The following is a 121,896-nucleotide window of genomic DNA, read 5'->3' as shown; positions in this document are numbered from 1 at the left end:
CGTCACGTGATCGGCATTTTGATCGGCATATTTTTCCGATCGCCGATCAGGCTATTTTTGGGCATTATCGGCCGATCATGATCGGCAGCCGATCGATCGGAGCATCACTAGTATTTGATCCAAATGTTGAAGATCCTGACTCATTTTTGTGTGTTTATTTGTGTGCTTTTGTGCTTTCCAGATAACCTCCAGGACTCAGCCATCAATGTTGAAAGGTGAAAGGTCATGGGTTGCTTGAATTCATGAAACTACCAGAATGTCTTCAATCCCAGGACTTCCCACCCCAGGATCAGATGTAGTAACTCTTATAACCAAGGTCCACTTGCATCCCCTATGTGTCTTAGTAGAGTTCTGGGGAAAATTTAGCCAGAAGCGGATAGCAGATTACGACAACCTAGCTAAGGACATTCAGTGTCCTGGAATTGTATTTAAAGACTTGGAAGGAAATCCTGGTGACCAATGCTTAGTTCAGTTTGATGGAACTTGGTACAGATCCCGCATAGTCTCAAGAAATGGCTCGAAATACAGTGTTTTTCTCATTGACAAAGGGATGACACACAGTACCACAACAAGCAAGCTAGCATGGGGTAAGAAGGAGCATTTCCAACTGCCTCCTGAAGTAGAGTTTTGTGTGTTGGCCAATGTTTTACCACTCTCACCTGAGAACAGATGGTCAACAGTGGCTCTTGAATACCTGAAATCTCTTACTGGGAAGTCTGTGACTGCACAAGTGCAAGATGTACTGGTACCACAGAGAACATTTCTCCTGCACATCCCTTGCATATCCAAACAAATGTATGAGATGGGATTTGCAAAGAAGCTGTCTCCAATGAGATTTCTGGAATTTGTTCTCATGTCACTAAACCCCCACAGTGAAGCTGAAGCATCCGTAGAGATTCAGCAGCTATCTAAGGGAACAGGAGAAGGACTGCAGAAGCATGAGCTGTTTCTGTACCCAGAACTGCCAGGAGGAACTGTGGAGACAGTCATTGTAACAGAAGTGACAAATCCGCAGAGAATTTTTTGTCAGTTGAAGGTCTTCTCACAAGAACTGAAGAAACTCTCTGAGCGAATTACACAGAGCTGTGACGGCAGAATGTCCAGTTGCACTATAAGCCGTGAAATGATTGGCTTTCCATGTGCAGCAAGAGGAAGTGATGGCAGGTGGTACCGCTCTGTTCTTCAACAGGTATTCCCAACCAATAAAGTTGCGGAAGTGCTGAATGTTGACTATGGAACAAAACAGTTTGTTCAAGTGGAGAATATAAGACCACTGGCTGCAGAGTTCTTCAGAATGCCAGTTGTCACTTATATCTGCTCCCTCCATGGAATCATTGACAAAGGAGTGGGATGGACAACAAGCCAGATTGACTTCCTCAGGTCTCTCCTGCTCTACAAGAGAATGATCGCCAAATTTGAGTATCAAAGCATCACTGAGGGAGTTTACTACATCACACTCTATGGTGACGACAACACCAACATGAACAACTTATTTGGTTCCAAGGATAGCGGTTTGCTCGAGTGTGAGAAAGCACTCGGGGATTATGCCATCCCAAACGCTGCATACAGCTGCCAGTATCCATCCCAACAAGAAGGAAAGATGGTAACAAAAGAAAGGAAGCCAATCACAGAGATGTTGCCTGCTGAAGATCTCTGTCTAAACTCTTCACACTTGGCAGTTGTTCACTATATATCCAACCCATCAGAGTTTTGGATCCAAACCGAGAACTACAGAAAGGAGTTGGCTGAACTGTTGGACAGTATGTACCGCCTTTACCAGGATTCGGCGACTAAAAATGTTGTGAAAAACCCAACTATTGGGCTCTACTGTGCTGCCAAGTCAGAAGATGGGGACTTCTACAGAGCAACCGTGACCAAAATCAGTGACACTCAAGTCGAAGTGTTCTTTGTTGACTATGGAAACACAGAAGTGATTGACAAGAGTAACATAAGGGTCCTCCCTCCTGAGTTCAAAAAGCTGCCACAACTGGCACTGAAATGCACTCTGGCTGGTGTCGGACCGAAGGATGAGACATGGAGTCAAAGTTCCTCTGATTTTTTCATCCAAGCAGTCACAGATAAAGTACTGGAAGTCCATGTGAAAGCAAAGTACAATAACAGCTATGTTGTCCAGCTTAGAGATCCCAAAGCACAGGGTGAACACGATGTCAGTGCGTTGATGTGTAGTTCCGGCCTTGCTGAAAGGGCTGAGATGCAGAGACAGCCCAAAAGCAAAAGTGCCTTGCAATCTGCCATTATGTGTCCAACACAGCGCTCTGATGCAAGACTCCTTGATGTTTGTAGGAACAGTGGAACCTCTTTCCAACCCCCAAGCACGGTTGGCAATACCAGCAAAGAAAGAAAAGTTCCCACCTTTAAGGAGCATATGTTTCCAATCGGAAGTGTCCTTGATATCAATGTGTCCTACATCGAAAGCCCAAATGACTTCTGGTGCCAGCTGGTACAAAATGCAGAGCACTTGAAGTTGCTCATGCATGACATACAGGCTCATTATGCAGGCAGCGAGTTTCAGCCTAATGTTGAAATGGCTTGCGTCGCTCGACACCCTGATAATGGAATGTGGTACAGAGGCCTTGTGGTTCACAGACATGAAACCCCCCACGTGGACATATTGTTTGTTGACTATGGGCAGACGGTGACCATCTCCATCTGTGACCTGAGGAGAATCTGCCCAGAATTCCTCACTCTGAACGGCCAAGCTTTTCGATGCAGTCTCTTAAATCCTGCTGACCCCACTTCTGCTGTGAATGAGTGGAACGAAGAAGCAAAGGCAAAGTTCCAAAACTTTGTGGAAACTGCCGCATCCAACTTCATCATTTTGAAGTGCACCATTTATGCCATCATGTACAGTGAGCAGATGATTGTTTACAACATTGTGGATCTTGAGACTCCCTTTGAGAGCATCTGCACCAGTATGACCAATCTTGTCACAAGTGTGCCTCCCAAGAAAGCCACTAGCCCAGCTTTCCGTCTGGACACATACTACTACTCAACGCACAATCTCAAAACCGGGACAGAGGAACAAGTCACAGTCGCATGTGTAAACAATGTCAGTCAGTTCTATTGCCATCTCGACAAGAACATTGATGTGATAAAAGATCTCAAGAGGAAAGTGATTAATCTGTGCCATCAGCTCAAGAAGATAAAGGTCCCATCAGTCTTTGGAACTTTGTGCTTCGCAAGATACACTGATGGGGAGTGGTACAGGGCACAGATCAAGACCACAAGGCCATCAATTCTGGTTCACTTTGTGGATTATGGTGACACTATTGAGGTGGACAAATCTGACTTGCTCCCAGTTCCCAAAGAGGCAAATGATATCATGTCTGTGCCTGTGCAAGCAGTGATGTGTGGTCTCTCTGATGTTCCCGCCAATGTTCCCGGGGAGGTGAACAGCTGGTTTGAGACAACAGCGACAGAATGCAAATTCAGAGCACTGATAGTGGCCAGAGAACCAGATGGGAAATTGCTGGTAGAGCTGTATCATGGAAACACTCAGATCAATGCAAAGATCAAGGAAATGTTCCAGATTGAGATGAAAACGGAAGAGCAGGTTGTCCATCAGGGCTGGAAAACATTTGAGCATCATGCACAAAAGACACCAAAGTCTTTTCTGAAACCACTCGCAGACACCGAAAACCATAAACAAGCTTTGAAGAAGAGTAATTTCTCTGCTCAGAAACCTCCACGCCATTTGAGGCTTGAGGGGAAATCTACTGATGTGAGTCAGCAGTCTGCACAGAAGCCAGCACACCATCTTTCTGAAAATGGCCAGAAGATCAGGCCTGCTATTCTAGAGCTGTACAAACCTCCACATCAAAGGCAGTCACGTGGAACGATGCCAAATAACAGTTCGGAGTCTGTTGGTTCTCCGGTGAAAGCAAGAAAAGAGAATCTTCCCCCTGACACCAGGCAGCTCGAGTCCAAATCAGCTGGTACAGTGTCCCAGGAGGAAAGCGATGCTGAAAAACTCCCGAAACTCTCAGACCTGCCGTCTAAACACATCGCACCTGCTATGACAGCCGAAGTTTATGTCTCACACTGCGACAGCCCATTGAGTTTCTATGTGCAATGTGTAAACGAAGAGAGTGAAATAATATCCCTTGTTGAAAAGCTCAATGATCCAGAATTTACCCCAAAAGTTAATGCTGTTGAAGATGTACATCCAGGGGACCTCATTCAAGCAGAATTTGCTGACGATTCTTCGTGGTACCGAGCAGTCGTGAAGGAAATCCATGACAATGGAATGGCTCTCATTGAGTTTGTTGATTTTGGAAATGCAGCAGTGACACAGATTTCCAAAATTGTCCGACTCCAGAAGCCCCTCTTGCAGTTGCCCGTTTACAGCACCCACTGTACGCTGAGCGATGCTGCTGTACTTGGAGAAGAGAGAGCCCTCGATCCAGAGGTGGTGTCTGCTTTCAAGGAAGACGTCGGCTGCGATGGGGAAAAGGTGCTCAAATGCCAGTTCATCCGACAGGTGGGATCTGTGTGGGAGGTCAGACTTGAAGACGGCGGCGTGGATGTTGTGTGTAAAGTACCCGCTGAATGTCCTGAAACCGTCGCAGAGAAGGAAGCGAAGGGGGAGCCGGCCAGGATCTCTGGCATCAGCCAAGAGGTAGAAAACTCGGAGAAGTCGCAACTGAACACTTGTTTCCTACATGACCACCACCAAGAATCTTTAGTAGGGCAGCAGTTAGAGGTCTACATCACGGCCATAAATGATGCTCAGACCTTCTGGTGTCAGTCCGCTAACTCTGAGGAACTTGATCAGATAACTTTCAGTGTCGCAGAAGTTGGGGATAAAACAGGTGCCAGACATATTGACCCAGATGTTTTCTTCCCTGGGAGCCTGTGCATTGCTCTCTTTGATGATGATCAGCTTTGGTATCGTGCAGAAGTCCTTGACAAAGATGGAGACGAGCTGTCTGTTCTCTTTGTGGACTACGGAAACAAGTCTCCAGTAAACATTTCAAATGTGAGAGAAGTGCCTCTACCCCTCATGGACGTTCCACCACAGGCATTTATGTGCGAGCTTGAAGGCTTTGATACTTCCTGTGGTTCTTGGGACAGCTCTGCCGCAGATGAGCTGTCCACGCTCACAGCAGACAAGTTGTTACAGCTGACTGTCACAAGAGCAACAACAGCGGAGGGGAAAATAAGATATTGTGTGCAGATGGAGTGTGAAGGCCAGGTGATAAACGAAGCAATGAAAACCTGGTGGAAATGTTTCAGGACGGAGGGCGTGCCTGACAGAGGTGGGCTGACAAACTCATTTGAAACACCACTTCAGCTTGACTCAGTTGTTGCAGTACTGGAGGATCAACCGGAGTATCCCGACATCCAAGATGTGGATATAAGCTGTAGCACTGCTGCCTGCATTCACTCTCAGAGCGACCACAGTGATGAGGAGATGGCTGACCCTCACACAGGAGACGGGTACTCAAAATTAGCTAGTAGTCCAAAGAACTCTGAGTGCTCCCAAGATTCTGTTCCCATGGCGTCTCCAAAGCAGGAACCCATTTCCTTTGAGGGGCTGAACGTAATCTCCGCCAGACTAACGTCTCCCAAAGATAATCTGCCATGCGACAGTGGCATAGGTGAAACCATGTTTCTTCTACTTGATAACAAAGATGACAAAGATGTGACTGTGGACACTGTCAAAGACACTGAGGAGGATACTCTTGGAACAGATTACTTAGATTCTCCACTGGAGGAGGACATTGCAGAACCAATGGATGAACTGGAGAATGAAACTGCCGATAAGGAAGAGATGCATCCAACTGCCCATGGCCCGGACGTCGAGCATTCTTGTGGTAAGCAACACATCCATTTCTCCTTTTGTCCACTTTTCTTTAGCACACAGCATGACGCTGCTACAATTACCATGAAAATGTTACGACTCAGGAAAAATACCCTTTATATGAATGATTTCTCTCATAATTACATTAAACCATTTTTTTTCCCCCCCAAGATCCAGCAATGGTCAAAGATGACAGTGAAACTGCCGTTTCACCGGGTACCTCTAGGACTGCAGTAAAAATGGTAAATCAAGATTAAAATTTGACCATAATATATTGAAAGATAAATATGTGTAGACAGACTTTGACGGTCATCCTTTTCTTAAGGTTCCCCGAAAAGCTGATCTTCAAGAGACGACACATACAAATTTGGAGTTTGCCAAACAGGTACCGGAAAGAAATGTAAAACCTTTTTCATTTTCCAAGATGACTCCCAGAATTCACTGGTGGAAGTGGTTCAGGGAGCACAAAACCTCACTTTTACACTTGGATTAGCCACCGCAGAGGTCAGACCTGTCGGTGTATATATATCTAATGTTTTCATTTCTGAATATGCTGCAGCCCCTGGCTGAGCACAGCGGCGAGAGATTATAGGTTTGTCCACAAGTTTCCCAAATGATCACTCGATGCTTTACTGTGGAAATCTAGCGACAAAAGTCACTAAATTGACAACTCTAGGGAGAAGTGGCAGCTCAGTGTTTGTTTGACGGCCCAGACCAAGAGCGATTATAGAGAGATAAACACTGGCACTGGTTGACAGAAGAAACGGGTTATGTAACATCATATTTATGTATTGTCTGTGGAAAAAGACAGAAGACCAGTTCTATCGCTCTTTACACTCTGTTTGAATCCTAAGTCTGACATGGACTCCATTCCATCTAGTTTCTGTGGGGAAAAAGTTCAATTTTCTTTTTCATGTAGCCATGGATTAAAGTTCTCCGTAGCTGTGACGGATTTCCGTCAGCTGAACTCAACTGGGAGATCGTCCTGATCGAGAAAGGGGAGGGTGGGTTGTGACGGGTGTTTGGTGTATGGATTTTATTATAATACTGATGTGATGTAACAGATTAAATTAACAGCAGTATTTGTTTTAATTCCTTTATGTTTGAGCCGCGACCTCCCCTGATAAGTAAGGTGCTGCAAAAAAAAAAAGGACCACGAGTTGTCAAAGGCGGGGGCGGGGCTGGGGCTACAACTGCATGGAAAAATGACTTACAATAATTATTAGTCCTAATTTACAAATACACGCCTTAAAATAGTATTTCGTTACAGGAATATAGAAGGAATGCTGGACCAGTACCTGAGGCCTTTACATATTGGAAACCCCCATTAGAAAAGGCCAAGTCAAGTCAAGTCAAGCACGTTTATTCGTCTCCCTTGGGAGAAATTTGGTTCAGAGACAGGGTACTGCTGCATAGACAGACAGAACATACAAGACAACATTATGTAAAAACAGTATAACCATCCAAACAGGAGGGTACATTAACCGACAGCCAGGTAAGGACCAAAGTGCAAGAGGTATGCCTTGAAAGTACACGCTAATGCACCTAAAGTGCAGTGCATGTTAAAATGCTAGTACATATATTTTAAAAATGCTGGTACAGATTTGGATAAATTATGGTTCTAATGTACATTTAAAGTGCAATTCACAATAAAATGCTAGTGCTACAATAGAGTGCAATTCACAATAAATTGCTCGTTCTGGTGCTTGCAAAACCTCCCTACATTTGCTCATTAATGAGCTTGACTGACACTGGGACAAAGGAATGTTTGAACCGGTTGTGTTTGCATAAGGAGACCCTACATCTTCTCCCTGAGGGCATTTGTGAGCATTTATTGTACAACACATGTGAACTGTCATTTAGAGTGTTTTTTGCCTGAGTGATGACAGCCTCATTGAACAGTTCCTGAAGGTTAAGGGGGGAGTGACCCATAATCTTGCCCGCTACTCTGACCAAGCTGAGAATCTGTGATTTACATTTGACAGTTAGATTTCCGAACCAACTGGTGATACCGTACCGTAAGATGGACTCTATTGCTGCCCTGTAGAAAATTAACATTATGTTTTTGCTGACACCAAACAACCGCAGTCTGCGTTAGAAGTGGAGGCGCTGATGAATTCTAGAGCATACAGTGGCTACCTGTGTCTGCCAGCTCAGGTCGCTGTCAATGTGAATGCTGTTAGCTGATTAATGTTATTACCGTGTATGGTCAAAGGGCCACGGTCACCAGTTGACCTGGGATCAAAGAGCATTTCTACAGTCTTACATGTGTAGTTTATGGTTGTCGCACCAGTCCACAAACCTGTCTACAGCCTCTTTGTGGATGGATGAATCGAAGTTCTTAGTGAGCAGACTAAGAACAGCCGTATCATCCGAAAACTTCACAACATATTGATTAGGCTCGGAACTAACACAGTCATTTGTATACAGAATAAACAAAAATGGTGAACTGACACAACCCTGAGGGGCCCCAGTACTACATATTTCTGTGCTTGATAGGGAGGAGTTAAACTTGACCTGCTGTGCCCTCTTGGTGAGGAAAGAGTGATACCACCTGATTAAGAATGGGTTTACATTCAGAAGAGCTAATTTCCTTAAAAGAATATGTGGCTGGATTGTATTAAAAGCAGAACTAAAATCAATAAGGAGCAGTCTGGCATATGCACCCGGGGTTTCAAGGTGTTTCAGTATAAGGTGCATTATAGTCGATATGGCATCACTTGTACTACGTTTCTTTGTATATGCAAACTGGTATTTATCTAACACTGGCTCCACCTCTGAACGAAGTGCATTTAACATGAGTCGTTCGAGGGCCTTGAAGACATTAGAAGTTAATGCAACAGGCCTGTAATCGTTTTCCTCCCGAGGACATGCCTTTTTTGGAACTGGAATTATAATGGACTTCTTCCAGATCTCAGGTACAGTGTGTTTATCAATAGAGAGTTGGAACAGCGGGTGCCATGCCGGAGTCAATTCCTCTGCGAATGTCTTTAAAAGAAAAGTGGACATATTATCTGGCCCTGTCGATTTTTTTTTTTTTTTTTCCTCAAATGCATTGATTTAAAAACCTTGGTTACCGCACGGCGTTTGTCAAGTCTGTGAAAGTGATAGTTCGGAGTAGATTCACCCTAGGGTCATTTGAACCGTGACATCCAACCAAGTAGCCCACCCGAAGTTTTTCCGATCTTGGCTGAACATCAGCTGAGTTACTGAGTTATCCCGAATAGCTTAGTACAAGCGCTAATGGACCCTGGCAGTATCTCCAAAATTACCACACTAAAATCACATGCCATGACACCAAACTTCTACAGTAGTACAAATATGGTCTGTACTCACAAAACGATGCATTTGGAAGTTTGTACATAGTCCAGGAGTTTATTATTATCAACACAAGCCTGATAGCTTCTCTGCAGCTAAAGCTGCGTCGACGTCACTTCCTTGATCTGGGTGCTTCAATGTAAGATGAGGGTTGATCTACTACTGTAGACAACAAAGCAAGGCTGCTCAATTTCTCCATTGAGAAAATAAATTCACAACTCTACAACATAAAAATTAATGTAGAATATAGCATGTACTTTGTTGTCTACAGTAGTAGATCAACCCTCATCTTACTTTGAAGCTCCCAGATCAAGGAAGTGACGTCGCATGCCAACAATAGGTTGGTTGATAATATAGCCTACCACACAGGGTATGCTACAGCGTGAAATGGTCCTTAGGCTATGTCGTTCTGCAGTGCATTTGATTAAGGAATGCGAATGCGACAACAGGTTCACGCAATGTTTTGGGGAAACATGCGCTAATGTCTTAATGAAATGTTGACGTTACTTGAACAGGAAGACCATTGCATTTTATTTCAATTGAAGAGCTCACCCAAACGATTGCCTGTAGCTACATTCACACACCTCGATTTTAGGCTAGAACTAGTAGCTCAGCGAGTTAGAGCTAAAGTCATAGAATGTTTGTGTTCCAGCGGAGCCTGGACTTGGACAGGTGGGCACTGTTGCCAGATCTTGGACGAGAAATAAGCGACTGCCGTCCTGAAAACAAGCCCAAAAGCAATAAATCTCTGCACTTAATTCGTTTGTTTTTTTTGTCATTTGTAGGTGATAGACAAAAAGAAGGGCACCTATGACAGTGTAGGCCTCCATAAACACAGCTCAATTAAAAACCACTTGGTATGCAGTAGAATTCTATTCTATAGAATTGTAGCATTTTTGCACTGCGCCAACTACAGGAGTTACAGTTCATCATAAACTAACCTACTTAGCCTTTTCACAAAGCTAACACTCTGTGGAATGCCATTAAATAGCCAGAATAGCTATCTAATGTGCTGCCACAAGAATGCATAAGCCGCTTTCAGACTGTAGGAACCTTTGGCAGTTCTAATAACCTTTTAATCCGCGGGGCCGTTTTCTCCCGTGTTCGGACATACAGGAACTCGGGGCTATCTCCCTTTCCTATAACTATTTAGCTCCTTCTCCGAGGTCGGGTCTTTTCATAGTTCTATAGAACGCTTCTGACGGAGGTGTGTGGTGGTCGGTAGCTACGCCCCTTGTCATGCTATCACGGCTGAAATGTTTCCTCATAAGACACAGACAGAACCGGCGGGTGTTTAATAAGTTAAACTTACACTGGTCTCATTTGTCTGCAGCTCTCTGCTCTCCTTTCTTCCTTCATGAAATGAAAAAGTATCGTCTCCTGACTCTCTGTGAGCTCTTCCAGCCTCGATATTAGACGCCTGATGTGATCGTCCATGATTAATATCACCATCATGCAGACCATGAACACGGTGGCCTCCCCGCTCTCCATATTAGCTTCTTTGTGGTGTTTTTTCTTCTCTCTTACTTTTACGGGTTTTGTTTTGTTGTTGAATGTGGCGCTAAACGGCTAACGGCTAACACGTCACTGACGCAGACGGCTGCGCGCGGCGCATCAGTCCCTATCAGGTCCCGACTCATGTGCGAATGCAGACTGAAACAGTTCCGCTGGGGAAGGATAGTTATCAGAACGAAATTCGAGTAGGACAGTTCTGATAACTGCGTTCTTAGAACGGTCTGTCCGAAAGCGGCTATTGACTAAAACTTTTTTTTATCCCTTGGAAACAAAACTGAACACTTGCATTAGGTCTTAGGAAGGTATGTGTAAAATTGGGCTAGGACAGCATAAAGGCCACACTTTCACATGTTATAGAATCATACAGTCTGCTGAGGCATCTGATCAAGTATCTGCATTACCCCTCCATTGCTTGCATAGAACCAATGTACGTTCTGAGGGCAGAGGTATGGCTACATTGGTTTCCGAAGGGGTACAAGGGGGGGAACAATCTGATGTTTAATCGCTAAAAATTTCAGTCAGAGGACTTTTTTTTGCTTTAATCCCTGTGTAGCACATTTGGTTTAATTTTGTGTTTGCTCTTTCATCAGGCTCAGTCGGTGCCGCCCTCCCGTGTGCATCCAGCACAGCAGTTATGTGGTGAGCGCTTCCTACTTTTTTCCCTGCTGCTTTATAATTAGAGGTTTTGTTTTAGATGGGGAGAAACTAAAGGAACACACACGTATGTCAGTGTGCAGTAGTTTTTACATATTGCATCTCGGATCGCATCCCGACACAGTCCACAGTTGGAGCGGCAGCATTAGCTGTGACGCAGAGGTCATGGAGGCAGTTGATGTTCCTAACCAAAAAAAATTCATGCCTGATTGCTGCAAGCTGCTGTACAACCTCCATGCTGTTATATTTCAGTCAAAGCTGAGCAGATACTTACACATTGGATATTATTATTATTATTATTACTGATGTGCATCACATAACAGAAGTTCTGCAAATCTCCAGAGTTTTTCAGGATAAAAGTAGTTCCGTAACAATCATCTGTACACTGTGAGCAGGAACTTTTCAAGGTGTTAAAATGCCAACATAGAATGAAATTTAGGTTGTGTGATCTGGTTTATTCCGCAGCTACATCGCTTAGTCCCCATCAGTTCGAAAAGTAGTTAAATGATGTTGCACATCGAGGAAAAAGAATACTCGTCTCAGCATCAGACCACCTTTAGACGTAATCCACAGCAATTCTGGAAAGTTCTGGAAAACCTCCCCCAAAAATCCCCACTGAGTCATAATGAAGAAAATGACATACTTGATGAGGGTGTCTGAAAAGTCGACTGATTTTCTCCACAGGAAAGCAGGAAAGTGAGGCTGGAGGTGGCATCACACAGGAGGAGGTGCCACGCGCTCCCCCACTCGTGCAGGTAGTGCACCGATACAGTGCAAAACTTAACCTGTGAAGGTTAACCAATAATCTTCTCTTGGGGCTGATGATTATCAGCTGGACTGTTTAGGGTTTAGTTGAAGTTTCTGTAAGTAACGTGGCTGAGACATAGATCGTAATATGGTGACGGATGATCTGTTTCAGAGTGACTCAGCGAGGGAAGAAGCGGCCTCAGCTCACCACTGCACACATTTAGGTTTGTTGACAGACGTGTCCCAATCATTTTGCTCTGGTGTATATTTACATGCTCGATGTTAAAAGAACTGTCTGGAAGTACAGTTAAAAGGATCCGGTAGTTGTTGCTTATTGTGCGTTTTTTCCATCAGACCTCCTTGCAGACACCGACACATCCACAAGTGAACCGCACAGCTCCTCGGTTTTCTCTCCAGAAAAGGTAAATGGCTACTTTTACCTCACTGACTTTGTTTTATGACGATTTGAGCCCAAGTTGAATTCAGTGGCCAAATTTGACTGGCACAGCACAACTGTGATGTTGAAGTTAAATGACTTGAACAACGCTGAAAACACTTTGTTGCCGTTATTCTTACCCTTTACTCGGGTATAAAACGTGGCTGTTGGCTCCAAAAATCAATGGCTGCTCTTTTGTTTTATCACCTTTGTTTCAATAACCAAACAAAAGCCCATCAGTGTCGTTGGACGGCAGACATGGATGTAAGCTCTAGCTTGCCTGGTTGGTTAGAAACGTACAAATGTGAAGTACGTTTCTGTACCTTAAATATCTTCCTGTTTCAGGAACTCTTTTTGTTTGGTATAAAAAATGGCAGTTTCTGAACATTTCTAGCATACCAGTTGCTAAATAAGTTGAAATAATTCAGTGTTTGAGTTGTGAATGTTGTCTTTATTGCTGTTCAGGGTGATGAGGTTGGAGAACTGAGCGGCGACGTTGCAGAGGCCCTTTCAGCAGATTTCTGCACAGGTATCGCACAGCGTGGGAGTGGGCACAGCACTGAACCATTAGTGCTCTTTAAACTGCACTGTTCAGTAGCAATGCTGTTGCACTTGTTCATTTATTCATTCGAACTTTAGATTTAGAAGAGCCAGTTGTTGATGCAAAAACGACCAGCGCACGAGCAGCTTGCCTGGCTGCAGAGGAAATGACGGCTTGCATCACGGTGAGTTTCCACATCAAGTATATACATCTGTAGTAAATTTAAACTAAGTAAAGACCTAAAGGCTCATTTCAAGAAAAGTTGCTTTTCTCATGCCCAAACTTTTTTGGTACCTTTTAGTTTAGCTCGCCTGTGAAGAAACCTTCTGATTCTTCAAAGTGAAGGCGCGCTCTGACTGCTCATAAGCAATAAACACAACACGAAAAGTGAATTGATCTAATCTAATTTCTCAGGAACATGCTGGTCCGGAGGTCAGAGATGATCAAAGTGAGGCTGAAGACTCAAATGAGGTAAAAAAATAAAAATACTGCTGTTGTTATGAAGAAAACTTTTCTTTAATGACAATTTAACACTTTTTTCCCCAGTAGTTTTGTTGTATTTAGTGACATGACGTATTTGTTTTATTTAATTTTTCCTTTACAGGTCCAGAATGACTCAGTTGGTGAGTATTTTTTTCACCAGTGGTGTGTTTTTATAATTCAGACCACAGATTACTTACCAGGCCCCCAGCCAAAGAACCAAAGGCCTAGTTTTTCCTTACATTAAATGCCCTGAAGCTGCACAGTAGATGCAGAGTGTCATTATCTTCGCAGAACGTCCTCCAGGGAGCAGAGGGGGGATGGGAGATGTTGCCCAACGGAATGAGGTGCCTCACATTTCTGTCCCCCACGAGGTATGAAAATCTCTTGAAATCTTTTTGAGTACAAACACGATTACTGGCGTTTTTTTGTTTTTGTTTGTTTTGCCTCGACATGTAATGTAGCGGATGTGAAATGGAGAAAACTGAAGTTTTGACGTCTGTTTCAGGGAAACTCGATGACTGAAGACGAGAGATCGGCTCTGGATGAACTTTCTGGTTTGTCATCTTATTTCTTCACACGTCAAACTAGACTTTGAAAAAACAAACCAAAAAACAAACATATTTTGAGCCTTTTGAATTCTGAAGTACGAGTGATTTTCTCCACAGGAAAGCAGGAAAGTGAGGCTGGAGGTGGCATCACACAGGAGGAGGTGCCACGCGCTCCCCCACTCGTGCAGGTAGTGCACCGATACAGTGCAAAACTTAACCTGTGAAGGTTAACCAGTAATCTTCTCTTGGGGCTGATGATTATCAGCTGGACTGTTTAGGGTTTAGTTGAAGTTTCTGTAAGTAACGTGGCTGAGACATAGATCGTAATATGGTGACGGATGATCTGTTTCAGAGTGACTCAGCGAGGGAAGAAGCGGCCTCAGCTCACCACTGCACACATTTAGGTTTGTTGACAGACGTGTCCCAATCATTTTGCTCTGGTGTATATTTACATGCTCGATGTTAAAAGAACTGTCTGGAAGTACAGTTAAAAGGATCCGGTAGTTGTTGCTTATTGTGCGTTTTTTCCATCAGACCTCCTTGCAGACACCGACACATCCACAAGTGAACCGCACAGCTCCTCGGTTTTCTCTCCAGAAAAGGTAAATGGCTACTTTTACCTCACTGACTTTGTTTTATGACGATTTGAGCCCAAGTTGAATTCAGTGGCCAAATTTGACTGGCACAGCACAACTGTGATGTTGAAGTTAAATGACTTGAACAACGCTGAAAACACTTTGTTGCCGTTATTCTTACCCTTTACTCGTTTATAAAATGTGGCTGTTGGCTCCAAAAATCAATGGCTGCTCTTTTGTTTTATCACCTTTGTTTCAATAACCAAACAAAAGCCCATCAGTGTCGTTGGACGGCAGACATGGATGTAAGCTCTAGCTTGCCTGGTTGGTTAGAAACGTACAAATGTGAAGTACGTTTCTGTACCTTAAATATCTTCCTGTTTCAGGAACTATTTTTGTTTGGTATAAAAAATGGCAGTTTCTGAACATTTCTAGCATACCAGTTGCTAAATAAGTTGAAATAATTCAGTGTTTGAGTTGTGAATGTTGTCTTTATTGCTGTTCAGGGTGATGAGGTTGGAGAACTGAGCGGCGACGTTGCAGAGGCCCTTTCAGCAGATTTCTGCACAGGTATCGCACAGCGTGGGAGTGGGCACAGCACTGAACCATTAGTGCTCTTTAAACTGCACTGTTCAGTAGTAATGGTGTTGCACTTGTTCATTTATTCATTCGAACTTTAGATTTAGAAGAGCCAGTTGTTGATGCAAAAACGACCAGCGCACGAGCAGCTTGCCTGGCTGCAGAGGAAATGACGGCTTGCATCACGGTGAGTTTCCACATCAAGTATATACATCTGTAGTAAATTTAAACTAAGTAAAGACCTAAAGGCTCATTTCTTTTTCTTAAAGTCTGGTTGTGTGCAGTTGTTGTGAGTCAGTGTCTTACCTGCAGTAGACGGCAGTTAAAGTGCTCTCAGTTTGGAGATTTAGAAACTGAAGGCGGATTTACAGTTGACGCGTCGCTCACGGGGCAGCCGACCCGTGACGTCAAAATGACGTTTCAGGCCTGGCGCTTGCCTTGAAAAGACGGCGCAGCGTGTTGTCGTGCACCAGTCGATTTTTGTAACTTGGCTGCGCCGAGAACAACAGACCGGATTGACCAATTTGAGACCAGGCTCAGTCAGAAGGTGCGTTTGTACAGCACCTGTACGAAACTGCAGTGAAACAGCACAGGGAGCACGTAAACTCCCAAAACTGGTGGACAGAGATTGTCAGAACTTTGGGGAAAGAGGGAGAGTTCTGTAAGAGAGTGTGGAGGAAGCTACGGGACAGATACGTGAAGGCAAAGAAGAGGGCAGAGACTCGAAGTGGTGATGCCAGGGGCTTCAGACCTTCACCTCTTTTAACTGAATTAAATATGTTAATTCTCCAGATACTGCAGCAGTGTCATTGATGACAGTGCTCCTGCTCTTCATTGTTTTCTTCTCGACTTTCGTGGTTATAGAGTAGCGGTAATCTTCACGTAGCAGCGGCACCTCGAAAATTGCAACTACTGGCGCATCGACTTGCGCCACTATATATAGCCGGCACGAAAAACGTGACGTCATCAACACCGCTCACGCTAGCAGACGCGGCAATCATGCTAGAGCCTTAATTCTGAAAGGGGAGCCTAGTTAAAAGCCACTCGCTTGTCCACGACAGCAGAACATCTGTGTTGGAACGCAGACTGTGACAGGGACGCAAGAAAAGTTGCTTTTCTCATGCCCAAACCTTTTTGGTACCTTTTAGTTTAGCTCGCCTGTGAAGAAACCTTCTGATTCTTCAAAGTGAAGGCGCGCTCTGACTGCTCATAAGCAATAAACACAACATGAAAAGTGAATTGATCTAATCTAATTTCTCAGGGAGATGCTGGTCCGGAGGTCAGAGATGATCAAAGTGAGGCTGAAGACTCAAATGAGGTAAAACAATAAAAATACTGCTGTTGTTATGAAAAAAACTTTTCTTTAATGACAATTTAACACTTTTTTTCCCAGTAGTTTTGTTGTATTTAGTGACATGACGTATTTGTTTTATTAATTTTTCCTTTACAGGTCCTGAATGACTCAGTTGGTGAGTATTTTTTTCACCAGCAGTGTGTTTTTATAATTCAGACCACAGATTACAGTGTTTCCCGCAGGAAATTGCTTAGTCAAGGTGGTGAGTCGCCGGCCGGGACCAGGGGTTTTGCGCGGATAGCGTTCCGTCGGGTGTCTTTTAATGTCAGAGCCTGGCAAAGCATTATTACTTCGGTTTTTTTGGGAACGTTGGCAAGGCAACGTTTGCTAAGGCGGCCGCCTTAACTATAATGCGCTGCGGGAAACACTGGATTACTTACCAGGCCCCCAGCCAAAGAACCAAAGGCCTAGTTTTTCCTTACATTAAATGCCCTGAAGCTGCACAGTAGATGCAGAGTGTCATTATCTTCGCAGAACGTCCTCCAGGGAGCAGAGGGGGGATGGGAGATGTTGCCCAACGGAATGAGGTGCCTCACATTTCTGTCCCCCACGAGGTAAGAAAATCACGTGAAATCTTTTTGAGTACAAACACGATCACTGGCGTTTTTTTGTTTTTGTTTTTGTTTGTTTGTTTTGCTTCGACATGTAATGTAGCGGATGTGAAATGGAGAAAGCTGAAGTGTTGACGTCTGTTTCAGGGAAACTCGATGACTGAAGACGAGAGATCGGCTCAGGATGAACTTTCTGGTTTGTCATCTTATTTCTTCACACGTCAAACTAGACTTTGAAAAAACAAACCAAAAAACAAACATATTTTGAGCCTTTTCCTCTTTGATTTGTTTGCATTCTTTGGTTTTGTCTCTGTGCAGCTTGTGCAGCTTTACCAGCAGATACCGAGTCGCAAACTGACCCAAATCTGGTAATAATGATCTAATCGTGTTGAAAATTATGCAGCAAATGATTCGTTCTGACTGAATTCTTTTTCTTTTGCCGGTTAGAAGACTCTGGGCGAAGACTTGACGTGTCTCGTCGGAGAGATCTGTTTGACAGACCTCTGCCGAGGTATCGCACTCAAACACCTACATTTGTAAGCCGTGCCGTGTTATTTTTAGTTTTGTACCGGCTGCATTTATATCCACACAAATCCCGTGAAGTTTGGCTTCTCAGCTTCTTCGTCCCAGCTGATCTCACTGTTGAGCGAGATCAAACCAAATCAACAGGGGTGGAATTTAACAGATAACCTATGTCAAAATTGGTGAACAGGAGACGGATACACCAGCTATTATTTTTGGTAAGCGAGCAACAGATTCTTGCATTATGAGAATCGGGTAACGAGCACTTCCAACAGAACAGCTGCAGCCTGTGGACACGGACACTTAAATGAAATGCAACTTTACTGTTTTAATAAAGGCCAACGACGTAGATAAAAGGTTCACACTGGTGTTAAAGTTCCCAAAGACAAACATGTTTGACAGTGAGCGTTTGGAATGAAGTCGATACCCGCGTCCTGACTTATCTGCAGCTCAGATGCTGATACCCGTTTATTCTATCAGACTCCCGAAGAGAAGCTGAAACGGTGTCTGAGGACAGTGAGCAGCAGGTGAATCCTCCTCCACAACTGAGCGAGGAAAACAAAGGAAAGGTAAAAATTAAAAGGATCCCAGGATGCATTTAGTTAGAAATGTTTAGTTGGACCACCTTTCGCTTTAACTCGTCTGTCATGGCGCCATCTCCCCAAGATTACATAATATCACAACATTCCCTTTTTCGTCTGTAGTTGCACAAATTTTTTTACCAAGATCTTCTATTGATGACAGGAGAGTTTTCTCCATCTTATTTTTTTTTTTTTGCGGTATTGTTAGTTGCTTTGTTGGCGTGATGCAGCTCAGTGATTCGATGCTTCTGAAACAGAGTACCATCACGTCTGCAACTTCATTGATTTGTCTTCTTTTTGGGCCAGTCAGTGTATTACGTGGCTGTAGATTTACTGACATCATATAATGTCCATCTGCTGCTCAGAATGTGCTTAAACTGTATTTACTGACCACAGGGCCTGTCAGATAAGCATCAGCCATCATTAAGACTTGTTTAAGCATCCAGAGTGATGGCGGATCATTTGGATAATAAAAGTCAATTTTATATACAAGACCTACTCGTTTCAAATGAATATGCAGACATGTCCAAACTTTTGACTGATACAGTACACTGTATCTTTTAATCAGACTTCATTAAGCTTACAGGGACTGTACAGGTTAAAAAAAGAAAAAAGAAAAAAGCTGAACGTGTTGAAGCATTTTGCATCATTTTTTTATTTTTATTTTTCCAGGATCTGAATGACAGCGTTTTCTCAGAGGAGACCTCGTCCTCTGCTGAGGAAAGTTTTGGTAAGTTGTGTTCTCACACACTGAGAAAGGGAAGAAAAAAACAAAAAGATGAACTTAAAACACAACTTTGAGTTGGAAGAGGTCACGGTAATACATGCTTGGGCCTCTGTTGTTGGGGATTGTCTGTATAGTTTTCTTTTAGGCTGAGAAAGTGATTTAACAGCTTCAAAAAGGGTCCAAAAGCAACACTGCTCTCATGTCCTGTCACACTGAAAAGGAGTTTTCAAGGCAAATCAGATTTCATTTAAAAAGTTTGACCTTCGTGTCAAATCTCGAGGGGAGGGGAAAAAACAGAAGGAAATTTCCTAACAAATGAGCTCCGACGTGGACTATGGTGCAATAATTTATACCAAAGATTGAGAACTTGAACATTTTGTGGCGCATTAATACCTTGAGGTGGCTGTATTTCATACTGACTTCATTTGTAAATGATCCCGGTGAAAATGTGACACACAGGCGGATACAGAATGTTTCTTTCTCTCCTGAGTTAAATGGTAAGTAGCTGTGGACAAAAGTCTTCTGAAGGGGCCAACATGAACTCTAAATATGGAATTTAAAAAAAAAAATAGGAGAGAAGCTAATTTATTCTAATTTTCAACATTTTTTTCAGGTTTTAACATGACCTGCCTGCGTCCCATTAACTCGAGTTTTGTTCCTCCTCCTTTCAGAGGCCCAGCTGTCGAAGGTAACACATCTCTCTCTGCTCATCACCGACGTTCCTGCTGACGTTCCTGCTGACGTTCCTGCTGCTGAGCGGCAGTCAGAGGAGTAACTGCCTCCTCGGTTCCGTTATGTGTCGCCTCACATTGAAGTTTAGAAAATACATTTGCTTTACTTTGAATCAAACGGGTTCAGATCAGTTTGCTGTGTTGTGTTCGTTCCCCGTGTGCTCAGTGCCAGCCTTGGATTCGAGTTGACTCATCAGGTCATCCTTAACCTTTGACCTAATCTCTTAATTTGTTTGTTCTTTTGGGGAGGGGGAAACAAACCTCTGTACAGTGAAAGTTGTCCAAACATTCAGAGTTTATCAGCGTCTTTATGCTCGGAGCGCTGTTGTTACAGATTCTCTGTTTTGGTAAGCTGCCACACGTTTCTTTGAAGAATCAAATCTTTTGTTTAACAGAATATACTCATTTCAGTGGCTGTTGTGTGGAATGCAAGAAATTCTGTATTTGGTGTGTATACATGCATGCTTTGATCTTTTTATGTTGGCACAATAAATATTACAGGTCTATGCGGATTGTTTTTCTTTCTTAAATCAAAGTCGGCGTTTCTTTGCCGGTTGTTAAGAATGAACACTTATCTAAAAATTAAAGAAAAAAACGACGAAGCCTTAAACATTGGTATACGAACCAGGTTTATTGGATTTCTCTCGTGTAAAAAGGCAGACCAGAAGTGTATAAAAGTGTCCCATTCTTCACAGAGGATGAACCGTACATGGCACATGCAATGCTGCCTATTAGTGTTTTGTAACATGAAGTAGTTCTCCTGGATTCCTTATATTTGTTACCTCAGCAAGATAAGAAAATCTGATTATTTTTTTAAATCCTATCTCACCTTGCCCTATATTATAATATTCTCATTAAAGGTCTCATTGCACAGTAAGTAGTAATTGACTCTGCTGGAGGATCATGTATGATGTGCTCAGGAATTCTATACAAAGATTAAACTGATAACATGGATTCTTGTAGAAACTCCTGCTTAAAAGATTTCACCAACAGCGAAAGGAAGTCTTTGGTTGCTTGTTTGCAACATTCAGGCCTCATGAAACAAACACCACCACCGCACTTTGAGTGCTTCATCTATAAGAAAAACAAATCCTCCCTGATGAGGTAGACCTGCTTTCCTCTCCATGATTATTCCGAAATGTGATCATCGGTCTATTTTGCAATAACATTGCTCGGCCAGGTAAGCCTGGCCTGACATTTTGGGATCGTCACAGTAATTCCGGAGCACAAGCCGAAAGCTGACCATCGGGTTGTCCCAGGTTTCGTGGTGCAGTCTGAGTCACAGTGGCAGTTCACATGGCAGACTGAAGCACGGTTATATTAGTTCCCTGAATGAGGTCTTTATCTTCTCCATCGATCAGAGGGTCCCACTGATTAAAGTTGTTCTTCAGACCTGCAAAATCCAAGATTATCTTTAAAGCAGAGCGACTTGGCCTGAAGCTGGCAGTGAACAGGAGGGGATTCTCTTACCAAGGTGCCGCTGCAGAAAGGCTAAGGTTGCTTTGTTGCAGAGGTCTATGGCGACTTCTGGGTCAATCTCTCCCTTCAACTTCAACAGCCTCCCAATCCAGTTGCTTGTCAGGAAGGTGAAGTCTGGAAAGCTCTGGTGGACTGTACCTCTGAAAGAATGAAGTCAGGAAATGAACAGATGGGTTGGTTTTTTTTCTACATCAATGAGATTGCATCAAATCCACCACCACTGCGCTCTCTGCCATACCTGATGGTGATCATTTTCCTCGGTATGACGGCCGAGTCCAGCTTCCTCATGCGACTAATGTTTCCTGCCCACTGGAACTTTTCTGAGTTGATGAAGAATATGGGTTGCTTCACTCGAGGAAAGATCTCCTCCTCTAAAGGAAACATCCAGGCATCGAGTGCTACTCCACACCTGAGTGGGAGACATGAGTTTAGAGGCTTTGGGGCAGATTATTACTCCACATTGCTCTCAACTCTGAAGTAACGTAGGGCTAAAGTTCAGACGCAATATTATACTGGTTTAGATGTTTTTGTACACCATATATGTAAAAAAAATAAATAGTCTAAAAAAAAAAACATTCAATCTGTGTATGCGTTTCTGTCCGTTTATCTGTTTCTAAAAATAAAAATGTCTAAAGGTTCAGTGGATTCTTTAATATCAGATGGTGAGTGTGTCGGGACTGCTTCAGATCCCTCCAGTGTGGACTCCTGAAGTCATTTCAGTGAAGAGGGATGCCCTGCTTTCTTGTGATTGGATGCGTTTATCCTTTTCTATATTCTGAAAAAAAAAAAAACCCTTTGTCTTGTCCGACCCCCAAGACATTTTACTATTTCATGAAAAATGTTCGCTCACACTTAATTTGATTGCAGCAACACAGCTCATAGAAAATTGTGATGGAGGCAGCAAAAGGTTGGAGAAACAAGATGCAGCTAATTAACATGACTAGGCATTGAAAAAAAGGACTTAGAGAGGCAGAGTCTCTCAGATGTGAAATTGGGAAGAGGTTCAGCAACCTGCAAAAAAAAAAAAACACGCACACACACATTGTCGAGCAATTACGGAATAACGTTCCTCAACGTACAATTGCCAAGACATCTACAGTGAAATATATAAAAAGATTCCGGAAACATCTTTATATGCAAGGGACGTGGCCAAAAAACTTTATTAGAAGCCCCTGATCATTGGGCCCTGAGCGAGAACTATGCTGAATACTAAAAACTTAGCTGACTTGATGTAAAATCTTATTCAATTATGTACAGACTCTTGCTCCAATCAGCACCGCATAGTTGTGTCGTAACGTGTGCCGTCGTGTGATTGGACGGACAGATGACAACACCACACACTGTTCTTGTTATAGCACCCACTTGGAAAACTGTCGAACAAACGTGTAGTCGATTGACACTTCATGTGTATTATGAAGAAAGTCAACTGGCGTCCACACTGTTGCGACAACTCGGTGTGTGTAAGCGGACGTGCACACTGAGCCTCACACACACACACTATCTGATGGTGACATTTATGTCACGCAAGCCCTAACGAACTCTCACAAACATGCAAACTCTTAAAAACTCTATGTGCCGTTTCAATGAAAGGACTGATAAAAGTGTAGCAGAACATCTGTTCTGCAGGACTCCATGATGATTCCTCCTGATTGGCTGCTCAGTTCAGCTGGTGGTTAAAACCTCCCTGCATTTCACAGTTACTGATACCGTTGTTATTGTATCCGGGTGTTGTTTTATCTGATCAACACAGCACAGCTTGCACTTTAAAGGTGCAAAACTGTTTCAACTGCAAAACAAGATAACGACAACAAACAAAAAAAGGCCCTTCAGATCTTAATTTTGGGCTCCAAAGCAAAGAATACATACAAAAGCACTACTTTTTTTTTATATATATATATATTTTTTTTAGAATTTCTCTAGGAATAATATTTTTCTTAAAGTCTTCAGTTTGGACTTAGTTGCCCATTACATAAAATCCCAAAACGCAACAATCTCAATTCCAGGTTGCACTATCATAGTCACAGGTGGACTCTAATCAGGTTCTACACCCGTTTCAAGTTTTTTTTTTAAATGGCTGCATATGAACACAGTTTAGAAGGCCACAGCAAAGCAGAAGCGTCTTAATGCTACTTGACTGGAGGAGTGAGTGGATTCACAGACAGTGATATTTTCTGCAGCCACTGAATGCACCGTGGTTTTCTTTTTCTGCTCATGAACAGTTTGAATCTCTTCATCAGTGTCTGGGCTTCTTTGGAGTTTTCTTTTTAATTCACATTCAGACACGGCTGCACGGTGGTGTGGTGGTTAGCACCGTCACCTCACAGCAAGAAGGTTTCAGGTTCAACACCCAGCTGGGGCCTTTCTGTGTGGAGTTTGCATGTTCTCCCCGTGTATGCGTGGGTTCTCTCCGGGTACTCTGGCTTCCTCCCACTGTCCAAAAAAATCATGCATGTTAGGTTAATTGGCATCTCTAAATTGTCCTTAGGTGTGAGTGTGCATGGTTGTTTGTCTCTATGTGGCCCTGCGATGGACTGGCGGCCTGTCCATGGTGTACCCCGCCTCTCGCCCATTGACTGCTGGGATAGGCTCCAGCCCGCCCGCGACCCGATCGACGGATTCAGTGGTATAGATAATGGATGGATGGATGGATCACATTCAGACAATCTGATTAAGAAAAGGTGAATGGAAACTAAAACCTTCCACGCATGTGCCTCTTGTGGATGTCCACCGCAGGTGTTGTTTCTTTTCCTCCATGAGGTTCGTTTCTGGTTAGGGCAACTTCTTCTACCGAACCAAAACTATTTGTGACGCAGCCTATACCGCCACCCTCTGGTGACACTGCACAGCTTCAAACCCGCTGATGGAAAAACGGATCGCTTCGCTCGTGTTTGCTCACGTGTATGGATGATGGATGTATGTTTCAAAAGCACCTACTTGAATTTAACCTCTTTGCACAGAGCTTCAACAACCGTCGCTCCCCCGAAGGAATGCCCCACCACTGCGATCTTACACAGATCCATGGAGTTCTGTTGGCCAGGAGACGAGGGCAGACGGATAATGAGTGAAAAGCACTATGATAGCACACGTGTCGGTTTGATTTGAGTCGATGTAACAATCACCTCCAGTGTTGTCCAGTCGAACTGTGTCTGCAAAACATTCTGCACAGCCACTCCCGAGTTGATTTCAGTGAGTTTATCCAGAGCCAGAATGCATTCATTCGCTCTTTGTTTCACCTGAGGAAGACAAAAGGACAAGAAAAAGAAAAGAAACACAAGACTTAAATATGTGGGAAAGGGTCGGTGAATAAACAATGATGTGGTTTGATTGAGTGTTAAGTTGGTACTACTTCTTAAGTAGTAGGATCGTAATAATAATAATAATAATAATGAATTATTATAAATATATTATATTTTAGTAGTAGTAGTATTTTTTTAGAACTGGTATTATTATTGTTGTTAATATACAATCATTGTAAATATTACTAATTTTTTGAGCTACTTGACTAATTTGAATTTCCCCCAATGGGGGATGGATAAAGTATTTTTCTATTATTTCTATTCTATTCTATTCTAAGTGTGAAGTGGGTCTGTTGAGTAATTCAGCAGCACTGAGCTTCATACTGACCAGGCATGACACAGCAGTGTTTTCTAACTTCCCTCCCACAGCGACTCTGGCACGCTGCTGGAGTGGATCTCTGCAGTAAGTGCGGTTGAATGGAGTAAACTGCTCTCACCTGGTGGTTTCTCAGGGGGAACTCCATCTCTCCGTGCTTCAGAGCTCTGTAGAACATCCACTCCTGCACCAAGTCGTCTTGCTGTGAAGCCGATGTCTTTGACTGATGCCCACTGTCCTTCTCTGACTCTGTCTTCTCACGGAAATAATAAGTAGCCGAGGCCGACTGGTCCCTGGAAAAAAAAAAATGGCCGCATCACTTGCAGCAGAACAGATCACCGATACGTCTGTTATGCAACGATTAAACTTTTAGTTTGAGCACCATCTAACCAAACATCCTGTTTCAGGAAAAAATTTTTGAGATATTTATCATTACTGTTCTGGGGACAGTTTTTTTTTCTTCTTAAATCTGAGACGCTGAAGTGTAAGAAGCACCGGCTGTGTGGCCGGACTGACTCATGACCACCGCCACAGCCTTGTGGAACAAAGTCCGTCTGATGACACAACCCTGATGACATGACACCCACATGCTTCACTTTGGCTTTAACCACTGCTGAAACTCTGTGGAAAAACCGCCTCAATTCCAATGAGTGGCAGAGCAACTGTGGCCATTATGTTCATCTCCATATGGTCCCCTTGTCTCTATACTGAAAAGAAATGTGATGACCTGGTTCGTACCATTGTCTGCACACCCTTTCCACTCCTACTCCGCTGATAAACAGACAGCCGCTCACAGAGGAGACTGCTCTCTGTCATTGTTCGCTTGGCAAACGTTCAACTAGAATTTCCTCCGAACGACACGTGGCCTTAGTTTCCCATTTTTAACGTCTACGTTATCGTTAAATACGCTTCGGATGTGTGATGATTCTACTTGATATACGTTCCGAGTGACTTTAATCCAGATGCATCTCCGACGTGAAACCTATTCGGGTTTTTTAACAGAATAAATCCTAATATCGAGATGACGGTTAGCTCAAAAGTGTTTTCTTTATTCAAAGGAAATTATTACCTGTGTTCCACGGACGCCACAATGAAGCCCTGAGAGGCCAGCTCTGCACATATAGCTGAATACAAAGTCCTGGGAAACACCACACGTTAGACGTTCAGTTAACAGTTATGATGGGTGAACACAGCAGGAGTGTGAAAACACAAAGCGGCCCGATTATACCTGAAGGCTCCGAGGCCATGGGAGAAGATGACTACAGGGCACTTCTCGTTCGATTTAAACGGAGCATCCGTGTAGGCTGGGATCTTATAGGTCCCTGAAATAAAGAGGCAACACACACAGGAGCTTTGTGAGGAACACCGTTAACGTTCTTTTCCCACCACTTCCTAGCACATGATATTTGTCTTGAAGAATTGAAACTGCATCTAGTTTCTGCTCTTTTTTTTTTTTTTTTTGCCGATTTGCAGGTGCCATTATTCGTTGCTCGGCGACATCTCAAACCACATCAGATGACTCATCAATTCTCCTGTTATTTCAGTTTCCAACTGACTAAAAACTTTGATTTGAATTTCACAGCGCGTCGTGTGGCCGCTTGAAAGGATAAAAAGTATTTGGCAGATCTGCAGTTTAGACAAATATGAAATGAATCATTTGGGTTTTGGTTTATTTTTCTAGCTCCAGATTTGCGGTACTGGTGCCTTCGACATACACTATTTTTTTTTTTACTCCAAAATGCACAAATCCTCAAGACAAACTGTGGGAAAGCAACATGGAAAATACAACCCTCGTCCAGCTGAACAGAGAATCTCTGTTCTAGTTTCACATTGAAAAACTTCATGATTCCTTTTTCTGCTGTAAAATACTTTTAGATGTATGTATGTTTCTACTGGAAGTTACTCACCAAAGAGGTAGGTGAAAATCCTTTCGCCCAAAGTCCTGTTGAATTTCATGAAGTCTGCCAGGCCGTCAAAATACTCCCTGGAAGGCACCCAGCTGGGTTTCTCGGCTTTGTCGGTCTCCTGACACGGATAGTAAAGCCTGAAGAGGCTGCCCTGTCAGCGAGACAGATAAAGAAAGAGATTCACAAGGTTTCAGCAAACAAAAGGCACTACTGTCTGACGCGATGCCAGAAACAGAATATCTCACATATCTTGCCAATATTGCAGTTTCCTCCAAAAGCATGCAGTCATTCTTCAAGAAGAATGAAAACATTTGTCCCTCAGGAGGAAGGGAAAAAAAACAGCAAGTATCTTCCAGCCTCACTGACCCACAGAGAAGTTGTCACCTCTTTGTTTTTGTTCATTTCACCTGTGCTGTGTGGTCCATCATGAAGTCTGTGCAGCCCACGGTGTGGGGGCCTTTGCCCGCAGGGATCCCGAGATTACTGCAAGAGTTTCCCATGGCGAAGACACCACCGAGTGTGTAACACCTCTGCTCTGTCAAAGAGAAACACACATATCTGAAAAAATGAAAAAAACGTGACTGGGGGGGGGGGGGGGGGGACATTTTTTTTAATTAAAAAGGTGACTCGGACAGGCGATCTTAAATGGCAGCAGATTGCGAACACATCCTACTTGAGTAGTAGTATGCATCAAAACACACAGCGCTCTTTACATGTTTTTTTTTTTTTTTTAAGTTAGAAATAAAGTGCTTTTCTTAATGAGCTGGAGTTATTTTGCTTGTCGGCGACAAAACACGCTGTACTCACGTAACTTGAGCTGACTTTACCAGCAGTTTACCGAACAACCACAGAACCCCACAGTTGTGACAATTTACAGAATTCAACCGGGTGAATAATTAACGGTGTGCGCGCTGTCAGTGAAAACGTTTGAGTTTCCCTTCTTACCTGTCCTTGCCCACTCGTAAATTCTCTTCACTCCCAGCTGTATGAAACCTCCATGGGAAAACATCGACCGCCCGTTCGTTTCGACAGCGACCTAACCCGAAGGATACGCTTCTGTGTCAAGCTGCGAAAAACACTAACATAAACGGCTTCACAAGTAACAAAGCCTACCAGACAAGCAGAAATTCCGTGGCTGTCGACGTTGCTACATCAATTCCGTAACATTGCCACATAGTAATACACTTTATTCACAACAGAGTATCGGTATGAGTCATTTGGGAGCGGTTTGACCTGTTCGTTGCGCCGGCTAGTCACAGCTAGCATAAGAACCAGAGCGACCTATGGACAGGGTTCAGTCACCGCACCTTCGCTTGGCAGTCGCCCCGCCCCAGCTGAAACGCAACTCAGAATGATATAGCCTCAATGCTACTATGCTACCATACGTTAAGGATAGTCCGCTGAGCTCATATCAACATAACAGCTGTCGTAGCAGCACCTCTGCGTGCGTCTGCTCTCACAGTCTCTGCAAAGAGTAGGTGCACTTTTCCATACACGGCTCTGGTTAGGCAGCAAAACTGACAGCCCTGCCTGCAGTCAATTGGCACGTGCATTTGTTGACATGTATCATCGTCGCTTTATCTAATAAATACTTTTTTTTTCTCCATATATATTTTAGGTACTGCGGCAGTTATTTGGACGCCAACTTGTGCAGTTACATGGTTACATCCTCTCTCAACCGAAAACTCATTTATGTGTCTGTAGTGTACTTCTTGGCTTGAGCAGAGTTGTCCTCCAAGCCTGTAGGGGGCCACAAAGGTTAAACGCCAGGGAAACTAAGCGAGCGGAGACCAAACAATGATGCTGTTTTAGCAAAGCCGACTACATTAGTCTAATTTATTCGTCGTTCCGTATGTTAAAATGAAATTGGTGAGTAAAGCACACTCAAGCGAGGAACGCGTTTTGTGTAAAAGGTGCCGAATAAAATAAAGAATGTAGAAATCACGTTACACGCCTTGAAATTAGCGTTAGCCTGGTAGCTAAACGCAGCGTTTTGATTATACACTCAGTATTGCAATCAGCTAACAGCAAGGCTATAGTGTGTAAACTAAGCCCTATATGGTGCCCAGTAAAGGAAAAGCACCCATACCAATATTTAATCTGGTGTCACTTATTTAACAATTCTTTGTGTAGTATTTTCTATATTCGGTAGTTCTTTGTTCTGTGAGCTACAGCTTTGTATTTAACATCAACAGTTGGGTTGTTGGCACAGATTTTCTTCCTGACCTGTGTTTTCCCTATTTGCAGTATTGCTTATCTGGGCATCCGACATTGCCTTGCAATGTCCTCAAGTTCAAATCCACCACTATTATGTTGGACTGTGGACTGGACACCACATCAGTCCTCAACTTCCTGCCGCTTCCTTTAGTGCACAGGTAAAGCGTCTTTATTCTTTAAAACTCCTTCAGTTGTGGGTGGAATATCCATTTATCTGTATCGTGATGTTTTCTATTTTTGTTCATCAGCCCTAGACTCTCCAAGCTCCCTGGCTGGATTTCAAAGGATGGAACAATAAACTTGGAAAAGGTATGAATAGTTGTTTGAAGTGTTTGGAATCTACTGAGGATATCACCTGTATCTTATGACTTATCACTAGCTTGCGTACTGTTTTGTTTGATCCTATGTAAGCTGTAGAGGTATTGCTGTTTATATGTGGTTTAAGCCTTCACATATACAACATTTTTCCCCCATCTTCCCAGGAGCTGAAAGAGTGTGCTGGAAGGGTGTTTGTGGACGCACAGCCAGAGTTCTGTCTCCCCGAGGTACCTGAAGTCTTTGGCCTCTGTTTATCTTTCGCACAAAGCGACGTTCAAGAAACCTTTTCTTCTCATCACCATGATCCATAAAGTGTGATTACTGCCATTAGTTGTCTCCTTTTTTGCAGCTTGCACTTTGGAAGGAAAAGCTATAAAAGCTATCTTGGTAGAATAATCACGCACATTTGGTCTTAATCGCAGACTTTTGCAACTGTGTCAAATGCAGAGAGAATTGCTGGACTTGTCCACCATTGACGTCATCCTCATCTCCAACTACCACTGTATGATGGCCCTGCCCTACATCGCTGAGCACACAGGCTTCACAGGGACCGTGTACGCCACAGAGCCCACCCTGCAGATTGGAAGGTAAGGACACAGAGAATGAAAACATCATTGTATCGTTATAATGTTTTAAAATGAAAATAACCACATGACTCGGACACTGTTAAATCCTTGTTTCATTTGAGTTAAGCATTTACATTTTTTTATGATAGATATATATATATATATATATATATATATATATATATATATATCGTATTGAAGAAATTACCTCTGTTTTTTTGTCAGACTGCTGATGGAAGAGCTTGTGAACTTCATGGAGAGAGTTCCTAAAGCACAGTCTGCCACCTGCTGGAAGAATAAGGAAATGCAAAGGTTGGTACGGCAAAAAAGAACTGAGAACATGTTACACTTCCAGCTCCTGTTGTTGTTCTAGCTCTTGTTGTTCTGGGTTTAATATTTCCAGTTTTACAAATGAAGCACAATGTATTGTTTTTTTGTTTTTGTTTTTGTTTTTCTCTCGTCTCTGTCTGATGTCAGTTTGGATCCCACAGTTTCATTAACATTCAGGTGCTTTATTGAACTTCGTACAATATGTTATAAATGGGTTATGTTACTGTATCAGGATGCTTCCGGGGCAGCTGAAGGATGCGGTGGATGTGTGGACGTGGAAGCGATGCTACAGTATGCAGGAGGTCAATTCAGCCCTCAGTAAAGTCCAGCTTGTGGGTTATTCTCAGAAAGTGGTAAGAATTTATTTATTTACTTTAGTTGTTTTACAGATGGCTGCGTGGCAAAAGAGGACCGTGCACTTTCTTGCAATATGGACTTTTGTTGACTGTTGTAGCCTGTGGGTGTAACCTGGAAGCTCCTACTGTTTCAAGCGAGGTGTCAATCAAAAGCTAAGAAGGCTGACTATAATTTGAAATCCCCCGTATCGTGAATGTTTACATACAAATGTGACTTATAAGAGAGAAAATTAAAGATGTGAGGCTCTGCTGTTGGCTTATTAAAAATGATTCAACAGCAAACTTTTGGAAAATGTGAGCTTAAAGTTTACGGAACTGGGTTGTTGGGACACAATGAAACAAGACCAGTAGATTAAAGGAGGCTTTGTTGGTGAGTTTGCCTCATTGTTGTAATTTTTGTTGTGATTAGAAAGTTTGAGTAGAAAACAGCCGACAACCCACCAGTCTTGTAAGTATCTTATGTCTGAAGGGGGCTTTTGTCTCGTTAAGATAGTTTTTTTCCAAGCAACACTTCAGGTTCGCTGAAACTTGAAGGCAGACTTTTTATCATTTATGTTTTCAAAAGTCTGTCTCTGTTTTTCTCAGGCAGGATTTTTTCCCTCCCCCCAGCATTTATTGCTGTACTTGCTCCTTCACAGCTTCTTTTCATCTTTCCTCCCTCTGTGTAGGGATGTCCCCTCGTAGTTTTCTCAAAGTTTCTCTTGTCTTCTCCAGGAGTTGTTTGGAGCGGTACAGGTCTCCCCATTAAGCTCTGGCTACTCCTTGGGCAGCTCCAACTGGATCATCCAGTCCCATCACGAGAAAGTGTCCTACGTGTCGGGATCGTCCCTCCTCACCACACACCCACAGGTGACACTCAGGCTTCATGGGATGAAATTACACGTTGGTGCCGCATGAGCAGCTGCCAGCTCTTTAAAAGACCCTTGAACTGCAATCACAGTCACACTGTAGATGTGATTTGACTGCATGCTTTGTTGGGCTTTATGTTCCTGTTCCGTAGAAGTTTAAAAGTCGGATAAATATTTTAAAAAAAGGCAGTTTTACAATTGATCTTTCAGGGTTTGTTTGTTTGTTAGTAAATCAAAGCGGAATGGCTTTAGGTCAGTGATACTGACTATTTTTTTCACAAGAGCCACATTGGCAGAGCAAAATCAAGGGAAGAGCCACTTTTACGACAACATACTAAGTCCCATTTTGCAAATATGCATTTCTACATACAAAGCATCCCACAAAAAAAGAAACAAAACAGCCAATATATTTTCAATTAAGACCACATTTACCTTAATACTGGGATGAGCGGAAGCTGGCATGCATATCCTTGACTTTCTTCATGTTGTATTTGTAGTTTGTTGTTGTAATCATAGTGAGACATTCAAGATGAGCGTGGTTTTTGTGCTGGTTTTTGCCCTTTTTTAATTAAAAACCGATCCATTGTGCCTGCATCTTGCTCTGGCTGAAGGAGCTAGCGTGCACTGCGGTCAAATGTGAGATGGTTTAAGTGGGCTGCGTTGCCAGGTTTAACAGTGCCCCCTTTAGGAAACACCATTAAGCCTTAATTAATACTTAATATAAATACTTAATACTACAAAAACACAAACTTATAGCAATACTATGTAACATTTTGCCTTAAAATAACAGCTGGAAAAAAATTGTGCGGCTAGAATGAGTTTTAATATTACGATTGGCCTGTTTCCTATGCCCTTCGGGGGTCTGAGTTGGAAAAATTTGCGCTATGTAACTTTGCTGGACTTACCGCAAAAACAAATAGACCCCTCTCACGCTCCCAGGTACATTTGATTACTCTTACCTTCTCGGTCGACATAGCTTGCACCTTCTGACTCCTCGCCGGTTCGTCAACAAACGTGAAACGTGAAAGCGAAAGGGTGTTGTATTTACGACAGTGTAACTGTACATTACCTCCAAGCCTGTAGGGGGAGCTCCATAATGGGCTTTTTGAGAAGTTACATTGTATTGCTTTAATAAAAATACTTAATACTGTGCAGTATTTGCTATATGTTATTTGAAAAAATGTATTGTTATTGTTACCATATTGTTATAAGCTACTATGCGAGTGCGAGCCACCAATTAAAGTTTGAGGAGCCGCATGTGGCTCGCGAGCCGCGCAATGAGTATCTCTGCTTTAGGGAGTCTTACATGTTGTTTTTTTGCCTTTTAATAACTTTGTTTGGATACTTTGGCTTCCAAAGCGACCTTTATCGTAGGATGGGTGATTAATTAAAGCATCCATCCTCTTCTTCTCCCAGCCGATGGACCAGAGTTCCCTGAAGAACAGCGACGTTCTCATTCTGACCGGCCTCACTCAGATGCCCACGGCTAACCCAGACGGCATGCTGGGCGAGTTTTGCAGTAACCTGGGTGGGTTGAAATGTTCAAAGTAAATCGTTCTCGCACCCTTTTTAAGATTCTTCTGAATTTAATGAGGCTTCGTCCTCGTCTCATCTGTGTGGCCCTGTAGCCATGACGATTCGGGCAGGAGGCAACGTGCTGGTACCTTGTTACTCCTCAGGAGTCATATACGACCTGCTGGAGTGTCTGTACCAGTTCATCGAGAGCGCAAACTTGGGGACCACGCCCTTCTACTTCATCTCACCTGTAGCCAACAGCTCGCTGGAGTTCTCGCAGATCTTTGCCGAGTGGTGAGAATCTGCATCTTCAAAGCCTTCTTATGTCATATCTGGATCTTTACTGTTTTTAATTCGCAGCAAAGCTCAAGCAGAGACCCATTCATTCTGCTTTTTTTTTTAAGTCATGGCGTCCGATCAGTGCGACTGTGTTTGTTGTCCGTTGCTTTACAGAACTGTTCTGGGACGTTATGGGTGGAGTCATGATTCCTTTGCTTTAAATGATTTCAGGCTTTGTCACAACAAGCAATCAAAGGTGTATCTTCCAGAGCCGCCATTCCCACATGCAGAGGTGAGTCCTGCTGCTGTGTGAAGAACAGCGCTGCGTTTGAGAGAAAGTCCCGACTCTCTGCCGGCAGATGTGCTCTGACGTAACTCTGCTAGCCAAACGGATTGTTATCTTTCGTGGCACACAGAACGCTCCTAAATATTTTGTCATGTGAAAAAGGAACTGCACCCACTTTCAGTACTAAGATTTTACATGTGGCAGCAGAACAAGCACAAATCATCAGCACTCCACAGTCCAAATATGGAATAATGGACTCCAAATAGTGTGGATGGCTTAATAACCTTTCTCATACTGATGGGCAGCACCAATTGCTTCTCTAAGATCATTGCTGATGTCTTTTCTTGTCGGTAACGTGTTAAACTCACCTGAAGGATCCAGACCGGCAAATTGACAAAACTTCCCCTTTCATAAAGCACTTACATAAACACTTACTGACGATCAGTTTCTCAAGTATTTTTGATCAGCAGCACCTGGCTGCTACTTACCCACTTAATTCCTGTGGAAGCAGTAAGGATGCACTTAGTTTTTCCACACACCACCTCTGTATTATAGCTTAGTTTTTATAAACAGATCAGTTAAAGCTGTGTAATAGTCATGTTTTATTTTTCATCTGAGGTTTGATTGACCTCATTTTAAGAACTGGTAGGGATCAGATGTTTTATTATGCTCTGAAACATAAGACCTTAGAATTGAAGGAGGGTGTACATGACAGCATTAGCTGTACTGGGCTGCGTAAGATTAGTTGCTTTCATAACTAGGTGCTCATTTATTTGGATTCGTCAACATTGTTTAATGTCCTGAATCTGACCTAAAGGAAAGTTTATTAAAGCCGGGAACTTTACAAACAAATGAACAAATCACTTAAGGCTTACAGTTAATTCAGGGGAAAAACCCTATTAAAGCAGAATTGGAGCAAACATATTTTGTTGTCTGTGTTTCAGCTGATCCAAACCAACAAGCTGAAGCACTACCCCAGCATTCACGGGGACTTCAGCAGCGAGTTCCGTCAGCCCTGTGTGGTTTTCACCGGTCACCCCTCTCTCCGCTTCGGGGATGTGGTTCACTTCATGGAGCTGTGGGGCAAATCCAGCCTCAACACCATCATCTTTACAGGTCACTATAACTCCCTCGCACGTGATACTGTGTCATCAGACGGGAAGGAAAAGTCCTCCCGGAGCTAAACTACGCGTTTGATTTTTTTTTTTTGTCTCATCAGAGCCGGACTTTTCCTACCTGGACGCCCTCGCTCCTTACCAGCCCTTAGCCATGAAGTGTGTTTACTGTCCGATCGACACACGACTCAACTTCCATCAAGTTTCAAAGCTGCTGAAGGAAGTCCAGGTATCCTGCTGACTAATCACAATCCCACCTGCACTGTCTACCTCTTCAAATTTCACAGAATTGGAAAAATATGCACAAATAAGCAGCAGGTGAAAATACACCCACACAAAATGACTGAAGAATGAGGAGTCGAGGGAGGGAATCTTTTTTTTCGCAAGAAGAGTTTGACAGTTGACTAACAGACTGATAAAATATCCTGATAGTCTGATAGGCTTCTGCTGAGGGAAGTGGATACTTAACTGTTGTCGCTGGAACTGACTCAGTTGCTCCCGTGTGACGAAATCATGTTGAAACTCCTTGATGTGTCCCCTTTGCGTGTAAAGAGATTACCAGTAATCCTTTCTTTTCACCAGCACAACTCGTCAAAAGTGGAGAATGTGCTCTGATTGGATCAAAGGTTAAATAACAAACTACATTGTCATTTATAGTTGAAAGTAAGAACGTTTTAGTGCGGCCCCGTCAATGCTGCCGGCGGTTTTTAAAAAGAAAAACAGGTTTCCCAAAATGTCTCAGCTTTAAGTGCGTTTTTCACTCATTGTTGCTCACTTTTTCTCATTGTGCACTGTTAAAAGCTCAGATAAATATGATGGGGCGAGGCCGTTAAGAGCTTTAAAAAACAAACATTAAAAGTTTAAAATCAACTCTATAAAGGACAGGAAGCCAATGGAGGTAGTTAAGAACAGGAGTGATGTGCACACGTCTGTTGGTGTTGGTTAAAAGACATAAGCGTAAAAAAAAACCACAGCTGATCGCCTTCCCCTCTCTCTCCCACCCGCAGCCCCTCCACGTGGTGTGTCCCGAGCAGTACACCCAGCCTCCCGTGAGCCAGTCCCACCGCTCGGATCTGATGCTGGAGCTGCAGCCTCCTCCGATGCCCTACAGACGCTGCTCCGTGCTCAACCTGCCGTTCAGACGCCGCTACGAACGAGTTTACATACTGCCTGAGGTACGTCACACAGTCTTTCCTCTGGTTGTGAATATGATTCTGAAAAGAATCGGTAACTTTTGCAGACAGATGTTGAGCACATATCTTTTTTCTTTCTCATCTGTTTTTTTTTATTGTTTTTCTGTTTTAAACATAATACATCTGTTCATTTGTATACATTATTAACAGTGGAAGCACAATATGAACTCAAAACCCCTTCCACCCTGTCGAGCCCTTATTCCCCATATAATGAAATCATACATAGTCACATTCATACATTCTTGTACACATGAATACACAAGGATAGGGAATATATATATATATATATATATATATACACACATTTAATTAGGACACTAGCACACTGGAGCTGATTAACACATCTTAGCTGGAAGTAATGGGGTGAGCTGGGATAAATTGAGAATAAAGAATTTATCTGTAATCAGTTGTCGATGTGAATAAGATTTACATGGCATGTGAGAGCAGATAGGATTGTGAAAATGAGACCTTATTGTGAAGAAAAGACCCCGAAAGTGTTTGAGGAGAGGTCCCCACACATTCAAAAACGTTTTGTATGAATTATGGATTGAGTAGCGGATCTTCTCCAGGCTCAGACAGGACATAATGTCCCCCAGCCATTGAGCATGGGTAGGCGGGGCAGCATCCCTCCATCTTAGTAATACTGCTCGTCTGGCCAGAAGAGAAGCAAACGACAAGGAACGGTGTTTATATGGAGTTAAAAGAGAATCATCTCTTCCGTTAATGCCAAAGAGAGCGATCAGAGGGTCAGGTGTAGGGTCAAGGTTGAGGACTGTAGAAAGAGTTTGGAAAACCTTTCTACAAAGCAGGCTTCATCTGCTTTACTTGAGCACACATCTTAAATAAATACATAAACATGCGGTGCTTCACTGGATGTCAGAGTTAGTAACTGAAATGTATCACAGAAATATTCAGATTGCTGTCCGACAACATGTGGCCAACTTTCATGGCCGGCAGTCTGATTCTTCTCTCCTCAGCTGGCCAACTCGCTGGTGCCCTCTGAGGTGAAACCTGGCATCTCCGTGGCAACGGTGTCTGCAGTGGTGCACTCAAAGGACAACAAGCACACGCTCCAGGTGAGTCCACGGAACGCGTTGAAGATGCGACGTCCCTCTGCAGTCTGCTGACGTTTTCCTTCCACATGTTGGCAGTCGGTGCCCAAACCGCCTCCTGCGCCCCCCAGCAAGAAGAGGAAGCGGGTGATGGAGGAGCCCCCGGTAGTGTTGGCCCCCAAACCCCTGCTCAGTGGAGCTGTGCCCCTGGATGCTTTTCTGGCCACATTACAAAAGGTGTGAAATCTGCACTGATTTGGGACCTCTATCCTCTTGGCTCTTAAAATCTCTTAGTAGCACATCCTCGGGATAAGTGTTGCTTATCTTGCATTTCTAAATAATTAACTGTGTGTTCTGTTTCTTCGGCAGCATGGGATCACAGAGGTCAAAGTGGAGGAGACGGCAGACGGACACATCCTGCACCTGCAGGCCGAGGACACGCTGATCCAGCTGGAGGAGGACGGGACGCACATCGTCTGTGACAACAACGAGCCGCTGCGTGCGACACTCAGAGACCTGGTGCTCCGTTTCCTGCAGAAGCTCTAGGTTTTTTTTTTTTTGTTTGTTTGTTTTATAAACGGCACTCTCATTTGTGACAGCAAGAGACTGTGAGGGCGTGGTAGCGGTCACATTGAACGCTGTAATATTTGCAACAGTTTTAATGTAAAGCCCAGTTTTGTTTTAGTTCTTTATAAAACATACACAAATGGATTATTTTGTATTAAAATACGTTCGAGAAACGCTCATCCGATGACTCAGATCATTCCAATGAAGTCACGTGGATTGTGAAGGTGGAGTTGCCGATGTCAGCCACGGTGACGCGCTTACAAAACGAGGAAGCTGGGGGATGGCGTGTTTGGTTGGGCGACATTCACATTTCACCTCCGCCACACGCTGCTGAACAAAGCGTTTGGTTATGACATGCTGATGATCAGCTATGATTTCTGTTAGAGGCTTTTTGTTGGTTCCTTTTTCCCCTCCCGTCACAGAGTCAAAGGGCTGAGTTTTGACTTTTTAGTTTGAGAAATGAGATTCAGGAAGATCTGAATTGTGTGTTACTAGTAGCACAGAACTCTCTGAAACTGATGGGCCTTTTTAATCAGAAGACGCCCCAGGTGGCTCTTTGTTTGCCACATGCTATAATCACTAAAGAGTTTAAGTATCAGCTTATAAGCAGAGACGGTTGTTACGGTCACATGTCAATGAACCGCCTGACATGAGGCCTGAGAGACTGTGCTGCATTGCGGATGCTGGGAAAGTGATGCCTGAGACCACCTCCTCTGTTCAACGATGGTTTCTCCAGTTTATCATGGACGGCCATGCGTTTGTGGAGTTGTTATTCGGTCTCCCATTTGTTATAAATTGGCTTTATTCTTAGACTTTATGTATTCATATGCTGTAGTTTACAAAATAATCTATGTTCCTACTTTGTACGTTTACACTCTGCTCATACAAACGCAATGTATGTCCAAGACTTGAAGATGACTGTTAGATCGATTCTTTCAATGGAAGCTCAAGTTAAATAAAGTGTTTATCCGTATTCACACGTCAAGCAAATCAGCGCTGGGCTCAGTGGAACAGAGCTCCCGCAGGAAAATCTGTCAGACTGAGCCTCGATTTCCGGGTATCATTTGCATTTATAGCCTCATAGGTTGGACTCACACTCGACTGCGTATGATTGGACATGAGTAGGTTCAACATGCTTCGTCATATTCTCTGGATCAGCTGAAAAATGTGTGTGTGTGAATCTGCACCTGCTTTCCCAGGCTACTTGTTTTGTTTTCCCATTCCTGGATCACTTTAGGTCATCGTGGAAAAGTACAGAGACTATTTCATTCATAATGTCTAAGAACAAAGCCAATTTTAACATGACGTAACGGAATAAAATAAGTGGGTCAGATAATGCGTCTCTATTAGGTCACATAGGTCTGGTACAGTAGATACACGCCTGAAACAACAACACACACACAGTTTATCACATCCAAAGAACATGACAAAGACGGTGGATGGCCTGCTCATATCACTAGCAAATGTCCAATTATCCTTTGTCGAGTGTAAGTACAACCTCTGAGATAAAGGTGGAAATGTTACCGGATATCGGGGCTCTGTCTGACGGAGGCCCCGCGAGGGCTTTGTCACTCCGAGTCCAGCGCAGCTAAACTTCACGTGACCACGAATAAATACTTTAACTTAAGATTTCTCCAGCTTGTTCTTGGGCTTCCAATGAAAGAATCGGGCTAACACCTATATAGAGGCCTGCAAACTCATCACTGCACTGCATAAACGACATCACTCAGTTTGTGTTTGGGTGTTCTTTCCTTTGGGTGAACCAGTCTCTGCCTGAAGGTGTTCTTGGTTTTGGAGAAAATCCTTCTAAGTTTCTCTTAAGACTCCTGCCACATATGGAATTACAGTGTGTTCGCGGAAAAACAGGTTCTGGTCTGTATGTGTGGGTTTTACTGTAAAACTCACTGTTAAGACTGTTCCATCCTCTTCACTGTTCACAGCACAGTGCAATAAAGGCTTCTTGTGGTCTTTTGCTACACCCTCGTAACCATGATGTTGCCGTCCACCAAGTTGATGGGCTCCGTGAAAGCCTCCACTTCTTGACCGACTCACTGAACGACAGAAGCAACTTCCCTCCTGATCGGATCTGTGTCCTGTTGAACCTTTGCCTCTCCACCTACTTCGAATGCAACGACTGGTTCTACAGAGAGAAGCACAGCTGCATGGGATCTCCAGAGTCCCCCATTGAGGCTAACCTTAAGCAATTCATAGGTGATAATGCCTCAAACAACATGCAGACTGGTCAGGGGATTCAGTGACATGTGTGACTGTAACAACCCTCTGCTCATAAGCTGACCTCAACGTGACTAACAGGCCGTGCGTGAATGTCGATGAACTAAAGAGGGCGGACAAAATGACTCCACAATGACAGAGACTGATAACGTCATACAGAAAACGATTACTTCAAGTTATTACGGTTTAAGGTGGTTCCACGAGCTTCTGAATCATGGGGTGTTTTCTCACCAGTCGTCTCGGCTTAGATTTTTTTTTTTTAAATAATGACAAAGCTGAAAGAGAAACTGACTGCTTCCCCTTGGATGTGACGCACACATACACACAAAAAGAAAGAAAGAGCCAGTTTGTTGCCATCCGTGTCTCAAAATATTTAATTGGTGCAGGGTTGACGTGCATCTAAAATACATTTAATAATAAGCTTTAAATGTACAATATCTTACAGTGTACTACATGTTTGTTTGATAATACAACTGTCTGCAGCAGGTGGAACGTCGAGGACAGATGTCGGGCGAGGCCCCCTGACGCCTGTGTCTTAGCATTAACACTCACACACAAAAAAATAAAATATATATATATAAAAACACTCTTTTCCATCAGTGACAAATAAGCAAATCCTACAAACTTGGACAGATGTAACAAATAGAACTAACAGCCGGTTTGTCCAGATGGGCAGTAAATCAGTCAGGGAAAAGGGACAAAGGTATCCGGGTGTTTGTTGCGTCTCAGCAGCTATCGGCATAAAAACACAGCGGACACATTTTGTTTCTAGCAGAAAGAGCAAAGGGAGGGTTTATTAATTGCAGACACATCTTACGAGTTAGCGTCCCCTCTTTGTTCTTCCTGCTAAGTGTACAAGAGGCTACGGGCAGTGCGTTGGAAAGGTTTCAAGAGTGTCGACAGCATTTCGTGGCGTAACCCTGGCAGCTTTGTAAATGATCAGAACTCGGTCTCGGTGCGGTCACGTCAGTCCGAGGCTCTTTTGTTCTTGGAGTGAGCGCGGCTCGAGGAAAATAAGAAAGGGTGAACATCAGAGGTAGCAGAGGTTTCAGTGGGCAGGGTGGGAGACTGAAGCACAGGGAGGGAGCCTGATGTCACAGTTTCATTCATACCCTCATTATTGTCCCAAGAGAGCTGGCAGCGTCGGCAAATACTGGACAAGTTCTAGACATTCATATTTCTGCTCGGTGGGACGCAGTGATAAGTGAGAGAAATCAAAAGCTTTCGTCGTCGATATTGTTACAGCATCTATCCGATAGTAGTTTTGAGTTTTTCCGGCCTACAGGTTTTAGCGTTTTTGGCTCCTTTTCACTCACAGGATGCAGAAGGAAAAAAACAAAAAACAGCGTGCGCTGCTTTCTCAGCACCAAATGGTGGATGATATGACTTCAATGCTGTGCTTACAGCATTTCTGCACAGCCCACAAGCTCCAATCAAACAAACATTTGTAGAAGCTTTGAAGATAAACGCAAAACAAAGACACTATCCTGTTTTTTTTTCCTCCCAGGCTTAAAGTCCTCAACTGTCAGATACTTAATCTGTGCGAACTTATCATCTCTTGAGTCAATTTTGCCAGCGGCTGCCTCGAGAGCCGATTTATCTGCGATCATTTGCGTGAACTGGGGGTGATGGGTGGGTGAGTGCTCAACCTGCCGAATGTGTCCTCTGTGTTGTCAGCCGTTTGAGGCTTATATTTCTCCTCTACTTGGATTCTTTCTCTGCGTCCAGCAGTGCAGAGTGAATACCGAGCTTCTTTAGCTCCTCCACCAGGTCTCCGTTCTGGTGCATCTGGAGCAGGATGTCGCAGCCTCCCACAAACTCACCGTTGAAGTACACCTGAGGGATCGTGGGCCAGTTGGAGAAGAGTTTGACACCTGGTGTCAAGAGACAAAACACAAGATGTCAGACCAAGTCAAATCAAAGGAGACTTTGTGTGTGTGTGTGTGTGTGTGTGTATATTTGGTGTTTCTGTGTTCCTCTAAAGCACTTCAAAATCAGGCTCAACCATACAGTCCAAGTCTATGTAATATTCCATAGAGTATTATGAGATATGTATGGTTTTTTTTGGCCTTCCGGAGTAAAAAAAAAAAAAAAAAGATAAATACACAGAGCTCGTTATCTGTTCCAATGTCTGAACGGAATGTTTTGTAGTTGATCAAAAAAATTAGTAGTTCTCAACATTGCAAGTGATGACAAGTCATAGCTAAACACCAGAAATCAGGTTTGAGCAGCCTCAGAGAGCAAGATGTAAGCAATGGTGCACCACACCCATGGGTCCTGCTGCATGACACTGATAAACAATGTTACGTTGGGCAAATCTCAATATCTCGCCAGGAGGAGTCATTGACAAATAACTGAAAGCTATTGTAAGTTTGAAAGCCGAAAGAGACGAACCATTGATTATTTACTTCTGTCAGACAACAATGTTCATACCGACGTGACGAAGATTTAAAAAAAAACAAAAAAAGAAAAAAAAAAACAGAAAACACACGATGAAATATAATCTAAAGAAAAATTAAAGTAACGTAAGTTCACGTGCGAGAAGCCAACTTGTTGCGTTGGTCGTGTCCCACTCAGGTTGTCAGCGTACTGACCTTCTCTGAGGTCCTGGTCCTCCAACACGTTGTAGGCAGCGTAGTTGTCCACGCCATGCATTCGGAGGATCTGAACCACAGCGTTGCTGAAGCCACACATGGGCTGTACCGGCGTCCCCTTCATAAACACCACCACTTTGTCCTTCTTCACAATGTCGCCAAGGTCTTTCTGGAAATCCGCCGCCGAGCACAGGAACCGGGCCGAGGCCGACAACACGCGCCCGTCGGCTTGCCGAGGCAGGAAGACCGCCGCTCCCGACCGAAGACACCTGGCAGTGGACTTAATTAAAGTGTTCATTGTCGATGATAGGTTTTTATTTTCGACTGCGACAATCAAATGGAGTAAACGAGAATAAATTATGCTCTGTTCCAGCCGGACTTAAAGTCGCTCGTCAACACACACACACACACATGCGAGGCGGGATCTTGGTGCTGATTGGACAGCTGCACCAACACAAAGTCTAATCTGACTCATCATTGGTGGAGCGATTCATGTACTGTATGCGTCAACTATAACAGTTACACAAGGCACGTTCTCCAAAGTGACCATTTAATTTTGAGAAGACATGTTACATCACACCAGCTACAGTAATGGTGCTTTTCTCCGTTTTTGTCTTAAGAAAAAAATAAAATATATGTCTTTAAAAAAAACTTTAGTCTTGCCATTAAGAACTTCCGGGGTGAGTTGTCCAAACAGGAAGAAGAAGAAGTAGACTCTTTGGAAAGATGGCGGCGCACACGCAGAAGAATAACAAACCGGGGAAAACCGGAGCAAAGGAGTCTCAGCCTCTGATAATTCCCAAGACTCCAGCGGAGGAACAGCGACTGAAGTTGGAGCGGTTGATGCGGAATCCCGAAAAGGTTGCTCCCATTCCGGACCGCCTAAAAGAATGGAAACCGCGGGCTCCGCCGGAGTTCGTCCGTGATGTGATGGGCTCCAGCGCGGGTGCAGGCAGCGGGGAGTTCCATGTTTACCGGCACCTCCGCCGCAGAGAGTACCAGCGGCAGGACTTTCTGGACAAGATGGCAGAGGTGCAAGATAAAGACCAGGAATATCTCGAGAAGCTGGAGCAGAACAAACGGGCTGCCGATGAACGAACGGCGAAGCGCAGGAAGAAGCGGGAAAAGCTGAAGCAGAGGAAACTGATGGCAAAGAAGGCTAAACTGGAGGACAAGAACAAAAAAGATGACGCAGACAGCAGCTCAGACGGCAGCGAAGAAGAGGAGAAAGAGACTGAGGATGACGCCGAGGCTCCGAGCTTCATAATGGGGAGGAAATAAACCAGTTCAGCCATGTGGTAAACACTGCCAGGGCCAGTTTCTGCTTCGGTGCTCTTTGTGGAGCTCGCTTGTTCAGCATGGGGTTATTCTTGGAAACACGGATAGACACCACCATCACAAAACAGCTTCCAGAAGCAACATGAAACATCTGGCCCCTTGTCGAGAGTGCAGTAAAAAAGCTGCGAACAGATGTGATCCAAACATAAAAAACTGAACTGTTTACTCAGAAGTCCTGTTTGACCGTTTATTACAAGAAGCAGTGCATCTTATAGTAACTTTCTTGTTTCATTGGCATAAACTACCGAGTCCATGGCTTTAGCCAGACAGTTGTATTCTGTGTCCAGTTACTTGTGCTTCAGCATGATCGGGTTATTATTATTTTTTAACTTGATTTGAGTTAGAATGGTCGGTTGTCGGCTATATTTGTAGAAAATATTGCGACTCAATAAAATTGCCAATACAAATGAGTTGCGTTGCTGGTGGACTCTTTTACTGCTGAATTGGCTTTTCCGTTGTCCAGCGCATCCTGTGTTGACATGTGTGCTTTGCAGCCTTGTGAAGCTGCCCCTGGTGAAGCCCATCACATGCGGGTACAACAAGGCTGCAGAAAGCAATTCAAAGAATGAAAAGGCGTGACTCCTGGAGGCTTTGGCGTTTCACGTGCGATGTTCTTTGGACAGACCCCTGCTTTCCACGGTGGTGATGGTCTGGCTCTGTGGCCTTCGCCGTTCTTGAGGCAGGAAGATAAAAAGCAGACAGCCAGATATTGTTTGTAACAGGAGAGGCGGTTCCTGTCAGACACTGTCCACTGTCACAGTACTCCCTCTCCCTTTCTGCATGTCCTGTTGATTACTGCTCTGATTCAGTGAATAGCACCCACTTCAAAGGTCGTGTTTTTGTCCTTGAAGTATCATCCCTTTTTAAATCCTATACTGCTGTCCAGTCTCTTGTGAATGCTACTTTATTCAGTCGCTGCTCTTTACAACCAAAAGCTTTCACCTGCCAATTCACACGCAAGTTTTCAAAAAGATCCCCTGTCTCTTGTGTAGTTTCAGTCATTGGGAGAAGATTGCAGTTTTATGTCAACCATTGTGCTCTGTTCCTGGAGCAGAACATTTTTTTTTAAGGAGCTGTTGCCTTTATTTAACCCTTCGTAAATATTTATCTAATAATATTTTAGACCCAGATTTCCATATTTGTCTTGTTCAACGAAAGCCGTTGAGATGTTCGGGAAAAAGTGCGGACAATTTGGGATCGATCAAAAACTGACTTCACACACCCAGGTAATGCCGTTAGGATTCAAATCTCTCCTCCACGGAGCTCTTTTTCTTTTCTTTTTTTTTTGCAACTATTTGTAAAATAATGTGTATGTCAGTACAGACAAATTCCTGGTAAAGCTGAACTCATTCTCATATTTCTCACTTTCTTTTCTCAGATGGCCAAACATGTCAGAAATGGAAGCAAATGCTCGAAGTGAATGATGGTGACAAAACTAAAGCGGTCTGCAATTTATGCTCAGCAAAGCTGTGAAGAGGAAGGACAAAATCTAGCATCTAAAATCTAAAACAATATGTTGCACTAAGAGTAGTTTTATACGACTAAAATGCACAAAGTGCAGTTGTATTTGGGTTAAATATGCCTAGAGAAAATAAAATGTGTTTAATTATAAGAACTGTAATGGCCTTGATTAGTACTCATATCGGTACAGTAGTCGGTATTGGAAAGTACTAAAAGGTAAGTACTTGTACTTGTACTCGGTTTGAAAAACGTGGTATCGGTGCATCCCTAGAAATAAAGGCTAAGTGTCGGCATTTCCAGACTGTCACCCTGTTCTAATAAAATCCTGATTTTATAACTGAGTCGTCCTCAATTAAAATCACCGTTCAAGTAACTTAAAGGTCTTTGCAGTGACCTTGGCTGTGCTTACATCAATATATGACCTCCCAAAGTTGGAAGCAACAGAATGTCTTGAATGTTTTCTCCCACAGTCCACAACGTTGGGCCTCAGACCTATTTTTGAATAAGCTCTCGATGTATACTTTTACAAAGACTGCTCCACCTAGAGCTGAGACTCGGCTGTGCTTGTAACCGTGTTGAGTGTAGGGTCACAAAGAGGTGAAGGCTCTATATGCACACTTATTTCTAGTATAAAACTGCTTTTTAACACAGCCTTCCTTTAAAAAAGAGAAATAATTTAAACCGAGGACAAAGTTGCTATTAAAGTGTTAAACAAGCTCCAGGGTCTGTGTTCATAAAGGATATGGTGCCCAAAGCTTAAAGAGAGTTAAGACTGGATCCTTGTAAAGATGTTCACAGAGAGTACGGGAACTCATTACGTACCGAACTGACATTGAGGAAGAATTTAAAGAGGAGAGAAGAGAAAGGAAATGTCTGACAGAAAAAAGGAGAAACATTCAACTGCTGTGAGCAAATGAAAAGCTCCAGTGAGGGAATAATATTTGCGGTAGATCTCGTTATGGATTAGCTCATATCTGCCATCTGGTGCCGTAACACTGGAAAAAAACAACCAGAAAACACATGAAAACGCAAACATTTTCTGCACCAGTACCCAGTGGTATACACATTTGCTGCTGTGGCAAGTGAATTTCCCTGTTGTGGGATAAATAAAGTACAATCTAATCTAATTTGGCTTTAAACGAGGCCGCTTTTGGCAAGGCACTGGGAGTTATTTGGGTCAGATATGACCTAAACATCATCCAAATGTCATAAACCAGGCCGTGCAGAGGTTATAGCAAGCGTTGTGAGGGCCAGACGTGGCCCAAATCAAACACAGGTTTGGACCATCCCCCATAGATCTGTGGCTGTGTTTTGGGAACCACACTAATATCCTGAGTGAAAGCCAGGTAGCAACCTCACTTATCTGTAGCCAAAAGTTTCTGACGTCCCTTTGCTCATCATTGCTCCTAAATCACTCCTCAGCGAGGTTCCTTTGCTAATATTTGATTTTCTCCTGCAGATTTATGAATACAGTCCTCAACCTTTTACTAAATCAACAACACCACACAGTTAGAATATCTACAAGTGAAAGCATCTTGAACTTAATGCAGCAGAAGGATATCTTTAAATGTAATTGCACTTTATTGGACTTAATTATTTATTAAGTTACACAAACATGTGAACAACATGGTGATTTTAGCTCATGAAGGTGAAGTAGATTTAATTTGCTCTGTGTACTGTGGGGTAGTTTAGTGTTTCAGAAACCATTAGAGGTATTTTTGCAGTTATCTTTTGCTTTGTATGCAAAAGGTTAATATGCAAAGTAACCAGAGGCCTGAGCTGTTAAGCGTAACAGGTTATGAAGTATAAGATTTGTCTCTGGAATATTGTGGTCTAAATGTGTGAATTAAAAGACTGTATGAATGCTAAATACAAATACCTCCCATTTTCATTTAAATCCCTTTAAGGAAATGCATTTTGTCAAATTACTGCACTTTAAATGGCCATAAGTTAGCAGACTTGACAAAGATCAGAATTTCCTACTGACACTTTAAATGCTAATTTGGGCAGTTGATGATTGGGAGCAGAGGGACGACGAGTCCCAAAACTTTGTGGAGATTTTCCTTGGGTTGGAACCACGGCATTGACACTGAACTTCTTGCAAAAGATTTTAAGAAACCTTTTCGTAAAATCTATGGAAGATCAGCAGGCGAGCCAACATGCAAAGCAGTGAAGCTCTGAGATGTTCTGGACAATGTGCAGACAATTTGGTCTGGACCCCTCTGAGCAGCTGCTGTTCCCAGAAACGTGTCACAAGCTGGAGATTTTCTGCTAGAGATGTGCCTTCACAGCTGAAAATAGGAGGGAGGGAGTGTGGTGGAACATCACAGGAGGCAGGCTGTGATGCAAAACGTATGGTAAAAGTTGTATATTGGTGTTACTCGTCAATAGAGTTGATACATTCAGCAGATATCGGGTTGTGAAGTGCATGTGTGAAAGGTAATTGCAGATAAATACTGGATCAAATAGTCCACGTGTTCTTCAGAACATATTCAGGTGATAAACTGCCACTTGCTCGCATTCGTGTATCAACTGATTTTTTACTTTTTGGACAATTGCAAAGTACTTTATGTCACCTCAGTCACCTTCAACTTGTGCAAAACGCTGCTGCCCGTCTGTTAACCAACACCAACAGACGTGTGCACATCACTCCTGTTCTTAACTCACTCCATTGGCTTCCTGTCCTTTATAGAATTGATTTTAAACTTTTAATGTTTGTTTTTTAAAGCTCTTAACGGCCTCGCCCCATCATATTTATCTGAGCTTTTAACAGTCCTGGTAGAGCTCTGAGGTCAGCAGATCAGTTTCTGCTGGGCGTGCCCAGGTCAGAATACAAACACCGGGGGGACCGAGCCTTTTCTGTCGCTGCCCCCAGGCTCTGGAATAAGCTCCCCGTCGAGCTGCGTCTTATTTCTGACCTGGGCCTCTTCAAATCTAGGCTGAAAACCTACTAATTTAGGATTGCTTTTAATACCAGTAGTATGATGACACTTTTATCTTATTTGATTTTGTTGTATTTTATTGCTTTCAGTGTTCTTTTATTGTTTTTACTTATTCTTCTCTTTACTTATTACCTGTTGTAAAGCACTTTGGTACATTGTAAGGATTGTCTGTAAAGGGCTGTATGAATAAAATACATTTACATTTATATTTACATTTACATTAACTGGTTGACACATTGTGTAGGAGATGTGTTCTCACGTACGGCGTTTCCAGAACCTCTAGTAAAATTTCAGGACCACGATGCATGTGTGAATATGATTTTCTGAACGTGTCTTCAGTGAGTTGACAGCAACATACAGGTCAGAAGAGCAACACCAACTTTTACCAGAACAGCAGTGTAGTTTTTGCCTCACGTCACGCCTCCTGCGTACTCCAGACAGATGTCTCCTCGAACATGTTCAACTGTGAGGGTGTATCTGCAGCAGAATATTTTGTGCTGTGAAATGCATGTGTGGACAGCAACTGCAGAAAAAGTCCAGACAAAAAGCAGTGTAGCAAACCTCCAGCGACACGTGTGTAAACAGCTTAAATCTGTACTTTGGCTCATTCTTGGCTAATGCCATCTCAAATCATTTCTAAACAGCAACTGTGGCTTTGTAAATGTTAAAGTAAGAAAACTTAAGCTCCGTCTGCTAATTCCTTTGTTCTCTGGACATGCTCAGACAAAATTTGATCATTTATGGTAATGAATCTGTAATATGAGAGTTCAGATAATCATATTCCTGCCTCTGTAATGACACCTCACAGCTTGTAACCATTTTTTTTCTCTTTTAAAATTTAATGATACCATCACATTCTCCGACCTCTACATGCAAGACTTTCTGAACTGCAGCCTGCCGGCTGGAGTCAAGATTGAGTTTTCCTGGGAGGAGTTGTGCTAGAACATCTCAGAGGGAGGTTTCAGCGTGTTAGGGCAAGAGATGCAGCCTCTGTGCCTCACCTAAAACCTTATTCTGTCAGGAACCTCAGGGCAGCTCTGACTGCTGACATTTTGAATTGTTTTCACTTTTTAACCCCGCAATGGATCGTGAGCAGAGTGAATGAGAATGCAAGACAACGGGGATTCTCAGAGAAAACCAGCAGGAGTGATCAGTGATCACAATGGGCAGCCTGAAGGTATAGTCTTATACTAGACTGTTATGTTATGCTGTTATTCTGGCTTTGTGACATCTGATTGCTCAATCTTTGTTTTGTTTTTTTCCATTGGTTGAAAATATTCCTCTGTAGCACTGTTCCCTGGACATTTATGTAAAACAAAGGAATATACAAGTGAATAAAAAGATAACGTTTCTAATGATGAATCCTAATATTTTACAGATATAAATCGATTTATTCATTTTGGATTTTATTGTGTATCTGAGATTTTCCCAACACAAATTTTGTTCAATAGGCCTATGGTTAGAGCACGTTTTTGTATCACTGTGATAAGGCCAGGGTCTTATTTTCTCTGCCCTAGATGAGAGGGAAGCAGTGCAGAAGAGAACCTTCACCAGGTGGATGAATGCGTTCCTGCAGAGGGTAAGGCACAAACTAGTTCACGTTTACTCCAGAAATTCGTTACCAATATATAACTGACCAGAAAGGACATTTTCTTTCATTCCCAGCACGACCCTCCACTTGAAGTCCATGACTTGTTCACTGACATTCAGGACGGGAAAATACTCATGGCCCTTCTGGAGGAGCTGTCTGGGTGCAAACTAGTAAGATTCACATTAAAGGATACATTTTATACCACAGAGAAGTAAAATATGTTATAGTTATTTCAGTTAATGTATTCAATCTCTGTACAGTTTTAGTTTGGTTTAATGTTTTTTTACTTTAGAGCCTATGGCATCCACATTTTAAAAAGAAAAGAAATACTGACTTTATGTTTATCTATTTGGCAGACGCTTTTATCCAAAGCGTCTTACACTAGTTGGCAGGTAGCGTAAAGGGGTCTTGCCTAAGGACCGCTACTGACTACTACCTTTCATACAGGGGATTTGAACCCAGGTCACCCAAAGGTGGCAACCTTACACTACACTATCCAGTCCCGTCCCCTCCAGGATGTAATCTGTATGTTTTCTCAAAGCTGAGGGACAAGCTAAGCACCAAAATGTTTTTTTAAGAGCAAAGTGTTTAGAATACTTTGCACTGGCAATAAGTTAAAAGTTATTTTCTGTACTAAGTTTTTTTTTTTTTACGTCTGTGATACCCTGACCCTACTCAGTGTGCTTGCAGAGTGCCACTCACAGATTCCAGAAAACAGGCCAAAACTTTATAGAATTGAAGACTGAGTACAGTCTCATGGTTAAACCCTATAACCTGTTAGCTTAGCTTATTTTAGTATAGCTCAGCACAGTTTTTAGCATAGACTGAAGGCAAAAAGCAACATCTTGTTCCTGTTCAAAGCGAACAAAAACTACGGCTACAAACACAATTAAAGTTTGAACAATAAAATAAGTACCACCCCCCCAAATTCCTCTCGTGTTAGCAAGGCCAGCTAGCAAGTTTTTTACCAAAGCTTTTGTGCAAGGCAAAGCTAGCTGTTTGTTGCCTTTAGCTTTGTATTTGGCATGAATAATTGTGGTGTCAGTCTTTTTATCTTGTTCTCAGCAAAACAAAGTGAAATTGTTAAACTATTCTTTAACCTGTATGTGTTTGGCATGAATAATTGCGGTGTCGGTCTTTTTATCTCGTTCTCAGCAAAACAAAGTGAAATTGTTAAACTATTTCTTAACCTGTATGTAACCTCCTTTGTTAGCTTTACAGATTTAGGTCGTCTTCTCATCGCATTTTCAGACTGAACAACATTTCCAAGGCGCTAACTTTCTTGGACGACAGACATGTGAGTGTCTGTTTGTTAATATAATGATATCACTTTGTCATGTAATATGTAACAAGATGTAACAATAATGATGTCTCCCAGGTAAAACTGCTTGGTATTGATGCCTCTGGTATTGCTGATGGCATCCCTTCTGTTGTTCTCAACCTTATCTGGAACATTATCCTGCATTTCCAGGTTGGCTTTATCCCTCATTATCCATCAGTGTAATATCTTAATGTATCATCCAACTTATTGGTCAGTCTTTATCACTGACCTTTTGTACAAACCTCTATTATACTATCATACAGGTAAAGGAGGTTACGGGAGGCCTATTGAGGAGTTTGTCCTCCAGCCTCTCCTCATTATCATTGAGTTGTTACCCAGACACCAGTGACCTCTTACCCCAGTCAAATGATGATGGCAGCTATTCCTGCAATACTCTGCCAAGAAAAAGCAGTAAGACTGCCAGGGAGGCAAAGTACCATGGTAAAGCAATCAAGACGCTCTTGCAGTGGGTTCAAAGAAGCACAACGAAGTGAGTCTGAGAAAGATCAAACCCCTTCTGCGAATCATTTAGTCACCCTCAAACGAAATCTCAACTGGTCGCATTGACGTTATGTTATGGGCTATCTGTAGGTTTGATATGAAATTATGCATTTCTAGGTATGGGGTGGATGTGCATGACTTTGGGAAGAGCTGGAGGAGTGGGCTGGTATTCCTTGCTATGATTAAGTCAATAAACCCAGACTTAGTTGATCTGAGGGAGAGCTTGTCCAAACAACCGAAAGAAAACATCCGGGAGGCCTTCATGATAGCCCACCATAGTTTGGATGTGCCACCTCTGCTGGAGCCTGAAGGTAAAATGTACTAATTTAATGGATACATTTAAATGTATCCACTATGACAAATTTTCTACAAGATAACAGTTACACAGTAGATAGCACATACACAAGTTTGGTGTTCGCACCTTTTTAAAAAACTGTAAAAGTAATTCAGAAACACTCATGTCGTAATGGAAGAATTTCTAAGTTGACTTCAAAAGAAAAAAGCATCCTTATTTATCACATAATGGCTGAAAATGGTCCTCCAAAACCAGTATGAACTCCACAGTGACGGAGCAAAAACTGTTTATCACTCTTCCCACAGATGTGACGTGCACCTCACCAGACGAGCAGTCCATCATAACCTATGTGTCAATGTTCCCGGGGCATCATTCATGCAGAGATGAGGTCAGTGCAAAGTTTAGCATTTGAGAAATACTCTAAATACTTTTTTGTTGAATAAGAAGATACCATTAGCAGCTATTCTAGCTTAGCATAATGTTTCAAAACGAGTCTGGTCCTATCTAAATATTAAAGGGCTGTCAAATTAAAAAGCTTTACAAACATGAAAATTATGAAAATACATGAAAATGAACAGAAAACCATTCAAGTGAGGAAAAGACCGTATAAGTGAGACATGATAAGTCTTTTGAAAAAGCTATTGAAGTTGATGCGATCTTGAAAGATAAAGTATTAAGGTCAAAAGACGGCAAATGTGCCGTGTCCCTTCATAGAAGTGACGTCCTGGAACTTCCCCATGTAAGATTTTGGTGGGTAGTGATTAGATTTTACACCGATCAGGCACAACATTAAAACCACTGAAGTGAGTAACATATCTCATCTTGTTATCATGAAAGGTTCTGTTAACCTGCATCTTGTCTCGGGATCCAATGGAATAATCTTGTTTGATTGGGAATTTTTCTAACTGAGTGAAATGACCTGGAAGTATATCTAAAAAAAAAAAAAGGCATTAAAACCTGTACTGAGAACAGTACAGGATATCCTTCTTGCTCACAGCAGGAACTCTAGACCGTGAGTCATTTTACAATTGATCAATATCTATTGACAGCACCTCAGATTAGAGCTCAGATAATATATTTATTATTCTCATTAAATCTATTAAGATTAATAGATCTCACAATCTCGTAACAAGATTTTACTGAAAAACCAAGACCTGTAAGACGTAAAATGACGTAAAATAAAAGTCAGCTGTTGGGAGTTTCTTTACGTGTACAAAGTGAATGACTGAAATAATTAAGATACCTTAATTCCTTCAACTCTATACCACCAAAAAAAGAATCATATTCTACTCTCTCCTCTGTGTCTCACTCTGTTCTCAACTCTGTATTTCTCAAGCCAAGGCTTTTTCCCTCTGGCCTTTAACCCCAACAGCTAGCAAGACTGACTTATTTCAAAAGGATGCTCGTCTAAAATGCTGTATTGGCGATAATAATTCACGATACAAACAAAACACGTATCTCTGCCTCTTTCACAGTCAAACAGTTTTGAGTAAATTCCCTTTGCTGCCTCATCCACATTAGGAACATGCCCTATCTCAGGAACAGAATGTCATATTGTCAGGTGCAGCTAGCAAGATAATGTCAGTAATATCACAGAGCAACAGAGCTCTTGTCCAACCTGTCCAAACACAGAGTGTTCTATGTACCAGAAACATCTTTTTTGACTGGCCTGAACATTGACAAAGCTTTGTTTGGAAATGTTTGCCCAGTTTGTTTATTTTCAAGCTGTCATCTCTCCATAAAAAACATGTTGAGGTCCCTCCTCTGCATTTGGAATAGCTTTGATGAGGCAGAACTATGTGACCTGTCCCCGGTACTTCTGTTTCAGTATCTCAGTATCTCCTGTATCATTATATATATTTATACACACACATATATATATAGTATACTATATATATATATATATACTATATATATACAGTATATATATACTGAGAGGGCATGTCACAATTTCAGATTCTGAGGCATAAGAAAAAAGAGAACCAAACAGAAAGCATCTTAGCTGAACAGCAAAAAAAAAAGAAACCTCTTCCTTTTTTTTGATCAGAAAAAAATTCATTCATCTTCACTTGCATTCGGTGTAGTCAGGTAACAGATGACCCATGCAGAACAGTCCCTGTTGAAGAGAGAACAAAATAATTGAATCTAATCTGCCTACAAGAGAAAGAGGCATTGCTTTTAGAGGTAGAAAAGCTAACATACACCTACCATAACACTCACAGCACATCATACACACACACATATTACCAGTTTGGACACACCTTCTCAGTTTTTTCTTTATTTTCATGACTGTTTACATTGTAGATTCTCACTGAAGGCATCAAAACTATGAATGAACGTATATGGAATTATGTAGTAAACAAAACAGTGTGAAAACTCAAAACATGTTTTTTTTATTTTAGAGTCTCCAAAATAGCCACCCTTTGCCTCTGATTATTACTTTGCACACTCGTGGCATTCTTTCGATGAGCTTCATGAGGTAGTCACCTGAAATGGGTTTCCAACAGCCTTGGAGGAGTTCCCAGAGATGCGCTTTTTTTCAATTCAATTGAAAATTTATTTATATAGCACATTAAAACAACCTCAGCTGACCAAAGTGCTTCACAATAGCAACTGCATCACATATTAAGATAGTCATCAATAAAATAGCAATGACAGTAACAATAAAAGGAGCAAGCCAAGGTAAACTCAGCTAGTGGAAGGCCAGGTGAAAAGAGATATGTTTTCAGTCTGGATTTGAACTGGCCTAAAGACTGACAGGACCTGACAGACAATGGGAGGCTGTTCCACAGTCTTGGTGCTGCCACAGAGAAGGCTCTATCACCTCTCGTCTTCAGCCTGGCTTTGGGAACAGCCAACAGGAGCTGGTCAGCTGACCTCAATGCTCTGAGTGGAGTGTAGGGCTGCAGCAGCTCACTTAAGTAAGACGGGCCCATGGAGTTTAAACACTTAAAAACAATCAATAAAATCTTAAATTCCACCCGAAAGCCGACAGGGAGCCAATGAAGGGTGTACAAGACTGGGTTGATGGAATCGCGCCTCTTTGTTCTGGTCAACAGGTGGGCTGCAGCGTTTTGGACGCCCTGTAGACGCTGCAGAGAACCCTGGTCCAACCCTATATACAAAGAATTACAGTAATCCAAACGCGATGTTATAAATGCGTGGATTGCTCTTTCAAAATCAGCCCGAGGAAGATAATATTTAATCTTTGCAAGAGTCCTCAGCTGGAAAAAGCTGGCCTTGATGACAGCGCTGATGTGCTTATCAAATTTAAACAGAGGGTCAACCATCACACCCAGATTCCTTACAAAAGGACAGCGGGAGGAGGACAGAGGACCAATCACATATCATGTCAGTATCATGTCATGTCCATGCAGGGGATTACTTTTTCCGAACACCAGAATCTCAGTTTTATCTTTATTTAGGTTCAGAAAGTTCAATTTCAACCATGCCTGTACCTCCCCAAGACAATCCTGGAGCTTTTGCCTTAACTCTGCGGTCCATCTCATCCCATTTCACAGTGGGAACCATGCATGTAGAGACCATCCATTCACCTTTTCTGCGCTGCACAAAGACACAGCAGAGGGAACCAAGATCTCAAATTTGGACTCATCAGACCAAAGCACAGATTTCCACTGGTCTAATGTCCATTCCTTGTGTTTCTTGGCCTAGACAAATCTCTTCTGCTTGTTGCTTTTCCTTTGTAGTTTTTTTTTTAGCAGGTATTTGACCATAAAGGCCTGATTCGCGCAGTCTCCTCTGAACAGTTGATGTATAGATGTGTCTGCTACTAGAACTCTGTGTGGCATTCATCCGGGCTCTAATCTGAGGTGCTGTTAACTTGCCATTTCTGAGGCTGTGGTGACTCGGTTGAACTTATCCTCAGCAGCAGAGGTGACTCTTAGTCTTCCTTTCCTGGGGCGGTCCTTATGTGAGCTGGTTTCGTCGTAGCGCTTGATAGTTTTTGCTACTGCACTTGGGGACACATTCAAAGTTTTTTGCAATTTTCCAGACTGACTGACCTTTAGTTCTTAAAGTAATGATGGACTTTCGTTTCTCTTTACTTAGCTGATTGGTTCTTTCCATAATATGAATTCTAACAGTTGTCAAATAAGGCTGTCAGCTGTGTACCAACCTGACTTCTGCACAACACAACTGATGGTTGTGAAGTGAAAACCATTTCAGGTGACTTAATCATGAAGTTCAGTGAGAAGGTTTTGCAGCGCTGTCAACAAAGCAAAGGGTGGCTACTTTGAGGAATCTAAAATATAAAACATGTTTTGAGTTATTTCACACTTTTTTGTTTACTACATATGAAATATTCATAATTTCGATGCCTTCAGTGATAATCTACATAGTAATTATTCATGAAAAATAGAAAAAAACCATTAAATGAGAAGGTGTGTCCAAACTTTTGACTGGTAGTGTACATATATATGACGTTTGCTACACGTAGAGTTAACATTGTAGAGGGGTGTATTTTAAGTCAAATCGATACTTCCTAAACCTAGCCAAATAATTTAGATCCCTAATCTCAACAACCATTCAGTTTTTTGGGGAAAAGTCAAAGAGATGTTGTTTAATCACTCTCACTGTCACGATGTGCTGCGTAGCGACGAGGTGACGAGAGGACCCGAATGCAGATTATAAATGCAAAATTGTAACAAAAGGCGCGGCAAAGCCGGAATTCCAAAAATAAAACGGATCAAACAAAAACCGAGGAACAAACAAACCTGACTGACATAAAGAAAACAATAACTTGAGTAGACCATGAACAGTAACGTGATGGTGGCAAACCTGACTTGACAAAAGCAGAGACGGTAGCAAATGCAAACCTGACGAAACATGGGTGACAGCAAGATCTGACAAATGACTATGAACAACTGGGAGACTAAATAGTGTGGGGAGAGTGACAGGTGAAGGGAGTGGAACTAATGACCAGACCAGAGGGAACTGAGGAAAAAGGCGAGGACATGCCAAAAACTAAAGACTAAACAGAAACACAGAACATAAAATGCAGAACATGACACTCACCTTATGAGGTAATGGACTTCAGTCTTCAATTCTTCAATGCGCAAATGGGTATTTTTGTCATAGTCTTGAGCTTCTGATAAGTAAAGCTGAATCTCTCAGAATATAATCGATGTTCTCTAACACTGAGTAAAAATCTTCCAGCAAAAGTGTTAAAGTGTATTTCAAACAATGAAAATCATGTAACTATTCCTAATGTGGCTGATATTACAGGATGATACAAGAGATATTGAAGTTCCCGAGATACCCAACTTTGGATCTCTTGAGTCTGTCAGCTTTGGAAAAAACCTTGCTGATGACCGAGAAGCCAAAGCTCTGCTGAAAAGCTTTGAGAAGAGCAGCGAACAGCTGCTGTGGAGACGATGGTCCAGGAGATCTTCAGGGACTTCCAGTGCCACATACTCTGAAACAAACAGAGCTGCTACTTCATACCCCTCCTCTTCTCATCAAAGAGTATTAGAGCCACCCAGTCCCCTCAACGCAGGTGTAGTCAATCAGGAGATCCGGTCATGGATGGAAAAGGGTTTGGATCGGGGTTACTGCAAACAACGGGTGCATGAAAGTCACCTTTCCTTGAGTTCTGTGGAAGGAATTCACAGCTTGTCACCGTTGGACTCAGATGAGGAGGATGCCTACAGCTACATCCTGGATCTGAATAAGGACGTTTTCCAACCATGTAAAAGACAGAAAGTACAAAAAGTTGAGGAGGAAACAGCAGAAGAAACAAAAGAAGAGTCAAAAGATCTAGAAGCATTTGAGACATTTAATGGAAGAAGAGGTAAACACCAGGAACGCTCTGTTGATCAGGACGCAGATTCTAATCTAAAATCAGAGGTCAAGGCTCAGTCGACTGTTCACAGGAAGTTTGATTTGGACGAGAATAAAAGCAGCCTCAGAGAGATGACAAACAACAGAGCTGTGTTTGTCTGGGAGCCAGAAGCTGAAAGGAGACACAAAGAAAACTGGGAAGAGGAGAGGATAGAAAAAGCACAGATTATTGATGATAGTGATCATTATGAGGGAAAAAGGTGGAAGAAGACAGAGAATGCTAGAAAGGTGAAGCGAGGATACGACAAAACAGGAGATGAAGCAGTGAAAGCAAAGACTTTTGAAGTGGCTTGTTGGCAGCAAGATGGTGATGAGGGAGGAGAAAGAGAGCTCTCTGAAAAAGGGGGACATGTGAGTGAGAGGAGAAGAACACAGAAAGATTTGAGAAGATCTGAGGAAGGGCACGATCTAAAGGAACAGAATGAGAGCGATGAAGTCTGTGTAAAGAAGAGAGAGCAAAGAAGTCAGAAAAGTGATGATTTAGAAAGTTTCAAAGTAAATAAAAAATTATTAACGAATGAGGCTGCTTATGAATTCAGAAGGACAGATGCAGCTCGAATTAATGCAGAAGAAGAAAGCGACAAGAGAGAAGATGCTGTTAAAATGGATATAGGCAGGGCATGTAAAAATGAAGCAAAGGTGGAGGAAACTGTTAATGTGATGACTTCCGCTGATTTTGGGCCTGTTAAAAGAACGGATCTAACAAACAAGGAACTGGAAAAGGATACATCCAAAGATGTAACAACAACAGCCAACCCTGGTAAAACTACAACAAAAACCCACGCTGATGATATCCACGAACGTGAAGATATTCGGACTCCTGCCTGTGGTGCAACGCCTCAGTCATTCAGGTAGTGATTGATGAGACACAACTGATTGTTTGCTAAGCTACTCCACATTAGCTGCTGTTTCCATTTGCATTTGCTCAGATGGCATCAAACCAAACTTAAAAAAAGCCTGTTACAAATCTGCAATTCTGCAAATCTACAATTCTGTTAAACAGAAAATAGGGATTTGTATCTCCAAGTTTCCAATCATTTTCCACTGGCTGTGTTGAACATTACAGAACTTTTACCAGAAAGTACAGGTACCTAAAGAAGTACATGTCTCTGCTAACAAAAAATTCCTGATGCCTGTTTCTTATGTAGCTCTTCCTTACAAAATCATAACTTGAACAATAAGATGTCAGTAAATGACTATCAAATGCAGCATTAGCAATATTGAAAGCATTAAATCCACAGTAAAGTCAACATTGTTATCAAAGTTATCAACAAATTAGAACGACTTAACTGGTTTAAATTAAAAGCTGACAGCGCTAACATAATTAACTTGCGCCACTAGCATGAATTGTAACTATCTAGTCCATGCAGTCTCTGATAATAAGTATTAACAACAATGGTTCTTTTAAAATGTTACTACATTTCCCACAATCATTTATCCACCTTACTTTTATTCATTTTAATATCCAAGATGCGTAGTGCTTCTTCCTAATGGTGTCACAACTAGCCAATTTGGAGTTTAATTCTGACCTTTGTTCCCATTCTACTCAAGTTTTCTGATTCAGCAGAACACATTAAATAATGTATATGACAGACAGAATTGTCAATTCACTATCTTAATCAATGGTCCTTTATTTAGTTAATCCTTTAACAGGAAAAGTTCCTTGTTAGCAAACAGCCATGGATTTTGTTCTTTGTAATCTTTTAATACATTAGCTTGAAAACATATGCTAATGTTATTGCTAAAGCTCTGCGCATTGGTTTCAACTTCTGGGACAGGCTTACATTTGAATGTTTTATGCCAATTTATATAAAAACGAGCAACCTGCGATGTGGCCTTTATTATTCATTTGGGGGCTGCATACTATGTGGTAAAACAGAGAGGCTAAAACATTTCTTTAAGGAAGTCAGTCATCATTAGCAAAGGATGCAGAAGACATGGCTATAAATGGGCAGCATTATACTGGCATTGCTTTTTAATCTGCAGTGTTATGGTGCAGTACAATATAATTATTACTTAGTTATTTTTATACAATTCTATTTCATTAAACTCAGATTGTAACATTAGAAATTATTTCAAATATTTGTGCTAAGCTAACAGCCTGTGGAAGGATCTATAAAATAAATAGTGGCAGTGTGGTTAAGGTAATGCTTCTGAAAAATTCAAACAATGTGATTTACTTTTTAAAAAAGATTTTGGACATGGATTAAATGATGTGATCACAAACTTAGTTGGAGCTGCTGGAGTGTAAACTTCCCCAAGCGAAATGAAGTTAGCTTAAAACTCTGATGCGCATTTGTTCCCACAGGGCAGATGTTCCAGTTGTGAGTGGCTATTTTTGAAAAAACATAACTGTACCAAAAATTACATTATTAAATAATGAAATTCTCCTTTTCCTTTGGAAGTCAAATCACACTTAGCTGGTTTGCTTGCTATGCTGTCCTCTGCAGCTACACTGAGACCAGATTTTAATATTCATCCCTTACAAGTTTGATGTTTTTGAGTAGATGATCACTGTTTATGGGGAGTGGAGTTTTAGTGTACAATCAGTCCATTTTCACAAACTATGCACATAATTACATTCCTTGTTTTTTGTTTTGCTGCTTTAATGTACCTTTTAAAATAATTGGAATATAAAGAGCCTTAGATTAACACTCCCATGTTTATCTGCTTTCAACAGAGAGGGAAGACTGATTCCTCATTCCTTAGCAGTCTCTTGTGCCATAACCCCATTCGAGCTGGAAATGCTGCTGGTACTGTGGATCCTGCTCTACTGCTACCTCATCTTGCCTGAGATGTACCTCTGAGTTCCCTTGCAGTGCACTCTCATATAAAGATATGCTTATTAGCCCAGTTTCCAGTAATGAGCAAAACAGGGGTGCATAGGGTTGGACTGACTCCTTATCTGTCTCACAAAATTTCCCCTCAAGGCAACATTTAATGATTATGTTTGCTTCTTGCTGCCAGCAGAAATAATTTTTAATAACTTGGGCTACCGTTTCAGATAAACCAATAATGCTGTAATGTCCATAATTACATAGATTTCCAGCGTTATCAGGCGTGGTTTGTGAGCTGCTGTTGCAGAATAAATGTCCTAAACACTCAGTTGATGTGATTGATTTTTTTTTTTTTCTGGCAGTTACTTCTTTCGATGTCACATGGCATAACCAGCCACATGGTGGCATTGCAGCATCACAGCAGCAACTGTTTAACATGACAAACTGCCTACACAGCATTCTGTTGCCTGCTGAGAATCCCACATGACCTGCTGTTTAATTAGAAGCTGTATTAACATGCTGAGATTAAGCAGATAATATTTAATGAGTACTTTGACATTTGGCAGACTCTCGCTGTGTCACTTGTGGCTTAGCATGTATACTGTTTCCATGTTTCAATCTCAGATATTAAATTATATTTAAAGCAAATTATTATTTCAGGCCTTTTTTTCATAACTTCCTTATAGTTTGATATGAACCACAAACTAAAGGTTTGGTCTGAATATATATGCACTATTCCACAAAATAGAATCGGGCCTAAAAATATTATTTTCACAGGCTGTATAGACATATTTAGCTTATACATACAGTACAATGTCTGTTGGTGTGGGCAAATGCTTGTACAGTGAAATAATAGAAACTTATGCATCAGTTGCATAAGTGTTCGAAATCCATGTTGACAAGAATTTGTATTAAAGGGGGGAACGAGTGTGTCCTGTCCTCACTGTTCATATAATACACATTAACTTCTGGTGAATTTCTAAGAAACTAAAAACAGGTTGCCATTGTTTGCTTAGAGCTTAACGCATGGGTCAATAGCTCAGCACTGAAGATCAATATCCTTTCAAAAGCACCGCCACCCCCGCACCAAACTATGAGAACAACAGATCCCCAAAGCAGGGGTTTGGCTGGTCTTCTGCGCAATCGAGCCAGGATGGTGAGAGAAGAAGCGATGATGTTGTGTATAGTTTAGCCTGTCTTACAGTGCTAGTATTGCTAACTTGTTCCTCAGCACATATACCAAAGTCCGAGAAGCTCTCCAGCAGGCGTGAGCAAAGGGAAAGAGAGACCAGTCATCTGAATCAGCTGAACACATCAGCCTTAAATACAGCCTTGGCCTTTGAACCTTACCGTGACCTGGCCACTAGAAGCACTGCTAAGCCTGGTGTCCAGCAGCAGAGACCTAACAACATCTTGTTCTCACCTTTGGGACTGGTATCAGCTCTGGCTCTGCTCTGCCGAGTCTCTGGGTCTGAGAGTCGGAGCCAGGCTCTGGAGGCCTTGGGGATGGCAGCCAACTCAACACAGCAGAGTGTGGAGGCCACCATATCTACTCTCAAAGATCTGCAACACAGCCTCACTCTCCAGGAGGGAGGGGGTGGAGGTGGGGTTCAGAAAGGAACATTTGAAGCTGGAGCAGGGGCCAATGCCGGGATTGGTGGGGCCACAGCAGGGGTGGGAATCAGAGAGACAGATGCCAGAAACAGAACTGTTATAGATGATGTAGCAGGGGGTAGGACAGGAGCTGAGGATGGCGATCATGCTGGGGGCTCAGTTAAGAGTGTTGAGCAGCCTCCATGTAGATGGAAAGCCCTCAGTAGACTATGAAACTTTTTTGTCCAGGCCTCTGAATACTGGACGCCCTGCCTTGAACATTAACTTTGACACGTTGATTAAAGACTTGCAAGACTCGGACAAACTTATTCTCAACAATTTTGTGTATTTCAAAGGTAGCTCTTTGTTGTAAGAGTTATTAAAGTTTCAGTTTGTGTATATTAATAATTCAGACACTCTATCAAAGGTACATTTTTTTCAGTGCAGGAACATTCAGAATCAAGTTCAAGCTTTAATGAATAATAAATTAAGATTATGAAATATTTGCACTGTTTAGAACAATAGAATATCCTTATAGTCACTTCAATACCACTCACTGCATGGAACATTAAGCATCTGCTTTCTCATTAGTTCTAGTTTTTTCATTTGGAGCTAATGGCACAATAAATCTACACAAAAAAACGTTTTTTTTTAGGTGCGTAGCTTTAATCTTGGTACTTTTTCCTATTTCATTCATAACATTTGACCTCTATTAATGAAACATAAATCAGGTCTTCAGCCATTTGAGCGGCACCACACAGGGCTACGGAGCTTCAAGCTGAATGCTACAACCTCGGTGGAGATTGCCATGATGTACAGGGATGACTCATCTGAGGTGATGATGCTGTACGACACCAACTGCTCTGCCACAGTGGTGCGCATGGCCTTTTCAGAGCGGCTGGCCTCCCTTCTTCTGCTTCCTAAAGGTGAGCTTCAGCCCCTGGAGGACTGCCTCTCTGACAGCCACATGAGCTTTTGGGTCAGCAACCTGAAGCCGGGGTAAGTGGGGAATCCAAATGGTTGACCAGGAATGAAATGCTACCATCTTACTTACTGTCATGAATTTTGAGTTAACTTTTTTAATTAACTGTGAAATGGAACTGACAAAACTAATGTAATTTTTGCATCCCTATTTGAGCAGTTCAATGTAAATGCCAAAGAAAATCTTCAAGAAAAGGATTGGGGGGGGGGGGGGGGTTGTAACCTGATAACTGAGTAAATGTACTTAAATACTTTACTTGGTACAGATTAAAGAAACTTTAATCTTTTAAAGTGCCTTTGAAGGATTAAAATACCTTTTTTTTTTCACCATGCCACATTGTACTGAAATCACAAATCCTAATTTTGCTATTCAAATTGTATGATTCTACCTGATAAACTAAAAGTATCCAATAGTACACATGAAACTGAAAGGATCATTTTCTTGATACAAAATGATTTTTTATGGGAAATTTGAATATAATTATGTTACACTGTGTTCCCATTGTTCTGGATAGTATTCAGAACACCTACGAAATAGTCCCTGTGAAATAGCGCTAATAGTGAGATCATTTTAGATGCAGTGATCAAAATGAATGTAATTCCATCTATTCTTTCGGTTTTTGTGAATGCACAGTCGTCTGAAACTGTTGATGTTCCTAAATCAGTATTGATTATTTGTTTCTCTAAATCAGCAAGTGAAAGCCCGCAATGTGGGCCCAATAATATACAACAAGACAGCTTAGAGCAAATTCATTAACACATTGACTGTTGTTTTTAGGCGGGCAGAAATCCGTTTCCCAAAGTTTCAACTAAGGAAATCCTACAGTTTAGAAAGTCTCCTTAGGAATGCTGGGGTGTCATCCATTTTCTCGCAGACAGCCAACTTCGCTGGGATAACAAAGAAGAAGATGATGAAACTAATTAAAGTTAAGAAAGAACGCAATATTCTATTGTTCTTCATCAAAAAGACATATAAATGAAACTTTCTGGCATGCATTCTTGTTTGTAGGAAAATAGTACAGCTTAAAAGATATACGGTGTCTAAAATGTATGCCTAAAGTACACCATATCTTATCTCCTTCACTTCATTCAAATGTCTACTTCCTGCACCTTCTACATCTGTTCTCTCACTGCCTCTGTTTCCGTGTCATTACCCTCAGGCTCCTCATGAGGTTATGCTGGCGGTGGAAGAGTCCAAATCAAAAGAAATGGGGAGACCAGACATCCAGCTGGACTTCTCTGTCCCCCAAAGAATAACCTTTGACAGACCATTCATGCTCATAATTTATGATGATCTCACGGGGATTGTGCTGCTCATTGGGAGAATTACTGATCCCACAGATGCCTAGACAAGTGTTTTTGCCTTTTTCAGTTGATGTAACATTGCATTCACTTACATAACAGGACAACTTTGGTTTGACTTTGTTCCAATAGTATAGCATATACTAAAAAAGGGGAGTCTTAAAGGGGGAGTCTTCACTTTACAGAAGTTAGTGCATTTTGTCTTCCACACATTACAAGATAAATCAAAGTTTATTTCTTCATTTTCACAAAATGATCAAAAGCAATTTAAATGGCAGCAATTTATCCCTGTGCCTGAATCGCTGCTTTTCTTACAAAAACATAAAACACTTTCTTCCATTACAAAACTATTTTCTCTGTTGTCTTTTTTTCCGCACTCTGAAACCCATTTCCTCCTCCAACATCTCTTTATCGTCTTTTGCAATTATTGGAAAATTGCTTTGCAAGAGGATCTCGGCTTATTTGGCAACACAAAGAGAGAGAGAAAAAAAAAGCTCATGAAATAGTCTCATATTTTAAAAAGCTCTGGGAGATTAGCTCATTTTCACCTCAGTCAGCCTGCCTTGTTGAGATATCACATTGATATTTACCTCACTGAAGAGATGATGAATAGAGGATACTTTGATTAAAAGGACGGTGGATCTATCACAAGTAACAGAAATGTCAGCCTATTAATCAGGAAGTCTCCCACTGATTCATGGAAACCACAGGTCTTTGAGCCATGTGCGGAGTCTGAAGTACCCCAGAAGAAATAGAGGAAGAAATGCAGCAACCAAGCCCCGGTATACATGTGCAGAAATGAGACAACAGGCAAAGTTTCAGCACCTCTTCAAGCTTGTTGAATCATTGTTTATGCAACCGTTTATCGTTTTTTAACATGAACAACCAAGAGCAGCATCCTCAATGGCCAGATTGCCAGACATTTTGCACCATTATTATGATAGTCAAGTAATTACATATTCTACCTTTGAATGTTGGTTTATGCATCACAGGCAGGGCAAACTACTATCGGCAAACAACAAACTGTGAACTTAAACGTGTTTACGTAAAAGTTCAAATTTCTGTTACGAGACTGACTACCCTGTAGCCTTCAACCTACTTTCATGGAAACATTAATAGACCTTTTTCACAGTAGTCATATTTGACATGAAATAGTGGGTAAACAGAAATGTTCCTTTTGACATTGATTAAAGGAGACATATTACACCCTTTTTACGCAAGCTGACATAATTTGCTGAGGCCTTTCTACAAAGTCTGTGACACACTTTGGTCAAAATAGCATAAAGAGACATAACGTCACTTCCCTTTTAAGCTAAGAATTTACCGCTCTTTTTATTGCAGCTGGTTTTGGGGCATAAAGTATGTAACTTGACTTCAATAGACCCCTCTCTTCTGTGGGGCGTGTCTTATTTCAGAACGTCCTACAGCTTTGATCTACCATGCAAATGAACAGTAAATGTGGACACAAATAACACTCAACAGCCCATTAAGTGTGTTATTACCCTATGATTTACCTTGTATGAGAGCTAACTCTAGGTCACACAGCAAACCAAGCTCAGACTAGCACACACCAGACTGACAAAAATCTTTGACTTGCAATCTTATTCTATAGTATTTAACAAGGCTCCCAAGTATCAAACACTGAGACTCACAAAAGTCATGCTTTCCACGTGCTCTCAGACCACATATTCATTTTTCTTACAGAACATTGGACTACTTTTCATGCTCTCTCAGTGACTAGCAACAACCCGAAAAAACCTTTAAAAAGAAAACACCCTAAGTTCTGCATCGCAAGAAGCTCCATCAAAACAGTGACTATGAGCCTGCACATGCATAATATGTTCCATTTAGTGCGTTTAGAGGTTTTTGGATTGTGAGAGAAAATTTTCAAGATTATCGTACATAGAAATATAGATGATATCGCTGGAAAGAAGCTGTCTGTAAGTTACCCCAGCAATGACTTTGTCAGAGGACATTGTGGTTATAAAATCCGAATTCTATTAGATCAGAGGGACAGTCTTGAAACTAATGTAAAGGGTGGCAGGCAGAAAGCAGAATGCAAATGCATACTGATATCCCCCTTTCTCCTTTGAGGCTCTGTGCCTAAATAGAACACAACCTCCAGTCGTGTCACTGGTAAATCCTCTTTCATGTCTATCTTCTTTTCAAGCTGTGTAAATAGGAGTTGATTTTGACCTTCTGTGACTGGAAATAAAAGCAAAAGATCTGATGTCTCACACAACTGTGCTTCAATCAGGCTTTACCATTAATTGAATCACATTTTACAATTGTAAACTTCAAAGTTTCTGATGTGAAAAATTCTCATGCCCTTAAAATTGCTTATGTATGACTAAGGTATGAAAGGTATAACTTTTTCCGCAGTCGGAGAATTAGGATCTATGAAAATGCTGATCTGGCCCCGACCATGTCTCTTAATGCCAGGAGCGGCTGACTCTTGTGCGGTTGGGCCAAGTCCCGGCTCCCTGCTGCATAACTTCTCTTTATAGCTTGGCTACCTTCCTTATCTCATTGATTCCTCACAGCACATGCCAAACAGTTGCACAGTCCCACCCGCTTGTAGTCAGGATTGGTTCCTCCAATCTTCTGCGGAGAACATAGAGGCTGTCTGACCTCACCTTTCTGAGACTGTAGTTGGGGATCTATAGAATCATAGCAGAAACCCCCAGCCATGGCATTGATGGCTGATTTTGCTCATTATATATTGAGTAATACAGAAAAAAAAGATCTTATAGGCACAATAACATGCTTAACAACATGAATTTTAGCAGAAGGGGACTTTAAAATAAACTTAAATGTTACTTAGGCCTCAACATTTTCTGATATTGGGAAATACTCTATGCCACATTTAGTAGCTTTACCTTCATATTAATACTTATATTATGATGAGAGCACAATACTCAGTAATGTCATATTAACTGGATTCCTGTGCATGCTATTCAGAGTGGATTTCATGTGAGAAGTAGGACGAAAACACAGACTGGTTTATTCCAGTTGACCGGCACACTGAGAGGCCTGTAATTTCAAACTAATTTGTTTTAACCATATAAATACTGTGAGCGTGACGCTACATCACTAAAACAAATGCATTTAAATACATTTCTTTTAAAGCTGATAATTAACCATTGCTGTTTTTTTGCTTGTTTTTTATGCTGAGTGAGTTGTGTTGCATCAGTGCAGATAGACCTGTCAGATATCTTATTGCATAGGACAGAGAAGAGGGACTGGTCGTGGTTAATCTTTGACCAAACTGTCAGCTGTTTCTCTGAGCTCCCGTATAAAATTGGGAAGGCTCCGACAACTCTTCTGCAGCAAAGAGGACAGGAAAGGTAAGCACAACACCCGACAAAAATATGTGTAACAATATGGTCTGCATAGTCCTTTGAAAAGTTGATTTAATTGAAAAAATGGATTTGGAGGTAAAGCTCTGAAGGCGTAGTGATCAAATTCAGAAATTACAAAGATAAGCAAAGTGGTATGGATGAGTCCTGTTTATTTCGAAATGGTAATGTACCGTGATTAGTTTTTTTTTGTTTCTAACAAAAATACATCTATGACCACTATGGTTGAGCCGAGCAACCTTGTTTTTCCCTGCACAGGCTCTGAAGATGCGTGGTATCTTTGCTAGTTGTGCTCTGGCAGCCTTTCTGCTGGCTGTAGCTTTGGCAGATCACCACCACGGCCACGATCACAGCCATGAGGACGAAGAGATGGCCTGCCACAGGCTGGTCTCTCCTAATGCTGACTTTGCCTTCGCCCTCTACAAAAATCTGAATGCCAAGGCTGCTGCTGGAAAGAACATCTTCTACTCGCCACTTGGCATCTCCACTGCTCTGTCCATGCTGTCTGTAGGAGCCCGTGGTGAAACCCAAAGCCAGATTTTTAACAGTTTGGGCTACAGTGGCTTGAGCCAGACGCAGGTCAATGAAGCCTATGAGCATCTTTTACACATGCTTGGTCACAGCCAGGAGAACCAGCAGCTGGATGTTGGCGACATTGTCGCCGTGCGTACTGGTTTTAATCCTATGGAAGAGTTCCTGAAAGATATGAAGAAACACTACTCTGGTGAGACCATCAATGTCAACTTTGCTGAACCCGATAAGGCTGCAGCTGACATCAACAGCCACATTGCGAGTAAAACCCAAGATAAGATCAAGGATCTGGTGAAGGACTTGGATCCCGCGATGGCTATGGTGCTGATCAACTATGTCTATTTTAGAGGTAGGACACAAACATCCTTGTGGAGGACAGACAGTACATGCAGATTGGCAGCTTTTAGATGATTACAAAAAGACACCACATACCACTGTACATGCACATTTCATTATCCTATTTAAGGTTTTTAAGGAAAAGTGTGCTTGGAATGTGAAATAAACCAGAATAAAGATATCTTAATAATAACTGCAATATTTTAACACAAACTTTACTCTCATCTACCTCCTCTATTGTCTCGCACAGGACAGTGGGTGAAACCCTTCGATGCTAACTTGACAACAAAGGAGGAATTCAACGTGGATGAGTCCACCAAAGTTCAGGTGGACATGATGAAGAAGATGGGTCGCTTCGACTACTATCAGGACAATGACAACCACACCACCGTCCTCATGCTGCCATACAAGGGCAACACCTCCATGATGATTGTCCTGCCTGATGAAGGGAAGATGAGTGAAGTGGAGGGCTACATCAACAAGGGATACATCAGCCACTGGCATGATTCGCTCTACAAGAAGTAAGAGGAATTCTGATTTCCTTTGAATCGTCAGCCTTATGGTCCGAATGTGTGTCACAATCGTGCATTCATAGTATGGGCAAAGAATGATGTGACATACTTTGAGCTTTCAAAAGCATAAATAACCTATAAAAAGAAGGCAGCTTAACTGACATAACTGATGCTATTTTGTTCCACAGTAGCGTGAATCTCTTCATGCCGAAATTCTCCATCTCTGCCGATGCCTCTCTGGATGAAACTCTGAAAGAACTAGGTGTGACAGATGCTTTTGGAGACAATGCTGATCTTTCTGGCATGTCTGAGGAGATCAAGTTAAAAGTCTCAAAGGTAGGACCAGCTAACAAGACTTCAGCGATGCTGCAAGGACTCTCTGGCTTGTAGCATGCACTGTATTTAAGACACTGAATCCAACTCAAAACTGACTGTTGTCAACTGCTTCCCTTTACAGGTGTCTCACAAGGCTGTGCTGAGCGTGGACGAAACTGGGACAGAGGCAGCAGCCGGCACTACCTTGGAAATCATGCCCATGAGTATGCCAGATGTTGTGACTCTCAACAGACCCTTCATGGTCTTCATCATGGAGCACTCGACAAAGAGCTTCCTCTTCATGGGCAAGATTAACGACCCCACTGCCATGTAAAGATGTCCAGAGAGTCACACACAGCTGTCACATTTTCAGTAGGTTTTAGTAACCTAAGGATATATTACCTCAATATCTGAAATTGTTATCGAGGTGTTACCATTATATTAGGAGCATCAAATAAATGATGACTAAGTGGATAGATTAATTTTAACAGAGATGTCTGTCTATTCATTTGTCTTTATGAGACATTTAATACCATCTGTCACCTGGCACGATTTATAAATATCTATATCTGTCATTGTAGATTATATCCCAACTCTGTGTGATAGAATTTATTACTAAAACATCGCTTGTTATTGTACTGTTGCTGTTTCAACAGAGTTCACTGTGAAGTGAAATAAAGACTTGCCATGAACAACAGCCCTTTTACGTGTTTTGATTTTTCAGCCTGAGCCTGATATGATTTACAATCCCAAAATAGAAAAAAATGCAAAATGAATGAAACAGGGCACACAATTCTTAGATTCTGAGGAGCCCATCATTCACCACACAATAATAGCTGGCACTGGAGCTTCTTTTCTCGTTTTAACATTGAATAATAACAGCAAAAAGATGAACACCCCCGAATTTATACTGAATATCTGCAAGAAAATTCTTACCGAAGGAAAAACCTATTCAAGATATTATTGTACAGTTGTCAGTGGTCATAATCTCAATCAAAGTAATGAAAAAAAAAACAGGATTAGCAACAATTACAACACCAGTTCCAAAAAAGAGAATTGTAAATAAAAATAGAATGCATTTATTTGCAAACTTTACAAACCAATCCTTTATTAACAATACAACATATAAATGATATTAGATGGTGAAAGTGCGACATTTTACTATTTCATGAAATAATATTAGTTTACCACCTGGGATAGACTTCAGCCCCCTTCTAGATCCTAAATTGGAATAATCAGGCATAGAAAATGGATGGATGGATGGATGGATATTATCTTACCTTTGATAACAACATGTCACAAGAAACTAAGAAGAGGACAACAAAAGGCTGAAAAAGTAAGTGGTTCTAAAAAGAAACAGCTGAAAAACATGTTGCAATTAATTAGTTTTATTGGCAACAGGTCATTAACATAATTGGGTATAAAAAGAGCACCTTAACCTCTTAACACACACTGTCCCGTGAACGGGACGCTGACGCCATTTTGTTTACAAATTTTTAACGAAATTGATGTCATACAAACATATAATTGTAATGGCGCATACCGTTTGAAAGCTGAAACCGTCAGCTATCGTTTGAGCCCAACCACGAAGAACAAAACTCTCCACAGCACTAACAGTAGTGTGATCTTCTCTGTATGTGACGCCATGGTATTTGCAACTGAAAACAATGCAATTGACACTTCAGGCATAAACCTGGAAGTGTTACCTTTCCAATGGTACCAAGTACATGCATGTATCTACAACCATGTGGGATCTCTGCTACTTTCAAGTTGGGTATGTCAATTTCGCAAATGAAGTTTGAAAAAGGGGGTGTGTTCTAAAGGGTTAAAGAGGCAGAGTTTCTCAGAGGTAATGATAGGCAGATGTTCCGCAATCTGCAAATAATTCCGCCACAATTTGTTGATGCAAACTTTTGGCTTTGACTATTCCATCGTGGACAATCTTATCAGAAAATTCTGTAGACATCTCTGTGAGCAAAGGGACATGGACAAAAATCAATATGATCTTCAAGCCCTCAGGCAGCACTGTATTATAAACTAGTATGGTTCTGTCATGAAAATCCCTCCATGGGCACAGAAACACTTCCAGAAGTCATCGACAGTTCACTGTGCCATCCACAAATGCAGGTTAAAGCTCCATCATGCAAAGAGAAGCCATATCAACCAGAAATATTCCTGTTTGGGACAAATCTCATTTCAAAAGTGTAAATCTGTTCAGTGGTCAGACAATTTGAAATTAATTTCGAAAAACATGAATCCTATGAACTAAAGAGGAGAGGGACCATCCAGCATGTTATCAGTGCTCAGTTCAAAAGCTTGCACATCTGTTGGTATGGGGATGTATTAGTGCCACTACCTATTATTGCCTAACTGGCAATGTCTACATCTGGAAAGGAACCATAAATGCTGAAAGGTACATAAGCATGGCTTTATAGTGGAAGAGTCTGAGTGCTGCACTGGCTTGCCAACTGAAAACATTTGGGGAATCATGAATTGCAAAAAATGACAGAAAAGATCTGGACTGTCAAGTAGCTAGAAATCCTGTTTGACAAAAGAATGGGGTAACAATCAGAGGTCCAGCAACTAGTCTCCTTGATTCCCAGATGTTTATAGACTGTTCTTTAAAGAAGAGGTGGTGTCACACAGTGGTGAACGTGGCCATGCCGGGATGCCATAAAGCTCAACTGATTGAACAGGCGCACAACAGGGCCATGATTGGGTTTGAGTCCTGGTCTTTGGCCCTTTGCTGCATGCCTTCTCCCTCTCTCTCTGTCCACCAGCTGTAATTAAAGGCCATAATGCCCAAAAATATACTGCACACAACCTTTTTTTTTCAAACTGGGGTTTTATATTGGTTAGTATCTGGAATTTCCTCGGAGGGATTCTACTGCAAATGCAGATTGTTCTGGACAATAACAAATATTCTCATGGATGTTTCAGAGGGAATTTAGAATTTTCTTGTAATGTCTAGTAATATCATTGCAGACATGTCTGACATGTTCATTTTCATCAGTAAGTAAATTACGGAAATCTGAATATCGTTATTAAATGTTATGACAGCTTGCCATTAGAACTTAAATGATGCCCAGTGGAGCAAGTGCATGTGACAGAAAGCTTGAGCAAATTGAGGGAGGTTTTAGTTGTGTTAGGATTCTTGTACATATGGCCTCAAATCTTTAGAAATGACACATTGATTTTAGCAAGTTGGGGAGATGATTAATGATAAACAGTTTCTCTGTTTTAAGTGAAAGAAAACCAATTATCAATGACCATTTGGGTACAGAGAAATCTCTCAAGCCTAAATAGATCATATTCGACCGACATTTGTACCCATTATACTGTATTCTATATGTTGTTTCCTCCTACAATTTTAAATCAATATCACAATCAGGATTGGTCTTACCGACTGTTGCTATTATTTACAAAGCCAATTAATTCTCGAAGTGGATAAAAGGTCACGGTGTCTTTTCCCACAAGGGGTTTGAATCGGAAATGATTTAAAATGTCAGACTGGAATTAGTTGCTTCATATTTTCATCAAAGCTCACTGATGTCCGTCTGATTTAGTCTAAGAATTACGAAATGACCTCTGCATGCATGTGCGTATGCAGTCCTTTTTCCAGAAACACCGTGACTTACTCACAGCTCTTTACTCTTACTGATTCAGTTCCGTGGTTTGTGTTGTAGGGAGTTATGCCAGGATAGAAGGGGGGGCTTGTTCTTGTTAATGTTTAACTAAACTGCCAGCAGTCTCTCTCTGACTTGCTGAATATAATAATGGAGTGTCTAGCACACTTTACCAACGAGGACGTTAATGGTAAGCATCAACCTTCACTGGAATGTGAATTTGATGTTTTGATTAAAGGGACTTACTTTTTAGGAGATGAGTGACTGCATAGAATTTTAGAAGTGAGCCTTTGGTGACAAAAACTGTTTTTGATTCATATAATGCAAATAATAATAATATGAGAGATAAAAGCAGATACTTGTGATATTTTATCATTAGTCATTGACTTTTTCAGTATTCTTATATAACTACATAATTAAAAAAACAAGTTATTTTATTCATTATCAAATGCTATTTTGAGTTTTTTGTGATTAGACTCATCGTTCTTTTCATATTGGCAGATTGTGAAGGATGCATGGTATCTTTGTTTGCTGTTTACAAGCAGCCATGCTGTCGGCTGTTGCCACGGCTGACCACCATCACTCTGAACAAGGACAGCATAGCAACCACCTGCTGTCTTCTCCTAATGCTGACTTTGCCTTTGCCCTCTACAAAACTTTGAATGCCAAAGCTGCTGCTGGAGAAAACATCTTCTACTCACCACTTGGCATCTCGACCGCCTTGTCCATGCTGTCTATAGGAGCCCGTGGTGAAACCCACGGCCAGCTGTTCAACAGCTTGGGCTACAGCACCCTAAGCCAGACACAGGTCAACGAAGCCTATGAGCATCTTTTCCGCATGCATGGGCACAGCCAGGAGAACCAGCAGCTGGATGTTGGCAACATTGTGGCGCTGCACTCCTGCTTTAATCCTCTGGAGACATTCCAAAGTGATGTCAGCCACTACTACTTTGGTGAGATCTTCAACGTCAATTTCTCCAAACCCAATGACGCTGCAGCTGAAATCAACTCATACATTGCAAATAAAACCCAGGACAAGATCAAAGATATGGTGAAGACCTTGCACCCCGAGACGGTTATGGTGCTGATCAACTATGTCTACTTTGGAGGTAAACAAGCAGTTGCAAGTCTGTGTCTTACTGTCCAAGCCACATGTATGATGCATAATGACTGCAGATCATATTGCAACATTTAAAAACATATGTTTCATACAGGACAGTGGAAGCATCCTTTTGAGAATGAGCTGACACACAAAAGAAATTTCCATGTGAATAACACCACCAAAGTTAAGGTGGACATGTTGTCAAGAACAGGGTTTTACAAAATCTACAAAGACCGTGGCAGACACTCCACAGTCATCATACTCCCCTACAAGAGCAGCACCTCTATGATGATTGTCCTGCCTGAAGAAGGCAAGATTAATGAGGTGGAGAGCCACATAGACAAGAACTCCATCAGGCACTGGCAACATTCAGTCACTGATAGGTATGGTTCATAAAAAACTACTTATTTAGTGTAATTATTGAAGAGGATTCCATATGTTAGGCTATGTACTGAGCAATACAACCACTGGAAAACATTTGTGAGGTGTTCTGTGTTTCTCAGCTACGTGGCTCTGGACTTGCCAAAATTTTCCATCTCCACTGATGCCTCCCTGGATGACACGTTGAAAGAAATGGGCATGACCATGGCTTTCGAGGACACTGCAGATTTCTCAGGCATATCTGACATGGTCAAGATAAAAATCTCAAAGGTAGGCAAACTTTTTGAGGTTTTTTTGGTCTTTGTAAAGACGTGACTTTGCCTTCTACGCACTGTAAGCATAATGCCAAAGATCCAGAAAAAGACACTTTTATCTTTTTTCAACCCAGCCTCTGACTGCCTCTTCCTTTTGTTCCACAGGCATCCCACAAGGCTACGCTGAGCGTCACTGAGATGGGAACAGAAGCCTCAGCGACAAACATCTTTGAGTTAAGAGTGTTGAGTACCCCAGAGACAGTCACAGTTGACAGGCCCTTCTTGGTTTTCATTCTGGAGAACCCCGCTGAAAGTATCCTCTTCATGGGCAAGATCAACAACCCCACTGGCATGTAAAGGTGATTAGGGAGTATCAAGTTCAAAGATTTTGCCAAGATGACCCTGTCATAATCAAAATCATTGATTCTTTAGTCATCATACTGATGCTGTCGTGTACTCGCAATACTTGTTACTTGTGTCATTCCAGGAGAGTTGCTCCTGGTCTACAGAACCTGATTAAAGAGCATCTTGTTCAAGAGCTTTCTGAGTGATTGTGTGTTTCTCTTGAATTGAAAAAGATAACACAGGATTGCCCCTGTATTGTAAGAACAGAGGAGTGATTGTGTTGGTGCATTGGTAACATGCACATCTGAGAAGGCACCAATACTCCCTAACGTTCTGAGCAGTGTTGGTCAAGTTACTTTTAAAAAAGTAATTAGTTACAGTTACTAGTTACTGCTCCCAAAAAGTAATAGAGTTAGTAACTCAGTTACCACATTGTAAAAGTAATTAGTTACTCAGCAAAGTAACTGTAGAGTTATTTTTTTATGTTCTATAACGCTGTTACGTTCTATAACATCTTTAACCTCAAATATGTTTATATTAACTGATTGAAGAATAAAAACACTATATCCATTAATTTAGAACATTCGGTATTTATTTGAAGTCAATAGATTGCAGCCTGTCATATGATGCATAGAAATAAAAACATAAATATTTTATATTGAATATAAAATGGTGATGGTGGTCACCTGTTTCTGACCCAAAAAATCGAGTGTTGTTTGTTTTCGAGTGGCTCCGTCTCCTTCGCTGGGGCTCACGCTAGCTGCATTTGGACTTGGGTTAGCAGCTGCAGAAGCAACAAGTGTCATATTTGCAAGGGTTGATGTAAGGTGCTTCATTAGATTTGAGTTGCTTGAGGCAGACGTGGATAAAGCTTTTTTCCCTGGGCATAGCGTCCATGTTACATACACATTCTTGCCTTTCATATCCACGAGTGAGAAGTAGTGCCGGTACTTCCAGTTAGAGAACGCTTCCTTTGAACTTCCCTGGCTCGTCGCCATTGTCGCTGTCTTGTGTGTGTTTAGTAGTAGTCGTCAGCACTTGCAGTGAGACAGCGTGGGCAGGACATCCGCCCACACAGCCAATCATCATCGTATTTGCAACGGTGTCATCATCCCCACCCCTGCTCTCTCCAGGCAGCATGCAGCTGATGTGTAGCAGAAAGCCTACAACCAAATTGTAATAACGCGCCACTTTATATTCTCAGTAACGACAACGGCGTTGTAACGATGGGAAAAGTAATTAATTAGATTACTCCGTTACTGGAAAAATAACGCCGTTATACTTAAACGCCGTTAATCCCAACACTGGTTCTGAGAAACATATGCTGTAACCTTTTTCAAGTAAATTCTTATTTCAGCAGTTAAATGCAAAACCACTCTGCCTTCTTGTATTTTCCCCGAGGCTTTCTTCTCCTTTTAGAACTTGTGCCTAAATGTACAGATGTCTGTATGAAATACAACCACATATACAATTATTCGGTTCAGATGAAAATAGGTCACTGTGAATTTTTTAAAAGATGAAAAGGAAATTATTGCAAATGTCAATATTTTTTTATCAAAAGCACATTTTTGCTGTCTGATTAATTTATTTTTCCGTAATTATGTGCTGGCCTTCACAGCCTTGAGTGTGTACAACAGGATTTTTTTTTTTCTTTCTTAACCGGATGCACACCGATTTATCTGTGGTTCCTTACATTTACTGACTCACTTAAATGGGTTGTATTGTATGAGCAAAGACAGCCTTGCCAGAAGAGAAGTGAGCACAAGAGGAAAAAAACAAGGTTCTCGTTAATATCTAAGTAAACTGTCAGCTAACTCTCTGACGTGACTAGCAATTTCACTAAAGTGGATGTTAATGTTGATCATCGGCCTTGACTGAAACAAGACACATTGTAAGAAATGAGCATAATCATGGCTTTCGGGGACACTGCTCAGACATATCGGACAAGGTCAAGACAAAAGTCTCTAAGATATTTTTCCTTTGTCATTTCATAGGACAAGATATGACTTTCCCTACTCCACCGCATGATGATTTCTTTCATCTTGGTGTCGGCTGCCCCATCTTTTTCTTTTACACAAAGGCTATGCTGAGTGTCACTGAGATGGGGACAGATACCCCAGCCACGACTATCTTTGCATGTATTGCACGGAGTTTGCCATAATCAATCAGACCACTGTTGGTTGTCATTTTGGAGAACCCCAGGAGAAGCATCCTCTTCATGGGCAAGACCATCAACCCTTCAGCCTTGTTAAGGTGCACATGCACACAAGGAGGTTGCTCCAAGAGGATTCTGTCCATCCACAAAAGTGTATTTCTGTCATTTCAGGAGTTCTTTTTTTTTGTCTCCAAAAGTCTCGTAAAAGGAACATAAATTATGAAGAACTGTGTCAGTGGTTTTGTGTAGCGTGGTTCTCTTTTACTTTAAAAAAAAAAAAAAAAGGAAATACAGGAGTGTCTATAGTGTAAAAATATGGAAAAGAAACAGCATCAGAAAAGAGAAATTTCACACACTGTACACATTTTAATAAACAAACCAACTTGTTGGCCCTTCCGGGCCTTTATCACAAGGATTTTTAAAACGTGACTTTAAATACATAATTCGTTCAGTAAAAATATGAACAAGTATGACTAGATTAATATTCCCAACTTGGTCACGACTTACAAATGAGTTTTGGTCTTTTCAGTATTTCTACATTACAGATCCTGCCAGGATCAGCATGAAGAAAACACTTTAATCCCTGCAGTTTAACTGTTAAGTAGCAGAAAAGTTTTGACCACAGTGGAGACAGGATGTGCAACCTGATGGCCATCAGCCTCACATGACTCTTCGCCCTTTGACCTGTCAACAGTGGAGCTGCTGTAGATTGTTTTACACAATCGGTACACATACACTTTGTCACTTTGTGTCCCTATCATCGCCCACACAAACTCTGGCTTTTGCGAAGAACATCAGTAAGATAAGTGTGAATGAGAGGTTCGGGTGGGTAGTTCTTTAGAAGTCCCAATCTGTCCCTTCTGCTGACCATTAACAGGTTTTGCTGAGAACTCTGAGGACCCTGCTTTGTAAGCTAACATATGTTGGTATTATCTGAGTTAGCTATTTTATCTTCCTGTTATTTCACTTAGATCATTTATTTTGTGAGTGGCATGACAAATCAATGAGCAAACTCTTGAAATTTGTTTGAGCTGCTGGTGTTTCTCAGCAGACACCCACCCATCTTGGTGTAGCATTGCTGTCAAAGTGCAAAATGGCTGAAACAGAAAGAACCGCATTATATCACACAGTAATACTATAGTTTGTTTGGCAGTTAGCTGCTAATTAGTGTGGCCTGTGCTTGTGTACTTCCTAAAACAATGAGTTAGGGTGATCCTTCTTGTGCTCAGCTTCTTTTTTATCAGATGCGTGTGTTGAGTTCAGCATAGGCGTCACAGCTCGGTGTTTCATGTTTACTTTTATCCAACTGGACAAGATGCAGTGTGAAGTGCTCCCTTTTCACTCAAACTGTTTTATCTAGATGGTGGAGTAAAAATCCAGTGAGGTTGCATCCAACCAGCATGGCCCTGCCATGTCAGGCAAACGCACAATTCAGTGTGCGCAACTTTCATGGAACGTAAAAACACACTTAAATGTCTCTGAAAGTAAACACAACCAAATGCTTTTTGGAACCAGCATGTGGTTTTCAGTTAAACCTGCCAAAGCAACTGAAGCAAAAAAGCCAGTAAACCAGGCTGCTGGGTATCATTTCCCCTTCATTCCACCAAACAGTTGTATTATTTCTAAAGCCACCATAATCACTTAACTGTTGCTTGCTCTTTAGCCAAAGAGAAATAAGTTGTTGTAAGTGAAAAACTAAGCAGATTTAAACCTTAGATTTCATTAAGTCTACTGTCCATATCACACACGCATAGTACATTCTTAAGTACGCTGGCTGCTTGTCAAAGCAAAACTTCTTTCCAGCTCATTGTTTGTTTGTAAATCCTTCCATCTGCTGGAGAAAACCTGATTATTCTGATTACTGGAAAGATGTGGAATGATATAGCTGCACAAAATGAAATAACCAATACCAAGATTATATCAACATGAAGAAAACTATAAATTAGTCTATAAATTAGCATATGATTAGGGTTCAACGTTGAGAAACATGCAGGAATAATGTAGTAGGCTGAGCAGGGAAAACCTTCAGGCCCTACTTTGCAGCTAAGACACTGTTTTTTTTTAATCTTGTTCTGCTGCTATCATTCACATATTTTTCTGTTTATTTTGTCTCTGTGGCTTGTAAGGAAGTACCTGCTCTTAAAACACAATGGTTAGAACACAATCCTCCCTCCGACATTGAGGAGTGGCCGATGAGCTGCGTTTACTAATATAGATAAATCAAATAGCTTGTGTGTATTCACAAAAGCGTAGATGTATTTAGAGTAATCACAGCTATGTGTTACATGCACCTTATTGCAAATATTTGAATTTTGTGTTGGAATGTACATCATAAAAGTACCTTTTAATTGCAAAGTATACCCTGCAGTTCAATTAAACAGGCTAAAATGACACACATCTCTTCGCTCTGCAAAACTTAACAAACTCAACATTATTTTTGAGCCTCCACACAAAGACGCGTTCGTTCGAGCCGAGCTCCACGACTCTCCTTCTCCTGCTGAATCTCTCTGCTCTTTGTGTGATTCCTGCTTGCAGAAGATCAAATGCGTGGTACGCATGCAAATCAAGACGTGATGTGACACATGGTGAAGTGGGCATCTATAATGCATTTCCCGTCGTGTTTGGGATGTGTGAGACCTAACGCCAGTTATTTTAGTCTGCTGCTCTCAGAAGGCGGCTCTTTCTGTAGATGTGACGGGAGGAGGACAAGCGTCTCACTACAGAGGGACTGACTGGCAGACAGGGGTGGAATGAAATGTGAAAAACATGAACCGATAACTGGCTGTTCCCAGGTTTTGTCATCACACTTTATGTATTCCAGTGTTCAATACAAACATGACAGTCAGTGCAGACACTGTTGTGATCTAAAGAAAAAAGAACTGTTTAATAAATTCTTTTTGTTCATGTCCCATATGGTGTCATCACACTTGACTTTTTTCTTGAACAATGAAGAAGCTTACTGCTTTACTATATTCATATATATATATATATATATATATATATTTATTTCAGCAAGCTGTTCAATTGACATTCTGGTAAGACTGCTGTCATTCTGGGGCTTAGTCTATTGATTATGGCTGGCATGTAAGTCACACCGTTCATTGTCAATGTGACTGTATAACTAAATAAAAAGAAATAAGATAAAAAAGCTGGGATACTAAAATATCATGTTGAAATATTGAAATTATATGCTCATTTTGAATAGAACTGTTTTGAACCAGTTTGATATAAGGTCAGAGAGTGGCAACTAAAGACTAGAAAATGTTATGTAAAGCTATGAGAATGACTCTTAAACACAAAAAACAAGCATTGAGGAGATAACTCAGGTTTTACTCATCACAAATCATATGTTCTGATATTCAACACATGCATGGCAGTCAAAACAGACATTAACAACCGTGATCTAAAGAGGCACTGCCTTATCAATTCTCTTTGTTCACACACCAGCGAAAGTTCCAGAGAAGTGTGCAAACTTTTTGAAAGACTTGTGACACTGAAATGCTTCTCCCTCACCTCAATGCAGCATCCGAAATTTTTATATTCGCCTCTGTTTGTTTATTTTGACTGTTTCAGTGTCTTTTCTAGCTAAACCACGTACACTGTTAGTGCACAATAAAATGACAGATACAGTTAGCAACTTGCAAGTGGAGCGCTAAGTACCCAAAGTGTCAGGAGTTGGTGGAACCCAAAACTTAGAATGAAAGTAACTATTATTCATTTGCAGCAGCAGCACCGCTTCACATTAAAATAAGTCTTGCTCTAGATTTACTCAATGTGTATGCTAACATGTTAGCCAACTCAAGTGCTAAACAGACAATGTTTTGCTAATGAGCTGGTCCTGCTTGTTTCCCCACAAGTGACCCAAAAGATTAGTTTAGGGAATTTTAAGGATGATCAACCTTCACTGGATATTTTTTCTAGTGTCCATATGAAAACACAGGGAATAAACATAGATGTCTGATAAAACACTTTCCTACTGTCGTTACATGATACTATACAGGGAAGAAAAAGGATTTTTTGGTGATTTAAACAGATGTTAGCAGGAATTGTGGCAAAGATTGGGAGTGAGACGACATATTTTATTCTGCTTGTTTTGACATGAATTCCTATGTGTTACAGAAACATTGGTTCATGAGGAAAATGACACCCAATTTGAAAAGTCTGGTACCAAAACAGCTTGAAAGTTGCAAAGAGGCTTTTGACAGTCACTGAACCACACACATATATCTGAGTATTCTAAATTACTTTTCTGCGTTCCTTGCACTTTTAATGTTACATTTACTTGCAAACATATAGCTATGGACATTTAGAGGAGTTTATTCTTTACCTCTGCATATTTCTTATTAGTCTTTGGAGGACAAAGATCATTTTAAATGCATTTTGAACACCTTAAATTAGGACGCAGTGGGGCCTAGTTAATTAGAAATATAACCTCTGTCTCTGTTTTTTCTTTTTCTTGGCAACCTCCCCAGCAGATTTTGAACTCTTTTCTAAACAATGACTTGTTAGATTACTTTGTAATACGTGGTTTGCAGAAGATGTACCAGTAGCAATCCTAACCCTTTGAACATTGTCATTCAACTTCTGCTTGATTTCAGGCAATAAGCATAATCATGAAATTAACATTAGCCACAGAAAGGGTGCATATTTTTTAAATCAATGGCCCAGAAAGTGAAGGGTGAGCAGACTTTATAATTATGCCTTGTCAATGAATGAGTCCTTATTCTTTATCCACTCTTGAAAATTGGACAACAGTTCAAACTATTCTCTCACCTTGTAATTTTATGGGCCAGTAGCCGCTTCTGTAAATGGTCTGTTGGAAAAGCTGATTAGCTGAAGCATCAAGAGTTCATTTGCACTTCTGAAAAGATTTTCTTGTTATTTTTGGGTAGTGTGCTCCATTGTTTGATAGTAATCTATGACATTTTCCAGGGGGCATATTTTTGTTGCATTATTATTTATGGAAAAGTGATAAGGAAAGTAAGCCGTGGGTGACATGAGAAAAGCATGACCTGACCCACTCTGGCTGTGACTGGCTAACCCTAATTCTAAGCAATTCCCATGATCTGGCCGAACAGTCTTCTTTGCTTGACAAGATTCATGATAAGAGCTGCTTAAATTCTTTAAATTCTAATTAAGAGATCATCAATAGTTTGCTTAATATCTCCCTTACTATTCTTCACAAAGAAAAGGAGATGATTCTGACAATTTCTTTGCGGGCACAACTTTCTAAGAGAAGCTTGATTATTTTTATCCAGTCATACTAACTTTGATTGATATGAGGAGAGGAAACGGAAAGTGAGCAGCCTGGGATAACAATATCTTTCACTTTTGTGTTTTCTCTTTCCTTTTTAATTGACCAGTCTTGAGAACGAGTGCTTCGGACCCACATTGCAGTGTATCATCTTCTCCCATCTCTCCTTAACCCCACCATGTTTTCCAACCAGGTCAAGGAAAAGATCTTAGTAGAAAAAAAAGGAGGTAATCTTCTATTGTTCGACCATACCCCATGTCTCATGCCCAGATCTAACCAACCCCTGCAACAAAGACAACAAGCATTAGTCAGCCAGAGGCAGAGGAGGTCATGCTTTCATCATGCCAGAAAAAAACAAAGACTACTGAAAGTGATGCACATCAGATAGGAATAAAAAATGGATGTACTCAATGCTGACAGAAAAATAAGAGCTTATGACGTGCACCCTGCACTACTCGATATCCTGAAAGTGAACGTCACTAAAATACAAAACTTCTAAGTAATAAAGACTATAAACAGTTCTAATTGTGTCATATGTAGCAGCCGTATTATTGTGTAACTTGTAATCTCTGAAATATCAGCTGTGTTTCTCTGAGGTTAAATGCTTCTAATGTGAACCTATAGCTGAAAATATTCTAATATGTAAATACATTACACATACCCATTGTTTTCCTGCGAACCGCTCATGCCTATGTGGACTATGTACAAATGGGGGACTTTATCACTAATAATAACTACTGACTGTAGTCAAATGGCTAAAGCTCTTCTTGTCAGCTTTGAGCCACAGAAGTGTGAATGTGCAGATTTGCAGTTCATATTTCATGAGCTGAACAGACAGAGGCAGCGAGTCACACATCAGATACAGGAAGGGTCTCATTTCCTGATGATGCACAGACAACAGTAGGTGGCACTGTTGTGTCACGAGAGCGGGACTACAGTTCCCTTGCACCTTGCTATTGTTCACTTAATGCTCCTCTCATCCCGGTTTGTAAATTTAGAGCAAAATTAAAGCACAGCCGCTCCTCCATTCGTTGGTCTACTTTACACATCAAAGTCAAACGAGCTGAATGCTTAGAAGGTCATAGAAAGGCTCAATGTCCTATCACCCGCTCTCATCTGTGTGTTATCTGTGCCACAGTCTCAGCCAGAGAAAACACATTGAGGGGGGAATCTACCCGAAAAGAGGGGATTTTTCTTCTTTTTTTTTTTTACTTTGGCAGTGTAAACAGCAAGAATTGAAGCTTTACTCTGTGTGTGCTCCAGAAAAAAACCTTCTATCACAGCTTAGCACCTAATTCATATATAGTGTTTATTTTCAAAGATCTAAGGTTAGACTTTAAAATCATAGCAGAGATAGTTTATGATTCTGTTTTAAGGTGTGTTTCTCAAATTCTAAGATACTTCTGTGCCCAAGGCTGCGCATCGTAATGAGCAGGGAAGACATTGATGCATCAAGAGCAAAGTCCCGCGGTTTGGAACACAAGAGTCAATGATAAAGTCCACTGAGTACACAGCCCCCAGCAGAGTGGCTTCCACTTAACATACTGAACGAGTGGGCATAACCTTGTTAAATGTGCATCGGAGCCGGCAAAGAAGAAGAGGCAGAAGCCAGGTTGACAGAAGGCAGCTGCTTCTGCATCAAAGACAAACAATAAGGAAGCTGATCATGTTTATTGTTCGTGTCTGGCTCCCCACACAAAAACAGATATGCACCCAGAGAAATGTAACACCTTTTATGTGGATGCCTCTGTGCAGACAGTGGATAAACTCACATCAACTGACAGCGTTTCGGTACACAGCGCATTTGGTTGTGATGTCTTATTACTGTAAGCCACGCTGACAGTCCAAAGCACATCACTCACTGGCTGTGCTGACCTATGCGTCCGTGCTCGCACACAGAAACACGTGCTACATGCTGGTTCCGTGTGTAAAGCCATCCTGTTCACGTTCATGTCTGAACGTTTTGTTCGTCGCCGTGACCCTAAAACCTAAGTCTGTCTTTGCTGTTGACAAATGAGATTAGACGTTGGGAGTTTCAGCAGAGAACCCGCTGCGGTGGAGGTTTGACTGACTCTGTGTCTCACTTTGTACTGTATCAATCCAGGTCAGTGGTAGCACAGCAGCTGCCTTTCATTATCATTCTCTGTCATATAGAATCAGCCTCTCAGAATCTTGATATTTTATGTTTGCTGTTTTTTTTTTGTTTTTTTTACACCCGCAGCTTGGAGGTGTGTGGCTGAGCCATCACTTTAATGAAATTGCTGCTGGATGGTTAGAGACATCCATGCGCACACATACATCCTCATTCAGTGTATACATAGCACTCCCTGACTATGATATGTCTGATGGAGGCAGTCAGACTAAAGATTCATGTGTTAGGATGACGTAAATTAGGATGATACATCATCCTAATCTTTCAGACAACAATAGTGAACTAAAGAAAAATTATTTGATACAGGTATTTCGCATATGTGTGATTTTTTTATGTTTTTTTTTGTGTATTTTTGTATATGACAAATCCAAATGATCAGCTATCAGTTTAACTGCCTTTGCATGAGTAATGCATGAGTAATGCATGAGTAACACCAGCAGGTCACAACAAAAAGAAAGCGTTGGTCATTAATTCAAAACACATTCACATACATTTTCAAATCCAACTGCCAAATGACTTTCTGACACATGCAGGCACACTAAATGAACCAGAACACTTGCAGTGATAAGCTATTGTCTAATCAAAGACTGATTAAGACCATATCATTTTTTTCAATTCATAATATCCAACTATGAGTGAGTTATTAACTGTAAGAATTTCCTTTGGGCCATTCCTAACACTACGCACAGTATTTAACACAACATATGGACGTGAATATTAAACAGAAATACGTTCTGAGTACGGTGACTCAAATATGTAGTGGTGGTTTGCATTATTCATGATTCAGTGGCGCAATCTTTAGCAAAATTCTTCTGGGATATTGCTGTATTTTAGTTAAAGGGTTATAAAAAAAAAAAGCTAATTAAATGTCCGCTTGCCATCTTGCCATCCTCAAAAACCTTTGTTGGGAAAAAATACAAACACGTCTGTAACCATTCACGGTGAATTTCTGAGTAGTGTCACACCTCGTTCCTGGCTGAACATGAATTGGGTGTTAGGTGCAGACAGATGTCAATTCCCAAGTTCTGACAAATGTTAATAAACTGGAGTCTTGCATTTATTCACGAGGTTGTTTATCATAATTTATATCCTATATAATACAGCTGTTACAAAAAAGTTTTGTTTTATAATTACACATTACTTTACACTATAAATCAGGTTGTAATATATTGTGTAATGTTATAGGTGTTGATTTGATTAGCTATGATGCACTTTCTTTGGATAAAACAGCAATCTTTTAAAAAGTTCAACACTGCTCCAGTGTGCAGACTTGTTTTGCATGAACAGAATCTACAGTTTTCATTGTTCTATGGCAGGGGTCTTCAACGTTTTTCAGGCCAGGGACCCCCAAACTGATGAAGAGCTGGAGCAGGGACCCCCTGCTATTTATATGGCATACAATTGTGTTTTATATTTAACGGGGCCTAGTGCCGTGTATAAACATAGCTACTCTGTTATTGTACATTCAATACTAAGCTATTCAAATAATACACAGGTTAATATATTCATGTTTTTATTTTAAACATGTGCAAGGTACAGGGTGGCCGTGCCACTGCCATTTATAAACAAACATCTTGCATACAACACTGAGCTATTCAAATAATCCACAGATTTTAACTTTAAACATGCATGTAGATGGGACAATGAATCCTCAAATGGCACACATTTGCACACAATTTGTGAGAAAAAACTGAAAAAAAAAAAATATATATATTATTTTTTTTTAAATTTAAAAAAAATCGTCTAATCAACCAAAGATTTCGCGACCCCCCTGCAGTACCTCCGCGGACCCCCTGGGGGTCGCGGACCCCCTGTTGAAGACCTCTGTTCTATGGTGTTTGCTGCATGAAACGTAATTTGCCACATTTTCAAATGAACAAAACATGCAAATTAATATGATCTATGATCACGAGTATGACAATGATCACAATTATCTAAATCTATCGAGATTACGCGATCAATCGTTAATTGTGAGTCATGACATGAGTATGAAATCAAATAAGTAAGATTCTTTTAGCTTGTTTGGAAAATGAGAATTCCAATGTATGCATATTCTCTTATTTATCCACTTTCTTTTGTCTTTGTGAATGTAATACAAACCCAATTCCAAAAAGGTTGGGATGCTGTGTTTGGAAATTGCTGAATAAGCCCATCTTTACGTTTTCAGAGACTCCGCCTCTTTACGGTACTCTTTTTAATCCATTTAGTGTACACACTTTGTCCTCTGCTGCCACGGTACGAGATATGGAGTCCAGCTAGGACAGTGCCAGTCCATCACAGGGCTAAGACAGAAAATGTAAACACTCACACCTATGATCCTATGATTAATTTATAACGCAGGTCTTTGCGCTGCTGGAGGAAATCAGAGCACAAGGAGAAAAAACCCTTTGTTTTCGCTCATGGTTCTACAGTTAAATAAAATATTTAAAAAAAAATTAAAAGGCAGAACTGAATTCAAAATGTTATTGGGCTAGCAGTTGTGAACTCAAAGAAAAAACGCTCCATATAGATCTTGTAAAAAAAAACTCAATGGTATACTTAATTAACAGCCTCACTCTCGAATCAGGATAGATGCTGCCACTTGTCCCAGTTTTATTCAAATTTAGGCTCTAATGCATCCATTTAGAAACCTGGAAGGTCAGCTGAGATATTAAAATTGTGGCTGTGAAATGTGTCTACAGGTGATATAACCACAAAAGACTTGCAGAGGCCCTTCACACTGAGACCTAGAGCTGTAAAAGATTTGGCCCTCTCTGGTGTATGGAAGTGAGTGCAGCTTTGACCCTGCAGTGTATCCACAGCTCAGATGTGCCTTGATGTTCAGCTGAAATGCACAACAATTCAAACAAAGACAGCTTCAGGATAAAACTTCACGTTGTCCCTCACCTATCACCTTTTTTTCTTGAGCCCGACCTTATTCTTTTCTCACCTTAAGCATGAAAACACAACAGGAGTGGAGAGCTTTGAATAGAGCTGCTATCTCGCATTCAACCCCAGCACAGTTCCCCCTGTAAGGCGGTGACATGATGAATAGACAAAAACGATCTTGTTCCCAGGGCTTAGAGTGGACTATAATCAAGATGAATGTTTGTTTTTGATTGCTCACCGCTGTCGAGAACTCTGAGATGTAGCCGAGTTTTTGACAGCGGTGGAAATGCTAGTAGAGACAGAGTGACACAGAGATGGAGAGAGAGAGAATCGATGGATCATCTATTATGTCCAGAGCTTAATGAAAAGGCTGCAGATGAATAAAGTGCTGTCAAAAGGAAGCCTTCAGAGGCCTTATCTGTCTTTAGCGTGATGTCATGATCAGTTTAATACTTGGGCTGCTTGTCTTCCACTATTGACCCACTGCTTAATAGCTTTCCTTGCTCAAGCATCATTCAAACCGCCCTTTACTGCCATCTTTCTGCCCTCCGATTTGTCCTCACACCACTCACCCTTCATGATATAAAACTGTTATCCTATCTATCTATCTATCTATCTATCTATCTATCTATCTATCTATCTATCTATCTATCTATCTATCTATCTATCTATCTATCTATCTAATTGCAAATCTCATAAACCAACATTTTACACACAACTGAACATAAACAATATGACAGTGAGAATTTTGGCTAAAAAAGGGCCTTATTGTAACTACGGTCTGTAAATGGAAAAAGAGTCACACATGGCTTCTTTTTTGCATGATTGAGTTTCAACCTGCATTTGTAGATGGCACAGGGAACCGTGTTCACAGGCAATGCTTTTAGGAAGTGTTCCAGAATGAAATGATATTTCATTACTGTAAATGATGGGACAATCAAAGACTTTCTATTATTCGGTTGAGGAACATAGTTCTGAAATTGCTCTACAATACGTAAACACAGTTTTTTGCAGACTGCTGAAGCTCTTCCCATCCTCCGAGAGACTCTGCCTCTCTGAGGTGCTCTTTTTCATACCCATTTATATTACTGACCTGATGCCAATTAAGCTAATAAGTTGTAACATGTTTCTCCAGCCATTTCCTTTTAGTACCACTTACTTTTCCAGCCTTTCATCGTCCCAACTTTTCAAAAATAGGTTGCTGCCATGCAATTGTTGCAAATGTTTTTCATGAAATAGTAAAATGTTTCACTTTCAACATCTGTTATGTTTTCTATGCTCTATCTTCAATAAAAGATTGGTTTATGGGATTTGCAAACTATTGCAACTGGGGTTGTACTTGTGCACTTGTTTAAGAAGAAATGTTTTACAGCAAAACGAATCCTACATCAAACACAATATGATTCATTTTCACCAATAATAAATCTAAAACAGCCATATGATCATTGGTTTCATCCAGTTAATCTATGCAAGAAGCCAACAGGAAGTCAGGCAGCTTAGCCAGCGGGAGTCACAGTCACGCCTACTCACTGCTAGCTCGAGTGATGCACATGCTCTGTGAGCCCAGAATTGCAAATGCACATGAAACATCCATCTACCTCACTGATCAGGTTTAAAGGACATCTTCAGCAATAGTGGCATTCTAACAACTCCTACTGGAATTAATGAGGTGCCATCATATAATATGGTCTCCTGCTTTCCCCAATCCATCGTTTTCTAATTTATCTTATCTTCCATTAGCATTCCACTCACCAGAATAAATGTATGTATGTATAATCTTGAACCTCTCTGAACCTTTGAGATAGGTACAAACTATCATCTGGCATCTGCACCACGATGCAGTGCCACACAGCAATATTTGATGCAAACAGCAAATGCAGCTTATATTAGTGTGTGTTTCATCTGCCAGTAGAAATGCCTACAACAGGAGGTTTAAGTGGTTGGGATGGAGTATGTTGGGAGATTTTTGTCCTGGTGACCAATACGTTTGACTCAACTGTGAGACAAAAGCATTTTTAAAAGAATTTCACTTGAAACATTTTGGTTAGTTTCTTCTGAGGCCATAATGTTTTCTTTTTTTTTCTTAATCTATTTAAGGTGTTGGTTCTTTTTATTAAAATCTGCTGTTTGGTTAGGTTTAGGTTCACAAATTGACATGGTTAATGTTAGGCCACGATCATGGTTTTGCTTGGAATAAAGCCCTTTTCTCACATAATACTCATCAGGGGTTGAGGGGAGCTGGCAGAGCCTAAGTCATCAGTCTATCATGGTTATTATCATTTCTTAAGGTACTACGTGCAGACAGGCACCGCTTTAATTTTTTTAATTTTTCTTGTTGAATTGTTTCACTATGATGTGGGACTTTTTATCAAACATGTGCCATACTGAATTGTAACTCATTCAACTCTTAAAGGGATAGTTTGCCTAGAATGTGTAGACCATGCAGACTAAAGTGCAGACCAAGCAGTCCCCTGCTTCCGAGTAGTAAACACTGTGAAACAGGCGTGGCTGTCGGCAAGCGGCAGCACACAGTGATACTAAGGGAGAGAAAATAGCGCCAAGCGATTGGGAGGTCTGACTTTTTCCTGGACAACGATTTTTGTGATGCAAATGTATTACTCTTTTGAACGCATATTGTTTTGAGAAGCAAAACGCTTTATTTTTGTGGCCCCAGCAAACTAGCCGGACTACCTTCGTCAACACCAAAATGAGGCTGGAACTCGACTCACAGGACGCAGTAGCGGGGTAAGTCAATGTTCATGCACGATATTGCTAGTATGGGATGTCATACAGCTTCATGTCAAAAGATGCGAACTATCCCTTTAAGCAACATCTTTATAGCTCTTCTTCTGCAGTTTTACTCACCACGTGGTCATGCACTTAAACATGCAGTTAACCTTAGAACACGTCTGTACATTTTTGTAACGTCATCAATAACGTTGGATGTATTTCACTCACTATAATGTACTCCTAAAATAATACATCTCATCAAGATATTTTAAAACACAACAATACATGGCAAATTGAAGTACCGTTCTTTTATTTCCAGCAATACAGCGCCTCTTAAAACAAAAAAGGTACTACAAATAGGCTTTAAATTCTTTCCAGGGTGTACCCCGCCTCTCAATCAGTGGCAGCTGGAATATGCTCCGTCCCTCCCTCGACCCTAAATGCGATGAAGTGGCCATGGAAAATGGATGTATGGGTTATTCTGATGTGTTCAGACAAAACAAACTTGACACAGATATCAAATATCTTGTGTGTGTGTTTGCAACTTTCTTGTGACACATTTTGGGAAGGATTCTACCTTTTTGCACAATTTTTCCACTTGCCACATATGTAAAAAATGCTCTCCCGAATTTTCAAGTGGGGGAAGTTGATTGGCCTATACAAATCCATGATGTCAGTTCCTATTCTTAGACCTTTGGGATAAACCAGTATTGCTCCCAATCCAACCATTGTCAGTAAATTCCTGCATGCAGGTTGAAAACTTCAGCTGATAGCCAGAACAGTAACGCCTGATTAAATTTAGTCTTCTCTTGTGGATTCGACATACACATGTGGGCTGATTCGGTACAGTATATGAATACATATGCCTATTACCTGTGGCATGTGCTCGTAAATCAGTCATCTTGTGGCTTCACTCGATCTCTGATGTTGTCTCTGGGGTACAGCAGAGCGGAGCGGCGCCACGGCCTGTCCTTGTTAAAAGTGCTCTCTGCGGTTTATGCGCCCGCTGGCACTAGGAGCCATGGCCCAGGGATTTACAACACCTCATTACCGAGCCATCATAAAAGTCTCATGTTTGCAAATGTTAATGCTTGTGATTTATATTTAAATGTCATCTATATGTCGCAGTTAAAAGGCGTGTTAATGAGGGGGGACAACGGGGAGGCAGGTGGTGGAAAGACTGACAGACAGAAAAACGGAGATGTTAGATGAGAGGAACATTGCGAGGGAAATGAAAATGTGTTCCCTGTGATGACTTTTACTTCTTCGTCTTATTGTTCTTCACTTTATATTCGATATTTTGTCACAAATGCTTCCCACGAGGGTATCCCTGCAATCAGTTCATTCTGGACCCCTCTCCTTTAGCCACAATCAGGACTGAAATGTTCTTTTGTGCCATTTTGTGGACACCACTGATGATTCTGTGTCATGCTGATTAATAATTTGATGCACGATAACTGTGAGGGTGTGTGTGTGTATCCCGCTTTAGATTCCATCTCCCAGGTACACTGATAATATCTGTCAGTGACAGAGATAAAAAAAACAAAAAAAAACAAGAGAATGCTCCTCTCCTCAGGAGGTGAGATGTAGCTTATTAGTGTGGCAGAGTGAGGCCCATGGTGTGGTTTAAACACTCTTGCTCACGTTCAATTACACTTTTGGCGATAGAATCATAGATATGTCTCAAATAAATGTGATTCATCATAGCAAGCAAAGCACAGCACCCTCCTCTTCTTCTCTGGTTTGGGAGTGATTTCAAGCTCCTGATTTTACAGATTAAATACAATTCCTATCCAGTTTCTCTGGATGAATCACTCCACAAGAGCAAGACCTTGGTTGTAATAATGAGGTTTTTGATAGTTTCCATGACAAAGCCAAGATTGTAGAACATTTGGATGTGATAGTCCTGATAAGAATGGGAATATATCTGTGGCTAAAATGAGTTGATGTCCTTGAGGAGAGAAGGTAATGTGATCCAGATCCTTTGTATGAGATGTGATTTCAACTATTTCAACGATGAGCGTCTGAGCTGTCTGCTTTTGACTTCCTCCAAATCTGGCTTGACGGCCAGGAATCGGCTTATTTTGTTTGGCTTATTTCTTTCTTTTTTGTTTAAAATTTAAATCATGCTTTCTATTTCTACTGTTTTAATGTATGTGTAAAGCACTTTGAAGCGCCTTGTTGTTGAATTGTGCTATACAAATAAACTTGCCTTGCCTTCACCACACGACTCTGACTGATCACCCTCAGTCCCTTTCTGCCACAACTCTCTGCTTCAGTTGGTAATCATTTAAATATGAATTATCAATATATGTACATCATAAATGCATTGTATGACTATGTGTGATTAGAAAGGATTTGGCTCGTTGTCAGAAACTTTCCAGCTCAGACTTTTCGGCTTTAACTTCCAGAACTTGAGTTTTTTTGTGACCTCTCTTCAACAAGAAATTAGTTGGGGCCATTTTCAGTATAAAAAAATGTTAATTATAGTGTCTTATTTGTATACTTATTTAAAAGGTCCACTATTTAAGATTTAGTGACATGTAATACTAATATATATACAAATATTTAAGTGGAAGCCTCGGTGTGGATCATCAACCTTCAACCATGAGCAATATGACTGGTTAGGGTTAAAGGGATAGTTCGCCTCTTTTGACATGAAGCTGTATGACATCCCATATTAGCAATATAATTTATGAACATTGACTTACCCCCCACTGCGTCCTGTGAGCCGAGTTCCAGCCGAGTTTTGGCATTGACGAAGGTAGCTCAGATACGATTCTCCTTTTATCTCTGTTTTAGACTCCGGGAGCATTTAAATGGCATTTTCATACTTTATAGCAATAACATTGTCTTCCTGGTTCACAAGCTAATTAGTAGTAGTTTGGCCTAAAAGAAAATGATGTTGATGCAGTTTAAAAGCCTGAAAACCAAAAAAACTCCCTGATGGAGGCTAAAAAGCTCAGTTAAGGAAAAAGCAGGGTTGTGTTATTCTCTGTGAAATCTTGGGAGAACAGCCCCCTTATCACTGAACATGTTTACCAGTTCAGTGTTATATAAAACCAGTTGGCGTCAACACTAAGCATCAGCGGCTGCCACTTGGATGAACCTACACAGTCTTTCACTCAAAAGTTATTTTTGAGTGATTTTCTCCCTCAGTCTGGAGCTTGGAATCCAAAAATCTCCCACTGTTCCTGCATCCCTTCATGCACGTTCCCACATGCTGAGCTTTCCAACCGCTTATCAAGTTTAAATGGAGATGAGATGATAACACTGACAATTTTACTCTACCTGAAGCACTTTAAAAAAAAAAAAGCTGGTGAAGTTTGCCTCAGTATGTTTTCTGAAGTGGTGTCTGTTTGAATGGCTGTGAGGCAGAAGCAACGCTCTTTTAAAAATATTTTTCTTCCTCACGTTGTTTAAATTGGATGATAAATTGACTATAATCAGGGTGCAGAATGTGGATTTGCAATCCTATATTTGCTGTGCAGCCTCGTCCTCTGTAGTTTCTCAGCTCGTTCCAGAGATGATGTGGCCCCTTTCTTCGTCCTTTAGACAGAGCGACCCTGCGTGTAGCTGTTGTTCCCATCCTGAGAGGCCCCTGTGTTGCCGTCTACATGTGTTGTAGTGACAAAGTGGCCCGGGCTGGTGGTCCTGTAGTGCTTTGCTGGGCGATTGGCTGAAAAGCCAGGAGATGAATGGGCTGAGAAATCCTCCTGTCACCACGGACAACCGCCTACAGTTTTCAGAGGTATCCTGACGTGATTGCCACCGGTGTTACTACGCTCCCCTCGGCACAAAGCCTCTGTTACCTGATGGCAGCTTTTCTATTCAAACAGGAAAGCAGATGTAGTTGGAACACACGTGCACGTTTTTTTTGTGGATCTGGACTGTTTCAGCAAAGCTGATTTTATTATTTTTTTCTTCTATGAAGTGGTAAAGCATGAATTAAAGATGAGGCTAGAGTTTTACTATCACAGTGTGGCTCTGGCGCTGCATAACAAAAAGCTTCATATCTCAACAGATCCCAGACTCACATCCCATCCCGGTGCACTTTACAAGAGCGAAACTTCTATATTGTAGTGTTTATATTGTTGAGCACCTAAACCACTTCAGCTCCTCGCTGGAGTATAAATAAAACAAAAACCTCAATCTATACAATGAAAGGCAAACTCACACAACCAGTCGCTGGTGTTCCTGTTGTTGTCATGGCAACTGTGACCAGCGGCTCCCCAATCTGTTTTCGGGATTGAGACAGTAACTGCCAGCAACAATCACCATCAGCTGGCTAATTAAAACCAAAAACAACAAAGGTGGAGGAAAAGAAAAGAGAGCTCGCTCTTAGCTCTTCGGCACTTATGGATATATATATAAATATATATATATATATTTTCCATTTCTACACCCCTGAGTCTTCCTGGATCTCAAAAGCACATCCAGAGAGTCATCCTCAACATAATGCGTCATCAGAGGACGTGTGCAGGAGAATATTTCATGGATAATTGAGCTGGTGTGATGCTGGGCAGTGTCGTCGTCCGGGGAGAGATAGGCGAAGGGCTCCGGAGGAGAACAATCAGAGAGGCTTAACAAGCTCTTGCTGGCTTCTCACATCAGTGTAATTAAAACCAAGTTGGTGGAACAGGCAGCCCCTCTGAACCACTCAGGAAAAGACAAAAGCAGCACACGTCTTTTCACAAGGCAGCATCCACGAGTTTGGTTTCCGAATATTGGGGGCATGTTTGTTTTTAAGATTGTTATGCCCTTTATCAGGGTTGGTGTGACGGCCACATTGCGAACCACATGTTGTGTATATCGTGCAGCCAGAATTGCCTGCCCACAAACACAAATTGGCTTCATAAAATAATAATGCTCATTCAGGCAGTTGTCAACCCCTGAGGGAAATCCCTCAGTTTATGGGCAGACCAAGTAGCAGAGTTAAAGATTGACAGTGTCCCAATGTGTTAAACATGATTCCACCTCTGTTATATTTTTACATTGTGCTGTTATATTTGGTCATCTCCCTGAGCAGAATCATAGCCAGGAATTAATATGAGTCCGATGCAAGTTGAGATATTTCACAATAGGACTTAAAATAAATAAATAAAAGGTTGATTTTCTTCATTTTTTGTGGTGACTTGTGGACATACAGACTGACAGGAAATCCCTTGGCAGGACTGTAACGGAGGCCAAGCAAATGTGCACATACATAAATATACAAACTGAACGAAGGAACGAGGAAAGCAGCAACAACAAAAGCCTGCATACCTCCAGAAAATAAGATGCCATTGTTTTAAAGGACAGAAATATTTATAATCATTTGGTCAGCAACCAATTCTTCTGGGCTCAGCTTCACCTCCTGTTTTTATCTAACTTTTCCTTTCTGTCTATTTTCAGCACGATATGACATTACTTTGAAAATGAAACAAGAGAAGAAAAAGATTTTTATTTTTCATCGTAATGTCTAAAAGCATGCTTGTTGTTGTAAATCACAACACTTGAATACTTGTTTTGTTCCCCTTTTTTTAATATATACATAAATATATGTCCATTATCAACTCTTTAAAGTTGAAGAAGCAAAAAATGGCAGTGGTGGCCCCACTGACACCCACCGTCATAGCAACGCCTAATTGACTGTCATACATGTCAGTTACAGCTGACGGGGTTAGTAATGTGATGGTAAATGATGGGTAAAATGTCCTCGCTGTGTCTTTGCCACTGGGCTTTTCTCTGTGGTCTCATAAGGGGAATTATCCTTCTGATCTACGAAACATAAAAGAAGAAACAATTTCCTTATGATATCTAAAAAAGAAAAAAAAAACAGTACATGCAGCAGCTGGCTGGATTAACTAACCGTGGCATCTTGCTAAAATGTTTTTGTATCGATTTAACTTCCATACACGGGGTGGTAATTTGGTTTCATTTTTATATGGCGGGCGGGTGGCTTTGATGACCCAGTATTAGGAAATGTCTCTATTGTTTTTTTAGGCTTTATGCGTCACTTTAAAGGGACATTTAGGTTTTTAAAGCGGGGTTGTGTAAAGTATTAGTAAAATTTGTTCTTCTCATGGCCTTCTGAATGGCTTTTAGCTCGGCTTGTTCGTCAGTATTTGTTTCCCATTCCTCAAACTGAGAGCACTCTCACTGCTGTCTCCTGGAGGTAAGACATGGACTACTAATAAGTACTGCACACGACCCCAGTTAAAAAAAAAAAACCTTGAAATTTTGACCAACCCTTGGGAAAATTCTGGGTTTGTTGATGTGTCTTTTTATGACCAAGTTCGTAACCTCGGAGTGTTGATAGACTCAGATCTGACTTTCAGCAGCCACATCAAAGCTGTCACCAAGGCAGCTTTTTACCACCTCAGAAACATCAACAGAATTAAAGGTTTCCTCTCCCAAAAAGACCAGGAGAAACTGATCCATGCATTCATCTCCAGTAGACTCCATTACTGTAATGCTCTTTTAACTGGACTTCCCAAAAAGAGCATTAAACATCTGCAGCTCATCCAGAACGCTGCTGCTAGAGTTTTAACCCGGACTAAGAGATCTGAACACATCACACCAGTTTTAAAATCTTTACACTGGCTTCCAGTCGGTCACAGAATAGATTTTAAAAGCCTGCTGATGGTTTACTAATCCCAGAACGGTTTAGGCCTAAAATACATCTGTGATATGTTCAGAGAATATAAACCCAGCAGAGCTCTTAGATCCAAGGACTCAGGTCAGCTGGTCCAGTCCAGAGTCCAGACTAAACATGGAGAAGCAGCATTTAGCTGTTATGCTGCAAATAAGTGGAACTAACTGCCAGTGGAGATTAAACTTTCACCAAACGTAGACATTTTTAAATCCAGGTTAAAGACATTTCTTTTCTCATGTGTCTATGCATGAAATATCTTTTAACTTATCTAGACTGTTGCCTGTTTTTAAATTCATTTAAATGATTTATTTGTTTCTCTTTATATTCTTTTATGTATTTTTAATGCTTCTTGCACTCCCTGCTGCAATGCTTTTATTTTATGTAAAGCACTTTGAACTGTTTGTACATGAAATGTGCTATACAAATAAATTTGATTTGATTTTGATTTCTGTTGAAAAACTTAAACTGCAGAGACATTATGCCACTAAATGGACTTTCTAAGATGTACAGTACTGCCCAACGTAATATGTATGACAAAGTAAAGTGCTTAAACTGATGCCATTGTTAGCCATTAACGTGAGTGACAAATGGTGGTCAACAAAATGTAAATGCTGACAGTAAAGTATTAGAGAAAATAGGAGAAAAAAAACAGGAAACATAGACAGAAATCCGTCAAATGACTGGCAGTCTATAAATTAGAGTTTAAATAAACGAGAACAAAAGAGATCACAAAGCATGAATTACGAACGACTTTTGGTTTACTTTGGTTATTCCTCAGAGAAGGACTAAAGTTTATTTAGTGAAATCCGAAGTTTCGTTCGGTCATGCATAGACTGCAGAGCTGCAGCTTGTGAGTCCTTCCATCCAGGGAGCCCGGCGGTGGAACCGGGGTCAAAGTGATGAGTGAGAAGACGAGAAATGCTGATGTCTTTAAGCATGGATAATATCTCTGAGCTTTGGGAGGGAATCGATGCCAATTCCCTGTTTTGCTTACAAGGATTTGTTTCCACTGGATGCCTCGTGCTCTTGCCTTGGGCTGTGATTTTTAAGGGAATCTCTGACATGTAGATTTTTTACTTGGCCACAGTCAGCAGACCTTCCATACTGTGAGAAAGCATATATTGGCCCTTCAGTTACTCTCTGATGTCTTTTTGGACCAGACTTTCTCTTTCCTATAGTCTCAGTATCCACAGAGGATCGGCTGATATATGAACTTTCAAGAAGTTGAGAAAAATCTTGGCCCAGGTTTAAATCTTCATGGTTTTCATCTGTCAACAGTCAGATTGCTGTACTTGCATTTCCCTGTTTTGTTATTTTCAAGCAAAATAGTTTCTCTGGTGCATGTAAAATAAAAGACAGGTTGATTAAACCTTTTAAGGCTCTCTGATTTTCCAAATCTCTTGATAAAAAGTTATGTGGCTTAACCTCTAACTCCAAAAGAATAATTGAGAACAAATGCATTAATCAAAGGGGCCCAAACATGCTCAGCTGCACTGCTAGATATTTCTTTCCATAATCACTCAAAGTTACCTATCTTGATTAAATTAAATTTGCTTTGTGGACATGATTAAAGTCAAAATGACTAAAAAAGAAAAGAAAACGGTGTTAAAAAAACACAACTGTACTTGTTAAAGATTAGTATTTACATACAGTGTAATGCTGATAATAGGCTTTATTTAAACAGTCATATTTCAAACCTAAATATGGTTTGGATAATCATTCTTGTTTTAATAAAAAAAAAAAAAAACAGGAAAAAAAGAATTAGATTATTTTGGAAAAAATCATACACAAAATCCATCAAATATCTCCTCCAAAGTTCACCAATTTATTTATTGTTAAAACAGCACACAACAGTTGGGCTCCTGCTTTGGACTAGTGACTAAATGACTTCAGGCTTATTTTTCTTTTAACATACACCCTCTATTGCTCTCTACTATTCCTGGTCAAGAGCATAAAAAATGCAGTTTGTCCCCCTGCAGGGGGATTTATCTCACAACCCAGCTCCATCTTTCAGTTCGTTTGCCCTAAATGCATAGATGACAGTTTTAGAGACGTATTAGGTTTGCACAATTGAGGGCATGCGCCTACGTCACTGAAACTGACAAAAGGTCCAGGAGGTTTCAGTTAACAGGACTGAAAAAACGTTTGTGAGGCAGCTGCCAGCTGAATATGAAAGATGTCATAGGAAATGTTGCACAACAGCAAACCAGACAAGAACACTTGTAATTTGACCTTTTGTTTTGGCCTTGACACAGACAGCTACACATTCACAGGCTCTGTTCTCACCGGTGTCCCGCACTGCCACAGGTATGACTTTAATCTGCTGTTTTGCTCCCACACCATTTTTAGTCACTCAGCTGCTGGTCTGTTTTCTTAGCTTCTTTTAGACCTATGACATGTTGCTGTTGCTGGTTGTTTTTGAAGTGGCATTTTTTTTTCACTTTCTGACTGAAGCTACCTTGAGTGCAATGTTTACCGTGAGGCATTTGTCACAAAACCTCTGCTGAGTGCGAAAATGTGAATTCTATGTGAACTGAATTTTGAACTAATTTGTGTAAAGTGTGACCTTGTGTGGCTGCTAATGCTATTCTACAGAAGTTCTCGTGACCTCTCAAGGAACTTGAGGACCATGGACTCTAACCCTAACCCTGATGTTAATACGCACAAGAAAATTCACAAGGCAGAGCCTAAAGGCATTTGTTAGCAAAATTAACAGGACAAAGACTTTCTGGTTGTGCACAGGCAAGTTCATACAGATTGTTTTCATACAAGACAGTCAGAGTTTCAATGTATTTTTTACACTGATGTTTAATTTACCCATTACTCCACTGGATTTATAACATCCAACCTGGGGATCAGGCTTTCAAAGGCCGGTTACCGGTGAGACTTAGCTTTTCATCAAAATGTCAAGAACACATTTAAGTTTAAACATTAAATCACTTTCTTTACAACTTTTGTCTGTTCGAGTGCACCCAACAATGTTACTCAATTGTTGTCATGACAACTGACCATTCAACGGTCTAATGATGATCAAAATGTGCATTGTTACACATGTTTTTTTTCCTTCAGATGCTATCAAAAACATTGCAGTAATCACAGACACTAAATGGGGAATGCTAAATAGCGTATCTAGGTTTATCAAAATATTGTACATTGATGATTTTTATCACAAAATCTAATAGACTGGTCACAGTGTCCACTGCAAATCCATGGATTCCAGCTGTGTCTGTGAATAGCAGAAATCTATGTGGCTCTCTTCCCTTTAATTTTGAAGTCTGTCAAAAAAGTAACTCTGTCTTCTTGCTGAACCCGTTGCTGCAGCCCATTTTTGAAGTATTAGGTTTTTTTTCCCAGCTGGCCAGTCAGCCAATGAGTCACAAGTACAGTTACTTTTCTGATGGCATAATATGCATTCCCTACTTTGATATGTAGCCCTTAGCTGTGAACTGTGTGAAGGTGGAGTTAGTCCTTCCGGCTCCGCCCACATCCAAGTCCTTCATCATTTTAGCTTTGAAGACACTAACCTCTAACCCTGCCTGTTAACATCTGGAAATGGATGTGGATGGATTGGATGGATGTGATTATCCAACCAGCTTTCGCAGCCAGATATATTTTAGAATGATGGAGTTTATTTTGTTATTTCATCAGAAATGTCAGAACCAGTGGCCTGAATGAGGTTAAAAATGTCTATCGGAATGAGAATAGATTTAAAGACTGGATTCAACTTAAAGTGGAGAATATTTAACAGGCACTATGCAGATTACATAAGTATAAAAACTGTTCATATCAAGCATATCCTATAAAACATATCAACAGCAATAAACATAAAAGAAAAGCATCACAGTTCTTGTAAGTTTGATATGCAAACATAGGATTCACATTCCCAAAGCAAAACAAGTCAAGATGGAGAATAGAGCGGAAGGAAGAAACCTTAATGGATTTTTACTTTAGTGTTTTTATGTTATGATGCCATTTTAAGATTTAGTGACTGGTCATTTTGCAGTTTAAGCTTAATGATATGAAATATCATTCAGCTAATACATTCTTATATACTGTAGATTCACCTAGCCAGCAGTATATTAAGTAATGAAAATTGACCTTGACTACAACATTAAAGTGATGTATTAATGAATCCATTATAATACAGTAATATAGTGTATAGTCATGTGAAAAAAGTACTCTCTTATTCAGTTGCAAGCGTTTGTGTATCAGAACGTAATGAACATTTTCCTGTTTCCAACCAGGTCTTAGAATGAGGTATATCCAGAACTGTGCTGCCAGGATCCTGATGGGGGTGCGGAAGTACCACCACATCACACCCATCCTCAAACCTCCCCCCCCCCCCCCCCCCCCACACACACACATCAAAGAACTCATCGCCCCCCATTCCTCCTCACGTCATTTCCGCTCTGGACAGGCCAATCTCCTCCAGCTCCAGAGGACAAGGCTCAGGACTATGGGCGACCGCACCTTCAGCTCAGCTGCACCCAGTCTGTGGAATGCTCTCCCTGACCATCTAAGGGCACCACAGACTGTGGATTCTTTTAAAAAAAGGCCTGAAAACTCACCTTTTTAGAAAAGCCTTTAGTTTAACTGAAAAATCTTAAAATTATTTTTCTGTTTGTTTATTTGTTTTCTTTTCTTTTCTTAAATGCTAGTGTAGCACTCTGAGGTCATTAAGTTGATGTAAAGTGCTTTATAAATAAAATATTATTATTATTATTATAGGTAATTACGACATGTAATAATTTATCTAAAAAAAACGATAAAGCTAAAATGTAGAAGATAGAGAAGAGAGGCTTTCTCTTAACATTTAACTTGCTAACTGAGGCCTGTGGAGTGTGATAAACAGCTCTCTGTTTTTCTTTTGCAGTTTCAGTGAGCATTGTGCAATCTGATCTTCAGAAGATCTTTCTGGGATGTCCACACCTGGGAAGATTGGTGCTTGTCTTAAATGTTTTACGCTTGTGAATGATTTTCCTCACAAGAATGACAGACTTAAAACTGTTTGGAAATAACCTTATAGCTCTACCCAGAATGATGGGCCGCAACAATTGCTTCTTTAAGATAATTGCTTAAGTCTTTCCTCCATGACATCGTGAATACAAACAGCAAACTGACAACAGAGGCACTCACACTAGTTGATTATTCAAGTGCATTTGATTAGCAGCACCTGGCTGACACTGATACTTCTAACTCCTACGGAAGGAGTTTTTAGAGTCTGTCTTATTTTTTGTTTGATTACAAATGACATTGTAACATGTATTATTAACCTAATTGTAAGACCTCATAAGGATCCATATATATTTTTTTGTATTAATTCAATTTAATTCAATTCAGTTTTATTTAGCGCCAAATTACAACAAATGTCATCTCAAGGCATTTCAATAATATAGTCCAATTCAAGCCAACTGGAGTTCAATTCATTGTAATCATAATCCAATCAAATCCAATTAATTAAATTCAAAATTAGTGGGGTGGTCCATGGCATAGTGGGTACAGCAGGTGAACCATATACAAGAGGCTACAGTCCTCGCTGCAGCTGGCCCCGGTTCGAGTCGGCCCTTGGACGGCCCCTGCTTCCTGTCTCTCTTAACTGTCCTATCCATTATTCCTAGCTAAGGAAACCAACAGATTGCACCGAAACTTCTCTTCAGTCCAATTTCCGATCCTGAGCGTGCCTGAGGTGACTGTGGAGAGAAATGACTCCCTTTTAACAGGAAGAAACCTCTGGCAGAATCAGACTCAGGAAGGCTGACCATCCGCCTTGATCAGTTGGGGTTTGAGAAGACAGAAAAGAGGGGGCAACGAACACCGTAACACCATTCAAAGGATACCTGTTGAGACAGGGAAACACAAGTTAATGATAACAATAATGCCAAATGTACATAATGTCATATGAGAAATTAAACATGGGGGGAAAAAAAAAAGAGAGAAATGTGAGGAAAGGTGTGACATAAGAGCCCCCCCAACAGTCTAGGCCTATAGCAACTTAAAGGAGCCATGGCATGAAATTTTCATCTTTTAAGGTTGTTTAACATTAATATGAGTTCCTCTAGCCTGCCTGCGGTCCCCCAGTGGCTAAAAATGACGATAGACCTAAACCATGCACTGGAAATTATTCTCCGCCTTTGGAAATGTGACCATGCAGATGGCCTGATCGGGAAAGCTGCCTCTTATGACGTGGAGGTTGTTTCCCCCCAGAGCCCATATATGGCTATGCCAAAACTGCCTTTCCCCGCCCACAGCTCTTTGGCCAGTTCATTGCGCTGTACATGGATGTAAAAAATCTGTTTGGAGCTCCTGCATCAGAACCTCTAAAGAGCCAATGGACAGATTTTGTTTTTTCTGGGAAAGTGACGACAGAACCGAAGAGATTTGTGTATGTGTGTGCCAAACATTTCACCGACGAATGTTTCCAGAAATTGGGCCAATACCGAGCTGGCCTTGCCGAACGTCTGAAAATTAACCATGGATCAATACCAACTCTCTTTGGCCCAACTACAGACCTCGGACAAGTAAGTAATTTAACGCTCTATAATTGTGTTGCTTTCCTGTATGTACAGTATAGTTACATAGCTTGTTAGCAAGCTTTTATCTCTGCCAACTGGGCTTTTGGAGGTGTTTGCATGCCCATGAGATGGTTAGCTCGCTCATTTTAGACCAAAACCCCCTACTTCAAGCTTCCTGAAGAACAATGAATCCGCAAATTCAGTGCATTTCATCAGGATAATGATTCATTCATGGTTCCAGCGCTAGCGCTACGTGCATCTTTGCAAACCAGAGATGAGAATGTCAAAATCCTCACTCCTGCTTTCCCCTTCACGCACGCCTTTTTTGTCGTCTTGCTGTGTCTTGTGTAGCACTTGCTTGATGTTTGACTGTGTTAGGAAAGTTGTTCACTAAGTAGTTCGTCATATTGTCAAAGTAAGCTCATTTCAACAGGTTTCGCTAGTTTTACGGCATAGGGCTGCCGTGCCATCTACGTGCCATAACGATTCACAAAACATTTGCGCATGGTACCACGGGCCCCCACCCTCCGCTTTGCCCCGCCTTTCTCCTCCTAATTTGCATTTAAAGCTGCAGACCCTAAACAGCTCATTTTGAGGATCCTAAGGAGAGCTCATTTTTGGGACTGGCTGTAATTCTGCACTAAGGCAGAATTTTGGGGAAAAAAATTCAGATACAGTATTAGGGGACCACTAAAGCCTGTAAAAATATATAAAAGCCTACATTTATTTTCTTGCCATAGGACCTTTAACTATGGGAATGTTTCAGGATCACCAGAGTCATCACTAATTGTAAACTTTATCAAAAAGGAAAGTTTTAAGCCTAGTCTTAAAAGCGGAAAGGGTGTCTGCTTCCCGGACATTTACTGGCCAGAAAAGAGGGGCCTGATAACTGAAGGCTCTGCTTCCCGTTATACTTTTAGAAACTCTGGGGACCACAAGTAAACCTGCAGTTTTGCAGTTTTGCGAAGGGTTCTGTTGGGAGATCTTTAAAGGTCCCATGGCATGAAAATATCACTTTCAGAGGTTTTTGAGCCTTAAAATGAGTTTCTCTAGCCTCCTTTAGTCACCCCAGTGAGTAGAAATTGCAAAATGTATTCACTGAGCAGTACAGCATTTCCTCCGTGTTTTGAACAGAGCGCCTCGAATTGTCTGGTTGACTCAAGGCTCCTGGCATGACGTCATGCCAGGATAGAGCTCATCAAAATTTCCCACCCCCTCTCTCCGCCACGCCCTCTGTCTCCACCCACTGCTGGTAAACTACCTGTATCTTACCCGCCCAACTCATGTGGAGTAGACCGAGACTCGCCACGACTGAAGACAGTCACAGAAGATACAGCAATGGCTTCCAAACGACTTTACCATGCGAAATGTACTGTGCCAGGATGTGAAGATGAAGAGAAGAATATGTTTCCGCTTCCACCCTCTGTCCCTTTGAAAACGGAATGGCTAATTTCATTTACACGGGACAGGTGCCCATGCATGTTCCAAAGAGCGTCAGTGTTTGCGCGACACATTTCAGAGGAATGCTTCCACAACTTGGGACAGTACAGGGCAGGTTTTGCCCTACACCTGAAGTTGAAGCCTGGATCAGTGCCAAGCCTTGCGGTCCATCAGCTACCCACACCGATCAAGTAAGTCATAATTATTTGGAGCCGCTAGCACTTCATGGGTGACAGCAGCTAACTAGCCAACATTAGCTGTGGAGGTATTTATCCATGAAACCTACACTGCGCTACAAAACCAATACTCTGTTAAACTGGTTAGATTTGGAAAATTGGTTGTAAAACAAGACATTTGTCTTTTGACCAAGTATCTTACGTGTAGGGGACTACATACAGCATGAATACTTAGGTAAGCAAGTCTAGTTATGTTCTGCGGCTAAATACGTCTGTTACACGGAAAATGACGCCCGACGATAACAATTCATATTTTGTAAGCCTTTCTTTAGATTGGTGACTTTATATTTTGTAAGCCTTTGTTACGGTTTGGTGACTTTTTTTTTTTTAACGTTGAGTCGTTTCTGCGTCTTTCGTGTGTGATATGCGATCGGGTGTTGTGGCTAGGTGAAGGATGTTTAGCAAACGTTTGCTGACTTCCCTCGAACATACACCATTATGTATCTGTCAATTCGAACACAGTTTTGACTTCAAATCTGTCGTGACACGTCAGATTATCACGAGTGTAATGCTCGGCTTTCGAACCATGAGATGTGTGCTCTCTGTCTGCATCAGGTTCACTCTTCACTGGCCAGCACATCAAGTGCTCACGTCCAGACATCCCGGACCAGGGATGCTGCCTGCCAGACTGACCCCATTGTCAATAGGACTGCAGCCACACCGAAGAATGTTGTCTTTCTCTATATTGGAATGCTTTGCAGGTGAGATGTTTTACCTTGTAGTTGTTGAAAGTTTTTGTTGTCTGAAATGTCATAATTGAGCCGGGTTTCTCCAGCACTATAAGGCACGAAACACCTAGACCAGGTCCCCTGAAAAGATTGTCTTGTGAATGTAATTTATATTTGATTTACCAAAAAATGTATACTTTTAGGGGGTTTTCAGATCATAGTTCCTATGAAACTTCACAATATATGAAAAGCTTTTTCCAAAATGTTTTATACCTACTTTCAAAAATATTGTTTTATTTGTTACTACCATTAAAAGCAGCATTTAAATGTTTCAAATGCTATCTCAGCTGATATCACTTTCCTGATGCTTGAAATCAGATTTTTAAAAAAAAGTAATGAGAACAGCTTCTATAGCATTTTGGAAAAGAGCTTTTCAAATGCTTTCCCATGATGATGCATGTGTCTCTACCAGCTAACCCCCACCACCATGACAAATGAAAATTCTGTGAGAAACACCGTTTACACATGGTTTCTTGTACTTTCAGACTGTACTTGGCAGCGATCCACTTTAATGAAAATGCAAACCGACCACAGGCCCAGACAGCAGACGGTGTACCTCTCTTCAAAATCTCCTTTCCCAAATCCAAGAAGGGAGAGTGCAGTCAAACGTCAAAAGACTAAGCCAACCTTTGGTAAGACCTCAAAAGTTCAAGAATTCAAGTCCAACTACTTTTGCCTTTATCAAATTTACTGAGGTTAATTCCAACAAATAGGAATACAAAAAATGTGAGAAATAGAAATCTAAACAAACATAAATATATATATAGAACAAATATAAATATATAAATAAACATTGAAATGTACAAATGACTAACTGAAATATACAAATGTTGAGCGTGTACAGTGTGTATGAATGTTCTGTGTGAAAAGGGAATGTGGATGTCCTGATGGACCTAATTTTTCACATGCGAGGCAGTCTAAACCCGGTGCAGTGTCCTTCATCATCGGAGTACTCGGCACGGATACGCAGGACCACACAGGCAGGAATGACCACTCTGATCCGGCGACCCAAAAAGCCCCAGCACCACGCCACGAACTGCCTGTAGGCCAAATGCCTGAAGCGCCTGGAAGAACAGATAGAAAAAAACGACACTTGCAGAGAATGTTGTTGTTCTTCTGTTATTGCTATGTTGTACATATTTACATATTCCTATGGATTATTCTTGATTGTGTTTTAATAATGTCTTGTAAATAAATCTACAAACACTCTTCATACTGTCTGCATAGTTGAATTATCAGGCTCTGTTGGGTGGGTGTACTGTAAACTCTTATGTATGTGGCTATGAGTGATTATTTTACAACGCTTACCGATGGGTTCTTCTCAGGCGTAAACTGCCAAACAGGTAGATCCAAATGTTTACAGTGTTACCTGAGGGATCTCCATGCAGCATCTATTCTCCCTTTCTGTGGGCATTATCTCGCAAATTCCACATTGACACCTATTATTTTTTAAAAAAAAGGCAGTGTAATGATATTCTGTTTTCAGGTAATGCCGGCAAATATAACAATGAAACATCTTTAGTGGCAAGTAAATGAGTTAACAGGTGAGCATGGAGAATAATTACATGCTGGTCAGAATACTATCATGTTTTTTGCATGCCATAGGCTGCTGTATAACTACATGGGCAACGAACAGCTGGCTGTTCCCAGTGAAGACAGGCTACTAAAAAGGTGTACACAGAAATATGTAGCATAAGTTTCACTTCGTGTAGTTACACTTTGGATCCAGCACATGGTCAGGATATGATGAGGTATGCTTTTTTTTTTTTTTTGTATATTACAGCATGTAAACCTTTTTGTCTAGAAAACTTGGTTATAAATCGCTCCCCTTATGTCAACACTGGGTGGAGAATCATTTGCATGTTGGCAATGTGTACTATGGGAAATACTTTGGCAGTGTTACTGTTGTACAATGCAAGGCGACATTGAGAAAGTTACTTGGTGTAGAGACTGGAGATGCCAGCAGCCATACTCACTAATGTTAGCACTGCAAATACGTGCCCACATTGCAAAATAAGTTGGGAACTTATACGTTTTGTAAGCAAAAATACCATTTTAGGTAGTCCTGATGTAGTGACTAATTTCTGCTCTAATTAGGCTACCGTAGGCTAAGCCACTGCTAGTATCTGCGCACCTCAGTGGTTCGGACCGACCCAACTATAAACGTTTCCAGACATAACATTTCAAACTCACCATTCTGAGACGTTTTGCTGAAGGCGCTGCTGATCTGCAGTTTGTTGCTGAACTGCCTGCGCCTCGCTTCAGGGTCCGATTCCGGGTCGAAGGCGAAAGGTACGATGGTTTGCTCACCTGCCATTTCTATTTTTTTTTCCTACTAGCAGGCAGCTAACATGCGCGGAGCCAAAACAGAGAATCAGACACGCCCCCATTCAGCCATGACACACCCCTCGCGCTCCTCCTTGCTTCTCATTAGGAAAACAGGGCACTGGAGAGAGCGCTGAAATGCTGCTTTCTTCTAAGAGGCCAAATCTGCGTTTTTCGGGTGAATTTTGAGAACGCCTGGGGGTATAACATCCTGAAGCCTCCGAAAGCCCATTTAAAGCGCCACTACTATACCATGCCATGGGAACTTTAAGATATGATGGAGCTCGGTTATTAAGAGAAGAATTTTAAATTATATTCTGAATTTAACAGGGAGCCAATGAAGAGAAGCTAAAACTGGAGAAATATGATCTTTCCTGTTAGATCTCATTAGAACTCTGGCTGCAGCATTTTGGATCAGCTGGAGGCTTTTCAGAGAAATTGTGGGGCAGCCCCAAAGAATTACAGTAGTCCAATCTTGGAGTAACAAATGCATGGACTAATTTTTCTGCATCACTCTGAGACAGGATGTTCCTGATTTTAACAATATTACGAAGGTGAAAGAAGGCAGAACTAGAAATCTGTTTTATATGTGCGTCAAATGATACATTTTGGTCAAAAGTAACGCCAAGGTTACTCTAGTACTAAAAGCCAAGCAAATACCATCTTGAGTAAATAGACAATTTCTCCCTGAAGCGCTCAGGTCCAAAGATAACGACACAAGTTTTGTCTGACTACTAAAAACTAAATACTTATTGCACCAATCCTAGTTGAAAGAAGCTATTTTTCAAGTTGAAATCTCCAATCATACATCTATTCATGCTGCACAGTGGTTAGGAAGTGGGATCCTGGTCCGATTCCCAGCTGGGACCTTTCTGTGTGGAGTTTGCATGTTCTCCCCTTACAATATATTCCGGTACTCTGGCTTTCTCCCACAAGCATGCATGTGGCTAGGTGCCTAGCCGACTCACAAAAGGACCCAAGAGCAGACGCAGAACACTGGGAGATTTAGAGTTAGAACAGAGTTTATTTACAGGTGAATGGTGTTGGAAGCCAAAGCACACAGGACCGGTTCCAGGTTCTGCTCTCCGTTGGAGAAGTATTGTCTTCGTTACCTGGGTAAGTCTGTGATAGTATAACAGTGCTGTTCCTGTGGAGCAGGCCTCCCATAGATGGATATCCTGCTTACAAACATGAATCAATATGCCCACATCCAGGGGGCAAAACAGGAGCTGGCAGTCACAAGCTTGTAATGAAATTTTAATGAATGTATATTTTCACTGTTTCTAAATTTATATGGACTCATCAAGGAAATAACTTAATAAAATGCAGCTACGTTGTTGAGGGTTTTAATACAGAAATGGTGAAAGTGTAAACTAACTGGTAACTTAGTGAGTCTGATAAGTAAAAAAAAATGTTATTCTTTACAACCTGCCATATTTAACACAAGTTACACCTTTAGAGACATATACTACGACCTGTAGGCTGATGACACAGGCTCAGAGTTCTGCATTTTGAGACACAACACTTTGCTGCCTTTATGATTTGAAGGATCCGATTCACAGTTTTTGATCCACAATCTTCTTCAGCTCTTAGCAAATGGAAGTGATCCCCTGGGAACATAAAACAATTTCCTTTTTGGTTGGTTGGTGTTGTAAACTTCTTTGTCTTCACTGTTTAGGCACTAGACTCCACCGAGATGAGTACTGCTTTCTGTTCCTTTTCTGTCCATGCACCTCTGCGATAACTTTGAATAGCTGGTTCGAGAAGAAGCTTTGCTTCTCTTCCACAAGGCATCTTCATTACCAAAGTCCCTTGGTATTTAACTGCTTGAGGTGTCACTGATGCATCAGTCATCCTGTGGATCTTCGGGTCTTTGAGGAGTCCTAACCAACCATCGTGTGCAAATGTTAGGGTCACAAGACTATGGCCTCTTAAAGGGATAGTTCGCCTCTTTTGATATGAAGCTGTATGAAATCCTGTACTAGCAATATCATTTATGAACATTTTCTTACCCCCTGCTGCGTCCTGTAAGCCGAGTTCCAGCCTCATTTTGGCGTTGACAAAAGTAGTCCGGCTAGTTGGCTGGGGCTTAAAAAATAAAGCGTTTTGCTTCTCAAAACGATATTCGTTCAAAACAGTAATACATTTGCATCACAAAATTGCTCTCCAGGAAAAAGTCAGACCTCACAATCGCTTGGCGCTATTTTCTCTCCCTTCGTATCACTGCGTGCTGTGTAGACCGAGCAGTCCCCTGCTTCCGAGCAGTAACACCGTAACAGGCGCGGGTATCGGCAGCTGGCAGCACGCAGTGATACGAAGGGAGAGAAAATAGCGTCAAAAGAGCCGAACTATCCCTTTAAGGCTCGTGCTCGTTCAAGTCAAGTTTTCACACGGTCTCACGCCACCCATCGGATGACATAGTGGCGTGAAAAGAAGAACCTGATGGCCAGTGTTATCATGAGATTTGCTTTGTTTGCGATTTTAATGGGTTTGCTTTTCAGTCACAATTTCACCATCAGTGAACACTTTAAAACACACGAGTGCACTGCCCATGGTCCAATAAGAAACGGAGTCAATAATGACTGTCATCAAGAGCATGTAAAAACAGTCTCATGAAAACTATGTGAAAGTAAAAGAACAATCTTCTTATCAGTCAAACAGTCAAGCACAAATGCTTTCAACATCTTAAAACATAATAAACCTGGTCAGGTTACAATAAATAAGCGGTGCCTTTGTTAGGAAATTATCTGCGCCTGATTATCTTCAGTTCTGCTTGTTTGCATCTCCGTGCGGTTTGTGCTGCTGTTGATAAATTGTGGCGGCCATTTATTAAAACGAACCATCTGCATCTGTGCTCATAAATCAATCCAGTGTTAGCAGATCACCTGCAGAACTGCCTACTCCCTTTAGTGCTTTTCTGTGGATTTCACCATCACACTCGACATCCTGTCTTTGTCTCTCTAAAACCCTAAATCTACATGCACATGGGCATACTTAGTGTTTCTCCAATATCATCACCAACAGGATGCACATGTGTGCTCATTAAAGCATCCTCTCTGCAGATCTACTCCCATTTCTGTGCCACAATCAATACCACAACATATTTGTACAACCCATCTGCATCTCCTAGAACTGCCTTCTGAATGTTGCTGCCTGCTTCCCAGGGGGTGCAAACAACACCTATATTATTCAAAACAGCTCTGAGGGGATGTGTCTCAAAAGAGGAGCTGCGTGGCTCATTGGTACACATCTTTGAGAAGGTATAAACAAGAGTATTTGTGTGTTTCTATTTTTGGAATATCTTGTTTTATTAGGAAAATTAAAATATACACTCTCACATCCTCGGTTAATGACAACACTTCCCCACCCTATCATACGCCAGGAAGTGCCCTTCAATCAGCTGTCTGTGTGTAACCTACCATTGAGCGTACCATAAAGCAAAAGGATGCTGGATGTGTTTGGGCACAGCAGGAGGCAAGATACTTTAATGTACATGTCAAAGAAAGAATAGAGAGAACAGTGTAAACAGTGTCTTTTTTTTCTTGGGAGAAAATGTCAGAAAGCCTACATATTTTATTAGTTTCCATCAGATCTTTTTCATCTAAACATCTCTGCAACTTTTCATCATCTTTATGTTTGTAGAGTTGTGTGTATTGCACAATTTTGCTAAGAAACGTGGTGTACCACTTCCCCGTCAACCACCACTACAAAAGACACTCCACCTCCTGATGCCAGACAATAGACCTGATTTCCAACTTTGAAGTAAATTATGCGCTTGCTTTCAAAAATACAGTAAGTGCTTTTGAATTCATTTGACTAATACATTGTGATTATTGTTAATATCCTGAGATTTCTTTCATATGTGGAAAGATGTTCGTGGTAATTTCCTGAAGTGTCTTGCAGAATGTGATCAGTAGTGATGCCATTAATATCCAAACCTGTCTTGCAGACATACATGAAGCAGTCATGAAAAGTTAATCTCTCTGTTTGTGTCCGTAGACATGATTTTTTTCATGAAACTAGACAGGCAGGATAATAGCTCCATGAAGGAACCCACAGCATTTCAAAAAATGGTCCTAAAATGACTGTTGCTTCACATTTAACAGGCATCAGTTTTCAAGTTTGTCCCACCGCTTTAAAGTAACTGTAAAAATGTCATTTTCGGACTCTATCTCTGTTTTGTCATTGTTTTATATATTACTAACTACTTGGTTAAGGTTAGGAGCAAAAACTAAATAGTTTAGGTCTGGAAAACATCATGGCTAGTGTTAAAATCTAATTCTGTAATACACATTGCATCAAAATATCTTTTTCCTGGATTATTGGCTGACCCATAACACCCAAACCATATATCTAACTGAAAAGAAAACAATAGCAAACAAAAGCCTAAATTTATGTTCATCAGCCTGAATAAAAAGTTTTATGTTTCATGATGTTTTCTGGTTTCTTAAGACTCCTTTTTTTTGGGGGGGGGGTTACCAGAACATTTATTTATGAATATCCAGAGCATTGGTGAATGAGGCCCAATGCTCTCATTTAACTAAAAAGAAAGCAAAAGTTCTGTACTTTTCTTTTTTCCAAGTTGTGTTAATTGCAGTCAGAGCGCTCTTAGTTTGTAAAAGTGCTGTAAAAGAGACTAATATAAACATTAAAGGGACACTATGTAATAAATTAAGTCATTTATTAGCTCAAATCAACATATTCATTCATAAGTTAGTCCTCATTAGTGTAAAATGATCTCTGTCAAAAATCTCACTTATCCTCCTGAGTGAAGAATAACTTGTCTGTATCTACATAGAGCAGGTAAGCTCTATGGAGGCCGCCATGTCCTTCCGGTCCATGAAAAACGACGAAGTGCCGAGAGGGACATAAAGCACTTCGAATCGCGATTTCCCCGCCAGGCCGAATGGCTTATTACAGCCGCTAATGCTAAATAGATTTTATCTCGTAAATGATCCCACTAATAATGCATTGATTGTTTCCAAACTTCTGCCGTAGTACACATAGGCTCTTAACTCACAAAATGAGGCATTAGAAAGTTTGTAAGTTTACCAGGAGTTTATTTACCGCTGCTAATGCTGCTTCATGCTAACGCTGCTAATGCTAATGCTGCGTCGACGTCACTTCCGGTAATTCCCGGAATATGACTAATTGCATTGTTTTCACACCAAAGGCTATGTCAACTTATGTTATCTGACATGTTATCTGTCATCTGTATTTATAGTGTTGTTGTATGTGTGTTATATAATCCTTTGTACTGTGTGTCTTGATGTCTTTTTGTTTGTATGGACCTTGAGTCTGAAGCTATAGCTTCTTGAATCTTGACACATTCCGTTTGCCGTAGTTCAAGAAGTTGCAACGCACATTTGAAAATGTGAGGCGCTAGAGAGCAAATTCATTCGACTTTGCAAAATAAAATTGCACCACTAGATGGGGGAAGAAATTACATAATGTCCCTTTAACATGGAGCAGTGCCTCATCCAGTGGGTCACAAGTTTAGAGATGCTAGTTGTTAGCCTCTCCAAGCTAATGCACGACAGAGGCGGAAGATGAAAAAATGAGTAGCTGCGTTAGAGATAGTCGTAACCCTCTCATTTTCCACTGCCGGCAGCACAGGTACACTGGTCACAACAGTATCTGCCTTTGGCAGAGATATAACCTCCTGCTACACGTATACAGCCTCTTCCAAGTGGTCAACAGATTTGGCCCTTTTACAGGGTCATAGATGGGGGAGCTGAGCAAACAGCTACTTAGAAGGGAGCCAAAGAAGAGTAAATTATTGCCCTCTAAAACAGCTAAAAAAAACTATAAAAGGTTATAGCAGTTTGAGTAAATGCTACACTGTGGATTTTGTGGACTTGCGCATTACACAGGTACACAAACTGAGTCTGGATAACACTGTCACATGGTGTGGCACCGTGGAAAATGTTTCACCAATGGAGGTTGATAAAATGTAGTGACAAAGTAAACGACTGCCGGATGCAGAACTGATTTGGCATAAAAATCCACAATATAACTATTGCTTTTTTTAAGATTCAAGTTGATCTAGATGGCAAAAAATGTGCTCTTCTCATGGTGACCCTCTGTGTAGCTTTTAGCATAGCCCTTCTGACAGCAAAAAAAAAAATTCTGAAAAAAACTTGAATTCAACTAACTGTTTAAACAAAGCAATGGTTTAAATACATCAATGGTCCAACTATTTACGCAGCCAGTAAAGAAATCTGAGACATCTGTCTCTGTTTCTATGCTACACTTAGGGGAAGAGGTAGAAATGAAGAGACCATAGTGGTGTGATCTTACCAAGAATCTCAAGAAAAATACAATTGATCTGCACTGCTGGTATAGCAGAGAGGACCTGAAGTGTCAATCCTGCTGTTTTTGTTCACTGTTGCTCTCTTTTTTCACAGTCAGACCACAATAATGCACTGGATTCAATCAAAAGAAAGGTGACTTTGTGCTTTTCGGAATCCAAAAGGAGGTCTTGGACCCTTCTCTACCTGAGGAGCTCCCCCTCAAAGAAACTCAATTTTCACTTGAAAAGAAAGACTGATCCGCCATCCTCTTCCTCTTTTTCTCCTCGTGTCCACTGTGTTGTACCCCAAGCCCGGACAAAGGACGATTACACAAATCTGTCACCCAGGAAATCCCGACACTTTATTTCCTCTCAGACAAAGAGCCAGTGACGGGTGATGAGTTTGTAGCTGCTGGGGGATTTGACCGACTCTGGGGGAATAATAAAGCAATTTCAGTCTGCCAGAAAAGTCAGACGAAGGAGAGAGAAAAAAACACACACGAAGAAGATATAAATCACTCGTGTGATAGCTTCAGTTTTTTGGTGGAGAAATGACACAGTTAAATTGTACAGAGAGATGAGTGACCAGAGCGAGGCTGTTCTATAGAAAGTACACAGTGGCCAAATAAAGATGTATCATAAAGGCTGAAATACAGGTTTTTAGAAAGGTTTTACATGAGTGGAGGAGGTTTAGCAATGTGTATCTTAATGTCCACCAACTGACACTCAATAAAGAGACACAAACCTATACTAGCAGTACATGAAATAAACATGTTCATTGTTGAATTTATACATCAAGGTTGTATAAGATGCTGAACATCAGGAGAAAGGAATAAAAACTTTATGGATTTAGCTATATGCAGTGGCACTCGCTATGTCTTAATCGGTCACAGTGGAACGATAAACTGTACGTTCTATTTCAGTGCAATCAGAATTTAGGCACATTTTTAATTAAAACATATTTGTGCTGCATGTAAAGAATCCAGGCAGAACAATAAGTTGCAAAATATTCCACATGCTTACTTCTGCCAGTCATAAGAATGGCAGAACAAAAAGTGAATACTGTATTGTCATAAAAAATATATATATATTGGTATCAACAGTGATCCTTGCGACCGATCCCCCCCCAAAAAAAAATCTGGACGGCGGACATTAACATCAGGTGTCCTAACATTTATATGTGCAACTTTAATACTCCCAAAAAATTCACAAAACAACGCCTGGAATTAAATGTTCGTTACATTTTTTTAAACATCTAGCATCCCCAAAACCAAACAGAGATTAATAAGGATTGATCTTACCGTAGGTTTCTGTGGGAACAGACAATAATGACTTTCCTCTCCGGTGTGTGCCTCCACCCTCTTCTCTCTGCAGTGATTGCGCTGTAGCAGGCCAGCAGTTGAATCCTGCAATATTTACACAGAAGAATCTCATTCTTCTGGTTTGTGGGTGACTCCTGTCCACTGCAGTAGCTCACCTGCATATCGCATGTATGTCCAGCGCATGAATGACACTTTACGCTGACGTTCTATGGTTCTCTCATTCTCTTTATCTGTCATCCTGAATCAGAGTTTCTGTGGTTGTAGGTCAGCAGCTGACACCTGGAGTGTTTTTGCAATGTTCACATTCTGGGGGAAACTTGTGTGCCCAACATGTTTTGTATGTTGAGGCAAACAGGTGAAACTCGGCAGTCAGTAATTCAGGAAAAAGATATTTTGATGTGTTACGTTCTTACAGACCTTTCTGTGTGGGTTTGCATGTTCTCCCCGTGTGTGCGGGGGTTCTCTCCGGGTACTCTGGCTTCCTCCCACCGTCCAAAAACATGCATGTTAGGTTAATTGGTGGCTCTAAGTAGTCCCTAGGAGTGTGTGTGAACGTGGTTGTGTGTCTCGTTTGTCTCTGTGTGACCCTGTGATGGACTGGCGACATGTCCAGGGCGTACCCTGCCTCTCACCCAATGACAGCTGGGATAGGCTCCAGCCCCTCCAGTGACCCTGAGTTGGATTAATCGGGTATAGAAAGTGGATGGATGGATGTTACAGTGTCTGTTTTCAAGCGACGATTTCCTAACATGAACCATATAGTTTTTACGGTTTAGACATTCAAGTCAAAGTAACTTTCAAACATCAGTGCTTGGGATGGGACTTAAACTTGATTAGCCTGGCAGCCGTGTCTGAAGCTCCATCCAGACTTTGTTTCCTCGTAAATGTGTCATTTCGTAACGCACTAAATGCTGTGAAAATGCATCTCTGTATAGTTATTTTTTGTGTAGTAGCACAAAATCAAATGACTATATAAATTGGGGAAATTGCGTCTGTAGGAACAGATCAATAGATTACATTTTTGTGGCTCTTTCATATTTTGCCGTGAGACAGGATTATGTCAGGCGTTCCAGTGGTGTCGCAACCATGAGGTGCTCTGAGGTGTTCCAGAGTCCTTGTGTCTTTGATACATTGTGTTTGACACGTACTGTGTCTGAGATTTTATGCTCATGAGCAAGCAGTTGGTACTTGGAATTTTTAACACAGAATCCAAAAACCAGAATTCTTCTCAGGAGAGGAAAAATGCAACATGTCGTTTAAAGCTGCTGCTCCATACGTTGGGTTTATACATTTTCTCAACTCTGTCCAGTTTCATTCTTTGTCATGCCCTTCAGCAAGGCATCAAACACCCTACTTTGGTCCTGGGTGTGTGTTTGTTTTCTAGTTTGAGCTTAGATTGCTCAATGCTGTAACATGCTCATACTATCAGTGCCCATACATTTAAAGAGAAATTAAACAGTCCATTTTTGATGAGTTTTGTAAAGTCCCAGGTGTGTTGCAACATAATGTGATAAGAATTAAAAAAAAAAAAGGTGCTTTGTGCTTCTTTCATGGAAATACAGCTGAAGGTGAAATTGAGAGATAATTTGACCACATTCCCTTAAACCCTCTGCCTTACATGATCGAGCCTGTGAGCAGCAGAGAAGTTAAAGTTAGAGTTAAAGAAGAAAAAGCTAAAGTTTTTCAAGAGTTTTTTTTTTCTGGAGAGGGCGGGAAACACCACCTGGTGTTTATGTGGCTGCTGCACTGCAACGCTGACTGCTAGCGAGTCAATATGCAGTCAGGGGGCTGATGTGAACCGCCTGCTGGGAGACCTTCCCTCCACATCACCCTGAAGCGACCCATTAATGAAGCTGAAGCTAATGATAGCTGTTTTGCTCATCAGACAGCTTTATCCATCACAATTATCACAGCTGTCAGTAGTTCACAACCTAACTCGCTTACTATTGTCAAGGACTTCTTCATAGTTTCTGGCACAAAGCTTATGTGCAACAGAGGTACGACAGCACGATCTTGTCTTGTTTACCAATCATCAGCAGGCTGTTCCGTCACCTCAGTGTTCCTATTTGCAGTGAGAATACAATCAGAGATAACCTTGACCCCACCACCACCACCATTCTGCCTTTGTACTTTCACATGTGAAATCGATGCACAATAAAGGCGCATCAGTCCTGTCTTGAAAGCTGTATACAAAAAGGCCTCATATCAACAAATGAACTTAAAGGGATAGTTCGCCTCTTTTGACATGAAGCTGTATGACATCACATATTAGCAATATCATTTATTACATTTGACTTACCCCCTGCTGTGTCTTGTGAGCCAAGTTTCAGCCTCGCTTTGGCTTTGACGAAGGTAGTCCGGGTAGTTGGCTGGGGCCACAAAAATAAAGCGTTTTGCTTCTCAAAATAATGTGCGTTCAAAAGAGTAATACATTTGCATCAAAAAATCGTTCATCCAGAGAGAACATAATGCCAAGCGATTGTGAGGTCTGACTTTTTCTGGATGAACGATTTTGTGATGCAAATGGATTACTGTCTATTTATTAAACTTAACAGTAATAATGTGAATTTATACTACAAGTATACAAATTTTCAGGAAGTTGGGAAAATACATATTTCTTGGAAAAATACAAGAAATACCCCATTATTATAAGTTATTGCTCACAGCAGAATTGTTTCTTGGCATACGGATGTGGAGTGAAGACAGCTGCTGCTGTACATTGCTTAGCTGGATGAAAAAGTGAATTATTAGTTTTTTTTTTTTTTTTTGCAGTTTAGATGGTTAGAGAAAATATTACCCAAAAAACATTTCTGACTCCAGGAAAATATGGAGGGGGGTGGGGGGTGTTATCATGTATCCCTATAAACAAAACTAAACAGCATATCTCATTACAGTGCAGCTGCCACAGCCTGGCTCTCTGCTGTGGAGGAGTAGCGAGTCAATGTAAATTACCTCAGTCAGACTTTCTCACTTCATATTGTAAAACCACAGATAGAGATTTTTGGAGATGCATCTCATGTCAATATTTCTGGGTGACATCAGCAACTACAATAACTGGCGCCTCAGTTTATCACGACATCTTTTATCCCTGACATCCCATCTGTCATAGACTGTCACATTATGAGGTTCCAGCAGAAAAAAAAAGGTTTTTGTTTCCTGCTCACAAAGCCTCATTAAAGTGGTTTTGGTTCTAGTTCAAAGTGCCTAAAATTTACTGCTTCCTCGTGGCCACGCAGCAACAGTAGGATTGTTTGATTACAAAAATGTTGTGCTCTTTATTATGGTAATGAGCACCTTTCAAAAGCAGCAGCTTGGGACCTTTGCTCTCCAAGTGCATCACATTCTTTTGAGATGGTGTTTTAATGGCTCACGCCTGCTGCATAATCAACTACAGGTTGACATTTAAAACATGAAAATAGCAAATTATCACACTGCATGTGTCCTCTGGATAAGTGGTGGAAGTGCAGTTTGGAAGTGGAGAAGCGTCTAGCATCTGCTGAGAGATGATCTTAAAACTCCAACCCAGAGCCAAGCTGTCAAAAGTGGCTGTCCCATTTTTAAGACACAGGCACTTTGGCTTTATTTGCCAGTTTACATCAGAGAGGTAGGAAATGGAGAGAGAGAGTAGCGAGGTTTCTTTGTATGAACATGAAGAGATTCAGCTCCATGGATTATGAACAGGACATGCCCTGATTCTGGTGTACTACAGGTTGGTACTTAGAAATTAGAGGATGCATGGGGATAAAACTAGTTTGATTAAGAGTGGTGCAGTGAGTAATACTCCCACTTACACATACACAGGTATTAACCCAACCCTCAATCCCCTTCACACTCATAGTCTCACTCTTAAAATTCTACTCTGCTGCGCTTCACCACACAGTGCAGAACAGTGGTTCAAACACTCCCTCTTTAGGGAGCAAGGGAGCCGCTTTCAACCCAGCCAACCATCGGAAACTCATTATTTCAGTACTAAGTGATGGATCATTTCCAAATGATCTCCATGTACACCTCAACAATTAAGCCACCAGCAAGGCAATTATAGATCAGCAATATCACGATGGGACACTGATATATTGCTGGGCTTTAACCTTTGGGCATCCGGACAGATTACACTTATTAAGCCACAGCTTTATTGGACCAATAAAAATCGTTGTGCCGCCATATCGAAACACATAACTGCAGGGTGGACATTCTTCTTGCTGGAAGAAACACTGGTAAAAGTATGGCTTTATGGAAGAGCGCTTAAAAGGAGAGGTCAGACAAATCAAGGTACTATCAATGCACTGGTCCTTTTTATTTGGGCTACATTCTGTTTTCATCTGTTTCTTAAGTTATGGATAATGAATTTTTGTGAAACTTTCCTACTTTCATGGTCTCCAAAGAATATATCCATCGTGCCAACATTTAGCCTTCTTGTCAAATATCAGGAATTTATGGAGCCAGCATGGTGAACCTTTACGTTTATGGGGATTCTGACTTTTCATCTAAGGGCTTTACCTCTACCCAGTCTTGTATGTCACGGTTTCCTGAGCATCCCTTTTTCTAAGATGCCTCAACAGTTTTTTTGTGCTTTTATAGCAGTGCTGTCTAGAATCAAAAGTCTGCTTAACGGATAGAGAATGATTTAAGGTTGAGGAATATTGAGCTACAATACCATCATAAGAAAAGACTTTGCCAGGCAATGCATCGCTCGCATTAAAATCTGGTTTAAGGCCTGGGTAAAGCAGAAATAAATTAATGTTCTGAGTTTATCACAGATATTTTCGAAACCACAGGATTAAAAGATACATCGAGTAAAAAGAATTAGGTCTGAAAGTGACAGGAAAATGAGCGGCACTGTCTGATCTGAGAGACTAGGGACATTTTTTCATGACATCCTGATTGACAGATCTCAGATCAGCTCAAATCAAACACACAGGGCAAACAGAGCAGAATTTATTTTTACCAAAAGCTCACTTCTTAGATCCCAGACGGCTCTGCAGATATGAAGTTACATTCATCTGTGGACAAAGTTACCAACATTTTCAAGTTGTGTAACTTACATTCTCGTAGCAGGTATGTCCCAGCTGCCGAGGATTTAACCAACATACGCAGTGTGAGCACACCAGTGGAGCAGCAAGAGACTACATCTGGCGGTCGCAGCAGTGTAGCACTGTTTTCCATCTCTGAAAAAAGAGGCTGGTGTTGGTGGTGATCCTGAACTTGTCAGGAAGTGTGGGTGAGTAGGATCCAAAGGCGACAGGAAACTCCTCGTTGTGGAAAAGGAATGTATTTTATTGATAATAATCCAAGGAAAAGGGAGCAAACACACACCGAACTGAAGCACAGACAGACAATAATCCGACCGGGAACAAGGGACGGAACTGAACTTAAATACACACGAGGGTAATCAAGGGAACTCAAAACACCTGGGGCAAATTAACCAGGGAAAACCAAAAACACAGGAGAGAAGAAGGTGACCAAAACACAGATCATGACAGTACCCCCCCCTTTAAGGGCGGATCCCAGACGCCCTTTAGTCCATAAAACACAAAAACAAACCGACCCAACCTGGGTGGGCGGTGGGGGCCTCGGAGGGAGGGCAAGCAACAACACAAAAGTCCAAAACAGAGTCCAAGAAACAAAAACCCCAACCCACAGAAGGTGGGTGGAAACAAGAAGGCCGACAAAAGTCTGGCGGAGCTCAGGAGGACAGTCCGTGAGGCCGGCTGAAGCCCGGACGAAGCTCTGGAGGGCAGCCGGGAGGCCGGCTGAAGCCACGAAGGCGGCTGGGACGAAGCTCTGGAGGGCGGCCGGGAGGCCGACGGAACCCACGAAGGCGGCCGGGACGAAACTCTGGAGGGCGGCCGGGAGGCCGACGGAACCCACGAAGGCGGCCGGGACGAAACTCTGGAGGGCGGCCGGGAGGCCGACGGAACCCACGAAGGCGGCCGGGACGAAACTCTGGAGGGCGGCCGGGAGGCCGACGGAACCCACGAAGCTGTGGCGACGGCGTGGAAGCCCTGGAGCGAGGCGAAGCCGACGGCGTGGAAGCCCTGGAGCGAGGCGAAGCCGACGGCGTGGAAGCCCTGGAGCGAGGCGAAGCCAGCGGCGTGGAAGCCCTGGAGCGAGGCGAAGCCAGCGGCGTGGAAGCCCTGGAGCGAGGCGAAGCCAGCGGCGTGGAAGCCCTGGAGCGAGGCGAAGCCGACGGCGTGGAAGCCCTGGAGCGAGGCGAAGCCAGCGGCGTGGAAGCCCTGGAGCGAGGCGAAGCCAGCGGCGTGGAAGCCCTGGAGCGAGGCGAAGCCAGCGGCGTGGAAGCCCTGGAGGGAGGCGAAGCCAGCGGCGTGGAAGCCCTGGGAACCGGCTGGACCAGCGGCGTGGAAGCGCTGGGA

At 41.4% G+C, this 121,896-nt stretch overlaps 8 protein-coding genes, 1 long non-coding RNA gene and 1 other non-coding gene across 11 annotated transcripts; 7 read left to right on the top strand and 3 right to left on the bottom strand.

Annotated features, from left to right (window-relative positions):
- The first annotated feature begins 256 nt into the window (after positions 1-256).
- tdrd6a (tudor domain containing 6a) lies at positions 257-20,166 on the top strand. The gene is made up of 19 exons (XM_075459816.1): positions 257-5,837; positions 5,996-6,066; positions 6,150-6,209; positions 9,928-9,999; positions 11,248-11,296; positions 11,996-12,066; positions 12,231-12,282; positions 12,413-12,480; positions 12,960-13,023; positions 13,134-13,219; positions 13,450-13,506; positions 13,640-13,658; positions 13,810-13,889; positions 14,024-14,072; positions 17,444-17,493; positions 17,573-17,636; positions 18,128-18,216; positions 18,901-18,958; positions 19,627-20,166. Exons 1-19 carry the CDS (start codon positions 257-259, stop codon positions 19,728-19,730), a joined length of 6,744 nt encoding a protein of 2,247 aa, XP_075315931.1. The 3' UTR covers positions 19,731-20,166.
- Positions 20,167-20,291: 125 nt separating this feature from the next.
- pla2g7 (phospholipase A2, group VII (platelet-activating factor acetylhydrolase, plasma)) lies at positions 20,292-28,077 on the bottom strand. 2 transcript variants are annotated; one of them, XM_075458612.1, is made up of 11 exons: positions 27,630-28,077; positions 27,092-27,219; positions 26,685-26,835; positions 26,006-26,099; positions 25,847-25,915; positions 24,899-25,070; positions 24,285-24,398; positions 24,100-24,191; positions 21,404-21,574; positions 21,157-21,305; positions 20,292-21,079 (listed from the first exon to the last, which is right to left on the bottom strand). In XM_075458612.1, exons 1-11 carry the CDS (start codon positions 27,691-27,693, stop codon positions 20,979-20,981), a joined length of 1,305 nt encoding a protein of 434 aa, XP_075314727.1. In that variant the 5' UTR covers positions 27,694-28,077; the 3' UTR covers positions 20,292-20,978. The 2 variants fall into 2 exon arrangements, with proteins under 2 accessions (XP_075314727.1, XP_075314728.1); XM_075458613.1 differs by having other exon boundaries at positions 27,092-27,214.
- A 296-nt stretch (positions 28,078-28,373) lies between these two features.
- Positions 28,374-37,505, top strand: ints9 (integrator complex subunit 9). Its single transcript, XM_075458611.1, has 17 exons — positions 28,374-28,553; positions 28,932-29,059; positions 29,150-29,210; positions 29,384-29,446; positions 29,667-29,806; positions 30,011-30,097; positions 30,348-30,468; positions 31,186-31,320; positions 32,736-32,847; positions 32,948-33,128; positions 33,345-33,405; positions 34,344-34,515; positions 34,619-34,743; positions 35,522-35,689; positions 36,685-36,783; positions 36,859-36,996; positions 37,129-37,505. Exons 1-17 carry the CDS (start codon positions 28,545-28,547, stop codon positions 37,303-37,305), a joined length of 1,977 nt encoding a protein of 658 aa, XP_075314726.1. The 5' UTR covers positions 28,374-28,544; the 3' UTR covers positions 37,306-37,505.
- A 2,409-nt stretch (positions 37,506-39,914) lies between these two features.
- glrx5 (glutaredoxin 5 homolog (S. cerevisiae)) lies at positions 39,915-42,592 on the bottom strand. Its single transcript, XM_075458933.1, has 2 exons — positions 42,153-42,592; positions 39,915-41,432 (listed from the first exon to the last, which is right to left on the bottom strand). The coding sequence occupies exons 1-2, from the start codon at positions 42,448-42,450 to the stop codon at positions 41,260-41,262; spliced, it is 471 nt and encodes a 156-aa protein (XP_075315048.1). The 5' UTR covers positions 42,451-42,592; the 3' UTR covers positions 39,915-41,259.
- Positions 42,593-42,616: 24 nt separating this feature from the next.
- Positions 42,617-43,900, top strand: prkrip1 (PRKR interacting protein 1). Its single transcript, XM_075458932.1, has one exon. The coding sequence runs from the start codon at positions 42,879-42,881 to the stop codon at positions 43,431-43,433; it is 555 nt and encodes a 184-aa protein (XP_075315047.1). The 5' UTR covers positions 42,617-42,878; the 3' UTR covers positions 43,434-43,900.
- Positions 43,901-43,975: 75 nt separating this feature from the next.
- Positions 43,976-44,252, top strand: LOC142375727 (small Cajal body-specific RNA 13). The gene has a single exon (XR_012769037.1).
- Positions 44,253-48,418: 4,166 nt separating this feature from the next.
- On the top strand, positions 48,419-61,141 carry clmnb (calmin b). Its single transcript, XM_075458842.1, has 10 exons — positions 48,419-49,070; positions 49,411-49,472; positions 49,559-49,654; positions 50,698-50,781; positions 50,863-50,955; positions 51,069-51,295; positions 51,424-51,617; positions 51,907-51,989; positions 56,846-58,311; positions 60,141-61,141. Exons 1-10 carry the CDS (start codon positions 48,995-48,997, stop codon positions 60,265-60,267), a joined length of 2,508 nt encoding a protein of 835 aa, XP_075314957.1. The 5' UTR covers positions 48,419-48,994; the 3' UTR covers positions 60,268-61,141.
- Positions 61,142-67,733: 6,592 nt separating this feature from the next.
- On the top strand, positions 67,734-69,500 carry LOC142375114 (alpha-1-antitrypsin homolog). Its single transcript, XM_075459038.1, has 4 exons — positions 67,734-68,352; positions 68,590-68,860; positions 69,040-69,187; positions 69,309-69,500. The coding sequence occupies exons 1-4, from the start codon at positions 67,740-67,742 to the stop codon at positions 69,498-69,500; spliced, it is 1,224 nt and encodes a 407-aa protein (XP_075315153.1). The 5' UTR covers positions 67,734-67,739.
- A 3,803-nt stretch (positions 69,501-73,303) lies between these two features.
- On the top strand, positions 73,304-74,886 carry LOC142375150 (alpha-1-antitrypsin homolog). Its single transcript, XM_075459077.1, has 4 exons — positions 73,304-73,901; positions 74,007-74,277; positions 74,398-74,545; positions 74,695-74,886. The coding sequence occupies exons 1-4, from the start codon at positions 73,304-73,306 to the stop codon at positions 74,884-74,886; spliced, it is 1,209 nt and encodes a 402-aa protein (XP_075315192.1).
- A 31,206-nt stretch (positions 74,887-106,092) lies between these two features.
- LOC142375049 (uncharacterized) lies at positions 106,093-108,147 on the bottom strand. The gene is made up of 3 exons (XR_012768868.1): positions 107,780-108,147; positions 106,895-107,025; positions 106,093-106,650 (listed from the first exon to the last, which is right to left on the bottom strand). It is a non-coding gene; the product is annotated as an uncharacterized LOC142375049 (long non-coding RNA).
- Positions 108,148-121,896: the final 13,749 nt, after the last annotated feature.

This window comes from Odontesthes bonariensis, chromosome 24, assembly GCF_027942865.1.
Source record: "Odontesthes bonariensis isolate fOdoBon6 chromosome 24, fOdoBon6.hap1, whole genome shotgun sequence".
Taxonomy (NCBI): domain Eukaryota; kingdom Metazoa; phylum Chordata; class Actinopteri; order Atheriniformes; family Atherinopsidae; genus Odontesthes; species Odontesthes bonariensis.
The sequence above is the reverse complement of the archived record's forward strand: the minus strand, read 5'-3'. Positions and strand labels throughout refer to the sequence as shown.

Bases quoted from the DNA above. Each gene is read 5' to 3' on its own strand.
- prkrip1 (XM_075458932.1), top strand. From the start codon at position 42,879: ATGGCGGCGCACACGCAGAAGAATAACAAACCGGGGAAAACCGGAGCA.
- tdrd6a (XM_075459816.1), top strand. From the start codon at position 257: ATGTCTTCAATCCCAGGACTTCCCACCCCAGGATCAGATGTAGTAACT. The intron at 12,283-12,412 runs GTTTGTTGACAG...TTTTTCCATCAG, and splicing joins TCACCACTGCACACATTTAG to ACCTCCTTGCAGACACCGAC. The intron at 13,220-13,449 runs GTGAGTTTCCAC...CTAATTTCTCAG, and splicing joins AAATGACGGCTTGCATCACG to GAACATGCTGGTCCGGAGGT.
- LOC142375114 (XM_075459038.1), top strand. From the start codon at position 67,740: ATGCGTGGTATCTTTGCTAGTTGTGCTCTGGCAGCCTTTCTGCTGGCT. The intron at 68,861-69,039 runs GTAAGAGGAATT...TTTGTTCCACAG, and splicing joins CATGATTCGCTCTACAAGAA to TAGCGTGAATCTCTTCATGC. The intron at 69,188-69,308 runs GTAGGACCAGCT...TTCCCTTTACAG, and splicing joins TCAAGTTAAAAGTCTCAAAG to GTGTCTCACAAGGCTGTGCT.
- pla2g7 (XM_075458612.1), bottom strand. From the start codon at position 27,693: ATGTTTTCCCATGGAGGTTTCATACAGCTGGGAGTGAAGAGAATTTAC. The intron at 27,220-27,629 runs GTAAGAAGGGAA...TCTCTTTGACAG, and splicing joins TTACGAGTGGGCAAGGACAG to AGCAGAGGTGTTACACACTC. The intron at 24,192-24,284 runs GTGATTGTTACA...CCTGGCCAACAG, and splicing joins TCGACTGGACAACACTGGAG to AACTCCATGGATCTGTGTAA.
- ints9 (XM_075458611.1), top strand. The intron at 29,060-29,149 runs GTAAAGCGTCTT...TTTGTTCATCAG, and splicing joins CCGCTTCCTTTAGTGCACAG to CCCTAGACTCTCCAAGCTCC. The intron at 33,129-33,344 runs GTGAGAATCTGC...AAATGATTTCAG, and splicing joins TCGCAGATCTTTGCCGAGTG to GCTTTGTCACAACAAGCAAT.
- LOC142375150 (XM_075459077.1), top strand. From the start codon at position 73,304: ATGCATGGTATCTTTGTTTGCTGTTTACAAGCAGCCATGCTGTCGGCT. The intron at 73,902-74,006 runs GTAAACAAGCAG...TGTTTCATACAG, and splicing joins CAACTATGTCTACTTTGGAG to GACAGTGGAAGCATCCTTTT. The intron at 74,546-74,694 runs GTAGGCAAACTT...TTTGTTCCACAG, and splicing joins TCAAGATAAAAATCTCAAAG to GCATCCCACAAGGCTACGCT.
- glrx5 (XM_075458933.1), bottom strand. From the start codon at position 42,450: ATGAACACTTTAATTAAGTCCACTGCCAGGTGTCTTCGGTCGGGAGCG. The intron at 41,433-42,152 runs GTCAGTACGCTG...TCTTGACACCAG, and splicing joins GGACCAGGACCTCAGAGAAG to GTGTCAAACTCTTCTCCAAC.
- clmnb (XM_075458842.1), top strand. From the start codon at position 48,995: ATGAGAATGCAAGACAACGGGGATTCTCAGAGAAAACCAGCAGGAGTG. The intron at 49,655-50,697 runs GTAAGATTCACA...CTCCTTTGTTAG, and splicing joins AGCTGTCTGGGTGCAAACTA to CTTTACAGATTTAGGTCGTC. The intron at 50,782-50,862 runs GTGAGTGTCTGT...GATGTCTCCCAG, and splicing joins CTTTCTTGGACGACAGACAT to GTAAAACTGCTTGGTATTGA.